The sequence below is a fragment of the Rattus rattus genome, chromosome 15 (genome assembly GCF_011064425.1).
Source record: "Rattus rattus isolate New Zealand chromosome 15, Rrattus_CSIRO_v1, whole genome shotgun sequence".
NCBI classification, from domain to species: Eukaryota; Metazoa; Chordata; class Mammalia; order Rodentia; family Muridae; genus Rattus; species Rattus rattus.
Genome location: NC_046168.1, coordinates 22,041,271 through 22,181,331, shown reverse-complemented (window position 1 = coordinate 22,181,331; position 140,061 = coordinate 22,041,271). Strand labels below are relative to the sequence as shown.

The window sequence follows — 140,061 nt, the reverse complement described above, 5'->3', positions numbered from 1 at the left end:
CAAGCATGCCTGTGAGCCTTACCTCTCACAGAAAGGCAAATAGTGGCTCCAGCCCAGAACCAGCAAGGGCAGGCTGCTAGAACAAATGGAGTTAGCCGCCATAAACACGTGATGGCCTGAGGAGCCTAAAAACGCACAGAAGGGCAAGAAGAACATTTTCCCAGAGCTTCAATGGGACAGAAAAATCTCTGAACTTATGAACTGGCAAAGTATTACATTTGAAAACAATAAAAGGGAAAAGAAACTGGGTATAAATAAGCACAGGAAAAATACTTTAAAATTCACAAAATGAAGTCCTTAGAGAGAGAATTAAATAAATTTAAAGAAGTAAGGAGCATAAAGATGAGAGGCATAATGAACAAAACTTTCGGACTCTATATAATGCAATTTTAAACAGTTTAAGGACAGAAACAAAAGGGAAAGACATAAATGACCTAATTGGAACTGACACATTAGCGGTTATCATTACTGTCACATTGGTAATCTTCATTTTAATCCTGATAGTCGGATAGCTTCTTATGCCTTCTCAAAGTGGGGGGATGCTTTAGAGACACAAGGAGAAGAAAATATAGAAAAAATGGAGACAGGCTGTGGAAGAAATATTAGAAAAATTATGAATAACAATGAAGAAAATGCAAGATAACAGAAATACAACAAGAAGAAAATAAAGAAAAATGGAGATAGGCCTTAGAAGAAAACTTATAAAAGTTTATAAATAAAATTGAGGATGATACTGAGATAGAGAGGAAATAGATCAGAGCCTGCAGCACCACCATATTGTGAAAATCAGGAAAGTCAGTCAAAGTTTGTTAAAAACCAATCTTTACTTAGCCGATTACTGTTCAACAAATGCTGGCAGATGCTAGACACCCACAAGAGTATGAAGAATTTAAATGGTATTAGAAAGGCTAGGTTTAAAAAAATTTAGGAATGAAACTTTAATAGAAAAACATTGTCTCTAGAGGTTTTAAGGAAATCTAAACTGTCAAATATTTTAATTATGGCAAATAAGGCCATTTTAAAATGGATTTCGGACAAGGTATTCCTGGGGGGGGGGAAATGTTATTTCCAGAGAAAACCCAAAATGAAGACCTCAGCACTTTTGGAATATCCAGAAGGTGTGGCAAAGGCCTGTACTAGATTAGTAAATGTAGATCAATAAAGATAAACAAGTTAACCCCTTGTCAGGAATTGAATGAATCAAATTCAAGTCAGCCATTCAGGTTAACAGTGGAGAAACTCATCTGCAGAACAATTAAACAACGTGATTCTGGATATAAACATTAATAACCCAGATATCAAAGCCTGAGCAACTTCAATAGATAAGATAGAAAACTCAGGAAATACATAAAACAACAGCAACAAAAAAACAAACAAATAAAACAACCAACCAAACAAACAAATGAAAACAAGTATTTTGGCAAACTGCTCTAAAACATAAGAGATCAAAATTAAAATTATAATTAGATGAGATCAAAATTAAAGGGAAACAGCTCCGAGACTGGCTGAGACATGAAAATGTCTCCAGTCAGATTTCAGCTGTGCATAGCCAATAAATCTTGTTGGCAACAGAATCCTCAAGACTTACCATGTTCAAGTGATACAGACAAAAATTTATATTATAATTTGGTTGTACAACCCAAACTAACATAAAAAGATGGATGCCTTATCTGCCTGAACAGAGAGAAGAGAATCAACCTTAGCTTAATTATGCACACTGCACATTTCATATTCATGTCAATGCAGAAATGTAGAAGATCTTCGAAAGGTTATATGTTTGCAGATAAAAGGACAAAATACCAAGGAAGACAAGTAGCCCAGGTGATCCTACCTCAGATTACCTCAGTGCATCAAAAATATGCAAGCAGACAATTTTGAAATTGTCCGTGAGATCATCCAGCATCAGAGACTATTCCAGTCAGGGCTTCGCTCAGGCCCTGAACTTTCTCAGCATGCAGAGGCTGGACAGCGAATGCCACAGCTTGCTTTCTTAAAACTGACCAACATTCCAATTTTTAAGCCCCCCTCAAAATGATGCCCCAAATTAGCAGGAAGCAATTTTAGGAGAGTGATGGTTCCATTTTCAAGAGATGTGGTGGATAGTTTTTGGTTGTTCAATGGAGGGTGGATATCTGTCATAGTTTAAGGCGTGGTTACAAGTGGTTACAGTCTTAGACAGGGAGGAAACAAAATAAGGGAGGTTGGATTCAGGGATTTCTCTTTCTTTCCTCTATCCTTCCTTCTCTCCAATCTAATGTTAGAGAGAAAGGGAAGGAGAAGAGATAAAAAGAATAAAAGGGGGGAGGATATAAAAACAATAGGATAAAGGGTTGATTGTTGAATCTACTGTTAGACCAAAGAACATCAGCAAGCCAAATATTGGTACTTTGGTATAGATCTTTGTACATTGATACAAAAAAAAATTAAGGGGATATTTGTTTACATTGGTATAGATCTTTGCATTTGATACAAAATCAAGGTTATATTTTATTGTAACATTTTACATACACACACACACACACACACACACGTTTGTATCTGTTTTAATTATTTTTTAGGGTATTGGACCTATGCAATTTTATTTAAAAAATACAATATGAAGTTCCAGTCCTTAATAGCTACCATTATAAACTGTTTAGGGTACTTAAGAAATGCAAGTTAATAGTAAGCCAATCAAACTCATACTTATGTTAGATACTAGTCTAGTTAATTACAATAAGATGCTTCCAATGTTGAACAAATAGTAAATAACTAAAAACAAACTAAAAACAGGCAATGTTTACCTGTTCAGATACACGGTAGATCCATAGAGTATGACACTTAAAGTGTTTCATTAACTCCTAACCCCTTTGGATAATAAGACATAACCGTTCTTCACAGCACCTTCATTCTACTTTAAGAAGGATGATGAGCGTTTAAGAACCTCCATATGGAGTTTCCTTCTAAAATGGCACTGGGCAAGAAACTACCCTTGCTTCAGCTGCTAACAGTATGTTGTCCAAACTGGATAAATAAGATGTGGGAAAGTTGACTGCCAAACTTCGCCAAAGCAGAGTAAGTAGTCCTTCATAATTCCTGATTCACAGAAATGTCTGTTAGATATTCTGTGCCAGGAGGCTGAATGTGGATGCTTCAATGACACAGAGAAATTTTGGGGACTGTCCAGGTAGCCAGCTTTCTCTGTCATTTCTATAGTTTTGGGAGCTGCTTGCCTGTACTCCTGCATACTCAGCTAATATTTATTCCTTCTCAGATCTCTGATGGGGTTGAAGACTAGATACTTATAGTCTGACAGTTAAGCTTAGGTTGTTGAGTATTTATGAAAATGTTTTAAGGTTTAAGAAGTTGTTTTTAGGTTGGTAACACAACTTATGGTAGAAATTGATTTAGGTACAGAATTCTGAACTCACCAAGATAGGATAGATAGTAGAGTGCTTTTCCAAGGTTGTCAAATACATAATTGACTGGACACTGTGAATATAATCTTACCTGATAATTTTCATAATTTTATTATTGTTTATAGTCTACTATTGAAAGAGAAAGAGCCTCTTGTTAGACTAAAATGGGGAAATGTAGAGAGAATCTGTCAGGTACTGTATGGATAAATAAAAAAGCTGATTGGCCAATACGCTTAGGCAGGAAATAGAAGGTGGGACATCTGGGAGAGAGATGGAATTCTTGGATAGAGTCAGACATGGGGGAGATTTGCTCCGATCTCTGAGGAGATGGATGTATGATATAGAAGGTGAGGTACCAAACCATATGGAAGCCATAGAGTAGTTTAAACAGGTTGTATACATTATGAGCTAGTTGGGGAGTGAGGCGAAACTTTTAGCCTAGGCCTTCATGAATCAATAATTAGTCTCAGAGTCATTATTTTGGGAATAAAGAGGCTGGGTTGAAAAGCTCATGGTTACAGTTTTGTTATATTCCAGCACCTTTCAATTTACACATTTCCTATGCTGATCTTCCTCTAATCAGTCTTTGCTTTCAGAAGCACTTGAAGGTTACGAGGTATGGACCCAGCACTGCAGAGTCCGAAGCAAGAAGAGCTCCATGAATTCGAAGCCCATTTGGGCTACATAGGGAGTTCAAAGTGAGCCTATGTTACAGAGTGAGACCTTTTCTTAAAATCAAACAAACAAAGCGCTTAAAGGTTGTAGTAGCTACTGTGGTGGTTTAAATGACCATGACCCTTATGAGCTCATACGCTTAACACTTAGTCCCTAGTTGGTGGAGCTGTTTGCAAGGGATAACGATGTACGGTCTTGTTGGAGAATGCATGTCACTGGGCATGGTCTTTGAGTTTTCAAAAACCCAAAGCGTTTTCAATGAACTCTCTGCCTCCTGTCCGTGGATCAGAATGTAAGCTCTCATGTGTCTCATGGTGTTTGCCCACCGCCATGATGGTCAAGAACTAAGCCTCTGAAATCATAAGCAAAACCCCAATTAAATGCTCTCTTTGATGAGTTGTCCTGGTCATTGTGTGCCATCTCAGCAATAGAACAGAGGTGAAGAGAGCCACTGAATCTGTTTACCTGCTTCTTAGCCACTCTTAGAGCTTACGATTCTCAGAGGCAATCTGCTGCACCGCCCATGATGCGTGTTCAATGTCTTTCACATTTTGCTGACAATTCCAGCTACTTGCTCTGAATCCATAGTCACATTTACACCAAAGACATACTCCCCATGTGCTGCTCCTAACCAATACTTGGTTGGGTAACAGAGGACAATATGGACAATAAAATAAAGCTAGTTTTACTACATACAGAACCTCCGAGAATCCCCACTGGCTTCCGAGTTTTGCCGTAGGCTCAGTACCTTCATAGCCAGATCTCATCTCATCATCTCATCTCATCTCATCTCATCTCATCTCATCTCATCTCATCTCATCTCATCTCATCTCATCTCATCTCATCTCATCTCATCTCTTCTCTTCTCTTCTCTTCTCTTCTCTTCTCTTCTCTTCTCTTCTCTTCTTTCTTCTTCTTCTTCTTCTTCTTCTTCTTCTTCTTCTTCTTCTTCTTCTTCTTCTTCTTCTTCTTCTCCTTCTCCTTCTCCTTCTCCTCCTCCTCCTCCTCCTCCTCCTCCTCCTCCTCTTCCTTCTTCTTCTTCTTCTTCTTCTTCTTCTTCTTCTTCTTCTTCTTCTTCTTCTTCTTCTTCTTCTTCTTCTTCTTCTCTCTCTCTCTCTCTCTCTCTCTCTCTCTCTCTCTCCTTCAGAGAACTCAGGTCAGGATGGCATTCTCGGGGTTATCCTGTCTCCATCAGTACATCTCTTTCTTAATAGACACACCCCGCTCAGCATATTTCTTATATTTCTATCCTCGTCTTGGTATTTGATTCTCAGAGAATCTAAACTAACACATATTGGTGCTAAATATCTACTGTCTGTAGTTCCAAAGACTTTGAACAAATTTAAATTTGGGACAATAGAAAAAAAAACTCCACTTAACATTTTGGCATATATGCTATCGGTGTGAATATTTTGCAATATTTAACAAAGTGAAAGTCTTAGAACTAAACATTGTCATCGTCATCATCTGTGTATGTGTGTAGACTTAAAGCAGTACAACATTTGAAAACAAATTACTTTGGCTTTGATTCCTTCAAGAGTCCCCAGCTTTGTAGCTTGGCCTGCTACATAGAAACAGCACAACACTACAAAGGGATCTATTTGAGGCCATGAGGCCAGCTTCACGATTCAAAGATTTATTTCTTTTCTTTACTAACAATGGTCTTGAAAGCACTCCTTCGTCTTCCCAGATGTGGAAAACACAAAACTATTTGATTAGGGCAAGAGCAAAGCCCTGTTATTCCCATTTTGCAACGGATGAGACCAAGGCTGGAAAAGAAGACTTTATCCAGCCCAAGTCAACCCAGCTAGGGCACAACTGACTCAAAACCGGATAGAAACATTAGTGACTGTGTAGTCTTTGTTCTTTTCCTCTGTTTAGAACCACATCTGATAATCTTTATGGCATTTCCAATAATTAATTTTATGGATCTATACACTTGGAATTAAAAAACAACGCTTTGTCTAAACCCATATTTTAACTGTGCCTAGATATTTCCTATTAGTGATTGGAATCACCTTATTGGACAATCTTAGTTTATTTTTCATTGGTTGCTTTACTGAGCCTCATCAAATGTATTTGCTTTGCAGAGCTACAGTGGATTAATCCTGAATAAGTAATTTGAAAATGTTTTTATTCATTTCTATGGAAACCATCTATTTGGATTTTCAAATATCAAGATCATGGAGATTTGTTGCAGTCCAATAGCAATCTTAGTCACAGCAGTGTCGGCTTACATATTAAGGGCACAGTTTTGCTTGGGTGACCCTTCAGAAATCCGTAATTGGTGTGGAACACTGACACTCAGAGAATGAGCGAGGCTGCTGCAGATTAACAGAACCTTGGTAAAATGGGCCCCTTGGAGCTTATTAGCCCTATCTGCTTCTGCATTAACCTCTCATTGCCCACTTAATTCCTTTGATCTGCCTCTGCTGGCACTGAAAGGGTCAACCTTGAATAAGGGTCTAAAAGATAGCCTAACTAGTGTGTTTCTTGACCTTTCCTCTGTGAACAAGCCTCTTTAATTTTTTAAAGAAGAAACCACACTTCTTTTTCTAAAGTCAATCCCTCATCTTTTCATTCTTCTATTCGTATGTCTCCAATATCATTTCACTCTCTCTCTGGCTGAGTTCTGGAGTTCTGTGGGCTGTGACCTTTCTTCTCAAGGCAGACGAGAGACTTGCATGTGTGTGGAGGGTGGACACTGGATGCTAGCTGTGCAGTATATGCAGCATGGGTGCTTTGACCATGTTTTAAAAATTAAGTACCATAAAATAAGCACTGTGAAAATGGTGTAAACGGCTAAACACACACACACACACACATACACACACACATGTGCATGCATATACTCACACACACATGCACACATACATACAATGCATACACATGCTCATGGACATGTACACATGCACACACATGCCACACACATACACACATATGTATACACACACATGGACACATTCACATACACATATACACATGCACACACACATGCACACACACATGCACACACACATACACAGTGCAGTCTGATTTTCTTCTTTTTTGCTTTCTAATCAATTATTTCTTTTAAAAATATTTATTTTATTTCAGTCCTATGTGTGTGTGGCTATTTGGATATCAGTGTAAGTGCTGGTAGAGGTCAGAAGGTATTGGATTCTGTGCAGTTAGAAAAACGTGTGGTTATAAACTAGATGATGTCGGTTCTCAAAGTTGAGTGCAGGCCTCCTACAAGAGCAGCATGTACTTTTGGCTACTGAAATATCTGTCTAGCCTCATAGACATATGATTTTTTTCCAAAATACTATCTATGATTTTTAATACAAAATACTGTCTGTCTGTCTGTCTGTCTATCTATCTATCTATCTACCTATCTATCTATCTATCTATCTATCTATCTATCTATCTATCCTATCTATCTATCTATCTATCTACCTATCTATCTATCTATCTATCTATCTATCTATCTATCTATCTATCTATCTATCTATCTATCTCAATCACTGTTCCCCCAGGTTTCCCCTCACAGAGTCCCTTCTCCCATCCCCTAACCCCTTCTCCTCTGAGAAGTTAGAGCCCTCCTGGGTATCAGTCCTGCCTCTCCCACTGAGGCCAGACAAGGCAGCCTTGTTGGGAGAAGAGATCCCACAGTCAGGCTACAACTTTCAGGAGAGTCTCTGCTCCAGTTGTTGGGGGCCCACATGGAGACTGAGCTGTACGCCTACTATGTATATTTGGTTTTGTCACAGAATATCTTGGTTTCTCCGTTTATGGTAATTGAGAGTTTTACTGGGTACAGTAGTTGGGATTGGCATCTGCAGTCTCTTAGGTTCTGCAAGACATTTGTCCGGGATCTTCTGGCTTTTATAGTCTCTTTCTGTAGAGAAGTCAGGTGTAATTCTGATAGGTCTGCCTTTATATGTTACTTGGCCATTTCCCCTTGCAGCTTTTAATATTCTTTCATTGTTCTGCACATTTAGTATTTTGATTATTATCTGGCAGGAGGAATTTCTTTTCTGGTCCAATCTATTTAGTGTTCTGTAGTCTTCTTGTATGTTTATTGCCATCTCTTTTCTTTAGGTTAGGGATGTTTTCTTCTATGATTTTGTGGAAGATGTTTACTGGCTCTTTGAGCTGGGAATCTTCACCCTCTTCTATTCTTATTATTAAGTTTGGTCATTTGATAGTGTCCCAAATTTCCTGGATGTTTTGGACCAGTAGCTTTTTATGCTTTACATTATCTTTGACAGTTGAGTCAATGATTTCTATGGAATCTTCTGCTCCTGAGATTCTCTCTTCCATCTCTTGTATTCTGTTGATGATGCTTGTGTCTGTAGTTCCTTTTCTCTTTCCTGGGTTTTCCATCTCCAGGGTTGTCAACACTTATTTTTACAGTTTTCGTCTTTAGATCTGGGTACATTTAATTCATTTCCTTCACCAGATGGTATTTTCCTGCGTTTCTTGAAGGGATTTATTTGTTTCTTCTTTAAGAGCTTCTACGTGTTTGACTGTGTTTCTTTCTGTTTCTTTAAGGGAATTACTGATATCTTCTTTAAAGGCCTATATAATCTTCATGAAATAAGATTTAAGTCTTGGTCTTTGGGTATGTTAGGATTTCCAATGCTTGATATAGTAAAAGAGCTGTGTTCTGATGGTGGCTTCTGTTGATTATGGTCTTGCACTTGCCATTTGCCATCCAGTTGTCTCTGGTGTTGACTGGCCTGGGTGTCCCAGGTTGGAGCAGATCTCTCAGGAGGTAGGTGTCCAGGTTAGAGCAGGCTTCCTGGGAGGCAGGTGGAGCTGTGGTATAGGGAACAATGCATCTATCCTTGACTCCCAAAATAGCTTCTTAAAACACTGGTTGACTACAAGTTATGTATAATATGAAAAACAGGATGACATGTTGTGTTATAGTCCTAAGAGTGTCATAATGTATTTAAAAATCAACACAGAGGCTATTGCTGGAGGACAGAGTCACACTCATTGTGAGGAACTCTTCATCTTGACTTCATGCTTTGCTGATGACATGAGTACATCACTCTGACATATCATGCCATCTAGAATACCTCTTTGCTATTATTTCATAGCATTTGGCTTGGGCCAAGAGTGGGAAACTACTTCCCTATTGCCTTTCTTCTCTTTAAAATTACAAGGATACATTTTGAGCAGATTTCATAAGTCTCTTTCACTTTAATAGGCGTACCTATTCGTTCTCTTCTCTGTACATCAGTTTCTTCTTTCTTTCTTTCTTTCTTCCTTCCTTCCTTCCTTTCTTTCTTTCTTTCTTTCTTTCTTTCTTTCTTTCTTTCTTTCTTTCTTTCGTCTCTCTTACAGCTTGCTAGCTCTCTGCTGGATCTAATTTGTCATTGATATTGTTGATGACTGCTAATTTTGGCTGTCAATTTGACACAATGTAGATTCATTCAGGAGACATACCTCTGGGCATACCTGTGAGGATGATTAGTGGGAGTACTCACCCTGAGTGTGGATGGCACCATTTAGAGGACTGAGGTCCCAGCCTGAAGACAAAGGTGAAAGTAGGCTAAGTACCAACGTTGACATTTTTCTGCTTCCTGCCTGTAGCTACCATGTGGCCGGATGCCTTGAGCTCCTTTATGACTTCCCTACCTCAGGTTCTAAGTCCAGATCGACCTTTTCCATGCCCTCGCTTTTGTCAGGCACTTCATTGAAGTAATAAGGAAAGTGACTAATTTGGGCGTCTTATCATGACAGTTTAAGATGCGACATTTCTAGTTGTAGAATACTAATTGTTTTTAAAAGTAGATTTTAATGTGATAGCACAATTCCACATTCTTTTATTTTGCTAGCTTTTCACATATTTAACTAATGCATGTATCACCCAAAACTTCTTTACTTCAAAGTCCACATCAGAAGTGACTCTTTTTCTCTTTTCTGTTTTATCTTGTTAGCTCTAAGTAATGAAAATAATTTTTCTAAATTTCAATGAATTTTGCCTGGATGCGATGCTTTGGCATTTTGTGTATTGAGTTCCTCTTATGTAGGTCAAGGGAAGAATCAAGCACCTAACTTCATGTTTTATCAAGGGCTGAGCCTGGTAGGTCCACTCTGCCTGTGTTTGGATCGAGCCTGTCCTGAGGGCAAATCCTTAGGCTTTTGGCTGAGCTTGACTTTTATCTCCTCAGCCCTCAAATGTACTTCAGATATTCCTCTTCAGAATTTAACTCCATCTTTTATGTCCCCTACTCACAGGGCTCTAAAATATACACATTTTGTTCACCTCTACTGTAATTGATACTGTAGTTTTCTCTCCTCTGCTTTCTGGAAGTGTTTGGTGTAGGTCTCCTTCTTCTTGCAGAACTCTCTAGCCCCAAACTCCAGGTTTCTTTTGAGAAGATTGGCTACGTGGTCAAGGCCCCCTAAGATTGGATTTTATCACTCTATTTCTTTGTGACAACTACCACACTTCTGCTTTTCTGTTCGTGTATCATTAGTCTCTGTCTTGAAACAAGGTTGATTAACCTGGGAACAAAACTGGAAAATGACCTTAGAGATTAAAACATTAGCTCACATTGGAATGTTGTACTTATGAAGAATTTTAATAAACCTAATTCTAATTTATTCGTATAATTCCCTAGCAAGGCCTTACAATATAGTTGGCCTTCTATGGGCCACATGAGTTCATGTTCCTGGCCTTCATGCTTTCTTCACCAATTAGGCTAACACTTAACACACTAATCTGGAGTTGATTGTAGTAATATAGCTTTACCCTTATGCTTTTGTATAGGAAAATGGCTTGGTTGTTTTATTTAATGTATTCTTAATAATTATCTTACTAACATTAATAGAAAAGATCAGTGTTTTCTTACTTATTTTCTGAGCTATTGTTACTTGAACCCCTTTCTCTCCCTCTTCTAAACCATTTCTGTCTGGAATACCCACAATGCCTGTTTGTATGTTCTCATGCACATGAACCACATATATAGTTACTTGTGCATATTCATATCTTCACACTGTACACCAAAGAGATTTGTGTACAGTGGGCAGAAGGAATAAATAAAAGACTGTCCGCCTAAGACTAGGGATACCAAGTAAATACATCTTCATTATAAAGGGAACATATCAAGCAATATTTTCTGGGGTGGGAGCAGAACTCTACTGGTGCTATCCCATTTGTATACTGTAGGGAGGTTTCACAGTAGGGTTAAAATTCTCACTTTCAGGACTATTAAATATGACAAAGGCAATCAGATCAAGGCTACCTATATACTTTATATAAAAAGCATATTGTAGAAATGGTGGCAATCACAACTGAGAAAATCCATACACAGCTTATGTTTCCTAAAAAGTAGGGATACCATTTTGAATAGGTTTACTGTTTTAAGTCAGATATGTTTCTACTATAAGAGGGATTCTCAAACCTGCTACTCCCTTATATTTTGTGGTACTGTGCACAAACCCTGTGAGAAAACATATTTCATGATTTGTATGTTCTATATCACAAAGCTTAATTGAAACAAATCACACACACAAACATATATGTGTGTATTACATATATGTATGTAAAGTATATGTATAAATGATATATGTACATTATATATAATATATGTATAAAACATATATATTACCATCAACATAAGGAAGTATATTCTAAAAGTTATGTGAATAGTACAGATAGTAAATATTCTAATGATTTGAGAAGATGACCACCGCAGGGGTGGTCTAGCCAGAGGCCTGGATTCAATCATGTTTTTGGACTTCATGTAGCTCATTTATCCCCCAGCGAATTTTGACTTTAATGTCTTTTCTTTCTGTCCTGTGTGTTTGATTAATATGGCCATTCATACTGAAAGAGACATGGATTAATTTAATAAGGCATCTCACTCAGATGGCTTTAATAGTCTGAGTAGCTTTTAAGAAAAACTTGTAAGACAAGTAAAGAATTTCCTGTGAACTGTATGAATGCCATCTGGCTTCAAGTGGGGTCTTGGTCTAATTCCATTCACAAGGAAAGAATAGCTTACCACAGCAATTCTGGAAAGGCCTAGAAGCAGGGGAAGGGTAGGAGCATGTCTCACCAGAAATGTTAAATGAGGAAAAGAGTCAGCGATGAGTTGAATGAACCATGTCGTTGGAGAAATAGAACTTGTACCCTTTTCAAGCATAATGCTGTCCCAGTCCTAGTAACTGGTAGGAGTAAACTTATGGGAATCACAAAGAACATGCCAGAGTGCTGTGACATGACCATATCCTTCAGAATTTGCTAGTGTCCATTCATACAGTATGACAGGGAACTGTTAAAAATCACCCCACATTCCACCTCATGACATGGGGTCATGTGCCAAAATGCCAAAAACTTAGGCTATGAAAGTGCATATTCGTAGCTAGTAGGAGAGCTGTTTGTTTTTCTCCTTTAGAAGTCTGCATGGTATCTTCTGGCACTTTAAAAGCTAGCCCTCAGGGAGGAGGTTTTCAGGTCATATCTGGCTCAGGTCCCCTGAGTTGTGGCTTAGAAAGGCCTGGTATCGTCAGCAGTAAGACTGCCACCCCTCAGTGGAACAGCAGTGGCCTGCAATGATTTGGGGGGGTCTCTCGGAAAACCCTGGCCAACAACACAAAACAACTCATTTCTGCTGTTGGGGCCTAGGAACAACAATGATGACCAGCATGGCTGGTGACGGTAAGGGTGCAGTGGTAGCAGGCACACCTTGGTGGCAACTGATACCTCTCTAATTGGACTTAAGGCCCATTCACCATAATGGAACTGTACCTGGTCTTGGAAATCTAGCCAACTGCTCAGGAATAGCGAAGTCATAGATTCTAGAAGAGATTCTATCTATAGTGTAATTCTTCACTGCATTATAAATATTTACTCTTAATACCCACAGATAAATGTAGTTTCACCCCTTACCAAAGAAACTTCTCTTTGCAACAGATGGGAGCCATTTCATAGAACTACAACACTTCAAAAAGCAGATAACAAGAGATCATGCATTCCAAACTGATAGACTTACAGCGCAACTCCTACACCTAAGGCTCAGGGATCATTGGATGATTGTAAGAGCTGTGAGATTGTGTCTCCTAGAAATGTCATAGATGCTACACCTATGGTCTTAGTTTGGGTTTTATTACTGTGAAAAGAGACCTTGATCACAGGAACTCATAAAGAAAAACATTTGATTGGGCTGGCTTACAGTTCAGAGGTTTAGTCATTATCGTGGCAGGAAGCTGGTGGAATGCGGGAAGACATGGTGCTGGCGAGGCAGCTGGGAGTTTTTACATCCGGATGAGCAGGCAATAGGATGAGACAGTGAGCCACTGGGCCTGGTTTGAGCTTCAGAGACTTCAAAGCTTCCCCCCTAGTGACACGTCCTCCTGCAATGCTGCATATACTTTAAGAGAGCTACATTTCCTAGTAGTGCTGTTCCCTAGGGACCTATAGGGCCATTTTTCTTCAAACCACCATACCTATGAAGTCTGATCAACACATCTGCCTAGGCAAAGCCTGAACAAGGATAGCAGTCATGGACATGCTAACACAGAAGAAGAGGAATCATGAGGTCTTAACTTTAAAGACAGAACTATAAACAACTGGGAAATATTGAAAGTTGTCTTTTCCAGTGAAAATCCACCCAACTGGTTGTTCAATACCAATTGTTCAGCCCTGAGATCATCTACATATGAGTAACATTATATGAACTGAGAAGGGTGTATTTATTATTTAGCAATATATATTTATATGCATGTATATATGATGTATATAACTAAAGTAAGAGAGGCCATGATTCAGAGAAAGAGAGCAAAAGAGTTTCATCAGAGGAATTTGAGGGAGGAAAGAAAAGAAGAGAGGGTAATGGGGTAATTATAATTTGAAAAAATAAAATTCTTATTAAAAGTATATAGTAAGTTGTTAAAGACTGAATAAACATATAAATAAAAATGGCTGGAGAGAGCTCAGACTCCAAAGGGTAGGAGCTATTTTGGATGGTGCATTAAAGGTAATTACGTTTCTTCTCCCTGTTCTTGTCCACATTTGCACGATTAAAGCATATTAGTAATTACTAAGGTTTCATTTTTATTTAGCAAATATCTTGTGGCTCAGTGTTATGCTTCATCACTAAATTCAAAGAACCTCAAATCTCATATAAGGGTCAGATTATTAGACTTTGCAAATAGCAAAGGTTAGAGAAAGCCAGAGAAGCCCTTGGTTAAAAGAAAGTGGGATGAACAGTATTCACGTAAGTGTTGGGGTCACAAATTGAAAACAGTAGAGTTTGAACTGGACCTCAAAGGACAGGTTTTTTATATGTGTAGTATATGTATTGGGCCTGAAATGATGTTCTCTGTGGAGAAAATTCATAAGTAAGGGAAAAGATGGAGGAACACAGTTGTATTTGGGGAACAGCTAAAATTCATGTTGCTCAATGAACTAAGAAGGGAAAAGGCACCGTGAAAGTGAAGTTAAGGGGCAGACAGGAAGGTGTCTGCCATGTTAGGCTAAAAGGTGTGCTTGGTCACTGCACTGGATAGTTGGTGTATGCATTTTACAAGGTATGTACATCTGCTTCTCATATCTGTGTTCAGGAACAGGCTTTTACTCTTATACAAAAACTGTAATATGAGTGAGAGAACTTAATCTTCCAAGTTCACAAAGCCAGTCTTCTCTCTGCCTTGTTATCCTTCTCAGCTTTTCATTCACACCAATATAGCCTTTGCCAAGTAGATCATAAGTGTCCACTTTATTCAGTAGCACATACTATTTATGTGGGGGAAAAACGACAGTCCCCATTAAATTCCATGATAATGAAGGGACCGGTAGAAAACATTTCTTGTAGGCAGCTGGGTCTGGCAGTTAGAGAATGACCTTCACGCCTTGATAGGCTTCGCTCCTATCAGGTACTTAACCTTATCACCATGTGTGGGTTTAAGTGTAAGTGTCCTTACTTTCAACACATAAGATGACAGGACAAGAAGCCTTTTGCCAGATGTCACCTCTTTGATATTAGACGTCTTAACCTCTGGATCTATGGGCTACTGTATTAATTATTTGTCTCACTGCTGTGACAAAATACCTAATAAGTTGACTTCAGGAAAGAAGGGCTATGTTGGGTCATGGTTTCCGTGCATCTATTCCATCATGATGGGACAGACATTGGGGAGGTTAAACAGAGGGACATCAATGCTGGTGCTTATCCAACCTTCTCTGCTTCTTCATTTCTATTCAGTGTGGCCCCAGTCAAGGGGACTGTACCACTTACATGTGAAGTAGATCCTCTTTCCTCAGATAAACCTCTCTGGAAGCACATTCACAGACATACCCATAAGTGTGTCTTCTAGATGACGCTAAGTTTCAATTTGACAACAAACCACCACAGCCACTTACTCTGTCCTCTACACTCCGATGCACCTTGTTATAGCAACACCGAATGGACTAAATAGCCACAGAGACATCCCAGCCACTAATCAGTACCTCTTTGCTGTGCTGTTCAGATCTGCACTCTGTAGCTATGACGATATAGAACGTGCTACCGAGTTCAGTTTCTTCCCATGCTCACTGGTAACCTTCCCTCATTTTTTATTCCCCACCAAACTTCCAAGGTATAATACCTGGTGCTGGTATGCCATGCTAGTTGTGTGTGTGTGTGTGTGTGTGTGTGTGTGTGTGTGTGTTTAGTTTGTAAATACAGATGTCCCTGGCTTTGGTTTGAGATAGTGTAAAGGCAAGATGTGCTCAGAAACAACAACAACAATGCAACAAGTATACTTCAAAGTTTGAGTTTTGATCATTTTTTTCAGACTGGCGATATACAGTATACTTTTTTTTTAAAATGATGCTGGACATTGGTAATGAAGCATGGGTACCAGGAAGTCCATTGGCATTGGGATGTTTTCCTACAGTATTTTTAACCCACAATCCTCTGCCAGGATATATCCAGGCATCAGCGGAGAAGCACCTACATTTTGATGTAAAGGATCAAGTTTAATTGGAAGGGGGACATTCCTAACAATGCCCTCTGGGATAACAACAGTAAATACTTATTAATATGTTGACAAGGGTCAAATGGCTGAGTAAAGATCAGCTTGGAGGGAACAGATACAGAATTTAAGGTGGCAGAGAGCTTACTTAGTGAGAAAGATGTTCCTATGCCTATTCCCATACCATTTATCAGTTATGAGACATATTCCTGGAAAGGGTGTGTTTTTTTCTCCAGAATATTTCCTTTTCTGACCTCGGATTTGATCAAGTATTAGATATCTGTATGTCAGCGTTAAACTACAGCCTACATGTTGACTCAAACTCAATGGTTTGAAAAAGACAAGCATGTCCTCTCTTGCTTATGGAAGTTGGTCTCAGGGTATTTGGAAGAAGCCCCAGTTTTCTGCTTGGCTTACAAGGTGTAAGTAGAGGCTGAGTTTAGAGGAACTTTTTTTCTTAAAAAAAAAAAAAGCATATTATACAGAAGAGGTGCAGTCAGCAAAAGAATGAAATCCATTGCTCTCACTTTCAGAAACTAGTAAGGAAGGACATCAGTCCTTTGTGAATTTAATCACTTGAACAATGTTCTCAGAAGTGGTGGATCAGTTCTTTCTAGCTTGCAGGCTTTGGATACTAGGTCCCGTCTTTGCAGTGTTCTTTGCCAGGAAGGTGGCTGTATTGATTGGTTTTGTCAATTTGACACAAACCCAGACATTTCCAGGAAGAAAGTCTCTTAATTAAGAAACTGCCTGTATAATATTGGCCCATAAGCAAGTTTGTAGGGCATTTTTTGATTAATGATTGTGTGGAAGGGACCAATCCACTCTGGATAGGACCACTCCTGATCAGGTGGTTCTGGGGTGTACAAACTGAAGAAGCCGCGAGGAGCAAGCTAGTAAGTAGCACTCTTCCGTGGGCTCTGCCTCAGTTCCTGCTCTAGGTTCCTAATTTGATTTAATGCCCTGACGTTCCTGGGGGACAGAATGTGATATGAAACAGTAAGTCAAATAAACCATATCCCCCGCCCCAGGTTGGTTTGGGCCAGTGTTTTATCATAACAATAGAAACCACACTAAGACAGTGAACCAGCTCTATGTCTGGTTTCCCACTGTCTCAGCCACACACCCTCTAATTATCATGTTCAACTTCTTTGTCAGACTTTCTTTAAAGGAAGATTAACTTAACCACTTCGCATTTAAAACTTGACTTAATTATGTATGGGCTCCCATTATTCCGTAGAAAGCATGCAGCTGTTTTTAATACACATCTACATGTACCTACGTGTACGGTTGGTTGCTAAGGAGTCAATAAAATGCCCATAAACATTTAGTCATTCTATTTTGAATAAATTGTGTCTTATTGTAATGAACTTGTGATAGAAAAACTTAAATTCACTCACACAATTTTCAATTCATAGAAGTTCTAGAATCATTTCACAGTGTTTCACGTTGTCTATACTATATGCTTTAACATCCGATGAAGAAGTAGACCTGTAAGGCGCATCTGTAGAATGAAAATGTTTAGGCATCTATAATTGTAAACCTTGAGACAAGCCAGTCTATACGTTTTATAAGGAGGTCTATGAGAGACAGTCGAATTTGTACATAAAGTTTTATTTAAACTTTTCCCCTTCCAAGCAAGCTTCATTTACATTCTAGTCCTGTACAAAATTTACATCCTCTGTGACGTTTTATTCACTTTTTACTCTAGAAGTTTGCATCTCTCTGAAATACAGAAAGCTTTAGAGTTCTCATAAATGCTTTTATTTAATTTGGTTAGTGATAAAAAATAAAGCAAGGAACAAGTCTAAGGAAAAGCCGATACCCTTGTATAAACAGCGACTTGTAACAGCTGAGAATACAGTTTTGGAAACAGCTCGCGCTCTCTGGGATGCCGGTGGGCGTTTCTCATGTTCTTATTGTCTTTCTTTCTATATATTCGTGTGTTTTCAAGAAAAAGGAAATGGAAGCTGATTGCACTGGTTATGTATATATATTCACATATATATTTTTACAACGGATCCTTTGGATCTGAACATACAAATAAATACAAAAACAACAAAGATTGCACTTTTCTGTAGAAACGTCGTTGGATTCTGGTACGCCCAGCCACCTTGAGGTGATTGTGGAAGCTTCCCATGAAAGCATTTGTTCTTATCTGTGGCTACCCCTACTTGGTATTTTTAATATCACATTTGTTGAAGGTGGTCAACATTTCTTTGTGATTTAAAAAAATATTTAGGTGCTTGGAAGTACCTAACGGTGTTGGTCAAACTCAGATGAGCTTGAAAATCTAATTCATGTTTCTCTTAAGTTTTGCTTTTCTGATTGGCCACAAAGAGACCATGTCATGCTCTCCTGATCTTTTTATGTTTTCAGTTCCTCAAAACAAGAATAAGTTGCTCTCTTGACCAAGTCCAGGCATCTCCAGTGATAAAAAACAATGGGGTAAGTGGAAGAAGAATGAGAATCGGGAATCTGGTGCCAGACAGACAAAGGTGAGGAAGTGGGCTATTAGGAACTATGAGTTTGCAAGTTCATTTTTTTAAAAATAATTATTTTAAAAGAGTTATTTATTTTTATTTCACGTGTACAAGTGTTTTGTTTACAAGTTTGTAAGTGCACTGCATATGTACGGGCGCCCTGGATCTGGAGTTATGGAGGGTGGTAAGTTGCCACATGGGTGCTGAGAACCAAACCCAGGTCCTCTGCCTGAGAAGCAAGTGCTTTGAACCACCTCTTCAGCTGGAAGTCACGTGTTTTAAGAATCAGAAAGATAATTGGGTTGTACTTGAGAGAAAGTTTGCCTTGTGTACCTGAATTTCTGAAAGTGATTTGTCAGTTTTTATTATGGATTAGATTGGGAACAAATTGTTATCCAATAGAGTTTCTGAGATAGTCCATGATGGAGTTGTTGGTCTTCTATTTTGAGGCAAATTGTCCTACGTTCACTACTTAAGATGCCATAAGAAATGAGAAAGCATGAGTTTCTGGGAGCTGAAGAGCAACAGAGCGCACTTTGTTTTAATTTTCAAGGAGTATCAAAGACACACAATTAATTGTTCTCTGCAGAGAACAATTACCAAAGAGACCAACTCACTTTTTCCCGATCCCATGGTAAGCTGTAAGGGACAGAGAATATGAGTGTGTGGAAACAAAGATGTCTTCCGTCTTCTGTGGTTTTCCTTTGCTACCTATGGAGTTGGTGAAGCCGCCAAGCATTTACCAATACAGAATCAAGTGACGCTTTCTGGAATACAGGGTGACCATTTCCGTGGGTTGGACTTTGAATCATTCATGTACAAAATATTTGCCAAATGTCCGAGTCTATCACATGCAGTTAGGAAACAATGCAACAATATGGATCTTAGGTCTCTGGGGCCAGGCTTCCGTGGTTTATCTTTTCCTTTTTGAAAGTTCAGCTCCACGTGAGTTTGCGTAAAGGTGGAACAAGTTCAAACCGGCCTGATATGGAAGAGTCTGTCACCACAAGTTGAGTGTCATCTGGGTTGCAAACAACAGTCTCTGCTCAAGGCCAGGTCTCTTTTTTCTGCAGTCACTTTTAAGTCATCAGAAACCAAAGGTTAGGGCAGTTGTACCATTGGAATGCATGGTTCACGCAGGACAGCACACCGCCTGTCCCTGCATTCTTGGTGTGGCACTATGCCAGGGTTTCCTGCTGTCATTTGTTGTAGGGCACACAGGCTGGTAGAATGACTGTCGCACAGGCTGGGCCTGCCAGAGGTTCAGCCACATCGCCTTCGAGTTCTGTCCAGGTTCCTTTTTCTGGACAATAGCAGATTGTAGAGGACTTGTAGGCACCCTGGAACAGCAGAGCAGGGAGAACTTAGGGGAGGGCACTCAGAGCAGAACAGCAATGTTACTCTCCAAAGGTACACTGAGGAGGTCTCTGCTCAGCAAAATACTTCAGATCAACTCAATGGGCTTTCAACTGTTACATTCTATGGAAGTATTTGAAATTGACACTTCAAAATCTTGTAGATGTGTATGTGTGTGTGTGTGTGCACACGCATGTGCATGTATGTGAGCGTGCTTGCATATACATATTTGTGGAGGACAGAAGATAACCTCTAGTGTTGCTCCGAACAAATCTCTACCCATTCTTTCTCAAGACAAGATCTCTTCTGGACTTGGAACTTGCCAAGTGGGCTAGTGTTTACCTCATCTACCTTCCTTATGCTTACACTGAAATCACAGGCCAGCACATCTAGCTGATTCATTTTTACAAGAGTTCTGGAGATGAAATTGAAGTCTTCAGGCAGACAAAATAGGCCCCTGTAGTATATTTTTGATGCTAATGATCAAACTCAGATAAATACCTAATGCTCAGGGTCACTTATAAATAATTGACCCAAAAATGGGAATTTTCCAGTTGGTTTAAATTAAAAAAAATCACATTTCTATTTTAAAAGCTCAAATAAAGTAGATGCTAGATTGTTACATCATTTCTTTGGTTTTATGACTTTTACTGGGGAGAATGGAGCCAAGATAGCAAGGCATTTTAGTTCTGAAAACATCTCCATATATTGATTTACTTATTTTCAAGAGGCCACACAGCAAATGAACAATGGTTTGAATTTTGGCATCTTTGTCAACTTGAAGGCTAATGTTTGAGTAATATTTTCTTTTCCAAATTCAATCATAGGAAACAAAATCCTCAAAAAACAAACAAACACCTCATGGTATTTCCTGAATGTATATTCTCGATGTCTGCTTGGACGCATCTCTACTCTTGTAGTGATCGATATGCTCCAGACAACAGGCACATGTCGGAAAACAGGTTTATCTGCCAACTTACATTTGCCATTATAGAACAAACTTTTAAAACTGTCTCAAAACTTACAGCATAATCTTGCTTGATACAACTAATGTTAAAACTCCAAATTGATCTTCTAGAACTAACAGCGATAAATAAGGCAATATAAAAATTCATCACTGAGAGAGTAATCAAACTGACCGCTAGGCTGGAGCTATTTCCTGATATTTAATCTGAACACACAGCCTCCTTTTTTCAGATAGTTTTTATTTCCTTCCTTCCTTCCTTCCTTCCTTCCTTCCTTCCTTCCTTCCTTCCTTCCTTCCTTCCTTTCTTCTTCCTTCCTTCCTTCCTTCTTCTTTCCTTCTTTCCTTTCTTTTTACAGAAAAATAGCATAAACACAAAATAAAAATTGTAAATAAACAATAGTAAGTTAAAGCCTAATCAATTCCCAACTAGCATCTAGATTGAAGAACTATTTTAAAGGACAGTACAAGAAGGTTATTAACATTCACACAATGTGGGGTACTCTGGGTGACAATGAGATGATTTTGTCAACAAGTCAAGAAACTAAAAGTGGGTCAGAAGTAATGTTCTAGACAGTGGGGATCTATGGAAGATGATAATCAAATATTTGCGAGACTTACCGGGTCTTGATTTGAATGTTTTGATTTGAAAAATACAATTTTTAAGACAATAGGAACAATTTAAGTTTGGATTGGGCATAAAGCAATTGTTGTAACTCTTTGGGTATGATAAGTGATTGTATGTTCATATAAGTGAATAACTTTTCAAAAGATAAATACTGAGATCTGTAAGGTGAAATAGGACATTGTGGATATGATTCACATGTTTTTCAGTCAAAGTTAAAAGGAAGGGCCTGGTGATGGCTGATGTCACTGGGTGATCAGGAAAGGGGAGTCCACTGTCCTTTCATTTTTTATTTATGTTTGGAAATTTTCAAGATGGGAGTGGTGAGAAGCAAATCTCATGCCCTAAATAGCATTCACAGACATTGAAGAAATAATTTCCATGCTTTCCCTGTTCTAGTCAGAAACTTTTCAGACTTCCCTATTCACTTTCTACAGAATACATGGAAAATCATTTCATTTGACTTTGAGTTGGAAAACCAGAATCAAAAACACATGGATGTAGGAGCAAGCTGGAGATGTGATGCTGTCAGACAGGTGGGGGGGGGGCTAGCAACCATGTCTACTGCATCATGCAGTTCTGTCCCCTGATCACAGTTCTGTGCCACTGCACATAAACCCTACATTCTTCAGGGTACATCCAGCATGATGGTATACTGGGGGAAACAAACAGAAGCGAGCACACACAGGAGGAGGAAGGGAGAGAAACAAACATACCATACTCCAGCTGTAGCCTCCAACTAGATAAATGCTGTCATCGAGCACCGCACAGCCAGGCCCACTTCGACCCTCCAGGATGGGTGTTTGGAGTATATTCCACTGGTCACCTTTTGGGTCATAGCACTCCACAAGCATGACGTCCAGGTGGGAGAAGCCTAGGTGACAGGAGGAGGAGTCATGGAAGAAAGAGTGACTTCCACAGTCCATTTGAGGTTATTTCGTTTTAAAACAGTGATGGGGCTAAGCAGTAACTTGGAAGACAATGCAATTGTGATTTTGATGACATAGATGCATAATTTCTTTAGTGAAATTGGGAGACATCAAAAACTTTTAAAAAACAAACAACCCGCAGTAGTCTTTGTATATTTTGGATTAACGAAGCCTAAGCCAGGTGTCCTAAGGTTGATTACACAGGGTAGACCTTATTATAATGATTTATTATATATTATTTTAAAAGGTTTCAAACAACATAACCAGCATGCTCGTGCTTTATAAAGGTGCCCTCTGTATATACATGCATGTGCCTCAGAGCTCAGACTTTCACAGACTAATCTTATTGCTTTTCCTAAGTATTTAGCTCTCTCAAAATAGTTTAATCAATTAAATTCATTGTTCAGAATCTTAAGCCTTTCCTAGAATCTGCCTATGCATATGAATAACTTCAGTGAGTAGAGGAGAATTTTTCAAGGATCAAGGTTTGGAGCTGGGACTCAGAGCTCTGAGGGTCTTCGTCTCTGCTGCCTCCCTACTTGTGTGTGTGTGTGTGTGTGTGTGTGTGTGTGTGTGTGTGTGTGCACACAAATGTGTGTCCATGTGACTGTGTTTGGGTCTATGTGTGTGAGTGTTTGTGTGTGTGGGGATGGGGTGGGGGAGGCTAGAGATGAGCCTCAGATTCTCTTCAGGTGTGGCCCTCTTCATTTTTTGAGACAGGCTTGTCCAGGTAGACGTGAAGGTTCCACTAGGACCCAGAACCTACATTGTCCTTGGTGACCTTGACACTACCCCAGCTATGGAAAACTCCTATAAGAGGTAGAAAGAAGAGCACAGGGCTGTAATATCATCACTCTGGAGACCGAGACAGGGTGATCATGGTTTCAAGACCAGCCTGGGCTACACAGTAAGAAAGAGGGACAGTAAAGGTGAAAATTTGTCTACTTAAATGCATGCTATGGAATTTTAGTTGACCATCTATAGGCGTACATTAACGGATACCATGAGCCTTCAAACATAGTTGAAAAGACAAATTCAAAGGAATAATTTTCATTCTTGAGAAAGCAAACATGTTATTTCAGACCACTAACTTCGTATACAAAATAAACCACACAAGCGGTGTTACAATAAAACAATGTGCCTACTGCAAATTTTATATCTACTTACAATGAGCATATGGGAAAAATTCTATACCCTGAGACTCTAAGGTGTTGTTCAGGGGCATATGTACCTTCTCTAGGCCTCATTTCATACCGGGGATGTTGAGTACAAGGCTCACAAAAGGATAGAGTTATTATCCCTCTTTTACAGACATGCCGAAGTAAATGTCTTGAATGAGATGACACAACATTTATTTCAAACTTAGATTCATTTCATTATGCCTCTTGAAATTATTCACACACATGTACATACATACACACATACACACACACTATATACACATATATGAGAGAGAGAGAGAGACAGAGAGACAGAGAGACACACACACACAGAGGGAGAGACAGAGACAGAGAGAGAGACTCTCTCAGGTAGCCCAGGCTGTCAACCAATGTGGAATGTAGCCAAGGATGACCCTTTGATTTGCTTCTACCTCCTCAGTGCTGGGATTATGGGTGTGCATCATTGTGTCTGCTTTCTTTGCTGCTGGGTTTTAGTCCCGAGCTTTATGTATCATAGCTAGGCAAGCAGCACTAACGAACTACATCCTCTACCCTCCACACTTTTGATGCATGCATGCCCATGCTCATGTGTGAGCTTTCCCATGTTTCCTGACTCAGCGTGTTACTTTGAAGTCTCTCTGTCCAAGCATAATCTTGAGTATAAAAGGCACTAAGACATAATAATATCTTACGAAAATCAAATGAGAAAAAAAATCGAACTTTATTTCAAAACATGAATCTAAAACATTGAGGTAGGGGAATAGAGTATGCATTGAAATTGAAGGACCAAACAAAAAAAGCTGTGGTAGTTGGAAAGAGAGTCCTCTCCCACTGTGGGGACACAGAGGTGAATGGCATGTACACAAGTACACATAGGATATCAACTTTTCTGGGTGAACATGAACTCAAATTAAAGACTTAAAAGTTAGGCTGTCCATAGATATATAGCCACCAAAACTAGATAATATTGATGAAGCTGCATGCTGACAGGAACCAGATATAGCTGTCTCCTGAGAGGCACAGCCAGAGCATGTCAAATGCAGTGGCGAATGCTAGCAGCAAATCATTGAACTGAGAACGGGACCCCCTTTGGAGGAATTAGAGAAAGGATTGAAGGAGCTGAAGGGGCTTGCAACCCTATAAGAACAACAATGCCAACCAACCAGAGCTCCCAGGGACTAAACCAATACCCAAAGACTAAACATGGACAGATCCATGGCTCCAACTGCATATGTAGCAGAAGATCTGTTTGTTGGGCACCAATGGAAGCAAAAGCCCTTGGTCCTGTCAAGGCTGGAACCCCCAGTGTAGGGGAATGTCAATATCGGGGGGAGGGTAGTTGCGGAGGGGGAACACCGTTAAAGAAGAAGAGGAAGGGATGGGACAGGGGCTTATGGCCTGGAAACTGGGAAAGGGAATAACATTTGAAATGTAAAAAAAAAAAAATCAAAAAAAAACAAAAAAAAAAAAAAAAAGAAAAAAGAAAAAGAAAGAAAAAAAGTTAGGCTGTGCAATTTTTATTAAATTTATGGGTAAATATGAATTAGAAAACCTTCCCACGTCTAACCTTCCTCTAGACTTCTGCTCTGGTAGGAAAAGTGAACACGTTGGCTTTACCACTGCCAGCACAGCTGATTCTGCTGCACTCAGGAGCTGGCAGTGACTTTAGAGGTCAATTAGAGCAGTTTCATAAGTGTTGAGTTGAGCAAACTTAGGTCCAAGGTCGGTCAGGTAAATTTCAGCATCATGAATCTGTCCCCACCCAATGTGGTGTTATACACACTGCGATTCTATAAAGTGACAAAAACTGTGAAACGCTGTAGTTACCAACTTATCCAGGGAAGGAACGCAGCCAAGCAATGGCTTTACAAATACTGTGCTTTGAAGTCCAAAAAAGCAATTCAATGTGAGAATCATAGATCATTTGATATTCAATACTTAAATCATTCTAAATTTAGACAGCAAGTTTTCTCTTTGAGAAAAAAAAATCCATACATTAGTTCCGTAAACCTGTGAGCACAGTTCTTTATGGTTGCAGCAAAAAACAATTTTCTGGAGGACAATTCATTACTACAATTTTGGAGATAAAGAGTAATTTATTTCACCGGCTTCACTGTTCTGACAAATTGTGCTTTTTAGTTATTAATGCTTCTGTTTCTCCCTAGACATTCATTTCTTTAATGTGCACAGTAACTTAAACATAATCCTATCTGCAGAATTAAAACGCAGTGAATGCAGGCGCCATGAAGTGTTAATTTACACACAGTAGATTATAGTTGGTCAACATGCTTTTTACATACTTAACTGTGACTATCTAATAAGAAACCTCTACCAAAGAGCATGTGATGCAAATGCTACTTGGACATAGAAACACAAAACAAAATGACAAAAACAAACAAACAAACAAGAAAACAAACAAACGAGAAAACACCTTTCAAATGATTCCCTCCAATTGCATACAAGCGATCGTTCATCACAGCCAGAGTGTGGATGGCACGCTTCGTGTTCATGTCTTGTTTGCGGGCCCAGACATCCATGACCGGGTCATAACAATACAACCACGGGACATACTCTCCGTTGTGCACACCCCCTGCGAAGGACAGACACATCTGGGTCAAGTAAGTGTGTTGGACGGGCGACTTTGCAAAGGGAGATGGAAGAATGGCTTGCCTGAAATGTATATTTTCCCATTGTGCACTGCTCCTGCGTGGGCTGCCAGCGGCTGAGGCAGAGATGACACATAGCGCCACTCGTTTGTGTCCAGGTTGTAGCACTCCACACTGGACAGGTAGCCAGTTTCGTTCCTCCCGCCGATCACATATAAATGCTTGTCCAAGCGACATGCGTAGAAACTGGCTCTTCTACAATGACAACAACAGCTCTTGTTATGTCTCTGGAATATCATTTGAAATGCAGTAAGGGTTAATCTGCTGGGGAAAGGAGGTTAAGTCTTCAGAGAGGACTGTGAACCTTTGACCACTACTCATTTGCCTTCTAAATCCAGGGCTATGCACAGCAATACTATGCACCACTCACTCCAGTTAACGCTTTTGCTGTTGAAATGCAAAGAAACGAGAAAGTCGGTAACGCTTTGGGTCTGCCCTGGCTCTTTAATGCGCTGCTCAAACGTTCATTAATGTTAGGGATGTTTGGTGCTTTCTAAGGATATCATAGTTCAGTTAGACAAAGTGAAAAATGAGGTAGATAATGTAACAATAATAAATTATCTTGACATTCACTTTCTTTATGGTCCTTCAAGGGTCATTGTTCCCAATTTATTAGAAAACTGCATCATCAAAATTTCTCTTCAATTATCATTTTCCCCTCCTAGTACGACTGCAAATAGCATAACTTTTGTGAACTTTGTATAGTCTTTCTATATATTTGCCTTCTAACCTATATATATTTGCCTTCTAACACCAATTATAGGAATTTCATCTACAGAGCTTTGGCTATCCTAACAAGGCTTCCAAGCGATTTTAGTTCTCTGATCAAGAGAGGCCATTGACAGCATGTGTCTGCTTTACTTTCAAAGGAAAAATGTATGAAATTCATTGAAAGAATAGGTGTGCAGTTGAGAGGTAAGCTCTGGCTTAGGAAGGAGATACTGAGCAGCGGATTCAGGCTCTCATTAGAAGAAATGGAAAGAAGGAATATGAAAACTGTGCTGTGAGTTAGACATGAGGAGCAGGAAAGACGAGAGGCTCCGTGGTCTAAGACATATGGCTCTGACGTGCAGATATGATGACCAGAATGGCAGACCTATGGCCCGGTACTGAATAAAGATTATTGCTAAGTGCCAAGACCCTGAAGGGCATGATTGACACTGGATTAGTTAATAGACTATAAAAGTTGCTGCTAAGAATCTTGGGCAGCATCACTAGCAATGTGGAGGGTGCCGGGGATTATTTCTATCATGTCATCTATGTTATTTGCAGTTTTCTAAATTGTGCGTATGAAATACAGAAACACCTGGGAGCAAGTGCCTGCATCCTGGTGAGCACTGTGTGACTTACAAAACGGGACTGTCTGGTACGTTTTACAACTTGTGGGACTTTGGGTGTAGTACACAACTGCTGTCGGCATCAGATTGCTCTCCAGTGCCGTGGGGACAGTCAGGACCCTCCCCCCAGGGTATGTGCAGTTATGCACCCACATTTGTTTCTTTCCAGAAACCGTCAGGTCATCTTTACCTGGATAAGTTTTTTTTTTTTTTTTTATTATTAACTTGAGTATTTCTTATATACATTTCGAGTGTTATTCCCTTTCCCGTTTCCGGGCAACATCCCCTCCCCCTCCCCTTCCTTATGGGTGTTCCTCCCAACCCTCCCCCTTGCTTCCCTCTCCCCAACAGTCTAGTTCACTGGGGGTTCGGTCTTAGCAGGACCCAGGGCTTCCCCTTCCACTGGTGCTCTTACTAGGATATTCATTGCTACCTACGAGGTCAGAGTCCAGGGTCAGTCCATGTATAGTCTTTGGGTAGTGGCTTAGTCCCTGGAAGCTCTGTTTGGTTGGCATTGCTGTACATGTGGGGTCTCGAGCTCCTTCAAGCTCATCCAGTTCTTTCTCTGATTCCTTCAACGGAATTAAAAGTTGGCTCTCATGAACTCTTCCTAGGCTCTTACACTTGTGCTCAGGACCAGAAATGTTTTGCATTGCAGGAATCTTTATATTTAGAAATATTTATATAGAGAAGATGGGGGAAGGGACCCCAATCTAAACATAAAATACATTTCAGTTTTATTTGAATTCTATACAGTCTTCATTCCATCTTTAGACAAGTAGTTCCATGCACAAAATATTCTATTGTATAGTATCCACTGAATCCAATTAGCACTGGCCCTACATCCTCAAATTTGGGCCACATGCATGAAAAAATGTGACAGCTACCAATGGTGCTTTAGCTAGGGATGGGGCTTCCCATCCATGCTACAATTGTAACTGGCTTGATCTTGTTCAGCTCTCGAGGAGATAACTACAGCTACAGTGAGTGCATGGCCACAGCTCCACCATGTTCAGATGACAGCATTTCCCAGTCTTCCTTCCCGTCCTCAGGTTCCTACAATCTTCTCCCCCACCTCTAGATTTTACACAATACTTTCAGTGTGCTTGTGTTTTACTGTGTGTATGTGGGCTGAAGTCACATGTAAATCACATTGGCTGAATTTCAGATTACAGATGCTCAGCTTGTGATAATGAAGTGGTGGCCAGAGTGCCTTGTTCGCACACATGATTAATCACTGTTTAAGTATAATGCTGTTTGGAGACGATGCTGGGTTCAGCTTTTATCATAGTCTTACATTGCTCTGATAGCCATTATTGATCATCTTAGGCTGATATTTTAAAAAGATACACATCTCATTACATCATGGAGACAAGGCAGGTCAGTGTACATCTTCCAGATGACTCTGTGATAGGCTTGGGGGTCTCTGAAAAGATACCTTTACTGACTGCACTAGACAGTCACCATTGTATAATTGCTCTATTGACTGTAGGTTGGGAATGGTGAGTTCTTTTCAGTACTGATCTAGAAGATGATAGGTAATCCTGATAGGTGTTGGGGTTGTGAGGAACAGTGGGGAGATGCCCTGAACTCCCCCTTTCTGCTCTACACTTCAGTTTTCTCATTTTGTTCTGAACTTGTTTCTTGACCTCTGACACCAAACCAGCCTATCAGGACTGGTTTGATAATCCTCCTGTACTCCTGGCCCTGTACACACAGTGGATTTGGGACCCAACATCAGCAGATATCACTTCCTGTACAAAGTGCAGTCTGTGCACTGTAGAAATCCCTACAGTGAGGCTGGTGACTCCCCCAGAATCTCTCTCATAGCCAGCTTGCGCATTCCTGAAATACATAACAGAAACAAGAGATTGATGGTCTGTTAACACTGAGTTCCAGGCTCAGATATTACCAGACTAGTTTTTCTCTCCTCTCTGTAGAAAAAAACACACTTGGCTTATGCTATTTTTTGAAGGGTTAGTTAAATATTAAATATTCCTTAATGGAATTACATGGTCATGACGTCACATTGTTCTTCTCACGTCTTATTCTCACCTCCAGAAGCAATATATAGCACTTCTGAGATAAGATTATAAAGGGTAACAAATAACTTTTACAAGTATTCTTTAAACTCTGCTTATATTAAGATCCTTAAAAGTCCTGCTAATCCTCATGATGATCTATCAATATACCACTCCTATTTACCCATCTTCTATCTATCTATCTAATCTATCTATCTATCTCTATCTATCTATCTATCTATCTATCTATCTATCTATCTATCTATCTATCTATCTATCTATCTCTATCTCTCTATCATCTATCTATCATCTATCTCTATCTCTCTATCATCTATCTATCTATCATCTATCTTTCTATCTCTCTATCACCTATCTCTCTATCATCTATCTATCTATCTTCAGCATCATCTATGTATTTACCATCTATCACTTATATATCCATCACCTATCCATCTGTCATCCTCCATTTTCTATCATTTATCTGTCCATTTATCATCTATGTATATTTCTATGTAATATCATCCGGCTGTATTAAAGGATATTTATCCAGTTTGCATTGTTGACTTGCATCATCAAGTTAATAACAAGAGATTTTTGAAGCTGAATATTGTCTCCCATAGTTTCCCCAATAATATTTAAGTTTGGGAGTGTTAAGGGAATGCTAGCTTCTAGTTTTTCACTCAGTGAAATGGAGAGCTGTTGTTGTTCTGAAACTGCACTTTTTCCCATGTCTTATAAATTAGCTAGGGAGTAAACATTTCTGCTTTATTACTCTAAATATAAAGTGTCTATTTTACTTTAAAAAAAATAGAAGCTTCCAAGGCATTTCTCGTATTCTAAGTTTTCAAGTTTTTCTCTCTCTTGAGGCAGAATCAAGTCCTAAATCTAAGACCCAGATAGTTCATCAGTCCTTATTTTTATTATTATAATTTTATTAAATGTATCCATTGATAATTTCATGCATGTATATAATGCACTGTGGCTACTCTTACCTTCACCTATTCCATCTTCCCCCCACAACTCCCTCCTTCTTATAAATTTCTTTCCCAAGTTCATGTCTTTTTGTTTCATTTTGTGACCCATTGAGTATACCCAGGGCCCTCTGTGTGAGGCTGAGTTTGGAACTGCCCATTGGGTCCTGGTGGGTTCACATGTAAGTACGCCACTGGGCCTGTCATCAGCCAATCACAGTCGGGGCTTATGGGGTTGTTACCCTTCCTTGCTGAACTATTGGCTATTGGAGGATTCTCGGGGGAGTAGTCATTGCTTTCCACTGTGTGCATTTAAAATTGTATTTCATTCAATCTTGTTTGTAAATTCATACCTGGAAAGCTTGGAGTTTGTAAGCTCATCCATGCCTGAGTAAGCCTAGTGGGCACATGTCTAACTCCCTGCTGAACAGGAAGGATATTCGGCAGCCTTATTAGACCGCACTGGAAGAGCTGATGAGATGAAAGGGCCTAGGAGTCAGTTCCTGCTCTGTAAGAGCGATTTACCCGAGATGACTTACAACACACTTCTCTTATTTCTCAACCAATCTGATAACTTCTCAGCCTAAGAATGTCTCAGCCCTTTGGCGGGAGAATAATAGAAACAGGTAGATGAAGAATTTCTGGTTTGATTCATGATCTATGTCTTGTAAAATTAACTTAAATGTTTCAGTAAGTATCTCTGATGTCGGATTGCTCATCTGTCTTGGATTTTTTCCTCCTGTGTTTAACGACCATGTACAGCACCGGTGGCCATTGCTATTTCGAATGGAAGCTTGGCAATGGCAGGAGACACATTTCATTCGAAGTGATGGATTGCCGCGTGGGCCAACCAGCCTACAGGAGAGATGGCACTAGAAGAGGACTGGGTCTTTCTGAGGTCTGTATTTTCCTACTCAGCTCTGGAAGGAGTTATGCACTCTATCCAGTTGATTGTTCTAAGTCTTAAAACAAACAATGAAAGAAAGAAATAAAGACTTCTTTTACTGAGGACCTGACATGATATACCATAATGACTTCGAGAGAAACGCTAAACAGTCCATCCTGTCAACGGTGGCTGCCGAGCGCTGACAGACCGTGGCAGTTCTTTTCGTCAGGTCAATGAGCTGCTAAAAATTGTCTAAGTAGGACCTTGCCATGATAGGCCACCCTGCCTCAGAGGAAGTCATTATAGACCATCAAGTAAACAATACACATTCTAAAAAAAATTACTAATTAGGTTTGTAGCAATACTTTCCATCCTTAGGGGCTCTATAGTGAGATAATTGACCGCGACGTGAGTTATGCCTCCCAAGCTGAAGGCGTGAAGGTTAATTATCATGGCGTACAGCCCCCAGCAAAGAGGATGGTGGTGATGAGACAATGACATTTCAAACATGTGTTGATGCTTCTTTTGCAAATAGAACTTTCTAGAATGGTTTTGATTAAAGGGCAAAGTGAGACAGTTACGATAACAGTTACTAGGAGCTCAAACCCAAAAGGAAGTGCTGGAGTGCACTAGAGACTGGAATGACAGCATGAATGGCTCCTGTGGTCTGTCAGGATACTGATTGACTTGGCAGTATTCTTGAGGTACAGTGGAGAGAATGAGAGACGTTTTCTTAAACAAGCTCGCGGGGCTAAACACAGTGTCTGGATCTTTCCAGCATATGCTGTGGAGTCCCTCAAAGAGTCTCACTTTTTAAAAATCTTATCATTTCAGAGGATTATTTATACATGCGAGACAGGGTCTGGCCTCCAAGTCATAATCTCCCTGAATCAGGCTTCTGAGCCTGAGATTGTCCACATGTACTGCTGTGGCCATCTAAGAGGGCTTTAATTCATTCATACCGGGTGGGAGATACTGAGCTTCTTAGTACATTTACATAGATTCCCACTGTCCTGCTGCACAGATGCCCGTTTTGGAATAAATGCTACTTCATGAAAATTACCTTTAGCAAGAAATCTATGCTAAGGATCTACTTTGATCTCAGTGCAACCTACTTGAATGATGAAATGTGAAGGTAGTTCATTCTTTTGAACAAGAAAGAAAACGAACACAGCCTACTGCTTTTTAAATTCCTGATGATGAGGAGAAAGGAAATTGGGGTTTATTGTCATCTTATTGGACAATTTGCTTAAAAGGACGTCAAAAGAATTCAGTGATTAACATCTAACATGCATTTACATTATCATGTGCATACGAAGGCATGGCATTGTGATTGAATACAGAAATAAATTATTCATACATACATTACCCATGCTGTTCTTTGGTATCTAAGAGATGAGAGATAAATATTCTGTGTATGAAAATATGGGATGACCATTTCTTGTTTTGTTTTGGGGAATAGGGTCTCATATACTTCACTGGCCTTGAAATTGCTGTGTATTTGAGCCTAACCTTTTAAGTTTTAGCTCATCTTGCCTCTATCTCCCAGGTGCTGGGATTACAGCAGTGTGCCAGCATTGCTGGATTACAGGAGTGTGCCAGCATGGCTGGCTAGGATTAATATTTTAAAGCTAATAAGTGACCTATGCTTGATTTGCACACATAAATGATCCGAGTTCTTGAAATATTAAACTTAAATACAAATTTAAATGTCAAATCTTCAAGTTTTAATGTTAAATATTAAATGTAATATTGGATTCTTGAATATTTAATATGAAAGCTTTTATGTTGCCATGCAGACTGCTATGAAGCTGGCAGACTAAGTTTTGAGGTCCTAGATGCATTACCATTGATAAGAACCATATAACCATATAACTAGTAGCTACACAGCCATTGCCAACATGTTATTACTATGGTCAAAGATACATTGCATACATCTTTATCCTCGTGTTGGGACAAATAATTCATTTATTAGTTTCTTTTGCATGAGCAACGTGACTTGGGTAAGCCGTGGTGAGCACGTTTTCTCCTATGACTCTCATGGACTCTGCTTAGCATTCCTCATCATGCTTCACCCATGTTTCTGTACATGTAGATAGCAGTCCTACATGTCTCAGACAAAAGAAACAACCACTTACCTTTCTTGCATGGGTGGAAGCTGAATCCAACTATTAAATCGGGGATCATATCGGCTGACAAAATTTGTACTATGTTTTCCTGTAAAATATATTTTGAGATATTTAAAATTTAGATTTCTTTCTTGATTTACACATTTATCAGTTTAAAAAAAAATCTCTGTTCTCAGGTTTAGGAAGCATGAATTACATTCAAGGGCCTGGTAGCAAAGTATGAGAGGCAGGAAGTCCTTTCCTCAAATGTTTCTTCTTTTCTCGTTCTCTTAATTGTTGTAGACTGACTCATCCCGATCAACCACGCCGAAGGCATGTTTGCTAAACTCTCAGCAGAGCAGGATACATTTTTCTATGTTATGATATTTTTATGTTTTAAAAACAAGACGTTACTGTCTCCAAATTCTCCATTTTAGAGAATTCCTTGTATGATCTCTCTGGCTACAATTTTTGTCCTAAAAATATTAAAATGTATTTTCTAGAGAAATAATAAGAGAAAAGCAAAATATTTTCCATATACTTAAGCCCCCCACTTGCCCAATTTCTCACTATTAGCATTTATTTTTACTGACCCAAAACCTGATTGTGGTCTCCCCACAGAAATAACAGCCGAGGTGATAATGGGCTGCACTTGTCGCAGAGGCTCTGTGTGTGCATCTGAGAGAGGCACCACTGTTGTGACGTAAGCACGAGTGCTGAACCGGGAGGCAAGCCTGAGTCTTTTGAGCTGCTTAGCCAGCTTATCCCCTCTGTTGAGCTTAAAAAGCACATTAGCACTTCGAAGATATTAAAATGAATCTTATTTTGCAAACATATTGCCATCAAAACGAGAAATGCAAGCGAACAAGCACACAATGCTTTGTGTGTAGCACTAAAGGTGGAAACCGACTCACGCCCAAGGCCTCAGCGCTAAACACTGCCTTTGTTCATGATTTGTAATTAGGCAATGGTACCAGATTTCTCCCCATGAAGAGATAGAATGCACACATATGTATGTTCAAATGGCGGAGACATGGTCAAGTTTGAAATCTACTGTACAGCATAGCATCTCTTTTTGTACAAGAGAAAGTGCATCATCAAGCATGGCTGTCTGATTTTTAGCCTGAGTGAATGGCTTGAAGGTCGCACACTCTTTGGATTGACAAAGACTAAGGAGGAAGTGAGCAGAAACTAAGGAGTAAGTTATGAACTCAGTTTTGTTCTTTTGCTTTTTTCTTCCAGTGAGACAGAGTGGACAGCTCTATCTTATTGTTTCAAGGGTAGGGTAAATAAGGGGTCGTAGGGGCACAGGTGGAATGGGCTGAATGGTCATAACACGGTGCTTAATTATCATATGGGCAGGAGAAAGAAAAGCAGGACTTAGGTACTGATTTATGCAGTGCTCACAGTGAGCTTCGTGCAGGATCATTCTCTGAAGAAGGTCAGGCATTTGGGCTCAGAAGCATCTTCCATATTAGATTATAGAATTTCCCTAATACGATCAGTTTTGTTTTTAACCCAGAGAAACCTACAGGCTGTCAAAAGAGGATAACTGCTAACCTGGTGGCTGGATAATGTTTCCACTGCAAGTTTAGGAGGCCAAGGTGCAGAGTTACTATTTCAATGTACCACACTGGAGGAAACCACTTAAGAAAAGAGGTTGGAAAAGTAATGTGAGGTTGGAGAGTTGTAATAAATTTCCCATAAAGAAAAAAAAAAGGTTGGAATTGAAAGATTTAGAAGTGACCTCTGGGATAAGAAAAAATAAAACAACAAAGGAAAGAATGATATTTTGAAAGCCAACAACCTAAATAGTGCTTGTGAGAGAAGGGAGGACTCAGCTGAGACTATGAACGGTGGCCTTGAAAAGTGTTCCTACAGTGAAATGATGTTGAAATGTTGAAGAAAGCCAATAGAGACAACTCAGGAGAGACTAAAATATAGACAATGAGGCAAGAGGCTACACAATGCTTCCCAGCACTTCTTAAACCAACAGAAGACTAAACTAGAAGGAACTGATCAAGGAAGTGTTCGGTGGTCATTTTTAACTTTTTAAGCTCAAGAATATGAAAAGTTCTTGGGCTTAGGCAATAGGGATGAAGAATCAGATCTTAGATCTGTATAGAAAGAGCTACAAGAAGAAAATACGTAGTTTATGCTGGGAAGTCCAAAGTATCCTTAGAAGTCTATGTGTTGAAAGCTTGGTCTCTAGTGTTGTTGGGAGAAGAGTGGACCTTGCGTGTATTAATGTCATCAATGGACTAATCTATTTGACAAGTTTATCATCATGTGGACTAGTAGTCCATGGAAGAGAGAAGCCAGGTCCTTGCTAGAAAGGGTGACGGGGAATGATCTTCTCAAAGATATCCTGGTTTTAAGTATATAGAAAATTAATGAAACCAGTCAAAAGAGATGTCAAGGGATTCTAGAGATTGTGTGATTTGAAATCAGAGTTCCTTCCCACATGTAAGTGTTGACAAGTGATGACAAATTAGTTTTATCTGGTGACCCACAGAAAGATAATAATGGTAAATAAGAGTGGCCCAGAAACTTCAAATAGGGAGGTTCCAACTCAAGTAAGGACTATGTTCAGAGCTGGTGCTCAAGTTTCTTGTTAATTTTGACAGCATCTGAAAACTACAAATGTTCACAAGAGTCAGAACCCTTCCCACCATGTATAAGACTGTTTCTCTGTGAAGTTTGGGTCAGAGTTTCTGCTTGGAGGAAGGAATCTGCCATTTCTGGTAATGGGGTGGGGAGGGGCTTTATGGCTGAGTAGCAGTGTTACAAACCAGAAATCTCCATTTCTCGTAGAAAGGAACTGGAACTGATTCAGAAGAAAGGCTCAGTAGAGCCTGGTTTGAGATTAGAGAGTATCTCCAGAGGCAGGGATGGTGGTGTGCAAGAGGGACAGGTTGGGGACTGGAACTATAAAAAGTTCTGAGAGTGGCAGAAGAGAAGCAGAAGAGGAGATAATGAGCCTCATGAGGAATGAAAGTGTGTTAAAGTAGACTTTATTTGCTGTCATGGGGCTTACTGTTGAGACTCTTCTAGAGGCTTCAGAGTGCTGGCTACATATGATGGAATTTCGGAAAATATTTTTTTCTTCCCCGCTTCTCTACCCTCTACCCATCTTTCTCCTCTCTTCTTCCATCGTTTCCTGCAATTATTCTTCTCTCACCCCACTCAATTCTGCCTCCCATCTACTTCCCTCCCCTCCCCTCTTCTCTCCTATCCTTGCTTTCCTTCCTCTATTATTTTTCCTTCCATTTCCAGTCCCTTTCCTTCCCCACTTCTTTCTATCATATCTATTTCTTTCCACTCCCTTTTCTTTCCTCACTCTTTTCCATTTTCCTTCCTTTCACTCGTCTCAGATTTTCCTTCACTATCTGTTCCAATAGTGTTTCAGGAGCTGTCTAGACTGCTTCAAACCTTGGATCCTCTATTCCCTATCTCTTAGCACTGCGATTACAGCTTCCCAACCCCCATGTCTGGGTCTTCACTTTGTTTCTGATTTTTCTTTTTCTTTTTTTTTTCTGATTTTTCTTTTACTTCTTTTCTTGCGATGATGGCCTACCACCAGACACCATTGATGAGTATTAGTGTATGAAGAGAAAAATGAGTAAATGGGGGCAGTGTCCAGCCAATGGTGGGGACAGAATAGGGAATATAAACCCTCTCTTAGTTGTTTGAGGAGTTAGTTCAAGTGGTAAATGTATACCAAGTTTCTATGTATTATAAAAACATCTATGGATATATTCCTATTACTACGACATGGGACAAGTTGACAGAAGGTAATATTTACACTATAGCTGAGTAGATATGATGTATATTGATTATTGGTACAGTAATATTAGTTTTCTGATATCCATTTTTGGTCATGTAATCAAGACCATCAATAAATGAAATGATATTTCTGCTTGATGAAGTGCATCCTTACGTTTTATGAGCATGATCTGAAATTCACAGTTTTGTATTTTGCTCAGGATGTACTTCTCATAAGCTAGTTTCATATGAATTAACATTGAACTTGAGCTCTCATCTTTAGATCAGTTATGTGTGTGCGTAACAATTGAAGCATCTGTTTAATTGTTCTCTTGTATAGCTATTACAAAAAAGTATTTTATATTAGTATAATATATTTATCCTTTGTGTCAGTATTATTTGCACAGGGCATGAAAATATGAAACCTCCACATTTATGAGTGGTTCCAGTCTTTTCAATGTTTTTACTGGTTGGGGAGTGATTAGAATTCTTTGTGAGCAATTGGAAGCTACTTCCCATTGAGCAGCACTTTTTAAGACCAAAGGCAAAAGCCACAATTATTTTTTAAACCATGATTGACCAGATCAATGAGAAGTACTTAGGTGAAAGATGATGTAATAATCGTTTTGAACCAAGACCATAACATCAGACAAACCTATGATGGAATCAGTTCTTTTCCTCTTGTGAACAGTGTATTCCTAAGAAGATACTCTTCAGAGCTACTTTCTTTACATAGAAAAACTGGAGCTATCATAGATTATGGCTCACGAGGTGTTTCTGAGGATTAATTGAAATTTCAACAAACATCTTCTGGCTGAAATATTGAGTGCTCACCTATTGTCAATACTATCAGAGCCTACTGTGGTTGACCAGATGGACGGAATTTGTAGCCACATGCAAAGTATTTGTGGAACTGTGATAGTTATGGTATGTAGTCAGTTCTCTCAGAAATAGATGCAGCCCATTTCTTAGCTGTAATGTTGGCTGATCATGGCCACAGATACCTTGCCTTCTGTTTTTAATCTTCCACCTGAAGAAGATGCCAGCCAACAAATTTTAGAGCACTTTTATTTAAAATAAATTTTAATTGACACAAGGAACCAAAGGCTACCTTACTTGCCTCTGATAGAACCAGTTCCCCTCTGTTTAAAGAAACCACATTTCCATCTGGAAATTTCCAAGATTCTAAAAAGGAGCTTTATAGAAAGAGAGAGCTTCCAGGCCTGTGACCGTGAGTAATGGTAAAGTGAACATACTAAAACTTCACTCTAAGCTTCCTAGCAGCTAAAACAGAGAGCAGACAGTTATTGGCTTGACCAGTGATGCTGATCTTGCTCACACAAGCACACCATGACTTGGCGCTCTGGCGTGACAAGAAACTGTCATGTAAGCATCCACATGATGCACCTTGAGTTTCCAGTGAGTGACTCTAGCAGTAAGTATGGTTTGGGGTTGATAGCCTTTCTGCCAGTGTGTTCATGCAGGGCTTTAATCCTGGATGCTGTTTGCTTCAGATGTAACTAGAGTGAAGTCAGTACAGTCAATTATTCAAAGAAAAAAGCCTCAATCCTCTTGACTAGAGATTAGAATAGCCTCAAAATTATCCCCAACTTCCCATCTAGTTCTCTGGGATACATTTTTGATTTGAAGTTAAAAAGCAAGCAGATAACAGTTATATGTTCTGGCCTATGCTATTGAAGCATGTGTGTGCATATGCCTATACATGTGTGTGTGTGTGTGTGCGTGTGCATGTGTGTGTGTGTGTATGCGTGAGTGTGCGTGTGTGTATGCAGGTGCCTACAAGTGTGCAGGTGTGTGAATGTTTGCAGAATGGAGAATCCAGAGGTCACACTTAGGTGTTGTTCTCCAGGTGCCTTCACCTTGCTGTGACAGGTTTGCTTGCTAACCTGGGCTTGAACAGGCCAGGCTGGCTGCCTAGTGAGGCCCAGAGATCCACGTGTTTTCAAACCAACCCCAGCACTAGAATTAAAAGCTTTTACCACTAGACCTAGCCTTTTCTATGTGCCCTGAAGGTCAAAGTCAGGTTTCTCCTGCTAGTGCAGCAAGCACATTACCATCTGAGGCCCCACCTAGGCCCCAGGAGCTGTTTAATCAGTTGTTGATTAGGATAATGCTTGGACTCTGATTTTTAGCACTGTGCTAAAGTAAACAAGTCAGGTATCATGGCCCATACCTGTAATCCTAGCTCTTAAGAAACTGAGGCAGGACAAACCTGAGTTTGGGGATACCCTGGACTGCAAAGTGAGACTGTATTTTTTTCTTTTTTAAAGGGAAGGGACATTTGTGTGCAAAGTTTTCTGTTTTGTTTTGTTTTTGAAAGCTGAGTTGTGGTAGGGAGGATTATTATTTTAACAGAAGCCTGTAGAGGAATGTTGGGAAGTGCTTTGAGGTCTGAAATAGGACTTCCTAAATTCTTTTCGTTTAGTTTTTTTTAAAAAACATTAATTTATTTGTGCATCTGTATGTGTGTGTTTGTGCATATATTGTCGTGTGTGTGTGTGTGTGTGTGTGTGTGTGTGTGTGTTAGGAAGTGTTTCAAGCATGCATGTCATGTTATATTTGTAGAAGTCAGGACAATCTGTGGGAATCTGTTCTCACATTCTACCATGGCGGGTCTAGGGATTGAACTCAGATCATCATACTTGGCAAAAAGTGCCTTTCCTAGCTAAGCCATCTTGCAGACTCAGTGTTTTAGCTTTAATTGGCCCTCCCAAGAATGTTCTGCAGACTCTGTGCTTAACTAAATCCAGTGGCTGTGCGAGAGTGATTACTTATGGACTTCACAAAGGTCTGATCCCTTCCCTTTTAATGCTGAGGTACAACAAAAATGTAGGGCCTGAAAACATCTCCTTTGTGTGTGTGATCTTGTGCGTGTGTGTCAGGGTGGGTGGGGGGCATGCATGTGTGAGCACTTGTATGTGGATATCAAAGGACAAGCTCAACTGTTATTCCTCTGGAACAGTCCACTGTACTCTTTCAGGTAGAGTCTCTCACTGGTCTAGGACTTACCAAGTAGGCTAGGTTGAGAATCTAGGCCTCCCTAGGGATTCCTTTCTCCTTTTCCCTGGTGTTTGGGTTGCAGGAATATCCCACCATCCCTACCTTAATTTCTTTTTTAACTCTGGCTTCACTCTGGGGATTGAATCAAGTTCTTGCGCTTGCAAGGCAAGCAGTTTATTGACTGAGCTGTCTCCCCAGCCCTCTCCCCTTCTTGTGAGTGGGCAGCCTGGCTTGTTTTCATTTACAGTTTTCTAGAAGGAGCAGATGCTGCGATTTTTACACAATTTACCTTGGTGCAGATGCCGAAAGAGAGCATTCACAATAAAATATATGCAGTATATGTAATTTCAGTGGGATGTTCTGGGGTTTTAAAGTAAAGCTGTGTACCTGCAAGCTGTTTTATGGCTCCTCAGTTATAATTGTCTCTGTAACACAGAAGGCTACAACTGTGGCTCTGCCCTCACTTGCAAGCTTTCCAGAAAATATTCTGCGAGACACAGTGTTCTTATGGTTTTTTTGAAATGTGCATGAAAATGTCTCATTTCATTAGGAAGGAATCACAGTTACGGGAAAGATGGTGGACAACCTATGGAGGCCATGCTTGTGAAAGCTTCAGTGAGGACAGTGGGTGCTCTGGGTTTGAGGTCCTACCTGCTGCAAAGGAACTTGAATTAGAGTTCCATGTTGCATGAGCAAGAGAGTGCTTGTTGCAACCTTGTTCTTATACAGACAGAATGGGAGGAGAGTGGTGGGTGAAGATCTGAACAGCTGCAGCTGACTCAACCTTCCCCTGGGGAGTCCTTGCTTCTGCTTGTGGCATTCCTCGGGGGATGGATAAGGACAAGGGGTGGGCATCACTGTGAAGCTAAGTCCCCAGAGAATTGGCACTTGAATGCTCTGTTACATATGTCCTCAGCTAGCTCCATGAGCATCCTCCCTCCATCAGCTAACCTCATGCCCTCTCCATTTGCCCATGTTACACAGAACTGTATTTTCAATATTAAGTATAAAAGGGATGGATAGTAGTCCTTCTTACAGTGTATGTACTTGTTCAGTATTGCTGTGGTAAATGGGTGAACCACTGTCCACCCAGAGCTCATCGGCGTGGTAAAGCTTTGGTTCACAAGATGATAGTATTAGCAGATGGGACGTTTAGGAGGTAGACCTAGGGAAGGTCCTAAGTTCATCAGAGCCAGGCCCTCAGAAGGTACTGTGGGAGCCCGCCCATCTTCTCTCTTTTTTTATGGCTCCATTGATGGCATCACTGAATCACTCCTTCCATGTTGGGTCACCAAAACTGAACTACACATTGTGTACCTCCAAAAACTCTGAGCTGGATGAATCTTTTCCCTTTACAGTTAGCCGCCTCCGACACGTCGTTGTCGTTACAGAAAGCTGAGCTGTTCAAAGCAACTGTTCAATAGTTACCATTTGGGTTCCACTGGTCCTCTCCACCCAACACGAACAGGAAGTTTTCTACCTCTACAACGCAGTGGTGGGCACTGTTGTAAGGCATAACTGGAATCAAGAGAAAAGGACATATAAAAATTTCCAATACCTCAGCTTACCAGCTCTGCATGTCACCAAACATGAGACTCCGTCAACCGGCAACCGCATGGCTACCCACAATTCCTGTGATCCACACGCCCTGACTCAGTGACGTGTTGCCAGCAGTTTCAAGCCCAACCCCTTTTGACTAATTTTGCATAATGTTATTCCACGAAGTAGTCAAGAATGACCTGCATGCTGCTCCACCCTCCAGCTCTGCCCAATGGTGGGGGATGGAGTTTCTATGGCAATGACTGACACTCCCAAATGGTCAGGGCTGGCAGCTACTTCCTGAGAGAACTAGCTCTGAATAATGTGGAGCATTTGCTGGCAATCTTTCCACACACAGCCTGGGCTGCTGTGTGGCTTTCTACTCCACAGCATTGAGCAGGCTGAATTTCCATACAGTTTTAAGTTTTTAAATTAAGGTCCTGCTGATTTAATGCCTCCTCCAAATGTATACGCTTAATTTCCTGTACAATGTCATTAGCAGCACAATCACACATTTTCCATCTTTGTGCATCGGAGCTCTTCTGTAGCAGAGATGAGAACTGTCAGGAGTGCCATGCGTGGCCATTTTCCCGCACTCTCCTTCTGCATCCAGCCGCAGAGGCTGTGTGGAGGGCGTTATTCATAAACCCACCAACGCCAGGTTTCTCTGACATTTGCATCTCCTTCAGAAAGTCATGACGTACCAAGCAGGGTGCTGCTGTCACCCTTGGTGTTGTGCAGTGTTGGTCCCTGCTGGTATAATCACAGGGTGATTGTGGATGTGTGCAGCATTAGTTATCATATGACATGCAGTGGTCTGGGCCCAGTGACACCAGTAGGAAAAATGATGCCCTTGTTCAGCTCATCATATGGGCACCTTAAATCTAGGTGAGGACAAATGGGGAGGTGATGTGCCTGTTCAGGCAGGGACCTTATTGCTTGACACGGATCAACAGAGCACTTAAGAAACCAGTGCGGTGGGAAATCAATATGAATCCCAGCCAATTCTTACTCTGCGCTCCTTTGCCAATGCAGAGAGAGAGAGAGAGAGAGAGACAGACAGACAGACAGACAGGAGGGAGGGAGGGAGGGGGGAGAGAGGGGAGGAGGAGAGAGAGAGAGAATGCCTATTGCATACCTGCAGAATAACCTATCTTATATCTGACTTATTTTGAGGGTTTTGGTTTAATTGTCTCCTAGCTTTCTCAAGATATGACTCATACTGGTATATATATATATATGTGGCTTTTAGAAAGAGAACTCAGTAAATAGCTCTATAAGTACATTCTTTAAGCTTCTTACTAAAGTGCCCAAAGGTTGTAAGAATTCTGATCCATTAATTAATATTTACTGTGACTATTCATTTTCTGAAGTTATAGCTGCCAGAAAGCATTCATATGTATATGTTTAATTTAGGGAGTTGAAGAAAGGGGGCCTAAAGTGGCTTGTGCGAGCTACATCGGGGACTTCTTCATCTTAAGAATGTTCCTAGAGCCCCAATGCTCACTTTAGTCTTCAGAGAATGCCCTCGACAGATAGTTCTTGTTTACTCAGAATTCCTTGCTGTAGGTCTGTCAGGTTGGTTCACTGAGCAGTTAAGTTTGAGGTTGTATCCTTTGAGGTTGTATTTTTAAAATCAAGTCAATTGAGTCACTGCAGTTTAAATGACAATACTTCTTCCAAACCACTAGAAGGAAAACCAGGCTACCCCATCACTTGCTGTGACTGGATGTTTCAGACTCAGCTGACTTAATGACCTCTGACCTGTGAACTTAGGCGGCATTAGCTGCCATTGTATGCATCTCACTGCGTGTGACATTGTGCAGAAATAGAAGCCAGTAGATCAGTTTACTTACGCCATGGCCAGCCATCATGCTACATAAACTTACTTTAAAATTTCGATTTGCTAGGTGTCCAAATCTTTTTTCAAATGGTATTTTATTCTCTTTAGCCATGAGCCCAGCCTCATAATAAAACAAAAATCTCTGAAAATGTATCAACACTTGTGTTTGTTCCCGCTGTGCTTTCTTCCCATTCGGGCAAAAATTAAGTGAAGGAAATAATACCTGATTTATTCCTAAGCCTCTTTCTCATTTGATTACCCCTATTGTTATGCTTGTGCAAACAAAGGAAGCTATTTGCTCTAAGCTAACTACAGAACTCTCCAAATCTGGGCCAAGACATTCCCTAAAGTCCTGCTGGAATGGGCTCGTGGTGGTAGTCCTATTCCTCTGCATGTTCTTATTTTTGTTTGACGATCCTGTTATCCTTCTTGGTTGGGCATGCGGTATTCACATTTGTGAATGATTATCCTTTGTGGATTCTCATTGTGAGGCGGGAGGCTAGAAACAGACACAAATGACTCTTTGAGATTATGGCTGAATGTAAATCGCTCCCAAATTTACTACAAATAAAACATTTGATCAATGTTTGAATTTTGAAAGAGCTCTAACTCCTTTGACTTCTGATTAAACCTGAAGGAAAGGAAAAGTAAACAGGGCAAGCAACGACGGCCAGCAGTCCACTGAGAAGGTCACTGCATTCTACACACACCCATTCTCTTTGAAGTCACCCCAAGGCCACCCCTTGTCCTTTCCAGACGTCTCTAGCCGTGGACACCTGTGTGTGTGTGCACAAGCAGGTGGTGGAGGAGGTTGGCCCTTCACGTTCATGCACAGTCCGCTCTGAGTTTTAAGCGTGTCAGTCAGTGAGTTAGAGGGAAAGGGGACAGAGAAGCTAATCAGGATGAAATGAGATTAAAGGCTGTCTAATTTTACAGCAACTGTGATCCATCAGCCACTGTGAAAGTGACAGTGGAAATGAGTGATGGAGACAGACAGGTGGGGCTGTACATTTCACTGATTTATCCTCAAATGCACTGGGCCTTATTTTATTGAGTGAACACGACCGCATTTATCAAGTCTGTCATCTAAAGCCACTTTCCCTCCATTTAAAAAGGTCACTTTACTCTCAGGGAGCAGGAGAGAGGCACTTTCAAATCAGATTTAAAATCGAATAACACATGTTTATAAGGGCCCTTTGTGAAGAGTCTCAACTTTATCTCACACAAACGAGTTATGCTAGAAGGATAAAAAATGGGGCAGAAGCCAGAAAAATCACAGAAGGAAATGCCCTGGTCACCCAAGAGAGCACTTCAATGGGTCTCTAAATCTGATGCGGATTTTTGTTTGTTTGTTTGTTTTCTTTCTTGGTTTTTTTTTTTTGTTATTATGCTTTTCCCATCCCGATCACTTGAAGTTTTATTCTAATCTGAGCAATTCAATCAAACATTTGATAACGTTTAATATTCTAAATTAAGCCAGTAGAAAGCAGTAGGGAGATGCTATGGATGAGCCAACTTGGAAGACCCAGTCACAGTATTGACCCTGCAGAATGACGGATCGTCACACGTAAAACAGATGTCAGCAATTGCTACAAGCCTGCTCGCTGCTACAGTGAACTCCTATACCTGTTAATTGTTTCCCCAGGATTTTAAAGCCATATAAATCTCACACGCACAGTCTTTCACCCCTCCCCGTGTCACTGCAATAAAATGCTTCAGGACGCTGTGCGCAAACTGTACCTAGTTGAGAAATGAGCATGGAGTCCTCATTGTGCAATGTGTTGCTTTTTGTGATAATAACCACCATTTACCACTGACCATACGCCATATGTTAAATTGAGTACATAATTATGTTTGTATGTTTATGGAAATTACATCTCTGAAAATACACATGTTTAGCCCTAGCTATTAATATGTTCCCATTTAGGAATATATATATGTATATGTATATGTATATATGTATATATGTATATATATATGCACACACACATGTATGTATATATGTATGTATATATCAGATGAATTGACTCATTTGTGATATTGAAATTATAATGTATGGTAAGAATATATGGTAAAACAGAAAATGTCTCTACACATATTTACTTACATGTTTCAATTTATACATGTAACTGTGGATCAGACATAACTCAACCACTGAATTTCTAGGAGAAATACTGAGGCCCTGGGAGGATAAGTCACTTGTTGAAGGTCATACTCAGCTAATGAATACCCCAGCTTTACTTCAAACATGGGAAGTCTGGACCCCAACTCACGGTCTTATGCATTCCACTCTACTGACTTTCAATAGGTGTGTTCAGCCAACCAGAAAATAATTACTGAGTTCTTGAGTGTTCAATGATAGTGTCCCTGAGATTCATATATAATTTTATACTGCTTCATACTTTAAATGTTCTAACTATTACTTAGATATTCAAAATGCAAGGGCTACTTGAATTTTTTCTGTACATATAAATATTAAAGTAGCTGGTTTTCTTAAAGCAAGATGTGTTTTTAGTAGCATGTGGTAATTGTACAAAATAAAGGGTTTCGTTTTGGTGTTTCATACATGCACATGGTATGTTTTGATCTGTTCATGCCCTGTGTTGTTTTCATTTCTATACTCTCTCTGACTCCCATTTCATTTATATCCTTTTGCTTTAATGTCAATTCTTCCCTACCTTCCTGGATTCCATGTCTGACAGAAAACAGAATAGTTTCTCTGAGTCTAACCTCTTTCCCTTAACGAGGTGATTCCCAGTTCTTTGTGTTTTTTTCTTCAGGTAACAGGATTTCTTCTTTTTGAATGACTTAAACTCCACTATATGCATATACACTACATTTTCTTTATCTGTTGTCTGCTGTTGGGCACATGGGACATTCCATGACTTGGCTGTCATTGCTTCAGTGAATATGGCTGTACGGTATCTCAATTCCTTGCTGCCTTTGGTTATGTGAGGGTAAATATCTGTAAGTAGCTGGACCTTGTGAACATCTTATTTTGTGGATGGAAACCGTCTACACTGTGTTCCATAGAGGCCAGACAAAGTCACGTCCTTATCAATGGTGTATACTTTTCCTCGCACATCCCCATCCCTTACCCCTCGCACTCTCCCTGACATCCGGAGCTTCTTGTTTACTCGATGCCAGCCACTTTGAGTGGAGGGAGATAGAATCCCAATTTAACTCTGAATTTCATTTCTCTGATGGCCAAAGTTTGAACATTTGTGAATGTGTTTATTTGGCACCATATTTCTTTTTTCAAAAGGAGGCTATTCAATTCGTTTGCCTACTAAGATGAGTAGACTTGCTTTATGGAGTCAGAAACAAAACAAAACGAAATGGTCCATGAAGATAGGTAGATTCTACTGACAATGGGTTATGACTGTTTTAAACAAATAGTGTCTATTTTAACCTTGGATGTAGAGGCACAGGATCCTCTCATGGCATAGAAAGAATCCAGAGGCTCACTTCTTCCTACAAAGGCCTTATACTCCCAGAGACGCAAATTAACCTGTCTCCTTCCATGTTGTGCCTCCAGAAAAACATAACTATCATCTAGTGGAAAGCAAATACATCTCAGAACTCACAACATTTATGAACTTCATGTGAGACGTTGCTTGAGCCAAGCCCAGAATCTAGGAGGATTGTCCAATTCAGGAGGAATTGAAGGTTTGTTGTTTAGATACAACAGATATGGGGGCTTTGACATTTTTGTGACTTCAGAAAACTAAGCTTACAAACCCATCCACATTTTAAGTTTTTAGAAAATCAATTATGTTCATAAGTATATACATGGTTATATATTAAATATATTTATTATATATAATATATACATATTAAAGATATATGTGTTCCTGAACCTTAGCCAGTCAGTTTTCTGTCTTGGAGGGCATTACTGGAACTGTGTGCTTGGATTTTCCTTTCAGAAAGATTGCATACATTAAACTCTTCCTTTCCTTCCTTCTTTTCTTTCTTTCTTTCTTTCTTTCTTTCTTTCTTTCTTTCTTTCTTTCTTTCTTTCGTGGTATTTATCATTGAACTTAGGACATCTTGCATGCTAAGCAAGCATTCAACCACTAGGCTATGTCCAGGCCATTTTCTAGTTCTTACGTTTTGTTTTAGGCACGGTCTCACTAAGTTTCCCAAACTGTTCTCAAACTTGTTAATTTCCCACTGCAGTCTCGCTAGTAGCTGGGATCACATGTCTTTGTATGGGAGCATTTCCTCTACCACAGACAGAAGCATTATCCTAACCTGTACTCTTTAGCATACTGATGTTCTATACTAACTAGTGTGTGCTTTCAACCCTCATTTGCTGTGGGTCTATTCCATATCAGGTAAAGCTGTTCAGACTGCAAGTCCCGGGACCAGTGTCTAGAAGATGTCTACTCAAAGAGCACACATCACAGGCAACAAAGCAGGCTTTTCGTCTCAAAAGTAATATGCAGTGAAGATATAGAAATCAAGGCTGGTGTGAGGGAACTATGGAGAGTTCTGACAGAGGCTGGGAGATGACCTGAATGGCCAAGTGGATGACCTCCCAGGTGAGCAGGCACCAGGTACAGTGTGGACACCATGTAGGGAGTAACAGCAGGAATAGCAAGTGCAGAAGTCTCAGAGCGCTGGATGGTGCTGTCTTCAGAACAATAGGACGTCAGGTATAGGAAGGGCAGACCTCTGGATGCTGAGGAAACTGTCAGGAGATGATACTATGCCTGCCTTCCCTGCAGCACACAGATGCAAGCTCTATTATTGATTTTGCTCATTATTGGTGGCTGTTTGTCAATGTCTTTAACAAGCATTTACTAAATATTCTTTATGTGCAGATACTTTTCTACTGACAATGTGAGAATGAATGAAGCCCCAGATACCCCTGCTCTCAGGGTTCATCCTGCCTTAAAGGGAGAAAAGGCACAAACAAATATAGACAATCAAGATGAATAGGCCAGAGGATGGCTCTAGTGATGGCCTTAGTTGGAGTTGTCAGGGACAGTCGTTCTAGGGGAGTGATATTTGAAGTTGAATCTAAAGAGTGGGAAGAAGCTAGCTGCTTAAAGGCAAGAGGAGATGACCTACAGAGGTTCAGACACAGGGTGAGATGAGTGGTGTGAGAAGAGAGAGAAATCTGTGTGGGGAGTACCTAGAAGATGGGATGATGTCAGAAGTCAGCTAGAGACTGGCATGGGGATCACGATGAGTTAGGAAAAACTTTGTGTATCTTGTTCTAAGCTTGACAGAAAGACGTTTGGGGAATGTAGACAAAGGGTGAAATCATTTAGCTAATAAAATGTCACTCAGGCTATTTCTGATTGGAAAGACGAGAAGAGGAAAATCGTCCTTGACTCAGCCAAGTAATGATGGAGATGGGTCCATGGATGGAGAGAAGGGGTGTGTGTTGATAATTGCTGAACACTGATGAAGGGACAAGAATGACCAGAACCATGACTTTCTAGGGACCTGGGACACAGGCCAAAAGCCAGCACAAAAGTGTTAATCACACTGCAATCATCTGCTTGCATGTTTAATCACTGCAAGCTGCAAGGTCCATGAAGGCACAGGCTTCAGTGCTTTCTAAGAAGATAAAGTAGTTGATTCTCAGTGAGAGAATCAGAACAATGCTACTGTGCATGCTTCAGAATGAAAATATGTTCCAGAGTGGCTAAGAAATGTGCAGGGCCCTTTTCTGGAGGGAAATGGAGAAGTAGATTGGAGGGGTACATAGGGGAGGTGGAGGGAGGAACTGGGAAGAGAGGAGAAAAGGGAAAACTGTGGTTAGCATGTAATATGTCAGAGAATTAAAAAAAAAAAGGTTCAGGAGACCCCATCTAAAAAAGAGTTAATCTGTGAGCCCCATGCCTTGATCTCTTTTCCTGTTATTACACCATGTTGGCTGGGGGACTGCTTTTATATTACTTAGCTGTCTTACATAATTTTATGTAGTATACTAACACTGATTAAAATAACCACATAGCCATTTCATGCTGTTGAAATGTATGTGATAAAAACATTTGTGTGTATATATGTTTATGACAGCAACAATATATATCATTTATAATATATAAAAAGATAATATAAGTATATAAAGTTTATATTATTTTATATAAATATATAATTTTATATTAATATTACAATTAATGTATCATTAAAATGTTTGCTGCTATATCATATTATGAACTGTGTGTATATAGTATTGTGTTGAGGACTTTGCACCACATGTGCATGTGACACGCACACACCCACACCCACACCCACACCCACCCCCCCACACACACACACATACACACAGAGAAAAATTTATGTGTAGGGTTGAACCCCTCTTCATGGAACTGTTGAGTCAAACAATGGGTTTCCTTTCTATGTTGACAAGCCTCTCACACTACACTACAGTGTACATGGCCAGTTGGATGGTTGTGAGCAGTTGGTGTCTAGTTAAAATTCAAATGTACATTCATTTATTAAGACATAGAAAGAGAATATTGTCACCCATTTAAAATCCATTTGTATTCTATACATTCTTCTGTTGCGTGTAGATTTCCTGATACAATTTGTTTTATATAAAATAGATAATTTTTGTTTCTAAGGTGTTTTTTCCCCTGGGGAGTTATCTAAGCAGGAGAAAAAAATAAATGATATTTTGGAAGCACAGTATTGCCAAAATATGTATTGTAAAATATTTACTCATTGAAGCAAATTCAAATAGCAATTACATGCTGGTGAAAAGAATGTAACTTGGAAGGGAGGAACTCACTCTCCCAATAGCAAGTGAAGAATACTTGTCATCAGCTCTGGATGGGTGTAAGAAAAGAACTCATCTCTTCAACTTTATGGTAAACATATTTGAAAAGTAAGTGTTTTAAAATATACTAGTTAGTTTCATAATACTATTTAATCTATCTGAAAAGGTTGAGCAACTTAGCCAGTGTTTCTGGAAGTAGAATGTATATGCAGCAAAGCATGTTATACTATAGCAGTGTGGATATATTAATTTTTAAGAGTGTTGTATGTGGCGTGTTTATGTGTGTGGGGGGGTCAGAGGTGGAAGTTGGCTGTGTTCCTCAAACATTGTCTGTTCTGTTCTTAGAACCTGGCACTCAATGGCTAGACTGGCTGTCTGGGAAAGCCCCTCCATCCTGCAATCCATGCTTCCTAACTCTAGGATTACAGGCACTTACCAATTCCACCATTTCTGCCATGGGTGTTGGGGATGTGAACTTGGGTACGTAAATACTGAACACCCTCTATCCCCAGCCACAATTCTACTTTTTCTTGTTATGTTTAGGTCATACTACATATGGAAACTACCAATAAGTGGAGGAATTTTGTGTACACAGAGGTACTTTAATTGTTATAGACAGTTTGGAAAACCAACTTTCTAGAGGATCCACATGGTCTGAATCTGGTAAGTACTCGGGAGGGTCTTGAATTAGCCCAATATTTTCCCACTTTTAACCACAATTTTTCTTGCACACATAGTGAGCTGGCATCTTACTTACTTATTTTATTTAAGTGGCTTCAAGATGCATAAATCCAAAATCATGTTAGATAGGGGGCATGTGAGACTCAAGAGAGCTTTGTTCTCTCTAGCAGTTCAAGGTTATGTCTAAAGGCGTCTTCCTGACTACGAGATTGCTTTATAGCTCCATCCTCTGCACGTATCAGCATAAATGCATGCCATTATTGTAAGATTTTCTATATGATAATATCGTATGTGAAATGTAGCTGTCTTTTGCTTGTCAAAGGATCTCTGAGCTCCTTGAAACCAGACCATGTCGTCTTAGTAACTTCATGATTAACACAGAAGCATAGGACATGGAACTTTAAATCTCTGGAATTCCTCTAGCTGCTACACCTGACAAAATATTCAGAATATTAATGAATCAATAAATATCAGTGGCATGAATGAGTGAATGTTTGTGATAGAGAAACACTATGTGATTTACTTCTTTGGAAATTATACTAAGCATGTGCTGGAGAAGGCTCAGGAGTTAAGAATGCTTGCTGATCCTCCATAGACCTGGGACCTGTCTCTCGTGACTTTAAGTGCAGCTCTGAGGCATCCATTGCTCTCTCTCTCGGTCTCTATTGGCACCTGTCCTCACACATGCCCACACGCTGACACGTGAACATAATTAAGAATAAGATAAGCAAAAAGATGAGGTATCTCAGAGGTCTTGAAGGAAGAGAAGAAGGATGAGATGTGTCTTAGACCAGAATCCTGTGATAAGCATGACCTTATGGAACACAAATGTCTGCTTAAAGCAAAGGGGGCTCATAAATTCTTCAAGGATTCGTCATAGATTTCTTCCAAGAACTATCATAATACCTACTTGTGCGAAGGTTAGAGGTTTTCAATCTATCCTTAGTGATACAGTTTCTCTCTGATTATTCAGTTTGGGAAAGTGCTAATAACCACAAGAGTAAGTAACTTCAAATAGGACAATAGGGCTTTTTGTTTAGTTTTGTCACTACTGGGGACTGAACTTAGGATCTCCCATGCGCAGGGCAACTGCTCTATCAGTGAGCTACAGTCGCCAGTACTTTAAAGTAGGATTTTGTTAGTAATTTAAGTGAGGCTGGCTCCCAGCGTCTTACATTGGCTTTAGAACACTTACATTAATATGCTCCCAGACTTTAGTTGCATTATTATGACTTCACTTTGGACACATCTGCTGTGCTGGCTATGACAAATACATAATTAATAATTTAGTTTATTTCGTTTTATGTGCATGGCTGTGTTAGTTGCATGCATGTCTGCACCATGTGCAAGTCTGAGGAGGTCAAGGGAGGGCATGAGTTCCTCTGGAACTGGAGTTTCAGACGGTAGTGAGCTGCCATGGGGAATCAAACCTGGGTCCTCTGGAAGAGCATCAAGTCCTCTCTTTACTGTTGAGCCAGCTCTCCAGCCTCACAGTTTTATTTTTATGCTTAGAGAGTTAAAACAAATCTCTGATAAGGACACTAGAAATCATTTTCAAAGATAAGTCTTATTCTTGTTTTCACGTGTATCTGTCTCATTGCATTTCTCAGACATGTTGAGGAACCGTGTTAGTGCTTGGATGTCTGCACTTACTCCAGCATGATGACTTGCTGACCGCATCTTTGTGGAGGAGTTAGAAATGGCAGCTTTATTTTCTCTATTTAAATAAAATTTGTAAAATGTCTCAATGAATCAAGCAACAAGACACTGTTTAAATGTTTGAGCCTGACAAAAATTTTCACTATGTATAGCATGGAAAGAGGATGGCAAAATGGCTCTCAGGTAGTTTAAATTCTCTTACTGAGATCTGAGGAAAGGTAGGGGGTAGTCCATTCAACAAGGGATTATGACAGACATCTTCTGATGAACATAAGATCTCCGTGTTGGAAAGTGAACACCTGTGGGTCTCATGGAAACTCATGAGGTATCAGATGGTCCTTCATTAATTTCATTGGAATTAATTATATCATTAATTCCTTGTTAACTATTCCTGTGCTACATTCTGAATGTACAGTAATTGGACATAATACTGTACTTCAAAGCTTATGGAGAGAGAGACAGAGATAGAGAGAGATAGAGATAGAGAGACAGACACAGAGACACAGAGAAACATACAGAGACACAGAGAGTGTGAGAGACACAGAGAGAATATGAATGAGAACATAAGATAAGAGAAGGGCAATATATGCTCAGGAAGAGAAAGGAAATGTCCAGGAGAAAGTGGCTTTAAGCTAAGTCATAGATATTTTTTAAGACAGCCATAGAAGAAAAAATTCATTGTTAGTAAAGGTAACACTGTCTCAACAAATATAAATTTTTTGAGCTCTTATAATGTATGAGGCTTGGGCTAAGCTATATCATATCACATTGATTTTAACTGGCTCACTTCCAAAAATACTCACGATTAAAGTGAAATTCATCAAAACATTATCATATGGTAATCATAGATATTTCCTTCCATTGTAGTAATGTAATTATAATATTAATTTTCATGGAGAGTTGAGAAAATGCCTTTGGAGAGAGGATCAAATTAAAAGAATGGACTTTGTGCTGTCTTTGGAAACAGTGATCTTCTTCCTACTAAATCTTTTCTGGAACAATCTGATAGTCATGGATTCTGCACATGTCTGTCGACATGTGGAGCCACCATGCTCTTCTAGAAGCCGTTGGCGCCATAACAGAAACTGTGAGTAATACTTTTTATTCCTTTGGGTTATGCATCACTACATCGCCTCCTGATTTGGTGTGCTAATGGTGGCTTTGCATTTATTTGATTTTCAAGGAACTTCCCTGCAAGGCGTCAGAAGGATTGGTCCCATGGTCCTCTGTTGGTAATCTCATGGTGTGCACATGTGCATGTGAATATCAGTGCAGCTGGCCTGGGAGATCAAGGTTACATTGGCTCAACAGCTTTGTCCCCACAAGGTAGATGAGCTCTAGGTCCTGGTAAGTGGCATGGAACTGCCTTTTGAGACTATTCTGTGGGCCCTATGGCTGTGTGTGGATCATAGGAGAGAAATACGGGGATGATATGATGAATTCATGTTCTTAATTTTAGCATTTATTTTTAGTGGCAAAACTAGATATCTACTGCATATTAAGTGATTCTTGATTATGAATGTAGTCTTGAAGGTGTAAATTTTGTAAATTTTCAGCCTTAAGACATAGGCAGAAACCCTAATTCTTTAGGTATGAACCAAACTCTCTGTCTTACTCCTCCAAACTGATTCTGCCTGGCACTGTGTATGAGTGTACGTGCATACGCACTAAGCCTCTATATACAATGATAAGAAAGAAGATTATTTCTTATTTACGTGAGTGGATGTGTGAGGTGAGAACACAGCCGCCCCGTTCCACCCAAAGATGAAGCCTATAACTCTTGTGCCAGATGTTCTAATGCTTCCTGGAATGTGGGAGACAGGCATGAGATTGGGAGGAAAGAGTGGTGGCAACTGACTGTGGCCAGAGTGTAGAGAGAGAGCTGGGGCAGACGTCACCTTCATGCCTACATAGAAAGAGTGATGGTACCCGGGAACTTCCTGTAGGCTAGGATTTACATGGCACCTGGGGTTGTCTAAGAGGTTCCTGGTTTGGTAAGATTGGTCAGAGTAAGTGACACCACAGCCCATTTTATTTCCTTGGGACACTTACTTCTCTACTCAAAACACTGCATAAGGCAGAACATTTGGATGTAGCATTACAATGACTTAGGGGTTTTATGTCCAAGAAATCTAGAGAAAGAAAGAGCACTGGAGCCTGACTTAGGTCACGGTGTGCCATCTTCAGCCTGTCCCCAGCCATTCCTCACAGCCTCCATTGCTTCATTTTTAAGAGCAAAACAAAAAATAAAAACTTCTTTCCTGCTGTCCTTTCTGTCAGCCACAAGAGTGTCCTATTTCCTGGGACCCCAAACCAGACCCACATACACAGCAGTAGACATGGTGAGCACTGAGTTTAGAGATGGGCCCATTATCTGTCAGAGCTTTCCATGGGGTTGTCATGCCAGGCATGAAGGCTTTCCTTTCTTTTCACATGTCCTGAAAACATTTTGACAATGACCAGGACAAAGAAAGAGCTCATGGTGAGAGGAACAGTGGGACCCATAGAGAGAGAAAGTCCTGCCGGGAGCTTCAGATGTTTTTGTCATAAAGGCCAGCCCAGCCTCCTGGTCGTCTTTTATGCTTCCCCCTGACCTAGACTGTGGCCCTCTCTGGCTCTCCTGCTTTCATGTTTGTTTGGAATTATTCTTCACAAACTACTCAGAATGGTTCTTCTTTTCCCCCTTTTTATTTATATATATTCATTGCACATTGTACTGGGAACATGCAGACATTTTAATACTAGAATATCACATGCTTTGATTTCCCTCATATTGCCTTTCCTCCTCCCCTTCACTCTCCTGTCAGTCCTCTTTGTTATCTTTAGGTTAAAAAAATTCCATGTGTGTATAACCTGCATTTTCTTGTGCTCACTGGTGGACAACGTAGATGGGTTCTTTAATTTACCTATGGTGGGTAGTGGTGTTGATGTAGATGTTGATCTGTTGCCTTCTTGGTAATGTGTTGATGAGGAATCTCTCAGGTAAATAATCAAGACTGACACACCTGTGTCAAACGGTAGATTTATTCTAAAATTTTGAGTCTGTAGTTTCTGGGCTCATTTACATTTCTACCAGCAATGTGTGAGGGTTCTCTTTTCTCTGCATCCTCAATAGCATTTGCTGTTATTTGGTTTATTAATGACTGGAGTTGGCATGAGATTGGCAGTGTAGTCTCACTTTATATTGTGATGGCTAGTGAAATTGGACAATTTTACATATGCGCATTGGCTCTTCATATTTTGTCTTTTGAGGAAATTTTGTTCATTTCATTATCCCATTGACTTAATGGATTATTTGATTTTTCATTCTTTATATTGGGGGGGGGTTCTTTGTATACTTAACTTGAGTTGGTTGGTGACAATCAATTGTATTCACAACATTCTTTACTCCTTGTACCTCTGGCATATACTTTAAAGTTTTAGGATGCCCTGTGTGGACCATGATGCTCATCTTCCCAACCTCCTGTGTACCATTCCCTTGGCTGATAGAACTCCAGCCATTCAGGTTGTTACCAACATCCAGATACCTCCCCACTTCAGAGACATGGTACTTGTTTTCCTTCTGTATACCAGCGGTTTGCTCTGTTCCTTAATTCAGGATTCTGCTAGAGAAAGACTGGCCCCAACAACTCCATCTGGATCTCCTGCAACACTATCACACTTTCACTTGCTTTATGGTTTCTTAATAGAACTTGATGATACCCATAATTATACAGGTGATTATCAACTTCTATATTATCAACTTCTATAGTAGGCTATGCATTAACTGCTTTTCTATTGCTCCGATAAAACACCATGACCAAACATGACCTTCCTTATAGAAGGAAGAGTTTATTTGAACCTGTGGTTTCAGAGGGTTAGAATCCTTGGCTAAAGGCATGGTGGTATGAGCAGGAAGCTGAAGGCTCATGTCTTGAATTGTGAGCACCAAGGAGCAAACTGTAATTAGTGTGTGGTTTTGAAACATCAAAGACCACCCCAAGTGACATATTTCCTTGAGCAAGACCACATGTCCTAAAAATATCCAAACTGTGCAATCAACTGGGAAATGAGTGTTTCAATATTGGTCCTTATGGGGGTATCTCCCTCAAACCACCATGGCTTATTAACAGTGTTTGTATAATGGGCTTGTCTTGCTCACTGCTCAATCTCTGGAGCTTAGAAAACTACTTAGCCATTGGTGAACACCCAGTGAACACTTGATAGCCCAGTGATACAATAATTTTAGTATACTGATTACAGTCTTATGTAGAACCAGTAAGTTAAAATTCAAATAGAGAAAGTAAGTGGTTTGGTTAAGATGAAACACTAATTTGATAACTCACAGTTTTAGTATTTGTGGTCCAATAGTAGAGTTATGTGTATATCTTTTGTTTAGTAATGAAAGTGTGTGTGTGTGTGTGTGTGTGTGTGTGTGCGTGTGTGTACATTAAACTCAGAGCCTTGAACATGTTAAGCACATACCAAGGTACACCTCATACACAGATCATGTTTGATGTAATTTACCTATGAGTTTAAGAGTCTTTATTTAGTTCATCAATAAAATGTTGATCATAATAGCCACCTCATGAAGCTATTGTGAGAATTCAATTAAATTGGGCAACTTATGTAAAGCACCAGGCTCATTACAGACAGACATAAAATGCTGACCCCTTGGTTCTCCTCCATCTCTAGCTCCTCCACCAAATATCCTTACCTTGTTTACTTTCATAAAGGAGAACATTTCCAAACCAACGAGAATATTTTATGTAAGGTATCAAATACATACTAAAAATACACAATTGCTCAACAGTGGGTTTGATAGTTAACCATGGATTTAGAGTGGAATTGAAAAAAAATGTGAGTTTCCAGAAGGAGATCACATCTGGACATATGGGGAGGAGGAAGGGACACAGATTCACAAATCTTCAAGAGTTATATTGACAATGTCAAGGTGGTTTAAACTCACCTATTGCATTACAAGAGAAGGAAGGGCATTTCATTTGGCTAAAATACATGAAGACATTGACTAGGTGCTGTATGTGAAACACAAAAGAGTCTACGTGTGGAACATGACTACCGCAATCTCCCATCTGGTGGCAGAACACTGTACATGACATTTATGGTGCTGTCAAAGTCTAATGTACAGAGAAAGATGAGGGACAAGACTAAATTTTTAGTTATTATAGTGGCTCAGACTAGATATCCCCATATTCTCTGGTCCCTAGTTGGTGGTACTGTTTGTGGAGTCTTTGAAAGTATGACGTTCTTGAAGGAAATATTTCATTTGAGGTTTCAGAAGTTCATGTTATTTTCAGTGGAGCTCTTTCTGCTTCCTGCTTGATGTTTAAGGTCTGAGTTCTCAGCTTGCTGCTCCAGTCACCATGTCTGCCTACTGCCCTGCTCCCCTGTCACGAGAGTGATGAACTCTTGTTGCTCTGGAGCAGAAAAGCCCACACAAACCCTTCCTTCTATAGCAGTCTTGGTCATGGTGTCCTATCATAGTAATGGATAAGTAGTCATCTTGGAAAACTATGGCTAAGGTGGACTTGTGTTGGGTCTTCGAAGGGAGATCAGCATATGACAGAATCCTGAGACATCTGGTTGCTCTCAGTGGTCATGGAGAAGTGTCTGGGGAAGTGTTTAGTAGCTTTTCAGGGTCAGAGTGAAAATGAAGCGCAATGGAATGTAAGGAAAAAAGCATCAAGAGACAAGTGGTGGAGGCTGCTGAGGACCCCCGCTGCCCTCAGTGGCTTGGTCTGGAAAGGGTAGGGAAGCCGGAGGTGAGTAAAACACAGCCATGCACATGGGGGAGGCACTTTTCTTAGACCTTGTTACAGTCTTCTGTTACTCGAGCATGCCTCTGCTAAAATAAAAGAGTCATCATTTCAGAGTTTAGACAGCAAACAGAGAAAGGCATCGACGAGGAAAAACATGGTGAATATGAAAAACAAAGCAAAACAAAATTTTAGATGTTTCAAAGAGAAACATAGCCACATGCAAAGACTAAGAGGTGAAGAAATGTGGGCGGGGGATAGATGATAAATGATAGATGATAGATGATAGATAGATAGATAGATAGATAGATAGATAGATGATAGATGATAGATAGACAGATAGATGATAGAGATGATTGGTAGCTGACAGCAGATAGATAGATAGATTGATAGATAGATAGATAGATAGATAGATAGATAGATAGATAGATGATAGATGATAGATAATAGATAGGTGATAGGTAGACAGTTGATAGATAAATAGACAGATGATAGATGGTAGCCACATAGATAGATAAATGAGGACAGATGATAGATGATAGATAGATAGATTCATAGATACATAGATAAATACATAGACAGATAAGTAACATTAACATATAGCAATGGGTATATGTGGTAGTTGAGGAGAAATACCAAGCAAAATATTTTTACGCAATAAAAAGGAGAGTATTGTTGATAACTAATGGACAGACATTATGGTAAATAATGCCATTCATGTATCACTTCTAACTCCATTCAGAGCTTCACACTGACAAATGAGTATCCACTCTGCTACAGGCATTGCTACCGGACAATGTATGAATTGCTACTTAGTACTTAAATCTTTAACAAAACAGCTAACAAACTGTCCCTTTTCCTAGTGAGAAGTAGCTAAGTATTAAGGTGGCAGCGAAGCTCACATCTGCAAGGTCTGGCTCCTTTGCACTGTCGCTCACAGTTGATAACCCCTCATGCCCTCGTTTTCCTCATAGCTCAGCTTAGATTCCATAGGTTTCTTAAAGTAATTTTCTGGTGCACACACTCCACCCTCACGTCTCTTTCCACACTCTACATGGCTATGTGACAAAACAGAATCACGTGCCTGCTCTCACATAGCTGGAAGTGGCCAGAGAAGGCTGGACCACTGGGATTGTTAACCTCGATGGTCAATTGGATTTGGTTGAGAGGCTCCTAGGATCTTAACCAAGCCTGGTGCTTGGTATGTGTGTGAGGGTGTTTCCAGAAGGGATTAACTGAGAGGATAAAGCCCACCAGGAATGTGGACTGCACCACATCCCATTGGCTGGAGATTCTGGAATAAAGAAGGGAACGAGAGAAAGTCATTCAGAGCATGTACTCTGCCTCCGCTTCCTGGGTGCCCGAACGTCTTTGCTCACTCACACCCCCTGTGTGCCAGTCTGAGACTTCTGAACCTGTGAGCCTAAATAAACCGTTTCTAGCCTAAGCTGTTTCCTCAAGTTCTCCATCACAGCAATGAAAAAGGAACATAGTGTGAATGAACAGCAACTCTGGTGACCCAGGGCCTGTTTTGTTTTTATAAATAGTTTTCTTTGCTAATGGCCGCACTCAATGCGGCCATTATAATGGCAGCTGTTACAGTCAATGTCTGCTTTTGTGCTACCAGGGAAGATCTGAGTAATTTCCACACAGACCGAGTGTCTCGCAAAGTCTAAAATATTTACAGAAAGAAGTTTGCTCACTAATTCCCCTTTCACACGTCTTGTCTTTCCTCAGCTCTAACCTGGCTTCCTTCTGTTTGAAAGCCATGTGTTCTGGATCTCTGTGGAGAGAGACACATTTAGAAGCATACTCCCACAGGTTTCCAACCTTACACTAACAAGATTACCATCACACACCGTCTTGTCTTTTGTTACTGTGGATGGGCTGTCCATGTTTACCCCCAAAGCCAAGCCTTCCACTGTGCACCCAGCCCCATTTCTTCAGGCACTCAAGGGTATTTTTCCCACCGATTTTTATTGCGTCTTGCATCGTTAACTTTCCCCTCCTTATCAGCTCTCTCCTAGCAGCACAGAGGTGCGCTGTTACATCTCGCCTCAAAGAAGGATGCTTCTTCAATCAATACTCTCTTCTTCCTACGAATTTCATTTCACTTCTTTTTGTTACATAAATTACAAAAAGTCTTTATTCAAAGCATTCAATCTTCTCCTTTCAGCCCTTTTAAAATTATTATTGTTGTTATTATTATTATTATTATTACTGCTATCAATTTACTTATTTGTTCACTTTACATCCCAATACCAGACCTTCTCCTCCTCCTGTAACCCCTCATGTAATCTTACCCCATTTCCATTAGATGTATAACTCCACTATTCTTTGGAAACAATTGCTGTTACATTAATCCCCAGGTTTCTAAATCCAGTGTATCCTCTGCGGTCACCTCATGTGATGGCGATCTGAAGGACCAGGCACTAGAGACTTGAACTTTGAACTTTGTCTGGATCTGTCTACCCAATCGGCATTTTGTCTTTACAATTGTTTATTTGGTTTTTATTTATTGTATGAGTGTCTGGATGTGTGTGTACCTATGTGGGTAAGCATGCCACGGTACATGTGTGGAGGTCAGGGGATAACCTGTGAGAGTTGGCTCTCTCCTTTCACAATGGGGATCACAGGGATCAAACTCAGGCCGTCAAGCTTGGCTACAAGCACCTTTAGCCATGGAGGCATCTTGCTGGCTCTCCGTCTGCACTCTTCATTTCACTGAGTGCTCTTTGTGTCCTCAAATAGTGGACTCTGCCTTGCCCTTAGGACTTTGTCTTCATTCATAAGCTGAGGACTTACTTCAGTGATCTTACACACACACACACACACACACATGCACACACGCAGTACAGTTACAGTTACTCTTGTCTGACAGCTAATGTAGAGTTCCCCAGGACACCATACTGTCAAACAGACCCTGGCTTTCTCATTCAGATGCTCTTCTTGTAAAACAAATCACTGTTGACTTTTTGTGTTTATTCACAAATACCTAAAGTGGACCATGATTTCTATGCTTTTGTTTTCTGTCACCATGGATACATGGTGAACTTTCATTTTAATAAATGTAGACCTTCATTAGCGTTGAACAGTGCGACGCTACCTTTTGTCTGGCTAAACTTATTCGGCAACCTCATGGTAGTCAAACAAATGAGGACTGAAATCTTGCTGTTACAAACAATATGGAGAGATTATCCTGTAATATGTGGATAATTGTTTCCTGAGTAATACCTCAAAGTAAGACTGCAGAACTCAAGACCATCAAGACTATTACATGCCTTAAAACACAGTTTCGTCTTTATATATATGTATAAATAGGTACATTTTTTTAATGTCCTGGATGAATGGTAAAAATTATACAATGAATAAATTGTAGGTGGTCTAGAACTACTTTCTTGCTAGTTACAGCTAAAAACAGCTGTCAGGAGTCCTTGTAATGTAGAGACATCGTATAGTCAGTCTAAGCAGCATGTGTCCCGGCCTGTGGAGCTAAGGAAAGCTGCAGTATTTACTCTATAGCCCTTTAGAAGCCTACAGACGCAGCCACTGCTTTGGTGGTAAAGATTCATAGAAGGAAGGGACCCATTTAGCGAGCAATCACAAAAGAAAAACACCTTTTCTCTTTCACCCAAGCCCCTCACTGAATGCTCTCCCTGTAGTACTAATTTTGGTTCTAGCAGACTCCTAAAGGCGCTCGTTAAAGCAGAGCCGTCACAGATCTTTGTGGAACAAAGTGGGATTTCAACTTCGTTTCCTAGAGTTCGTCTTTCCGATGGAAGTCATGGCATCCACGTCTGCTTTTCTCAGACCCCAGGAGGAATGCTGAAGGAGGTGGAAGTACCCGTGTTAACTGCAGGGCTGCAGACAGCCTTTTCTGTTTCCCATTCAAACGCACTTTGTCGGTGCAGTTCTCATCGGAACCACTAGATGGTGGACGCTCTTCTTCACTGCCCCCCCAGGAAGCAGCAGCAAGAACTAAGCTCAGACAGCACTAAGACCACAACCAACAACAGTAAAAGGGTGAACTTTTCCAGTAAGGCAGACCTTAGGGGTGCATTGGAAAGTCTTGTGCTTACCCATTTTTATGTGTATTATGCTGATTTGGACAATACTGTTAAATCTTATTTTATCTTCCTAAATAAATTCCAAATATTGGAGTAGGACCAACATCTAACTCTGATTCTTCAGATAGTCACAACAGCCTGCCTTTTTAATGTCACAGCTCTGAAGCAAGAGAAGATAATAACTTTTAGCTTGTATGGACAGATCCTAAGCGTGGGTGCCCTATGTTAAATGGATTTTTATAAAAAGTAAACTGCACAGTATCTTGGAAGATTTTAAGATTAAGTCCTGTGATATCTACATTGCAAAGATGAAATAGGTAGAATTTAATGCTAACATCCAACCCATAGGCAATATATCTATGTTTCAATATAAATCTGTTTTTCTATATTGGTAATGGATTCTTTAGTTGAATCAGGGTTTTGTTTAGTTTTTACTGACTTCGCCATCAGTTTTCTTGCTTTGAAAGTGGTCATTTTTCCTTCTTCATCTAAGGTACCCTCTTCCAATTTTCTGCCAATGTACATATGCTCAACCAGTACATATTTTAAGATCTCTTCCCCTCCCCTCTCTCCCTCTCCCTTCCTCCCTCTCCCCTCCCTCCCCTTCTCTCTCAGGGTGGGAGTTGCACTCTAGCCCTCTGAAAGAGCAACAAATGCCCTTAATCACCGATCAATCTCTGTTACCCCAATGTTTTGGGGATTAATTAATTTAAATCTGCATGTTCTTCTCCCTCACCATGTTAGCCGAGATCCCCTGTGGGATTATATGTCTCATCCAAGCCACAAGTAATGTTTTGAATCTTTTAACAGTTAGAGATGAGGATGGCAAGTCTGCGTGTTCACTCTTCCTGTAGAAAATCACTCTCCAGCCAATCAGAGCATGTGGGCTGGCAAGGGATGCTCCAAGCCCATCATCAGTGCACATCGATGAGATGAGATGTGCCGCCTGTAGGTGGGTGGACCTTCAACTGCAAGGATCCGAAAAGTCAGCAAGACTACTAACAAGAGCACAGTGGTGCTTCTGATAGCACGCACTAATTTTATGCTTTATCCTCTGAAGTCTGTTCATCTGACGTTTAGACATCATTTTCAGGGGAACATTTTTATTAACTGGGAAACAGGACTTCTTATGGGATAATGATGCATGATGACTGTGTTTTAAAGATACAGTCAACTTATGATGACTCAATGGCTGACCAGTGGTCTGCTGCATCTCATTTATTAGTGTTCCTTTTGCTGCCTCCTTCTGCCATGCTCTTTGGTAACCTAATTCCTCAGAGAGTGGAAAAAAGCAAAGGGCGTGGTTAATGTGAATAACTCGGTCAGATATCAGCTATGTTTTTTTTTAAATTTTATTTTGTGTGCAGAAAGAATGTAATGGTTAAGGTTAAAATCATAGAAATTATGTTTTCTTAAACTTCAGTTCACTTCATCTCTTTATCTATCTTTGAAAAACTATTATTCATTCATTCTTTCATTCTTGTATTCACAGAATTTATGGACTCACTCTTTGTGAGAGACAATGAACTAACATAATCCTGTGTTCTTAGAGGTGAGTTATTAGCTTTCCTCTCTGCTCTCCTCTTTCCCTCAGATCTCAATGATGTTGCCCACTTAACATGCTGACTTCTGAATTTGTGTTTCTAACCCTTTTTACTTTGTTGAATAAATACATTTTTCTAGACCTATTTGAAAAAAGAAATCCTGAAAATATCTTAGTTAATATTTCTGTTTCTTTATTGATACCTGAATGGCTCCAAAAATTCCATGTATAAAGCTGATTATAACACACATGCGTGCATGTGCACACACACACACACACACACACACACACACACACACACTAGCAAGTTCAATACCAAATCCGTTCCTTCTACCTCTGAACGTGCCACATCTTTGGCTTTGGCTCAATGGTATCAGCTCCATCTGGTCAACCAAAGCTTCTCACCTTGTACTCCCTAGCAGTTAGCAAATGATGTTAAATCCACTTATGAAATTACCTTCAAATTGGCTAGTCTTAGCTTCTGTAACTATTACTGTAAATCAGGCCCTTATTAGCCTCTGCCTGGGTTGTATAATAAATGGTTATCCTGGCTCCAATCTCTCCTCTTCCAATTCATCCAAAATTAGCTTCTTAAACACAAACTTAATTATGTTATTTTCCTGCTCAAAGATATTTGGCGGCTCCCTACTGACTGCAGTATAAGATCCAAATGTGTTTCATATAATCCATTACACCTGATCTTAACCTACCTTTTAACAGTTCCCAATTCTGCCATTTCCTAAATTGAAAATGCAATGTCACAGTCTGTCACAGTCTGCCTCTGTTCAGACTGTCCTCTCTTTGCTGGATACAGTAAGGATGTATCACACTTGTGGGACACTTTTTAGTACAGAAAGGACTTCCTCTGAATTTAAGATAAGTTTCTAAATATGCAGATGACTTAAGTAGCAAGCTAATCGCAGGAAATCCCAGAGATTAAACAACAGTGGGCAGCAAAAAACAAAACAACCAAACTAAACTATTACCACTATTACCACTCCCACAACCACCAGATGGGGATGAAGAAAATGGACTAAGGACACAGGTTTCCATCAACATGTAATATTAGATATTCTAGTATAAGAAGTTCTTTTATCTAGACAACCAACTTATAAATAATATCCTTTTGATTTATAACAAGAGTTTGAAACATATCAATGTTTCATTCATAGCCTCTGTGATAATTTCCATCTTATTGAATAGTGATTACTGAAAAGAAGGGCCCAATCCAAAACAGGTTATAAAAACAGTATTTTCTAATATCAAAATGCACCATACATACAGCACCATAACTTGGTTGAAGCTTGGACTTTCAACATCTGCTTAGTCCCTGCTCTGCAAAATGAAGGGTCCACAGGGATATTTCAAAGTTTACCCACAAGTTTCAAACTTGAACAGTATCTCCATATCTCATGAATCCCCCGCCCCCAAAGAGCCAAGTTCAGGATGAACTTCTGATATTTTGCTTGCTGCTTACAATATTTTGAGCCTCCCAGTATAACATTTTATAAAGATGAGACAATTCACTGTATAAATAATATGTTGGGGTGAGATGACATTCATGTCAGTTTATTGATTCCAACTTAAGCTGGTCTTACTGTTTAGGGACTGGTTGCTTATTTTTTTCAATAATTACTACATGGACTTGACACATAATGGCTATAGCAACAACAACAACAACACATCAACAAGGTTCAATAGCCTTGCTTCCAGTTTAGGAAGGGAAGCAGACATTTGAGTGACTGTGGCAGCAATCATCTTTCCAAGGTAAGTATAGGCAGGGTATATAACAAGGCAGAAGAGGTGGGCAGCATGTAATTAGAGGTATGTTTGGGGTTTCCTCAGTTCTAGATAGAATGAAATGTAATGCACACACTTTTCTAACATTCTATATCTACTTTATCTTGGTGTTCTAGAAAGCAAGTTGTGAGCTAGAGAGATGGCTCAGTGGTTGAGAGCACTGGCTGCTCTTCCAGAGATCCCGAGTTCAATTCTTGGCAACCACATGGTGGCTCACAACCATCTATAATAGGATCCGATGCCCTCTTCTGGTGTGTCTGAGGACAGCTACAGTGTACTTACACATAAATAAAATAAATAAATCTCAAAATGTTCACTCTGAAGCTGCTTATCATGTTTATATGATTCTGATGAAAGCAAGTTGTTTGTGAAAATTGTAGAGATCTTAATCTGAAATTAAAAAGATATTCTACACAAAGAAGAAGGTGTAAACAGTGGCCCAGAATATTGAGAAGGCTCTCTTTCAGGCATATGTAGGAATCAGGTTTAAAATATTGAAGGAAAATATGTAAAAGAGCAGAAATAGCAGAAAATGAATCTGAGGAAGTTGAGATGCCCTAAGGTGGGTTTCATCTCAAGTGTCTTTCGGACTCATTGATAGATTCTACCCTTGGGCTTGACAGTGTGAATGGAGCTGAGACAGTGGATCAGAATGGATATGGAAGGTAACAGAGACAGCATTTGTTGATGGGCTGTGGGAGGAATTGGAGAAGAGGCTTTGGGAATGATGCAAGTTTTCAGGATGGAGAGAAGAGGATTCCATTTTCTTAATAGGCAACAACAAAGATAGGGCGGATCTGAAGGCCTGGTATCAAGGTCGAATGGAAATGGTCAAGAACAATGCAGCAGTGTGTCTCAAGAGAGAGGGATTTGACAGAAAAATTATCACCAGCTATTATAGATTCCACAGCACTGGCCAAGTATGTAGAAGGAAGAGTGCTAGGGATGACATTTTGCTAAACACTGGAACTTTACGTTGGAGAGGTATCCGAAAGACTCTCAAGGAAGCATGGCTTCCCCAAAGCTGTCTTCTCATTAATGACTGTCATCAAGGTGAAGGACATGCAGATAGTCCTAGAATGTGTAGAATAGGTTCTCTCTGGACCAGAAGTCACGGCCACCCAACCGACACCTTGCTCTGCTCTGCCTGGCTTCCATGCCATGCCCAGCATGTTTTCTCAAAATGACTGTTATTCTCCTTTTCCTCAAGTTCTTCATCTTCTGGAAGCATGTAGAATTTAAGACTGGACATATGGGTACCTGACAAGATGGAGGACAAACAGGAGGGGAAGTAGCTGTGTAAGCAAAGGAGTTTCTGGGTAGTGAGGCTCTTCTGCCCTGTGAGGATGCAGTGGTGTGATAAGATTGGCTGCTTTTGACCTTCCTTAACCACTGTATGGTTGTTCTCAAAACTATGGGCACTTAAAGTATACAAGCAGGTAGAGGATAACAAAGTAACAAGATCCACCATTGAAATCCTGCCCAGAGCAATCCTGGAAATATATGGTTGACTGTAAAGCAGCATTTACCTGTGGACAGTGTGTGATCAGCTGGTGGCACATGGAAGGGTTTCCATGATGTCCTAATACTTGGCATCAGAAGAAAGCATAACTGGTGAGGGTAAATATGTCTGATAGGAGCCATGTATTTAATGTGGAACAGAATGACTTCCATAAGCATGTGTGGTGTTGTATGTCTATGATCTCAACATGAGAGATGCCGAGCCAGGAAAATGATGTTTTTGAGATCAGCCTGGGCTACAAAGCAGGTTCCATGCAATTCCTGGGCTATATAGTGAGACAAAGGATGATATCTGACGTTTGATTTTATTAAAGGTAACACATCAAAGTAATTCCTGTGGGAATTGATACCCCTGAATACCTGGCCACTTATTTTCTGTTCCCTGAAGGAAGCAACCCTCTTCATAACCTTGACACATTTCTTCTTGAAAGTCAAGCAAGGCCAATATCCATTCACAGCAAAAGTAATGAGAAAAGAAGCAGATTCCTCAGGAAGGAGTTGAGAAGATACAGACCTGGAGTCCCATTTAGGGTACCACCAGATGATACCAGAAAAATAAAAGAACTTAAAAATGGACTGAAACAGAAGTTGGAGGGCAATTTCATTAGAGCTTAAAGGAAAAACTCGGGGGCAGGCAAACTATAAATTGCAGCAGCTGCCGGAGGAGGAGGACAGAGGAGAGAAGGAAAACAAAACAGCTATAGGTTTGAGTTAAAGCACCATGGAGGTCAGCCACATGGAGGACAACCAGCCAGTGGTGGAAAGCCAGGTGGGAGGACAACCAGCATGTGGTGGTTTGAATAAAGATGTCCCCAAAAGATCATATATTTGAATCCATAGTCATCAGGGAGTGAGAGTATGTGAGAAGGATTAGGGGGATTAGGAGTTGTGAGGTTGTTGGAGGGAGCTGTGTCACTGAGGGTGGGCTTTGGGGTTTCAAATTACCCAGCCAGGTCCAGTGTCTTTTTCTCTGCCTGTGGATCAGGATGTAAAGCTCTTGGCCATGGCTCCAGCTCTGTTCCTATCTACTTCCTGTCATGGTGATCATGGACTAAGCCTCTAAAACTGTAATGAGGTCTCCAATAAATACTTAAAAAAAAAAGAGTTGCCTTAGTCATGGTGTCTTCTGTAGGGGAATTTTAATCCAGCAACGTGACTCTCCTGGCAAGGGATCATATCCAAAAACAAGATCCAGCTAGAATGCAGACATGCCCTGATTATAGTACAATATTGCCAATCTACAGATATGCCCTTAGTACATCTTTAATCCCTAACAAGGTAAAGTTAGTTTGTATAAGGAAGTAGCCATGTTTGAATGTGCCATCTAATTGAGGGGCAGACAAAGTGATGAATCAGAGAAAGATTTGACAAAGTGAGATAAGACACATCCAAGTCTCAAGAGAATGGACAGGAAAGAGAGGCTACTTAAGAGAACAGCAAAGAGAGGACTTAAGAAAGCAGTGCAGAAAGAGAGGGGGAATGAAAGGGAGAGAGAGCGGGGAGAGAGATGGAGGGGGTAGAAAGAGGAAGCAGTTTTGCTGGGACAGTTGCATGTGAAGACAGAATGAGTTAGAGAATGAGAATGAGCAAGAAGATTGGAACAGATCTCCAATCCAGAGTTAGCTGAGGCCAATTAGAGAAATTCAGTCAGAAGACGAAAGAAGCCAGTTTGAATCAGGCAACTTTGGAGAAGAGTTTTTAAGCCAGAGTAGCTGAGTAGAACCAGCCAGCCAGAGTTCAGAAAGAGCTAGAAAGCATGAGTTTACTCAGCAGTAAGCCTCTGTCCGAGACGACAATTACGTCTGGTGAATAAAATTTACTTTTACAGTCTTTTCACAGCAATAGAAGTAACTAAGACAGAGAAAGAGAAAGGAAACCCAGAGTACCAGACAAGCATACTCATGTTCTGTCCAAATCAGAAAGAAAATGAGAACAAAGGGAAAGGAAAAGTTGTGCCTGTCTGAGTCAGAAAAATGAGCAGACTGACCCTGCAAACCTCTAAGTGGCTTATAGGGACTGTACTAGGAGGCAAGGAATTCTGGACAGAAAAGAACATTATATAAATATAGTCATAATTATTGTGTCTATCTTTTTAGCCTTGACTTTATGCAAGCCTGCTTTTCTACCAGTGATACATTTTTTCTGAAGGGTAGTCTTTTAGGCAGGTGACTGATTGGCTCTACTGGACTCACACTTACGGGTTGGATAGATTAGAATGCTAGGTTTCCATCCAGGACAGAGGTTACATTTCCTTGTCCATAACTAAGTAGTTTCCCTTTAGTGGGCCTTTACTGATGCTGTTGACACATTTCTTTTTAATGGCTAATTAATCAAGCTTTTCTTCAAAGTCTTCTTTTTCACATGACTGAGTTTCCTCAGTTACCAATTGGAAAGATCTCTATGTGGAAAAGGAATTTTTCAATCCTCTAGCTAAATAGGTTTGGGGCAATCTCGCTCCCTACCTCCAGATTACAACCAGAGACCTGATTACCTGTGGATATCCACAAATATTCGTGTGACCGAAAATGGAGGCTCTGTGCCTCTCTCAGGGGGTGACCTGATCCCCTGGTTTTTCCTTCAGTATTTGATAGTTCTCACAAGCTCCCTGCTCAAGCCTGTAGCATCCCTCAGATATTCTGCCTTTTTTGGGTCAGAAACAGCCTGGAGTCATATAAATATGAACAACAGTGAGGAGAGTACTTGGACCAATGGAGCTGTGCACTGGGCAGGCTGCACTCTGCAAAATAAAGGAGATGAGGGAGAGCAGCAGCCATTTGCCACTGCTGTTGACGCAGCAGAGGCGTCGGGCTCACTGCCGATGCCATGACACATTCTGTAAGTGAATGATATGTGTGTATTCTCTAAGGCTGAAGGGAACCGCAGTTTTCAATCCACAGTCAATGTGCACAGAGTACATACTATACTTTGGGCAGTACCTTCATTTTTTGGGGTGGGGAACATGGTGGAAGGGCATAAAAGTCTCTTGTGCTGTCCCTAGTTGGTCTCTCTCCTTCCATTCCAATTTGCTTACTTGCATGTGGGCCCATTGACCCCAAATATAAAATCTAAAGCCGGTAAGACTTTAGGGAAGCTTAAGCGAACCAAACCAGATAACACAGTTCCCAAGAACTGAGAATATATCCGTGCTTTGACACGCTCAGTTATTGGTTTGGGCCTCTGACATAGGGTAGCAGTCCCAAAGGACATGCTGGAAATCGTCTGACTGTCTCCACAGGGCCACACTCTCTTCTGTGACCTGACTGTGCACTTGTGGCTGCTTTCAACTAGGTGCATTCCCGGCTGAGGGAGAGAAGGGGGAAAGCCAGAGGTTTTGTTCTTCTTGGGCCATTCTGTCGTCTGTCCTAATTTGTGTGAATGGGCCCTATCCACACATGTCTGTCTGTGTCCATTCTGGAAGCTCCCCCCTTCACTTGCCTTTCAGAATGATGGTGGTAACAGTGCCCAGAGGTTACTAGCCCTGGGTGGGGGAGGGGCAGTGTGCCTTCCTCTTGCCGCAGCTCTCTGAGGAGCTCTTTTTCTACTACAGGATATTGTCTGTTTCCTGCTAGAATTCGAGTTATTAACCACTGGGGTGCCTGGATTTTAATAGAACATTATGTGTGCTCACCTCTGCGTTTGTAAGCTAGGAATCATTCTCCATTCACGATAGCTATGGTGACAATTTTATTTTATGGCGGTTTGGAGACACAGTCCTATTGTGTAGCTGTGGCTGGACTGGAACTCACTACCTAAGTAAACCAGTCTGGTCTTGAACTTGTAACGATCCTTCTGCCTCTGCCTCCCCAGTGCTGGGTTTACCAGTGTGTACCACAGAACCTGGCTTAGCTACGGTGATTTAAAAACTTCCGATATAAAAATAGTTATCTAAATAATCTGGTTGGAAGAAAAAAGAATCGTGTTAGAAAGAGATCAAATGATGTCAGTTACAGGTCAAAGAAATCCTAATAAGGTTTTACAGAGCTTGGCTTAATAGGAAGAACACTGAACCAAATTAGGTCAGAAGCCAAGGGCTTGAGCCACAAATTCATCAATTATTGTGTGACCTTGACAAGTCACTTAACCACTCTGAACTTCAGCTTCCGGAAATGTCAAATATGTGTAATAAAAGGTGACCTGTTTATCTCGTGGGATATTAGGGGGTACCCATTGACCAATAGCCCTGAAAGTGCCTTGGAACTGAGAAGACATGCACAACGTTACCTAGAGCTGTTAAGAAGATTAACTTCATTCAATAAATAAACACGCACACTTCCAGAGGGTCCTTAATACATGCCCACCGTTAAAATCACAAGCAGGAATTAGTGATAAGACTCCTTGGATAAAGCAGCTAGTGTCCAAATCAGATGGTCTGAGGTCAGTCTGATCCTCAGGACCTACCTGGTAGAGGGAGAGAACAGACGCCCTTAAGTTGTCCTCTGACCTCTACCCAGTCACTGTGACATGATAGTGAACGAGCATGTTCATGTGTGCCCACACATACGAGTGTGAAATAAACAATGAATATGATTTTTAAGTCTTTAAGAACTGTAAATTCAGTGTAAAAGTGAAGGAACATGGGGCTGAGGCAGGCTCTGGACCCAGCTGCCTGAGCTTCTCTGCTACCTCACCAGGAAATAGTGATGCCCAAATTCCCGACTTCCTCATCAGTAAGACCGAAGAGTAGTCACACCGACTCCATGTTAACTGTTCAATTAAGCGTTCATTACCCAGTTTGGTGTGGCTAAAATAAAAACTCTTCTCCCTCAATTTTCCCTCCCCTATTTGCATATGTAATCCTCAAATAGGTCTGGGTTATGTAATAGATATTTGCAAACGCAAATGCATAATGTATGTAAGCATGAACCAACTACATCTACTGAGCTGCTGGACGTTCTGTTGGAAGGTTGGAGTCTCATCACAATCTTATTTGCCCGTTGGGAGACTCCGTGTCTTCTAAAGCCATGTTTATCTGCTTCAGGCACTTCAGCATGAGATCTAATCCTCTGATTCAACTGTTGCTCAACTATGAGCAAGGCATGGGGAAGCCAGTGATAGACACAGTATCTGTCCTCATGTTCCTGGAAGGAAATCGTTTTGTCTGTATTCAGAACAGGGCCTGCCTATGAAGTGGAAGATCAAGGTCAACCAATTCCCTGGGAGTCACTTGCCTGTGTGGTATAGGATTGAACTCTGGAAGATGCTCTGAGATCAAAATATGCCTGTGCTTTTGACTTGTGGAGTTTGACAAGCTCTCTGACTGTTCTTTGGCCTGGAGTCCTCCTCTCAATAATGGGAGTCATTGAACTGACATCAGAGTATGGTGGGAGCACTAAATGAATTAATACGTGCCAAGGACTTGGGCATTATAATAAATATTAATATATTACGATAACCATTGTTTCCTAACCAAATGGTATAATTTGTGAAGAGATTAATAGACACTTTGTCGGGAGCAGTGGTTCTTGACCTTCCTAATGCTAAGACCCTTTAATACAGTTCCTCTTTTTGGGATGACCCCAACCATAAAATCATTTTTGTTGCTACTTCATAACTGCAATTTTGCTACTGTGATGAATCCTATGTGAAGATCTGCATTTTCCAGTGTCTTGGGTGAGCCCTGAGAAAGGTTTGCTCCACCCCCTAAGGGAGTCGACCCAGAGGTTGAGAACTGCTGGTCTAGAGAGTTGTGGCAACCTATGTCCAAGCCCCGCCCTCGCTCTGTTTTGCTGATGAAGTCCTACTGGAATACAGCTGTGCTTATTCATTGACTGTTCATGGCTGCTTTTGTGCTACAAGGACAAAGTTGAGTAGTTGCAACAGGGACCTTGTGGCTGCAAAGTCCCAAATATTTACTAGCTGGCTCTTTACAGGAAATCTTTGCTGACAACTGGATCAACAATGACTGCTAACACATTTTCTCAGAAGAAAAAAGTTGGCGGTGGAATTATTTATCTTGGGAAATATGTTTGTATGCGCGCACTTGCTATTTGCATCCCTTCAAGTGACATGTTGTATTCTGCAAACAAGGAAAACAGACGCCCTCGCAGGGCCCTGGACTCTCTCTGTCCCCATCAGTTCTGCTTAATGAATTAGCATGCATGAGGGCGATGCTAGGGAACCACTGTCAGCAGAAGAGATGTCCTGCTATTTTCCAGTCGTATTAATGGGTTTGTGCTTTTCTTCCTGTGTTTCGTAGACTGTCGTGTTCAACGGCCACATCTACTTACAAGGAGCTGATTGGGGTGCACACAGCCTATAGCTTGCAGGTTTGTCTTTTCCTGTGTAGGAAGCCAGCTGAGCTGAGAAAGGCATTGAACTCTCATTGTTGGCTTTATGCAGCCCACCAGCTATCATATTTATAAATGATTAACACAGTCTGTACTAGCAACCTCTTTAAAAATATGCATTGTGTTTTTGTTTTTAAAATTTATATTTCATTGACTTTTATACATTGATTTTCATGAAGATATACAATGTTCTTTGAACATATTCCTTCCCTAACCCTTTATCCTCTCTCATCTCAACCCTGCCCCACGGATGATAGACAGCACATAATATTTCTCTTTGTGGGACTGATTTCATTTAATTTAATTTCATCATCCCTGTTTTAGCTTTTTTTTTTCTAACAGAATATAGGAAACCTAACTATTTCTAAAGGTCAACAAAAGTGATTCAGTGCAGCAAAGGAGTTTGGTAGCCCTGGCCTCCTGGCTTTGCATTGTGCCTGTGCTTACTGATACCTCTCGGTTTGGCGCTGCAATTAACCTAAGGAAGCAGGGAACACGGAGCTGCAAGGCGGATTCACAACTGAGCTGGACATTAGAGATTCAAGTCAATTATGAGAGCCGGCCTGGATTGTTGCCTGCAGTATATTTAGAAACCTATTTGCATGTATTTGTGACAGTCACAAAGTGGCATATCAAACTTGTGTAAATTTCATGATAGAATTGAAAGCAAGCCGCCATTGTGTGTCTCCCTAATTCACTGCGCCTATCATTTGATTGCTGCTCAGTTGAGGTGAATCCAAACCCTGAAGACCCTAAAGTGGAAGAAGGGGTTTTGTCCCATGAAATATTTATGTGCACATAATAACAGATCCTGGTAGCTGGTAACGTTATGGTTACAGTATTGGAAAACTTCAGACTTGTGAATGAATTCTGGTGTTGTCTTAAGGGATCCAGTGCACAGTCGTGACAGCCCTTGACCATGAATATATCAGGTGATGCACACACTAGGGTTAATGGAATTAGCATGAGAGGGCAGGAGAAGTCCTAGTACAGGACCATGGATCCCAAGCACGAGAAGCTCACTGGGATGGTAAAGCTCACACTGTCAGCGTTCCACACCTCACAATCTCCTGTGAAGAGAATGCCTACTGTCTGAAGGGTCTGAAGTCTGCTAACATTTCACAAAGGGCGCCTTTGTATCATTAGTACATCCTGAGATAGAATATCTTTTTCCTTTCTTTTCATAACACAGGACATAACTACGTAACCCTGGCTGATTACAACTCCGCTGTGTGCTTCTGTTTCCCAGTTGCTTAGATTAAAGGTGTGCACCGCCATACTAGGCTGAGGCACATCCTCCTTAGAGGTCTTGGCATACAGACCTTACAGTTGGCATTTCTGAAAGAGAGGGAGTCCATTAAAAAAAGGGACAGTGGAAATTTTTAGTGTTCTGGGAATAAAGAACATATTACGCTAAGATAACGTTTACCTGAAAATAACACAAAGTTCCCCTTTTCCTCCCTTCCTTCTTTTTTTAAAAAGGTATTTTGTAATTTAATTTATTCTAGGGGAGCAAGGGAATTATATGCAAACAAGCTGAAGTAAATCATCATATTAGCAGGATAATTCAGCAAATTATGCAATAGATGTCCTCTAATAGGTGACGGAATCAGAGGATATGGAGAAGACATGGGCTAGAAGTCATTGCTATATTCTTTCTTCAGACTTCGATTAAAAGCAAAGTGAGCAGGGGTGGATCAGTAGGTATGCACGCCTGTGATGTAACGCACTCCATTTGTGCAGGGCGTGCTCCCTTTTATTCTGAGGGAACTCGCCGACCGTTGCTCTAGCTCTAACTCTTTTGCAGCACGTACTCTGCTATTACCAGAGTAATGAGAAGCAGCAAGAGTGCGGGCTCTGGGGCTTTATTTGGTATACATTCTGGCTTTGCCATTTACCATCTGTGTGACCTTGAGCAAATCCCTGCGTGTCTCTGTGCCTCCGTGTAGACATCCGAAGCATAAATAAAAGTGATGCCTAGCACTGCAGAGAGCTACTGTGAGAAGTAAATGGATAAGTATGAGGGAACTGACTAGAATTTGGTTTTTCCCTTGTAAGTGTTCTTATTTCCATGCAGGAAGTTGATTGTATCTCCAAGAAAATAAAGGTCAAATTCTGAGTCCTAGGACCAATATGTGTGACCTGATTTGGAAACAGCTTCTTTAGAGATAAAAATGAAGGGAAGAGGAGGACGTTCTATGTCAGGCAGACCCTAAACACTTAGGCTTGTAAGAGAGATGAGGAAAACATCACTTATGGAGAAGCGACACAGGGAAGAATGCCATGCAAGAAGCAGACATACACTGGATAGCGAGGCTGCAAGCTACAGAGCATTGAGGGTTACCCGGAATCACCAGAAGCTAAGCTCTGTACCAGAGGTAAAGTGGGAATTGATTCTGCCTTAGACATTTGGATCCCCGCATGGCTCTGCAGAAACTGAACTTCCTACCTTCCGAAGCCAGGAGAAAATATTTTGTTGTTGTTGTTTTAGGTGTTTAGTATATTATCATGTCAGCTCTTGGAAATGCATACATGAGGCAGCCCAGTTCCCATGCTGGTATCCAGAGGTTCTAAGGTAGTGGTTTCACCCTCTAGAGGGGGAAGTAGAATGACACTTTTACAGGGGTCACGTATTAGATATCCTGCATATCAGATATTTGCTTTATGAATCAAACAGTAGCAAATTACAGTTACGAAGTAGCAACAAAAATAATTTTATGGTTGGGGGACACCACAACACGAGCATTGTGTATTAAAGCATTGCCGTCATTAGGAAGGTTGAGAATGACTGATAGAAGGCAAAACCAGATTCTTCCTTACCACTCGCCTTCTCAGTCTACTGTGTGAACGTCTGTGTATTTTCCTACAGCCTTTTGGTGCTGTCTTAAGGGATCCAGTGCATAATCCTGATAGCTCTTGACCATGAATATATCAGGTAATGCGCACACGGGGCTCATGAAACTTGCATGAGAAGGCAGAAGGCGAAGAAGTCCTAGTACAGGATTGTGGATCCCATGGGCGTATCCATGCCTTTCAGTTTACTTGGAGCTCACTGGTAGGGTAAAGCTTACACTGTCAGTGTTCCACAAAACCCACAAAAAAAATCACCTATGAAGGAAGCATTGACAAATTGTCTAGATTAGGTTGGTCTATGGAATGCCTGGGAGGCAATCTTGATTGTTAATTAATTGGTAGTCTCCAGGATGGGGACTACCATCTTTCTGAACTGTGTCTGAGTAAGGAAAGCTGTGGGAGAGCAAGCAAGCAAGTAAGCAAGCATGAGTTTGCTTTCTCTTTGCCTTTGACTATGGATATGATGCGCCTACATTGGCTTCCTCCAAACAATCTGTAACTTGGAACTAGTTTAGGCCAGGTAAACCCTTTTCTTCCTCACATTGTTTTCTGTCAGGACACTCCTTCATGGCACCAGAAATAAAAGGACAAAAGTCACTTTTTTTTTTTTTTTTGCTATAAGAGGGTGGCTTAAACCTAAATTCATCATGGTAAAATAAAAGAGGAAAATCTGTGTTCCAGTCAGTCCTATTAGCTTCACTTAAGTGCCTAGAAGCCCCTGGTGGCTAGTAGTTACCATGTAGGATCGCACAGATAGAGGGTATCTCCATGACTGTATCAAGTACTCTTGAATGGTGCTGGGTGCCATTCTTATTGGAGCAAAATTTACTTGGACTACAAGTAAAACACGCAGGCAGGCTGTGAGGAAGGAAGGAGGTGCCACGCTCTTTAATCACAGACACATCTTCATCCTTTATCAGGGAAAGAGAAAAACATGCCTGTGGTGGAACCAGTCCTTCAATGGCTGCTCACCAAGAGGGGCTTACTTGTTGAATGACCTATAGCTTCCTATTTCAAATGATCTATTCTTGCCTTATGCGAATTGAATGAATCATATATATTTTATACTATTACTTTTAGTTGCAAATCAATATGAGCAAAAATTAGCCTATATCTGAGTCCAAGCATCCACTGGAGATGCTGTCACCTGCTTGCTGTCCTTTGACCTGGTGCATATATATCTACTCCTGGGATAGAACTGGTTAATGTTTCAGTCGCTTTGCAATGTGAAGGAGGTGAGCGTTGCAGAGCAACAAATGCGATCAAGAAATCCATGCACTCCAGTCTCTCTCCTCCTCCTCACATCTCATCATACAGATGAATAAATTGCTATAAAAATACCCAAAATAAAACTAAAAACAATGACTGAATCTTTTTTTTTTTTTAATCTCATGCACTGTGTGTTCAGGTAGCAAGAAATTTAATTCCAGTCGGACCAGTCTCCTGTGATTTTTTTTCCCTTTCATCTAAGATATTTTTAATGCTCAGAGGCATTATAATGGAAAAAGCGTGTATTTGTGCCTGGTTTATACCCATCATCCTTACCATTACAACAAGACAAAAGCATTAAAGTGAAATTAATCATGTCAGGAGACTTTAGCAAAAACAAGTGAGCCCATGCATAAAGCGTCGCTTTGTCTAGTGTGAAGTCACGCTCTGATTAAAAACATATAATGGAAGGAAAAGTGATACATCATTGCCTTAGCAGTAGGCTTTCTGAAAGTGCTTTAGCGGTTCTCAACATAGAAATGTGGCAACATTTCCATCTTTGAAGCTCACAATGATTCTCATTCTACTTAAATAACCGGAGTTCAATCTTAATTTTCTTCCTTAATAAATTAGGACTTTAATGACTCGACAAGGATTAAGAATTAGAATGTCTAGCGAGGAATGTCCCCCTTGTTTGCTAGGCGTAGATCTAAGGACGTGTCTGCCCCTCCTTTCAGGAAAGCAACCTTTATGCCAGCTGAGTCCAGTCTTCGAACATCTGTTTCATATGCAAACAGTATGCATTACCGTAGATGCAGATCGCATAGACACCCTTGATTTGCACGGTTCTTATGGTAGCACAGCAGTTCATAGCAGTTAAAACAGTTAATGAGAATGGAGGTGTGGTGGCAGAGCGGCCATGCATTCCCCAGAGTGGGAGTCAGTTTGCTGTGGTACAGCAAACCTCGAATTCATGAGAGATACATTTGATAAATGACATCACCATAGGGCCATCTCATGGATTAGAAAAGCGACAGTATCCCTGGAAGCACTTTGCTTTCATTACTGCTCACTATGTAGCCCAGGCTGTCCTAGAACTCAGGCGCTCCTCCTGCCTCAGCCTGCCAAGTGAATTACAGACATGATACTATGTTTGGTCCTTCTACTTTAAAAAAAATTGTAGATTTTCACATATAGTAGTCACTTATCATCAAAACCATCTTTTTATTACTCTTGGTGGCTATTGTTAAAGCTATTGTCACTCTCATTTTATTTGGGGGATACAGGATCTTACTTCATAGTCCAAACTTGTTTTAAGCTCACCCTGTTTCCACAAACTCTTAATCTTCGTGCCTCAGCCTATGGAGTGCTGGGGTTACCGGTATATACCACCATGCCTGGCTCCTCTTTTGTTTAAGTAAAAACTCCCTGATCGAATGAATATATCTGTGTGGTTTTTATCTACAGCAGTATGGATCTGTGTGCCTACAGTATAGATGCACATTTGACATACAAATAGTAAAAATAGGGACACTGTATTAACTCAACCACATTTAAATTATTTGAAGGATTTGAATATTCCTTCTAAACATTTTCTTTACTCAAGAGGCATCTAATTTGGGGACAGTTAGCACCAACCCTGACAGAAGTTGTTCTGAGTCAGAAGATGCCGAAAGAGCATGAGAGAGCTATTTATCTTTACTAAAACGTTCGCATTGAATGCATGAGAATACTTCGCATGTTGCAAGAGTGAGCCCAACATATGCAGAATGAGATGCTGTGCTGTATTGATTTGGGTTTGAAGACTTCCGGGGCTGGGATAAGGCTATCAAAGAGGAAACTCCATGGTACTCTACTGGGGATGAAGGCGCCGGAGCACATTTGTGATACTCTGTGTTACTTTAGGACTCTGCCAGGAAGAAGTCTCCTGGCACGATCGATTTTTTGACCTTGACAATAACTTTGAGCTACGATCAACCTCTTTAAAACTTACCCGGTTTCTAGTATTGAGTTATTAGCAGTAAAAAAAAAAATAGAATAAGACAGGGTATTAAATATTACGGGGTTGGTTGCAGATATAGCCCCGAGGGGTCACTTGCATAACGTATGCAAAGCACTGTGTTTGTTCTCAGAACAAGCGAACACTGCAAAAAACAAAACAACAACAACAAAACCCAACAACCAATTAGATAATAGTTACGTGGTGGGAGGTTGTGAACGATGAGACTGATAGTCAATTTGACAAGCTCTAGAACCTCCTAGGAGGAAAGCCTAGGGAACACCTGTGAGAGACTGTCCTGATTACATTAACTGAGCTGGAAAGACCACCCCACACATGCTCAGTGCCGTCCTTGGGCTTTGAACTTGGACTGCATAAAAAGGAGTCTATCCCAGGAGCATGCTCTTCACTTTTGGTTTCCCCAGTGTGGATTCAGTGGAAATTAGAGTGGTTAGAACAGGATATAGAAGAAACAAAATTAATGAATATTTTGATCCTTCTCCTGATAACTTGGCAAGACAGTCCTTGATGTACATTGGAGTTAGGTGTGGCCTTATAATTTGGGGTGGAACATGATGCTTTAATGAGAAGCCTTAAGAATCAATTTCTAGTAATGTGAGAACAAGAACAGGATGTAGAACACATCCCACCTAACCTGCCATACGCATGTACATATCTTGGTACAGTTCTGAGGTGATTGTGAATGTTTAATTGACAGATGCAGGTGTGAATCCCAAAAGGGACCCCTGGCCAGTGATGAGGGAGTTCTTATGGGGTGCAGGAAAGAAGGAGGGTCTTGCCGGGGTATAGAAAGACTACTTGATGACATCTGTTCCTTGTTGGAAGGCTAATGGGTTGTTTAGTGAGCCTTCAACTTTAAGGCAGAGCTTGGAAAACACACTGTTGGTCACATGCATTGGTGGTTGTCAGCTGCACTTGATAAGCTTGTTTTAAGAAAGGATCTCAGGAAATAATTTGCTCATTTCTAAATGGAACTGAAAGGAAACAGAACCCAGAAATCTTTGTCTGTCTGTCTCTGTCCCAACCCTGTCCGTGTGTGTGTGTGTGTGTGTGTGTGTGTGTGTGTGTAAACACAGCTTTGAATGTCCCTATCTGGCAAAAGATGAAATTTAGAATTTTAACCAAATGTGTAAACAAAAGCTTGATTCACGACAAACACAAATTAAAGCTCTATTTTTCCACAGTAGTTTCATTGAGTTTGGTTGTCAGGGAAGAAAATTTCAGTTAAGGGGGTTGGTGAGATGACTCGGGAGGTTCAGGTGCTTGCTATGACCTGAGTTTGACCACTGGAACCCATGGTGGAAGGACAGAACTAAGTCCCAGGGTTGTCCTCTGAACACACATTTCCTGTACCATAAATACACTATACTCTCACTCCCAACACATGCAAACACACAAATACCACAGTAATAAATAAATTTTTAAAAAGAAAAATTCAATTAAGAATGAGTAAACTGTACTCAAGAAACAGTGAAAAAGAAAAATTTACCAAGAGAGCATTAGAAGGGTGTGTGCATGCACTCATGAATGTCTGTGAAAAGGTAGGAAACAGAGGCAAATAAAACAAACAAAAAAAAAACTTAAAATATATCAGAAAATAAATGTGGACATGATTGTAAGTCACGCACTGGATAGACATATGACAGCAACTGTCATTTTCTAAAGCCTTAAATTCCAAAAAATCCACCAACATAATTCAAAGAAGCTGCTAAGAATTACATACTCAAACCCAAATATTCCCATTTATTTGTCTATTTTAAAGAAGGGGTCTCTGTACATAGTTCTGGCTGTCCTGGAACTCACTATGTAGACCTGCCTGGCCTTGAACTCATAGATATTTGTTGAGGTTTGATCTATTGCTATGTATTGTAATGCTAAATTCTAGGCCTATAAAGGAATTCTCTTGGTTCCCAGCTTTTGTTGTGCTAAACTTGTTCCTTAATTTAAAACTATTGGTTAAATAAACATGCGTCCAGCCAATTACTAGAGGAACCAGAAGCAGGTGGTTTTGTTTCGTTTTGTTTGTTTGTTTGTTTGCTTGTTTGCTTGAGTTATCTGAATGAGCACTGGAGAAGGGAGAGAATGAGGAGAGAAGAGAGAGGATGAGGCAGGTGCCAAGAGAGAAGATGGACCAGGAGCACATGGCCAAAAGAAATAGCAAGTATTTGGGGAACAGTGCTGAGGAGATAAATGGTTGTCAAGGCCAAATAAAATAACCACAGTTGGAGTCTCATTTATTTGTAAGTTCATCAGGGATAAGGTTAACCTGGATGTACTACAGGATTCACCTGCCTCTGCCTCCCAAGTGCTGGGATTAAACTTGTGCACCACGGTGCCTCATCCTCTAATTATTTATTAATGTTAAATGTAGCTAGGAAAATATTTTTCTCCCTCGAAACCCACATCCTAAAAGTACATGCCTCAGCCTTACTTCAGGTATGGCCAATGAGGGGAATGGAAAATTGTCTCCATGGAGTTGAGCCTATGGCTGCAAAGAACAAAGGGTTGGAAGCTAAGCTGAAGGGGACCCAGTAGTAGGACAGAGCCATCCCTCAACAGATTCCCCTCACAATCTCTATTTGTCTTTTGTTTTGGGTCCAGATCAAGAAAAATCTCAAATAAGCTAGATGGTGGGACGATACACTATCGCCTAGAGCTCTGCACATGAGGAGACTGGAGGCCATCATCCAGAACTCTTCGCATAAGGAGACTGGAGGCCATTGCCCAGAGCTCTCCACAAGAGGAGACTGGAGGCCATCATTTAGTCATCCAGAGCTCTGCACAAGAGACTGGAGGCTGTCATCCAGAGCTCTCCACATAAGGAGACTGGAGGCCATTGCCCAGAGCTCTCCACATAAGGAGACTGGAGGCCATCACTCAGAGCTCTCCACATGAGGAGACCGGAGGATGCTGGGAAGGGACTTGGCTATTCTGAGCATAACATGAGGAGCATGAGTACTCATGGGAAAGAAAGATACAGAAGGAGCAATGCTTGGTCCGTCTAATGCTCTGGTTCTTTCCCTGAACCCTATGAGGCTGACAGAGCCTTCGCAGGAAGTAGAGTCATGTGTTAGAGTCCAACCAACAACTCATCTCTGCTCCAGCACAGGTCTGGGTGCCATATTCCCTCTGTGTTCATCTGGAGTCCATGTGCTTGGACCCCTAAATGACCCCGTGGAGCGGAGGCTAAGAGCCAACATGTGTTCAACGTGTGGATGGAGTGAGGAACTGATTGTTTTGTTATTTACACTCTCTAAAATATTAGTCCTTTATTACCAGAGCATAGCCAAGCCCACATGAGCGATACACAGATGCTTCATGGGATTGGTTATGGTGTGTCTTATTTCCCAAACCTTTGTGAACATGAGTCAAATTTTTTATTTTTATTTTTTACTTGGTTATGAAAGAATATAAGTTGGGCGGGAGGGATGGCCCAGTGGTTAAGAGCACGGGCTGCTCTTCCAAAATACCTGGGTTTGGTTCCTAAAACACATGCACATTCTCACAATTGTATCTCCACCCCCAGGGGATCCAATGACATCTTCTGATATCCATGGACACTGGATACACACACAGTATAGAGATAAACAACAGGCAAAACAGTCATATACATAAAATATTGTTTTTTAATTTAAAGAACATAAATTAAACTAAAGTAGAATAAAATTGACTGAGAAGAACTACGGTCTATGTATTGAACTTGGAGATTTATTTGAATAGTATGATTCCAGGAAGAATCCTATGAAGTGAGTATAATTAGCTTAATTTGCAAATGAGAAAACAGGATCAGAAAGTAAGAAACCCATGATCCGGGCAACAAATGCCTGAAGATATATTTCACCTTAGATCTACCTGTTTCTAGAAGTGCTAATTTGTGTGTATGTGTGTGTGTGCAAATGTATGAGTAGTCACATGTGTGTATATAGCTTCCAAGATACAGATAAATTGCATTGAATTATAACTTGCCAGAAATCATGTATGTAAACCCTGTGGCTCACACATCAGAATGTGCAGTTTATTCCTTAAACCTAGATTATATTCTTGACCCCTAAGCATCAATTGCTTTGGTTCATTTAACCTGTATTAGTTCTATTTTATAAACTTGCTACTATGTCGGGGACACTGGATCCGTGTAGATTTTCATGGCTACAGTGGGTCAGCCCAGATTAAATCTCATGTGCTTGGACTTGGGTGACTAATAGCATTTTGTGGTCAGATGGACTGACATACCATGGTTTGATGGAGACCCAGAGGCTATTGCTCTCATTTCTGCTCTGCAGTGGCTCTGTACATGGCACCTCCTCTCCACACGTGACGTGGAGTCTGAAACTGTGAGCCTTTCATAGAAGTTGCTGTGTGGCTGTATTGTGCTGAGCACTTTAGCCAGGTCGTTCCTAGCCTCATGTGTGTGTGTGTGTGTGTGTGTGTGTGTGTGTGTGTGTGTGTGTGTGTGTAGGTGCAGATGTGTGTTTGTGCTGGTACACATCTGTGTGTGTTGGTAAGTGTTCACATGTATGTTCACATGTGGCAGCCAGAGATTAGCCTCCTAACCACCTTTCTTTGGGAAGCAGGATATCTCACAGGGGTTTGGGCCTTGTCCATGGTTAGGCTGACTGTCCGTGTTCGCAGGCAATCCCCTCTCTTTGTGCTGACATAACTATGTGTATCACTTGTGCATCTTTTCACGCATGTGTTGGGACAGAACTCTGGTCTTCCTGGCTACACAGCAAGCACTGTACGGACACAGCCATCTTCCCAGCCCCAGACTTGTTTTCTTGAAGTATCATGTATTCAGTTTTAACTATTTGAGAAATCTCCCTTCTCATCTCTACCTGGACCTCTGCCTGCCTTTAATTCTCAGCTCCAGTGCCTGTTCCTTGGTGATGCTTACCACAACTCCTATAGTGCACCATGTCCCTCCATTCTGAGACTTTTCTATATTATCACTCTTCTAGGACACTGTCATGCTTTGGCATAATACACTGATACTTTGGTTAATGCTGCTTTTATCCACAAAAGTCTAAACTTGGTAAGGGCGTGGTAATCTCTGTTTCAGCTCATGTAACAGAGGAGACATCAGTTATATTTGGTAAGGGAATAAAGTTGCTTGGGTGAGGGCTTATATTTAAAGGTTTCCCATACCCTATTTATAGTTTACCTACAAATGATACAGGACGTCTAAAAAGCCTTAATGAATTATATCTCCAAGCCACACTCAATAGCAAACCCCACAGCCTGTGTGTGAAGAAGGCGTTGGAATTATTTGTACACAAGCTGCTCGCTGGAGAAAAAGCAATTACTATATTTAAGGGAAGTATAAGCTGGAAATAAACAAGAGAAAGTCAAAGCAAGCCTACTGGCTTTTTCAGGCATCCAGCTCCCTTGAAACACAGGATTGGGAGTGGCCACCACACATACATTTAAAAAAAAATCTATGAAAAATCCACTAAAGCATTGGTGCGTGAATCTTCAGCAGCAAATAATTCAAGATATATAGCAATGCACAGCCATGTATTTCAAATTAGAGTGAGCTCATTGAAGGTAAAATTAGGTGGTAACATATTTAAAAAAGTCAAGGCACAATTCTTTCTATTTTTGTTTTTTGCCAAAAGCCATGGGAACAATTGCTTCCTGATCTCAAATTCCAAGCTGTGAGACAATTGCCACACCATGATATAAATGACTTATATCATCATGTTTTCGCTAACCCCTAAATCAGGTAAACCCAAGTAACTAGTTTGTCTTCATTTCTCCCTGTGTGGCTGGAGAGCCAATGGCCTTCCACATGCTAGGCAAACACCCTTCCAGTGAAGTAATTAATTCCAAATTCTTAATTCTTGAACCAGTCTGGACAATTTCTTGATGTGACATGCTTCTTGGTTAAGTTTTCAGGTCTGTCACATACTAAGCTTAGATGTTCCTAGAGCTTTCAGTTCCCATCGGTGTCAAAATGTTCTCTGGTATTCTGAGGTATTCCTCTTACCAAAATGCTTTTCCTTTTACCTAGCTAACTCTTACCCATTTTCTCCAAATTAAGGGTCACTTTAAGAGAGCTCCCGTAACACCCCGGTTTAGGTGAGGGCCCACCCACTTTGTATCCCCACAGATAGCTGGTGTTTTCTAGTCTCCTCTGTAGCTCACTGTATGTTGTAGTGATCCCCTTGGGTTACTGAGAGGAGAGATCGATGTCATGGTTCACCTGGTCGGTCACAAGACTGACTCTTTGCTTTGTGGATGGGTAAGGGCTGCTAGTAGGTCTAAAGTCCTCCTGGGCATTTTCTCAAATGATTTGGAAGCATCCCAATGTTTTTCTCGGTTTCTCCTGAAATGCAGGATTCATTTTCTATGGATTATCTTCCTGTCAAGTGGTCTGATTATTTTAAATAATTTGTAGCTTGGAATTTCTGGTAAAAAAGATACTATAAATAAAAGGACACACACACACACACACACACACACACACACACCCCAAAAACACCCGAACTTACTTATTTTCTTGAATAGGTTAATCATAAACAATTATTAGGGCTTTTGCGAAGGCTGAGCAGGTAAAGGAGCTTGCTGCCGAACCTGACAGCCTGAGTTAGGTCCGTGGGACCCACACAGTACAAGAGAACTGATTCTCGCAAGCTGTATTCTGACCACACATGCACTGTGTTCTATCCACAGTTACACACACACACACACACACACACACACACACACACACACATTAGCCTTTTGACTAACTTTTCTATTTTCTCAAAGGACAGAAGCTGACTGAACTCAAGAAACAGAAGAATCGAGGGAAGAAGCCCCACTGGTTGTGTTAGCACACGGAGTTAGTGCTCCACCAAAAAGCAGCACGTACACTACTCTGTGTCTTATTAGAGAATGTGATCGAACCTGCATTTATCTGTGGGAACCAGAGGTCAGTGTCATATGTAGCTATTTAGTTACTTTCTTATTGCCTCTTATTTGCTATTTACAGAAAAAATAGGTGTGTGTGTGTGTGTGTGTGTGTGTGTGTGTGTGTGTGTGTGTGTGTGTGTGTGTGTGTGTGTGTGTGTGTGTGTGTGTGTGTGTGTGTGTGTGTGTGTGTGTGTGTGTGTGTGTGTGTGTGTGTGTGTGTGTGTGTGTGTGTGTGTGTGTGTCATGAAAATGGAGAGAGGACCGTTTCATAGAGAAGATGGAGGGAGACCGGGAGATGGAGGAGAGAGGGGTAATCGAGTCCCTGTGACACGAAGGCGGAAGTGGTTGTTTGGAGGAGGGAAGGGTCCCCCCCAAACCCCCAGCAAGAGAAGAGAGGGACACAGGAGAGCAGAGGGGAAGGGAGAAAAACAGAAGCAAAGCAAACTGGGATATATCTATGAAAGTGCCGTAATAAAATCCATTCCTTCGGGCTGGAGAGAAGGCTCAATGGTTAAGAACACTGGCTGCTCTTTCAGAGATCTTGAATTCAATTCCCAGCAACCACATGCTGCCTCACAACCAGATCTGATGCCCTCTTCTGGCATGTAGCTGTTCATGCAGACAGAGCACTCATATACATTAAATAAAAAAAAAAAAAAACAAATAAATGTAAAAATCCATTCCTTTGAATGCTAAGTAAAACTTAACTTAAAAATGTAAACATTAGAAAAAGAAAGAACGAGCTCAGCTCATTTATTTTCACCCTAAGGTTACCAAAGGGGACATCCTCACAGGCACCCATGAGCACACATCTACGTTCTGACATTAACTTCTCTGTAATTACTCAGAGAAGGAAGAACGCACGCACGCACGCACGCACGCACGCACGCACGTGCGCATGCGCTAACTAGAACCCTTATCTGCAATGTAGGAGAAAGGGAATTTGCTCACGGGAAGTGCCTTGACCTATCAGCAAAAGGAACGTGCCTGTTCAGAACAGGAGTGACAAACCTCAGGTTTTCAACACTGTCGCCTGGAAAATGGTTCAGGGCCTTCTACATGTGAGCTTTGTCAAAACTTGAGTGTGTACCAAGAACTCAGTTACAAAAAGTACACAGAGGCCGAGGGAGTTGACTGGTTTGAATTTTGTGCCAAAGACTGAGGGCTTGCAAGGTAGGAGATCTGCTTTTCTACCTCAGCCATTATGGCATTCATGCCCCCCTACTGCTTTCTAAGAAATTAAGAATAACATGGGGGTGGGGAGAGACAACTCAGCAGTTAAGAGCACTGACTGCTCTTCCAGAGTTCCTGGGTTCAAATCCCAGCAACCACATGGTGGCTCACAACCATCTGTAATGGAATCCAATGCCCTCATCTGGTGTGTCTGAAGAGAGCGGCAGTGCACTCCCATACGTAAAATAATTCTTTAAAGAAAGAATAAAATGGGAAATTTTGCTAAAGACTAAGAAAGAACTCTGCAAAATAAAAATGAATAAAAGTGCATCTCAATTTCCCCTTTCTTCTAAAAAAGATTGGCTTACTCTATGTGTATATTTTGCCTGCGTGTGTGTCTGCTGCCCATGGAGGTCAAGTGGATGTGCCAGATTCTCTGTAACTAGAACAATAGCAATGTGAACCCCGATGTGGGCACTGGGAATCAAAGCTAGGTCCTCTGGAAGAGTAGCTCTGGGTGGATCAAGCCCCTACTCCTCTATTTATTGATCGATTTTGTAATGGCGGTATTTGAACTTGGGTACTTATGTATTCTAGGCAAGTGCTCTATCACTGGGATACATCTACGGTGCTTGAAGTTTTATTCCAGCGTTACACGGATATTCTTTCCCTCCTGTAGCTCACCTGTACTCTTCAGTTTATTTTTTCTTAAGTAATGATCCCTAAGTCCTTTTGCTTCCCCTTTGTTGTATAATGTATGCAAATGAAGTAGCTCCCATAAGGCAATGGGTGTGACTGGCTAGGTAGCAGTCTCTTTGGGAGGGACACATGTCTGCAAGACAGTGAGAAATTCTTGCTCCAGCTAAGTGGGAAAAATACTCCAAGGCTCAGAGACTAGCTAACTCCAGGAGCTTGATGGCTGACTCTTTAGTCTGCATGAGGACAGTCTTTGCATGAACAAGCAGACCCTAAGCTAGAAGACTGAGGAAATAGATGGTTACTCACCTTGAACTGTCACCCTTCCCCCCTCGGAGAACTAGCTTAGCACTACTGTCAAAAGAATGGCAGCAGAACATTCTACAATCCCTAGAAGACTTTGGATATTCTTATTTCCTAAAGAGAGACTTTTGTTTCTCATTTATAATTTCCTGTCTCAAATAACATGGAACCCCGAGATGGCTATGACACCCCCACCCCAGATTTGGATAAATTTCTAATTCAGTCTAACAAATGCAAACCAACAAAAATGATCCATGTCAAATTAGCATCCTTTCTTTAACAAATGTGGAAACACTGCTGTCACTTGGGGCCACAGGGTCCCAGTCTCGCAGCAAGTAAAGTATGTTTTTAATGCACAAATCCCAGAAAAATGAAGAGTACTAGGAAAGCACATTCTCATTTCAGAGCTATTTCAGATCTCTGAGTGAGCGTCAGGATATGAGGAAGGTTCGAGGTCCGTAAGCACGTTCTCACTGTAGGAACTCATTTATGTCACTACGTGTGTATCTTTATCTCATTCCACATGAGTTGTGTTGATAGGTGACCGCCCAGTAGTTTTACCCACTCTGTAAATTATTCCATCTGAAATAAATTATTCCATATGAAAACTATGGAAAATGAATTTTCTACTCTGGAGGAACAGGCTGAAGTATTATTTTCTACTTGGCATGGAGACGTTGTAGGGATTGACTTAACACCCAGTATTAAAACAGCACCCGTGCTAACACTGGTAGTAGCAGTGAAAACAGTGATGACATTTGCAATGTATTGAGTACGTGCTGCATGCTGGATGATGTGTAAGTGCAATGTTATTTGCCAACACTCAAGTGATTGACAAGTAAGAGAGTGACCCAGAGTATGGCGAGCTCGAAGTAAGAGATCTGTGTTCAAGTCCAGATTTGAGAGCTTGTGCTTTATAGTCATGAAAGCAGATACTTTCAAGCAATATAGAAGTTCTAGATCAGTTGACTCATGCTGCAGCCTATGATATAATTTACAGGTCCCCTTTCATGACCAAAACTGTCTCACTTTGGGCGACGAACCTGATAATGTATCTCTGAGCGCGGCTTAGCATGAAAGGGCTGATGAAATGGGTCAGTGGATAAAGGCTCTGGCTGCCAAGTCTGTTGATCTGTTTGATCCCCAGCACCCACGTGGCCACGGGAGAAGATGGATTCCTCCAGGCTGCCTACTGACCTCCCATTCACATGGCGGTGCCCCTCTCCACACACCACAAACAAATAAACCAATAAGTAAATGTAAAAATAATCAAACATATGGCCTTCGGGGATGCTGTTTGTGATCCTTCTTTCTGGGCTGGAGGGTCTCAAGTAAATCTCAAGTTGGATGTAGTGTGGAGTATCTAGGAAAGCAGAGGTTTGTCAATAATTATCTTTTATTAGTGGAGTTGAAAATCATGGTATCCCTTGTGTTCTTTCCATGTTCTTTCTCTCTGGAAATCTCTTTGTCCTTTTCCCAGCTATCCTTTGAGTTTGCACGTCATCTGTTCAGGAGTTCGCTGTCAATCAGATGCTCCCTGTTCTTATTTTGGCTTTAGTTTCTGACACACCTTCAGAATACAGCTGGTTTAAAAGACATTCTTACTAAGATATCTAAGCAATGGTAGATGTTATTTTCACTCCAAAGAGAATCTAAAGCATTTGAAAGACATCATTAACTTATTTTTCTTCCTCCTCTCCCCACTTAATCTTGCTGTTTCTTGCCAGGCAGCCCCTTACTGCAACCACACTATACTGGCATCCAGGGAGCCTTCTTGAGCAGTGCCTGGACCATGCTACTGCTGGTTTTGCTGGGTGTAGGCCAGCTCCTGAGTATATTGTTTCAGCCCCACCTTACAATTCTCTCCTCTTCTGCTCTTAAGGGAGAACTACCACTGTTCCTGTTAGTTTAAGGGGCTTTCGGGAAGAGCCAAGGAAATGCTTTTACAAGAACGATCTGCTAAAATACACAAATGCTTTAAGGACGTACACGCAAGGAAGTTAACTTTCACTTTTGTTGGGTTTAAATGTATGGCTTTGATTCATGGATCAAAATTGTTCATTTATTATTTTATCTATACAGCTCCGGGCAATTTTGACAGTTAAAATTTAGTTTTATTGACCAGTGCAGCCACTGTGCCCACAAGGGGACTCGTGTGGGCAGCCTACTGCACTCAAGAAACGATGATTTTTGATTCCGTGACTGCATCAGATCAGGAATCATAACCGATACAACAATACGCTCCAAATCTCAGTGCCCAGGGCAAGAGTTCTGCTGTAAAACACGATCACCCTTCAAGAGGAGAAGAGAGCCTTGGCTGGACATTTGCGAGCACAGTTTAAGGGAGCTGAGGGAAGCCATGAATGTATCTGTCCATCAAGCTTTGGAGCAGTCTAAGGAGGCCATTTCTGGAAATACCTGGTCTTCTAGACTGAAGGTGGGCAAGGATGCTTAAAGGGCAAATTGATGTTGGTAACCAATAATGAGCTAAGCTACCTACCGTTTTGTTTGGAGAAAACTCACTAGTGTTACTAAACAACCTTTCAGGTTTGTATCAGTGACGACAAAGCTCTCCAACTGAAGCACTTCTAGGGGACGATTTCTGCTCCCTGCACTGCCCCCATCCATTCTGACAGTCACAGAAACACAAACCAGACCAGCTTTCATTTAGGCCCGTTCGTCTACCAAATTGGCTACCTCGGCAATGTTAATTTAGTCTTTTACTCTAAATCTCCCATGATACGCAAACAAACCTCCAAAGGGTAGCAGATCGATACAGTGTCTGATTTGATTTAACTGTGTTTTTTTAATTCATCAAGACAGCTCCAACCTGAAACACACAGGCAAGGAAATAAGTAAGCGCACTCACTTGTGAGTATTTTCCATGTCTTCTTTTCGTCATCATAATACTGAACCAGATTGCTGGGGAGCCGGTCTGGTCCGGGAGGCAACCCTCCAACCAACAGCAGCATTTTCTTGTTAGAGCGAATTCTTCACCCAAAACAAAAGAGGAGAGGAATAACTGCATTAGCGCAGAGTCCTTTATGGCAACGAAATCATAACCCTCAAATACTGTTTCTCACTTGCACATTTCTGTTTCCTTTATTCCCTTCCTTCCTTTCCCATTCATATCTCAGCCATTTTTTTTTTTTGAACCAAGGAGAAAAATGATCGGAAGAGCTTCATATCCCTATACTCATGGAATAATAAGCTTCCTTTATGCAATTTGTTAGAGGTTCATTCTAGAACGACCTTTCCCTTATATTAGCCCTTTAAATCATCACTCTTTACAGCTCAGTACACATGAAATGCTCTAAAGTTGTACTCAGCCTAAGCATTCAAGTTGCATGTCAAAAAATGTATTAGTCAAAATCATTATTATAAGCCATTCTCCACTCAAAGAACCTTGAAAAAAATAAGGTTATGCAGAGAGTATGGGAGTCTATACTTTAATCACCCAGGGAACTTCAAATACCAGTTTGGTACAATTAGCACGGGTCTAGCTGGGTGTGTGTGTGTGTGTGTGTGTGTGTGTGTGTGTGTGTGTGTGTGTGTATGAACCTGTCTGAGCATGCATTTTTGTTTTTGTTTGTTTAATTTAGCTTCAACGTCTGCCTCCATCCCCACCCCACCCCCACTTTGGCTAGCTCTCCCCTCTGCTCTCCCCCTGTGCTCCACTGGTAATACAGCAGCACCAATTGGTAAAAATGAGACTGTGATGTCGTTGGGAGCCTCCCCAGAGTGGAGCCCTGCCAATGCTTGCCACTGATCCAGCGGCATGAACTTGTTCAACTGTGCAAAGCCACTCTAATTCCCTCCCTCTGTTTTTCTACCTTCTCCCCCAGGGGGCAACCACTGAAAGGAGTGACTACCCACCCATCAAGAGCTGGCAATTCGCTGCTATTAACCGTGACTGTGAATCCCAGTCTGCCTGGCAGTTCCTGAGAACAGGCCTGCAATGTCTCATATGCAGTAAAAGCTATAAGATGCACCCTGGCCAGCCCACATGACCTGATGGATGTACAATCCTCAGGAACAGTAATGGATCGAGCACACTTGCCACTGAAGCAGGGAGAGAAAGCCCAGACCCCCACAAGGGGCCTGCTGATTTAACACTCACTTTACATATAATTGAACTTTTCATTTACCTGAAAGACTCAAGGTGGTTGGCAGGGAGAGAAATGGAACAACCATGATTGAAGGAAAAAAGTCAATAGATACAAAAGGGTTCCTCTTAAATCTAATCGCAGCCCCACAGTGTGTCTCTGGATCCACAATGACGTATCCAGTCCGTTCGAACTCAAGGATGCCTGCTGAAATAGGCATATAGAAGCTTCCTGCATTTGTTAGGAACCTAACCCTCAGAGTTAACTGAATCCCGCTAATGGCATTTCCATATGAAGGAAGGGAACAAGAGAATTCCTTTAATGAAACTCTGGTGCCTTTGAATGCATGGAGGGCATTGAGCATGCCTCAGTAGGAAAAGTACCTTCTGGAAAAATGACACTCCTAGGCATCAATAGAGGGAGCTGTACCAATAGATAAATGACCCACACAATCAGCAGCTCGAAACACTCATTTTTCCGTCCTTTCAATATAAATGAATAAAAGTGAAGACACATTGGCCCGACTGCTTCAAAGTGAGCCCACACTCAAACGGCACCCTGATGTACAGACAGAAGATGCAACAAAGATTACCACTTGGTACTAATTTCAGTCTTCAGTGACTTGCAAGGCAAATGAATACCGGGGTCTAGCTTTTCTTCTTTTCTATTTGGAAGGCACAGGTAATTCATGGGTCATGCAATATTGTAAATGCATGCTCTCAGAATTGATTATATGGGGTTTTCAGTCTTAAAACTATTATTTTGGGGCTCAAACAATCAAGCATTCTATTTGTGTAAGAGAAGTCATGATGAAAGCAGTTGATGTATGTAAGTTAGTGACGGTAATTAGCGGTCAATGGAAGTAACAATTTTGTGGCTGTCCTAACATTGTAGGTGTGTATACATGCTGTCAGAGCCCAGGTGGGGGCAGTCTCCACATAACTGATATGGAGGAAAGGGCTCTAAGAAGTGGTTTGCTTAACAACAACAACAACAACAACAAAAGTAAAAAGGCTATCTTATATTTATTTTTTTAGTACTGTTTAATACATGACCAAATGAAACATGTGTTTGGCTCATGTGTATTGTCATAGTCATCTTATTCCCTGGTAAACCTAGCTTCCCTGGACCGATCTTGCTAATGTGTTTCTACAGGGGTGTTGATGTCCATCACTAAGGATGAAAAGAAGGCACAGTGTCTTTGTGGCATCTGCTCAACATGTCTGTGTGTTCTCAAGAAGTAGACTTTCTTTCAACACAGGGTTCCTGAACAGTTTGTAAATGGTCAAAGCTTCCAACCTGGTCAACAATAACACACCCGGAAGGGTTGCTAGCCAGTAACATTGAAAGTCTCTACCTAAGTGAGACAAATCCCCAACCCATCAAAATCTCCATGGCAATGCAATGGGAGGGAAATAACCCCCATCTCCTTCTTGGTTTGATGTTTTCCATCAGAGGAGAGACTTGGAGCTGACATATAGAGCTCTATTGCAGGACAAGGATATGTTTCAACTCTTTGGGACCATTGTAAATCTCTTGGTACTATTGCACTATTGTAATAGTTTACCAAAATATGGTTGTTTATCAATTCATTTCTAAAGCTTGTAACTCCATTGCCCTACCCAGTAGCGACAAGTTTTAATACTAAACAAAACTTAAAACTCTGCTTTGCCAACATACTTGAAAGAATTTGTCTGGATGAAACAACACTTCAAACAATGAATATACAATTGTGTACAGAATATATATCTTGCTAATTGCAAAACTAAAATTCGAGGAATCTATACTAATGAGCTGAAGGAAGGTTTAATGATTTATTTTCCTAAATAATTCCAGCAGAGCGTTCAAGTTCAAATTTAGGCAAAATCTACAAGTGTTGTTTTGTTGCAAGAATTTGAACTCCTTATTAGAGCAAGATGGTCCACATTTTAGAAGCTCTTTCCATAGCATAGTCTTCATTAACACATTCATTTATTATTAAAAAATATCCCTTTCATTACCCTCTCCAACATAATCACCAAGACCAAAAAATACCAGTATTTAAAAAAGAAGAAATGAGAGAAATGTAAGCAAAGAGTTGGATTCTTACATCTAAAAAATAAGGAGAGGAAAGTGATGGGTTTGAAGGTCTCCTTCATTCCGGCTCAGTGGCTACCCAACATTTACCATGTGTCACATTTGTGTGAGTGTGTGTGTGTGTGTGTGTGTGTGTGTGTGTGTGTGTGCACACTCTCCTGCATACCTACTTTGGTTCAGGGGATGAATGATTGAAAGATGACCTAAAACCTCTTGGTGTAAACAAATTTTTCATCATACTGGTGTTCCGAGTGTAGCAAAGTCTCATTTATTTATATCTCAGTGATTTGAAACTTTCATAATTGGGACACAGGCCAGATAAAGCGATCTGTTCTGTGATACATGAAAAAGACCCCATTCCCGAGGTTCCGAGAATTTTAATCCGTTGAAAAATTCAGCGGGTTTACAGTCATTTGCACAAAACTTATTTCATAAATGCTATATAATTTTCAATTTTGTAAAACAAGGCAATCTGCATATCTACAAATGACGAAATCATGAAATTGGAAGTTAACAGCAAGACAATGAAGTTTGGTGATTCCCAAGTTTATCAGGTTTCTAGGATTACCTGAGGGGCTTAAATGTATTATCTTCGTAGGAAAAATTCGCAGTTTCTAATTCTCATAGATCCAAGTCCATTGGATGAAGTCTTTTTAAAATGTCAGTAATGTGGGGCTGAGAGAACGCATAGCATTAAGAGAGCTTTCTGCTCTTGCAGAGGACAAGGGGGTGGTTGTAACTCTAGTTCCAGGGGACTCAATGTCCTCGTCTGACCTTGCAGGGCAAGAACACATATGGGCAAACATGCATAAACATAAAATTCTTTAAAAAAAAATCAACGGTGTTTCTCAACTCTGGTGGTTTAAATGAGAATGGTTCCCATAAGCTCATATATTTGGATGCTTGGTCCCTAATTGGTAGAATGTTTGGGAAGGATTAGGAGATGTAGCCTTGTGGAAAGAGGCCACTGAAGATCGGCTTCGAGGTCTCAAAAACCCAAACCCCTCCATTTGGTTCTCTCTCTGCCGGTGTTTGTAGTCTCATCATGGAAACTCTCACCTGCTACTCCAGCGCCATGCCTGCCCTCTTGCTCTCATGTCCCCATCATGATGGTCATGGACTCATGCTCTGAAACTGTATGCGTGCCCCCAAACAATTTTTATAAATTGCCTTGGCCATGTTGTCTCTTCACAATAGAAAAGTAACCAAGACATTAGCCTTCATAAAGATCTTAAGAGCTGCATACCCCCACGTAAGGCTCCTGACTCGGCTCAGCTCTCAATATGATACAGGAATATTTTGCTTTTCAACGATTATTTGTTTCTAGTTTATGCGTGTGATCCTTTTGCCTGAATGTCCTCACATGACAGAAGGCAGAAGAGGGTGTCAGATTCATCAGAGCTGTAGTCATTGGCAGTTGTGAGCTGTCCCATGTGGGTGTTGGCGACCAACTCCTGCTCCTCTGTAAGAGCAGTGAGCTCCCCAAGCTGCCGAGCCCTCTCCCCAACCGTTATTTTTTTATAAGGGATCTCTCTTGGCTTTTAGAAGTTTATGATGAAATAGACCTTACTTTTCAAATTCACTGTCTTGTTGAAAGTCCTGGGTGTGTTAAATTCATCTGCTGCTTATGGTAAGTTGAATAACCCTTAAAGAACTTTTAGAGTGCAGCTTCTTAAAAAGAGAATTGACAACAGTAAAAAGGCTTCTGGGCCCACAATGACTGAAAGTCATTTCAATATTGGTAACGAATCACGGTGATTTGAGCAGCGTTCACCCATGCTGCACTGGGTGACTTCACCGCGGCCCTTGTTCTGACATAGGATGTGTGTGCTCTGCACATGCTTGTTCTGTGCACGTGTGTTTGGTCTGTGTACGCTGTCGTGCCATGGCACCAGCAGCTCCACCTGCACACCTCAGCTCAGAGTCAAGGCGCTGAAAGCTAAGAGCTGCAGCGTCCTCTCTACTACGTGCTTTATGCTTTTATAGAAACACGACTTCCTTATGGACACAGACTTTGTAAATGCTACACCTTTGCATTGGATTCTGATAGAATGTTTGGTGCTGAAAATTGCTGTTCGAGTTGCTGGCTTAAGTTCCATATATATATATATATAATATAAATAATATAAATAATATATATAAATATATATAATATAAATATATTTATATAAATATATATAAATATATAAATATATTTATATATAAAATGAATTCTGACTTGGAATTAGGGCAGAATTTTTAACAATTTATGAAATGGCCCCAAACTTATTTCTATTATTTGTACTAAATATTTTATTTATTTATTTATTTATTTATTTATTTATTTATTTAGGATCTTCAAGACAGGGTCTCTTTACATATCCCTGGTTGTCCTGAAACTCATGTAGACCAGGCTGGCTTCAAACACACAGAGATCTGCCTGCCTCTGCTGGGGTTCAAGGTGGGTGCCAGGACGGCCAGTTGTAATACATATTTATGCAAAGCAGAGTTTCGTGTCATTGTCGTCACCCGTATGAAGCGTTCCTGTCTTTCCCACGTCTGGCATCTCCATCCAAATCAGACTGACTAGAAATGATAAGGCTTGCACTGCCCTGAGGTCTGCATCTGTTAACGTTAACCCTCACCTTCTACCTTGTTTGAGGAGGGTTTCCGGTCTCTTTGTCTTCACTGCTGACCTTCGAGCTTCTGGGAATTCTACTTCTGCTTCCAGTTTTACCACAGAACCACTGGGATCCCATACACACATGACTGTACCTGGGCTGATTGTGGCTTCTGGGAATTAGAACTCAGTCCCTTACTTCTGCTCAGCAAGCTATTTACCCCCTGAGTCGGCTCCTTGACTCCATTCAGATTATTTAAGTTATTATTAAATACTACTATACTGTTAACTAATTATTATTAAATTAGTCTGCCTTCTGAAATGATATATATTTTTGAGAAGTTTGCTCTGAAATTCCTTCCATATATTTAGAAGAAAGTGATTTTTTTCCTCTCTCTCTCTCTCTCTCTCTCTCTCTTTTGGACAAAAGCTTGATAGAAAAGCAAGACATTTTGAAGACTAGTCTAAGTTAGACGAGATAGTTACTATCCCATCTTTAAAGGGCTGGATTAAGTTTGAGGGAAGGGTCTGTCCAGCTGCATTTAAGTTCCCTTTCTGCCACGTCTGAAGTTTCTATCTCTGAGCTCACCCTTGGCCTCAGCTGCCTGATGGTGGTTAAATGAAGCCATGTAGGCATTGTGAGGTAGTGAATGTTGCTTCTTATAATAAAGCTGGTTCCTTAGAAAATGAATGACAGGCTGGAAAAAAGCCTTTGCCTTGTGGAGGGAGGTAAGAAATTGTTGCCTCCAGCCTTATCCAATAGTGAGAGGTTGGAAAGATAGAAAGAATCTGTGACTTTTTTCTTCAAAGTCTTGACCACACCCATTGGTGGTGAGGCTTTTATGAAAGTTGTTTTATATCTGTAACTATGGCAACCATGTATGGGAAGGGCTGGGCAGGGGCAGGAAAACACAAGTGTTATAGGTATAAGGATGGGTATCTGAGTCAGCTCAGGCTGTGTAACAAAATGACCCCGGGATGAACAATGGACCTTTATGTCTCACTTTGGAAACTAAGAAGTTGAAGTAAGAGCAGAGTTAACTCTTCCTAAGGCCAACCATTTGTTTATTCCTCAGGAGGTGAGAGGAATTAGGAGCAGGAGAAGAAAGCAATCTTTTTCCTGTCTCCTGTTAGAGTCCACTAATTCCATAACACACACACACACACACACACACACACACACACACACACACACACACACACACACCCTTATGACTCTTCACCAAAACAAAACAAAACAAAACAACAACAACAAAATGCAAAGATATCCCCAAACCAACTAACCAAATAAATAAACAAAAAACGGTCCTGATGCGAGATAAAGTTTTCCACAGGGATTTTGAAGGCACAGTGACCCAAACCTTTAATCCACCCAGTCCGTTTCCACAAGCCATGGAACTGAACGAGGTTTGTAGGAATCTTACCAGACCTGGAAAGCTGCTTAGCTAACATCCGGATTATATACCAAGAAAACATTCATGTCGTTCCCATAGTGATCAATTGGCAAGTGACAGCAATTGTTATTAGGCATCATTTTTAGGCATCATTTTTAACCTTACAAAGCACTCTTGTGAAAACGACCTCTGGAATTCTAGAGTTTTTATTGCTTAGAAGCCTTTCATATACTACATATTGCACTATTTAGAAATTGCCAGAATGGTTAATTCCATAAGCAAGATTAACAAAAATATAAAATCAGTGGGCTTCTCACAGTGATGATGTCCTAGATATTAGTCATATATTCAATGTACCCACTTTCGTGGCTGTAATGTTAGCCCAGGAACCCAGGATATCTGAGTCACTAATTTCAGTTGCCCATGGTTCTTCTACCCGCTTGCTGTAGTTTCTTTTACGTTTTTAAAAATTAAACTCATTTATTTATTTCATATACACATATGAAATGTGTATGTGTGTGTGTGAGTGTGTGTGTGTGTGTGTGTGTGTGTGTGTGTGTGTGTGTGTGTATGTGTGTGGGGGGATGCCTGTGTGACCTTGCAGGTATCTGTTCTTTCCTTCCAACACTGGATCAAGCCCTGAACCTTTTCCTTCCAGCACCCTGCCTTCACCCTGTTTCTACTGGAGTAGATTTTGGCAAACACATTAGACAGGATCCCTGTTTTCTGCACTCCCCACCCTATGTATCCATAGTTTGTCAACGAATCTTAACACAGCTTGACATTGATGATCAATTACTTCAACCCTCTTTTATTAAAAGATGTGTGTGTGTGACATGTGTGTCTGCATGTTCATGTTTTTATGTGTGCAGGTGTGAACGACACGTGTGTGAAGCCTAGAGGTCAGTCTGTGTGCTGGTCCTCTTCCGCCTCCTTTAAAACTGGGTTTCTGTCCTTTGTACGGGGTGCGCTCAGCTAGCCACCCGGCAGACTTCCACCTCGTCTCTGCCTTCCGCATCACTATAGGAGTGCTAGAATGATCAACAGTGCTGCTGTGCCTGGCTTTACGTGGGTGTTTAGGATTAGAACCCAGGTCCTCACTTGAACTGCAAGTGCTTTTCCCAACAGCCATTTCCCCTATCCACAATCCTCCTCAAAGCTATCACAGATGCTTTTACTCCCTGCAGTCTACGAGGTGCATTTCCCCCTCGTGTTACAGTATCTACGTTCTCTCTTTTCCTGTTCTGTACGTGAAACCCTTGCTCGCAAGCCATTTTTGGTGCAGGAGACTCGGTGATTCAAAATGTGAAAAACAAAAAAAAAAATCAGACACACAAAGGGCTCGAATTCACTTAGGCTGTAGAGAAAAGGCAGGCAGGGGAAGGTCCTGAGTCCTTGGACAGGAGGAGGTTTCAAAAGTCAGCTAGTTTTCCAGAAGCCTAAAGCCAAATGCAGCCCAGCACTCTCAGAGAAGAGCTGCTAGCTACCCTTTCTTAAAAATTTCCAGAGAAGTGAACTCCCCCGAGGATGGGCTCCAGCTGATTCGCTGTTGTATTTGGGTTTCTTTATCATAGCTGCTCCTGGTAATTACACAGCAGCTTTCATGGGAAGAGCCTTTAAATAGAGCCGATAATGTCTCTCCAAGGTAGGTAAACACAGTGTCATTATCCCCATTTAACAGACCAAAGACTAGAGGAAGGGGTGCGGGCCTCTTTGCCGGCTTTTCCGGGTGGCTTGGGTTTCTCCATCTCATCCGGGCATTCCCCTGGGGTTTTCTCCCAGTGCTCTCCTGTGACTCGGAGGTGCTGTGTGGTCTTAGCGTCTCACCATGAGTCTAGCCGTACCGTGGCTGGGGAGCATTGGTCCCATGCAAGATATAAACTTCATAAGAAGGAAGTATGAGAGTTGGTCAATCCCACCATCGTGACAACGCGGGCCGAGAAAACTGCCAACTACACTTAAAAGCAAAAACCCATGCAGTGCACGGAAGGCGTTCAGCGAGCGCTGCTCTGTGATTGAAGATCCGCTGTGATAAAATATAAGAATGAGTGGCACAATTCGACGTCACATGTACAGTGAGAGTCAGAAACACATTGGATTATTTATATCACTGGTTTCTGACCTGTTGTAGGATCCAGTAAGGGGGAAGTAAGGGAGGGGGGGTCCAAAGAGCAAATGATAGAAGGAAATCAGGGTGCTTTGTGGAAGGAAGAGTGTGTGAAATATCGCATGAAGGCCTCCGTGTGTGTGTGTGTGTGTGTGTGTGTGTGTGTGTGTGTGTGTGTGTGTGTGTGTTGGCGTGTGTGTTTTGGCTGGGAACACAGGACTCTGGTTCCTCACTGTTTCACTAGGCAGGCATTAGCTTTGGACATGTTTTTGATGGGCAGTCTCTCCAAAGAGAACAACAGGTCTAGGGAGGACTGAAGCCTGAGGGGACCTCCAATAACCTTTCTTGTTTTTAAGTTGACTATCTCAGTAGAAAACTAACAGTCATATTGAGTGATTCCCAAATCCAACCCGACCTTCATTATGTACTGCCCTAAACTGTTCCTGGTTTTATTCCCACTGGAGCAGGATCAAACAATTGCTATTGTTATGACCGTGCCCTCTGGCTGCTGTTGTCAACGCTGTTGTTGTTGTCATCGCTGTTGTTGTTGCTCTTGCTGTTGTTGTTGTTCGTTAGTTTTGCTTTGCTTTTGTTGTTTTTCTTCAGCATTCGCCCTACTCTTTATTTTTGGGTGTTGGTGAGATTTTGGTGAGGGCGGTTTGATAGTTTTGATATTCAAAAACATAGCCCATGTTAGCCTAAAACTCATCATGTAGACAGAAGTAGCCTTAAAATTATGAGCCTCCTCCCTCCAGCTCCTTGGTGCTGGAATGACAGGCATGTGTAGCCCTTAAATGTTCCTTGGTTACTTTGGTTCGGTTTTGTCTCACAGAATAGGAGCTACCCACGACAGGGTAAGACTTTAGCTATCAGCGTCATTTGGGACACATGTACTAGATGTAAGAGATATTTATGTCACACACGACACACACACACACACACACACACATATGAACAACTTTAAATACTTATTATCTATGTGTATACACACATACTATATATATTCTCATTTAAACAATGCTTTAAAACAGTTCTCCTAGCCTACCTTGGTGCTTCCAGTGCATGTTAGAAATGCTAGAGACTGTCTAAGGTAGGGGCTCCTAATCTCTTGTGTAACGATCTAGAGTAGGACCCAATATCATTTTCTTCTTGTTGCTTGTTCGTTTTTATATAAACATATTTCCCTGGGTGATAGTGCTTTGTAGCCAGTACTATGAAGTATAGTTTTGAGCAGCTGTGTTTAAAAGATTATGGGCTTTGTGGCAGTGTTTTATTTTTAATACTTGTTGAACCTTAGCAATACACAATCTGTTATTTCTAAAACTTTCTCACACACCACCTGGAATTATCCCACCTCTTACCAGCAGCAGCTAGAAGCCAGAGCTGAGGATGGATTTGACTGTTTGATCCCCTGGCCTCCATAACCCTACTGCTGGGATTATGGTTTGCACTATCACACGAAGTTTTCTGCAGTGCTGGGGACTGAACCCAGAGCTATGCACCCATGAAACAAGCACTCTGCACATTGAGCCACAATGTTTGCTCTTGGTTTGTTTTTTAAGATAGGAGCTCATAATAGAGTTTAGCCTCACACTCTGATCTGGCCTCAGCTCCCTGAGAGCTGGGATTACAGGTGTGCCTGGCTCAACAATAGCTTTGTATATTACCTGTGTGGTTGACCACTCGTGTGTGTGTGTGTCTGTGTTTGTGTGTGTGTGTGTCTGTACATGTGCGTGTGCGTGTGTGTCACCAAGTCTGCATACCAGCTGATGACAACTGAGGCAGATAGGGCAGGGAAGAGTTAACGTGTTCATCTGAGTCTGTGAAGTGTAGTCCCTGCTCCTGACTTAAATCATAATCCTCGAGGTCAGGGCAGATCCATCTGAATACCCCATTCTTGCTGCAACTTCCAGCAAACTGCTTACTTACACGTTTCTACCCTCCTCCTCCCTTTTCCAGGAAAAAAGCAACCTTTGGTTCATCTTTACATTTTATTATTTATGGATTGATTTATTTTTAAGTGTGTGTGTGTGTGTGTGTGTGTGTGTGTGTGTGTGTATGTGCGTGTGTGTACATGTATGCATGTGTGAGCTTCTGACTGTGGAGCCTGAAAGACAACCTTGGGTTGTCTCAGAACCATGGTTCACCTTCCTAGAGACAGGGTTTCTCATTGGCTTAAAGCTCACCAATTGAGCTAATTTCCTGGCCAGTGAGCCCCAGGGATCCTCCTGTCTCTCCCTCTCCAGAGCTACATTACAAGTGTGCCACCAACTCTGGTCCTCATGTTTGTAAGGCAAGCTTTTACCAACCCAAGCACACGCTTCAACCTTTTGTGAACCGGAAACAGTTGAACATCATTTCCTTTGCTTGCTTAACTGTATATCCTTAATTCCAGTATCTAGTGCTTAGCGCCTCTCTTCTGAAGAGCATCAGTTGTAACAGAAATAACATCTCATTAATCCTCCCGCATCCCTGGGAGGAAGCTGCATGGCAAATATTAGCTCTCAGCCTTTTACAAGGCGGGGTCTCACCACTCACTGGCACACAACGAGCTATTCAGTGCCCGTGCAAGAAGAGAAAGGTCTTATCCTTGTATCCTGGAGACAGGAGGCTCTATACAGCTTCCCAAAAAGCCCTTTAGGCTCTGTGTAGCCTATAGAGCAATGCACTCCCAAGTAATGTTGAATTTAATGATTAGACTACATGCCCTTCCCAAGAACAAGTCTCACTGCTGAGCTTTCTCTCTTGCTCTCTGTCTCCTGTCTGGCTGGATTTCAGAAGAAACATGGATGCCTTTCTGAGCTAAGGAACGATTGCGAAAGCTATGGAAAGACACAAGGTCATGGAATAATGAAGAAAAGTCAACTTAGATTTTAGCGTACCCCACTAACATGATGTCTCTCAGAGTCTGAGTCAAAACAAATGTTTTTTAACAAAATGATATGCTAAAGAAGGAAAGTTCGTTGTTCAAAAGACCTTAAAGGAACAGTGGTCTCGTGCCCCACTGTGTGATCTGGAGCCCGGTTTCCTCCATTACTGTAACTTCGGAGAGAGATTCCTCGTGGGGAAACTCTGAAGCTGGCTCAGAGGCACTGGAGCCAGCCTCCTGCCAAGCAGGCTCTTTCCAGTTGGAGAGTCACTGCAGGAGTAGCCATGCAGGGAGACAACAAGAAAAGTTAGTTAGTAACTGGCTATGTGACTCCAGGCCTTCCCTGGAATATTCATGGCAGGGCCGAGGTGTCTGTTTACAAGAAAAGGAGTCGGACTGCTACTGACTGCTGCAGTCCGAGGAGACCCAGGGTGTGTCTGTAGGATGGGGAGGTGATTCTGTGAAAGCATCCTAGGGCTAAAGTAAAGGAAGCCGAGGTTCTTATTTGAGGAAGATCTGTCACCTGGGAGTGAGGGGAGCGCAGGTGGGTGTGCTGCAGAGACAATGAGCTGTGGCCTGTGGGATCCAGCTTAGCGACACCCTGCTGCTGCGAGTGAAATAGGAATCTCTTATCTTCCTCCTCTTTTCCCTTCTCTCCCTATAGGGAGCCGGTTCTGTAGGTTCTTTGCTGCTTCAACAACCCAAGAAGGGTGGGGCAGTGGTGCCACAGAGAACCCTAGCTGGAAGACAATGAGGTCTAGGAGATCTTCCCAGGGCCCTCTGAAGGGACATTCACAAGGGCCTTTGAAATCCAACCGCTCAGTCAGTCCACTGCAATAACCTCTCCAGCCATCAGATCTCTGACTCTTGAAACAAATTATTCTGACGAAGTTTACTGCACACCCTAAAACTGAGTTGTGGACCCTCTGCTGTGAGGTTTGAATTATTCCCCAAATGCCTGAGGGTAGCAGGTACCCAAATTTCACCACAAGGCAGTAAATTCCCTAAGGACTAATAATTTCAAAATGTTCCCTCGGAAATATTCCCCCTTTGCGCATGTTAATAAGCCAGAATTTTAAAATACAAATTCCAACAGATTTTCCTCATACTTTTCAATGAATTACTATTGTTACTTTTTTTCTATCTTCTACAGATAGACGGAAAATAGAAACTTCAAACATTTCAGCCCTGTCGTTTTCAGTGCAATTCAAAGTCTAGGAGAGTTTGTGGGAATTCTTGGTGACGTAGGCTACTTTCTCTCCTGTTTCCTACTATGTCTTATTTTTGATGTTTGCGATAAATTGAATTGTGTCACCTCCAAAGTCAAACAGACACCTAAGTCCTAAACCTTCATGTGACTCACATGTCTATGTACCATTAAGGAAGCAACCAGGTTAAATAACTTCTACAGGGGAAACTCTAATCGAAAAGGACTGGTTTTTGGTAAGAAGGGAAGGAGACAAGAGATTACATAAAACACAGAGGAAAGAACATATACACAGCATATACACAGCATGGAGGAGACCTTCCATTTAGGGAGAGAGGCACGCCTAAAGGTAGCCCTGGCATACTTGGCCTTAAGCATGCAACTTCCAGTCACCCAATCTATAATCGTAAGTTATCACAGACCAAATGGGTCAATACAAGCCTCCCCAGCAGAACTGTTACATACACAAAGGGCTGACAAGGACCGGTGAATGATTTTCATGTTCAGTTTCGGGAACAGACATGAGAGAAAGGCCATCCTGATGAGACGGGTATGGCTGCTCTTGAGTTCACAAATGATCACTCCTCCACCTTATGGCCCGTGTTATGCCACCTACACTGTGTAGGGAGGGCCTAGACTGTGCGAAGACATCATCCTTAGTACTTCTTTGGTTTTCTGAAGCTGTATGTGCATGGTGAGTCTTTATCATGGTGTTTCGATGGAGGAGAGGAAAGCTGAGGCAACAGATAAAGCTTTTGTGGTGGAGTCTAGGATCTATAAAATTATGCATTTCTTTGAGCTTTCAGAAATTTTAAATGATTCTCATACTCTGACTGTGGCTGAAATTTCCTTGAAAACAAACAAACAAACAAACAAAAAGTCAAAGCACTCTCTAGGAAGATTCTTTCTAGAATATTCTAGTAGATTCTTTGCAGGACACTGTTGTTTTCTAGAGCTTGGACTATACTTTGGCTGCACAGATGCAAGGCTCCAGGGCTCTTCTTAAAATTCTTCTCTCATATTCTACACCTTGACCATAGTTACCCTCCTTCCACTCCTTCCAGAACCACTTTCCTGCACTGACCTCTTCCCCAGACCCACTGTTCCTTCGTTTCCCTTCAGAGAAGAGCAGGCCTCCCTCAGATACTAACCGAATCCAGCATAACATGTTACGCTAAGACTAGGCCCGAACCCTCATATCAAGGCTGGGTTAGATAATTTAGGACAAGGAAAAGGGTCCAAAAAGCATGTGTATGAGTCAGGTGCACCCCTACTCTCATTGTTAGGAGTCCTGCAAAAACACCAAGCAGGCAACTGTAACATGTATACGGGGGACCTAGGGCAGGCCCATGCAGGCTCTGTGGTTGCCTCTTCAGTCTCTGTCAGCTATGGCAGGCTCTTTTCTGCAGAGGGGATGTCCCCTTCCTAGGGATCCAGTCTCGTTAACTCACCTGCTACCACCTACACTTGCTGCTCTCTAGTTCTGGAACTTCTTTGAATGCATTAAAGGTGGCACATAAATATTTTAGTTTTGTAGTATCTTCTCTCTCCCTGCCTCATGTTTCAGTCTGAGAAGGCTGGAGTGGCCGTTAAGGTCTTTCATGATTCTAAGGGTTCTAGGTGGAATTGGGAAACCTCTCTATGACTTTTGTCAAGGGTAGATGGTGCCCACTACAGACTGAACAAACAACTAATCCAGCCGTTCAAAACAACCACCAACCCATAGCAATAACAAACCCTGACTGAATATACAGGTCATTTGCTTCCTCAGCAAACGTAGATAATGCATTTTAAAAACTGTGTAGCCATTTACTTTTAATTAATACCCTATTCCCTTGAACATCTAGATAAAAACAATTCTGTTTAAATCGTAAGCCCCCAACATTGCAAACTCAGAAGTATGACAGAAGCCTACAGTATTGTTGTTTGTTTGTTTGTTTTGGAGATAGGGGTCTCATACATCCCAAACTGACCTTGAATGTGTTATCTTTGTAAGTAATAGAGGATGACCTTGAACTTCTGCTATTTCTGCCTCTACTTTCCAAGTTCTGGGATTGTAGATATGTGGAACCATGTCTGGTTTATGTGGTGCTGGGTGGCCAAACCCATGCATGAGAGGCAAGCACTCCATAACTGATTGACATCCCATTCTTCCAATATTAGAGTATATATTTTAACAGAAAACAAAATTATTTGCTCATGATAATTTAGAAATTGCTCTGTCCAAAAATATTAGTGTTAGACCCCCAAAATCATTTGCTGTGCAGTGTCCGCACATAGCCACAGACTCTAACCACTGTGCCTGAGGTAGCAAGAGTAGCCCTCTTCCCCGCTCTTCTGTGCTGACAACAGAAAAACCACTGCATCTCTGTTAAACTCAGAGAGTCCTGGGCTTTGTCTTGCTTTATTTTGACATTAGTTCTTCTCATCCTGGAGTGACGCTTTTGAGCCACCAGTCTCAGCAGTCAAAGAGGAATTCCACTTTATTCCTCTAGAACAAGAATTACACACAATGACTCAATAGTGTTGAAATACATACTTGTATGCCTTTAAGAGCATGTAAGTAAATGATTCCTGTGATAAATAATTTATTTTTTTCAATTAAAGACTTACTTAGCTAAGTCTAGACTACCACTTGAGAAATACAATGGCTGAGTCAACAAAGCCAAAATAGTCACACAACGATAAAAACAAACAACACCAACATCAATAATAGGCACTTATTGGTCACACCAAACACCAATATTTTTTAATAATAGTCATCGGCACCAAATGCAGAACAACTTCCACGGTATTTCTACATGAATTTTCTTTTCAACTCTTGTCAGCAACAACATCTAGTTCCTGCAGAGAGCTGTCTGGGCTGACTGAGGAGCTATAAGAGGCCGGCCTAAAAGCTGAAAGGACAGGCATTGTTCTGTATTAAAGAGACAAATAATAAGCCCTTTCCCCAAAAATGTCCAAACTATTTGGCTAGGCATTTCTCAGAACAAATATGTGATCGATAAGCAGATAAAAGGGTGTTTAGTATGGTAGCCAGTCAGGAAATGCAAGCCACAGTGACACAGCATTTCCCACTCAGAAGGGGAGCCATAACAAAAGACCTAAGTATGAGAAAGCTGGAACCTCACACACTGCTGCTCAGAGGCACGATGGTACACGGTCCCTCCAAAGGCTCTCCTTGTGTTAGGCTAGCTGAGATGCTCTATGAGAGAGCAGCAAACTTACTCATGGGCACTAAAATCATAGGCCCAGGGCCTGGAGAGATGGCATAATGGTTTAGAACTCGTGCTTCTCTTTCAGAGGCTTTAGGTTCCTCCACATGGCAGCTCAAAGGAGTCTGCTAGCTCCATTTCCACGGGACCCAATGCATCTTCTGACCACACAGCTCCTCAGGCATACACACATACAGAGATAAACATTAAAAGCAAGACCAAAACCCCAACAATGTAGGTCTGTAAATAATTATACATGGGAGCCTATAGCAGTGTAATTCATAATAGCAAGAAGCAGAAAAGTGCAACTGTCCATCAACTAGCCTAAAGATAAAACCTGGCATATTCATGCAACAGATTACTGCTCAGCTATAAAGAGAACACATAAAAGGAAAAACTTTAGCATTACAAGTATACAGGGAAACAAAATATTGAAACTATGTATGTTATAATGTGGATGTGTTATATATAGCACATAGAAGAAGCCAATCAAAGAGGATTATGTATTTTTCTACTTTTCCTATCTGAAGTCAGAACTGGCAAATCTATGAGAACAAATGTTAGGTTGCTTGTTACCCACTAAGTATTCCCAGCCAGGTTTCATAAGGGATGTTTGTGCAGTATTTGAATACTCGCATTGCTGTGAGTGGGGGAGAAGGAGCTTCTGAGGGAGGAGGATCCAATAGATAGGAAGGGGTGATAAAATGTTGTGGTGATGTCTTCACAATTCTAATGCAGCACATAAACCTTATGCTTCGGATGGGTCAGATGTGCAGTGGGTACATTACAACTTAATAAACCTGTTATGTATGAAGCTACCATGGTTTGTCCAGCTTTTCTGATGGCTGATGTAGACCAAGAGGCCAGAAGTGACTTGAGGATGAAGCAGAGCACTGCCAGTCACTCAGAAATGGATAAAAGGAGCATAATATAAACCAAGAGGCAGCAGGTAAAATAGGCAGGGTTCTTTCTGCGCATGCATCCTGTTACCAGCACAGTGACAGGACTGAAGCTATGGGTTCTGTCCTAGATAGGTTATGTGTCCTCCCTAGAAGAAGCACAGATAAATTTGTAAAATGCACTCTAGAGCTATTTCTGTCAGACTTCCTGGCCAGGTTTCATAGGCCAAGATGCATCTGTTGTGCATTTAGCACCCAAACATTCAAAATCGAAACAAGGTGGATAGTGTTATGTGTGTTATGTAGGTGGGGAATCTGAAAATAGGTTAAGTAAATTACCCAAGGTAGAGACAGCTTATAAAAGACTGAGGTGGGATTTGAACCCATGTCTGTCTGACTTTTAGGTTGCATAAAGTATGCAGCAAAGCCGTTTGGGTTATTTACATTATAAGCTTGACCATTCGCGTGTCTCTTCTGTGATGTCCCTCTGCTTCGCCCTTTTGTCATTTTGGAAAGGATGCTTGTGAACGCCTTAAGAGACGGAGATTACAGAAACGGCCACTGACAGTGATGGTACAGTTGCTATAGTAACCAATCCACCAAATTGGTCTGTGCTACTAGGCACACACTTCTGCCTCTGCAGTACTCCCGTGCCGACTAGGACGCTCCCCGGCCCCAGCAAACCCCTGTAAAAGCATAGGAAATAGAACAAGCTGATGGTCAGCTGTGTGTGTGCAGCATGAAAGTGTTCTCTCCAAAGTTCGCCCTCCAGATTCCCTTATTTTTCCCCTGTCTTAGAATCCTTCCATTTTACACAGTGGTCCTTGGTGTTAAGGGATGTCAAACATCAGGGCTAGACTGCATTCTGTTGCTTTGTTCTAAGTGGGATTTTTATAAATAAGACAATTTTCTTTTGGACAACGAATTGACCCAATAATTCCCCAACACCGTGTTAGACTAAGAATGGACCACCACCTCATTTCCAACACAGAAACAAAACAAAACATTCATGTGCTTTTCTTGAAACCCCACAGAAGTCGCTGTTCAGAGAATCAGAAGCTAACAAAGAAAACTAGTTATGGGCGCAGACAGACACATGCGAACATCCTCCAGTTCACATTGCTCTACAGCGATTCTGTGTTCTCAAGGACTCCTTTTTGGATGCTGATGCTTTCTCTCTTCCTCCCCCTCTCCGTTTCACTGGCCTTGCCTGTCTTCAGAGGCACCTGAAGAGACATAAGGCAGGGAAGTGAAACCGACTGTAATTCTTCAGTTCACTTCTCTGCAGCCTCCAGTGAGCCAGGCTCCATACGGTGGCCCAGATGAGCTCTGAGAAGTTCAGAGTCCTTGCACAAGTGCAGTTTACCAGCCCTGCTCACAGGCACTCTGGGAGGAGAGGAGCCGGATGGACATGTGGATGTGGGGGAGGAGGGATTCTGGAGTTGACACGTAGGAGTCTAAGGAAGATCACTCCTCCCTATGAACCTGAAATTCTGGTGTCTTAGAGGCCAGCAGTCCCCTCTGGTGGATTACAAACAGCTGCCGAAAGCCACTAGGAATTCTAGTTCTCCTGCCAGCCGATGCCCTTGGTTTCACCTTTAGGCCCCTTCTTCTCTGTCTGCTGATCTTAACATTTTATGCTGAAGATGAAATTACAAATATCTCCCAGTGTCTACTTGATAAGTAATGTGTACTCAGGAAAATTTGGGTTCACTGTGGCTTTAAAAACTAATTATAAATACATTTTAGTAGTGTTTTGTGTATAATCTTCTTTTCCCTTCCTTCCTTCCCATCTTTCTTTCCCTCTCCCCCTCCTTTTCTTTACATCTTTTGTTGCGCTGCTTATTTTTATTAACTCAGTCGGTCTAAACCAGAACTCTGGGAAATCAAACTACAGTACGAGCCCATTTTACTGATGCAGGGCCCTGCTGAAGAAAGGCAGCGACCGTCATTTAGGTCTATGACTTCAAAGGCAACAGCATTTGCACGATCGTTTGCCTACTCTCACAGCCCAATTAAAAAGTAAGCAGATTTTCCGCTGTAGAATGGTCCTCTGTGGTGGGAGTTCCTACGCAGGGGCTGCGACTTTCTCTGTGATGAGACAGTCTCTACCGCAGCCTCTAGACAAGAATTCTCTTTTGGTTCCTGGAAGATGCCTAACTCTTTTCTTCCTGGGGGCTTTGCACATGTTCCCTTGCCTTGGCCTCACCCAGTTGCATACCCTGGCTTTCCCCAGACCTATTACCTTGTTACCTTGAATAGCTCATTATCCAAGGCTCGTCTTTAAAGCATCTTTGGCATCTTTGGATAGCTAGATAGGGTCATGACCCTCTATTCCATGATGTTCTCAAACGAAGGTATTTGCTGTGTGCTAATCTAGTACTAGTTTCACTAACTTTTGGTTCCCCCACCCCCTACTTCCTTCTCTTATTTCTTTTAACTGTAAGCTGCCAAAATTCAGGAATGTGTCCTTCTTGTCCAGCTCTGTATCTCAGAGTTCAGCCTGGAGTTGGGCCCCTGCACATGTCCACTGCAAATGTGGGGCTATTCCACAGCACAGTGTTTTGTTAGTGACAGCCTGCAGTGTCTCACCCAAATTTCTCTTTGTGGGTGTGATCTACTCATGCATGGAGATATAGAGAAGCCACCCAAGGTAGTGAATGTCACCTTGCTTTTCAGCTCAAAGGATGCTGGGAATCGAAACAGTTTTGCATAGAATGCAATTATATTTTCATCTTCTATATTTGACAAAGCAATCTGTCACCTTTGATCTCTGACACTTCCAAAATGACTGCATTATGAAACACAAGAATAAAGGTTTGCTTTTATTTTAATGATATCTTAGTCACTTAGTCTTTTAATGACACAACATCTAGTAGACAACTGTAATTATTGAACTGAATCAAATTGTAGGGCTTAAGATAGCGTGGCAGATTTCTTTGTAAACATTATATTTGTGTTGTTGCTGTTTTAAGAAGTAACAACTATTTGCTTTGCAATGGATTCTGTTGATAACTTTATGGTATGTAAGTGTGAGGGGTTGCAAATGCTTCTTGAGTTGTCTTTACCTGCCCACCAGCAAACCCTTAATTTCTAGAGTTTCCTCACCCATCTTCCCGTATTATTGGTTCTCATGTTTTCCTTGTTTGAATAGTCTGTCACTTAATAACGTCTCTGCTTCCCTGTATTTTGCTGTATTTTTCTTGCTATTTCTTATTTTTTTCACCTTTTCCCGTGATTTCTCTCCCTCTATCCCCCACTGTCAGCTTTCTACCATGCCTAGCATTTTCCTTCTAACACTACAAACTGTTCTAACTCATTTCCATTCATATTATTTGTGAACAGATAAAACCTTCTGATATTTACAGCAAAAACCTCCATATTCTGTATATCGTATATAGTGAAACTAACAGTTCTTCCCCTTGCTTATTTTATATCAAAATATGACTGCTTTCTTTTTTATTAAAGATATTATCACTAGTAATTTAAGTCCCATGAAGTATCTTGGAAGTCAATGCGAAGGATGTAGGAAATAAATGTGTTTCCTGAAATTCTAGAATGACAGACATCATAAACAATTGTGTGAAAAACAGTTAATAAATTGATTTTCTTGAAACAAAATATTAACAAAAGTATTTCCAAAGAGGGCATTTTGCTTTACATTATAAAAGTATTGAGAATTTTTATAGTTGTGGCTTATTGTACCTCCTGTACACAGCTCCTTGAAATATCATTCACATGAATAGAATTCTGTTGTCCCCTGAACAAAACTGATATTTTAGACCACACAGTCCTGAGAAAATGATTTTTGCTTCAAATTTGAGCTGTGTAGTTTTGTTGTATTTTTGTAATTATTTTTCATAGACTGAAAGTTTTCATATGTGTCTAAAATGTGTTTGTTTTTACTTTCTTAGCATTCTGTAAGTTCCCATACTCTCAGGAGTAATAGTTAAAATGTGGTAGACCAGTAGGCTGGAATCCTGGCTTTCTAGTTTAGCTTCTTGTTTTTCTCTTGATTGGATAGCTATAAGGGTTAAAAGGTTGCAAAACTTCAGTCACTGATGTGGTGTGGTGAAGCCAATGTGCAAAAGACATAAATTAGATTAGCATTTGGTTTAGCCGTGGCTACAATACATATCCACCATGACTGGATATTCTGTCCACACTGAATATTCAAAATAAATACTGTTCAAATGATTGGCAGATCACACTTCAGTTTCCCAGTATCTCAAAAGATTGAAAGAATTCTCTAAATGTGAACACTAGAAGTAATATATGAAGTTCCCAGGGGATGTTCAATTAGTGGTAGTTATCATACTGATAAACAACATGTATATGGAAAGGAGAAACAGACAGACACACAGAAAGAGACAGAGAGACAGAGATATAGACAGACAGACAGACAGACAGACAGACAAAGAATTGGAGGGAAGGAGCAAGGGTCCACTTTTTGCAGGCTCTGGATCTCATGTGCTTGAAAAAGTTGAGTACAGCATTTATTCATTTTTTTGGGATTGATCATATTATAGTTGTCTAGGATCGCTAATAAGTTCTTAAGTCCTACCATGGAAACATGAAATTCTAACCTGACCTAGTAGAATTAGTTATGAAATTTCTAAATGGAAGGCAGAGGACTAATGGGAAGTTTTTCCATTACAATAAGGTCATTTGTTTTTCTGGTTTCCTTTTGTTTCATATGGTAAGACAGGGTTGAACTATGTAGTCCTCCTTAGCCTTGTATTCTACTCTCAGACTGGTCTAAAACTTGTAGCAATCTTCCTGTTTCAGCCTCTGGAATGTGAAGATCTTAGAAGTCTGTTGCCATGTCTGGTTATTTTTGTGCTTTGTTCACTAATACAATAAGGTTGACAAACCATGGCCCAATGAGAAAAGTGAACCCACTTCCTAGTTTTGCGCAACTCCAAAACTGAATGGTTTGCATGCTTTTAAGTGGTAGAAAATAATGACGTGAAAATTACCTGGAGGTTCGTTATCTGCAAAGGCAGCTTTACTAGAGCATTCCTGTGCTTAGTCACGGATACACTATATACTCTGTTTTGCTGGGAAAGCAGGATTGTTGCAGTGGAGAGCTTAGGACCCGGTAGTCAACCACTATTGTCTGGCTTTTTATACAAAAAGAGTTGCTGACTACAGGAACAATACTTCTCTTTGAGTGTGTGTGTGTGTGTGTGTGTGTGTGTGTGTGTGTGTGTGTGTGTGTGTGTTCTATGCAGTATACATATTTGTATGTTTGTGCCAACATATATGCATGTGCATGCACACACACATACACGGGTCAAATGTCGATCCAGGTGTTTTCCTCAGATGTCTTTTACTTTTTAAGGACAGGCTCTCTAGCTGACCTTGGAGCTCACTGGTTCAGCAAGCCTGGCCTAGCAGAAACTCCAGGGTTATACTGTCTGTCTTTGACTTTTATGTGGATACTGGGGGTCAAACTCAGATACTCATGCTTGTGCTGCAAGTTACCTCCCCAACCCTCCCAAAGTCAGGTACATTGATGTTTAACCCATTCCAAAAGGAAAGCTGTAAGTCTACATGTGAGTCCAACATCAGTCACAGAATAGTGGCCTAAGGCAGAGGTGATCATAACAGGAAGTACTTAGTGTATCGAAGAGGACAGACTCGGGTACCACACTGCTTGACCTCACCGTGCAAGCCTGGCCACCAGGCTCGCCATCTCTGTGCATCAACTACTTCATCTACAAGATCAGGCTAATGATGAGAATATAAAATTAACGTTTGTAAAGTGTTTACAACAGCAATTGCTATAAGTAGCTTTCTTTCTTTTTTCTTCTTTCCTTTCTTTCTTTCTTTCCTTCTTTCTTTCTTTCTTTCCTTCTTTCCTTTCTCCCTCCCTTCCTTCCTCCCTCCTTCCTTTCTTCCTTTCTTCCTTCCTTTCCTTCCATTCTTTCTTTATAAATGAGGCCTTAGTGTATAGGACAAATTGGCTTTAAATTCACCATCCCCCTGGCTCTGCCTCCTAGTGATTACAGACATGAGCCACCATACTTAACTAGGGCAACACAATTTTAACCATGTTTTTCTGTTAAGAAATTTCAGATACTTGACAAATTAGCCAAGTAAATGAGTGAATCTCAATATGCTTATACATAAGAAGAAATCCAAGGAGGAAAACAATTGAAAATGTCCATTTTTGTCAGCAAGTCATCTGTGTGTAGAGAATACGCCAGCATGTTCTCTAATTGCCATTGAATTGTAGAACTGTTGGCCTCCCATATCTGTGATATGATTTTGTAATCAATGGCCTTGTTTCAGATAATAAACAAATTGTATTCTAAATGGTTGAGTAGCTTCTGATACAGAATCTAACTACTAACAACTTCTAATCTGAGGGCATCAAATTGGCATAAAGGGAAGCAGCAGTTCACGGAATGCAGAGTGGTGTGCTGCACACAGGCTGTCACTCAGTTCTTAGGGAGAGAGCCAGTGAGAGCCACTGTCCTGCAGTACAGCTGGCAGACACTAAGGCCAGGAACTGCACTTCCGTGTGAGCAAATGCTATTGCTTTTTAGCAGTGCAAGACATGCTGGGATTAGATAATTAGCACTCCAAATGTGTAAATAGATTTTAATATTAACATGTATGATCTTTAACTAGGCAGGGAGAACGTAAGAGCTTCGTGCGGCTGCTTTCTGTCTTTTATGTAATATAACTGCTTGAGGATACACTTCAGTATGTGGCTCTATAAAGGACAAGATGTTAGCTACATCGTTATTTTCATAAATGTTTTCTACACATGTGTTTTCTTTGTATGTTAACAGTAAGTATGGCCTGACCAACGCATGAATGACGCGTGACACATCTTTCTTGCCTCCTAATCTTAGTTCCCTTAAACGTCAGTAGCACATCTGTTTAGCTTAGACTGTAGACGCTGCAATGAAAATATAGGCAAAAGTTATCTATTCCGGTCTAATTTGATATCACTACTAAATTGTGCAATAAAAATTTAAAAAAATACAAAGAAAAACGTTTTGGTTACTTTAGGTAATGTAGACTGAGGGCTTCAGTATTGTAAGGGGACTCATGGCTAAGTTTATTCCCCACTGGTCCACACATCTTCAGCTAGAAATTCTCCAGTGCTAATTGTCTTACATGAAATAGTCACACTTTAGAAGACTTTAGTAGTAACTTTCCCAGGAACTTTTCCCAGTGCTTAATTCATACCTATCTTCATCTTGAAATAGATGGCCTCATCTTATAATAAACCTAAAGAAAACAGTCAAGAAGTCTGACTTCAAAACGTTTTATGTGTATATGTTCAAACACTCTTTCAAAAAAGGAAAAAAACCCTATAAAAGATGTGTCTTTGGGGGCATAATGTGATATTTTGATATATGTATATAATATGCAAAGATTAAGATACACTATCTAATATACTTATTATCATCTTCTTGCCTCTCATTTTCTATGAGAATGTTAAGGTCTCCAATTTAGCAATCTGTTATTATTAACTGTATTCACTATTCCATGCATCGAACCACTAGAACTTATTCCTCTTGTCTAAAATGTCATATCCCTTGTCAAGTCTTGTCATTTTACATTACTAATTACTTGAAGATGGGGCAGCAAGTATCTTATTTAATCCATTCAATTAATGCTTACTTCATTAAAACAGACTGTGAGTCTGTGTTCAAATGACATGATCAGAAGAACGGAGTAACTACAGAAAAATACGAATCGATTCTACTGCTTCCCTTGAGACTTCCTCCGCTGCTTATTTTTCCAGATAATACAAATTCAGAATTACTTACTCATCTTTATAGTCATATTTTAAATTAATATATTAAAATCTTTATTTTCTGCAGACACAATATATGTTCTTAAACACATGAATTCTTTCATCTACTGTATTTGGTTGTATTTCGTGTTCATGATGACCAACTGGTCAATTTTAATTCCCTTGTCCCCTCTCTAAATTTGAGGCATATATTCATATTTAGGCTCCTAAAGCCTACAGGTAAAGGAAAAGTCTTAAATAGGATGCCCTTCTGTTCAGTTGTCTTTCCTAACAGTGACATAATCTCAACAACAATCAAGTGACATATCTAACCTCATGTTGACCTCCACACATGGCTGAGAGAACCGTTTTCTAGCACACTGGCTATAACCCGGAGCTCACTTAAGACCGAAGGGTTTTAACTTAGAACATTTTTTTTGTCTACACTCAAGTTAAAATTTTGCATTCTTCTGTGATTTAAAATTATAACAATGTGATTGGTTTCTAAAATTGAAAATGCTACAGTTACTAATGATGAAATGGAGTTGACATTACCTTCCTGAGATCGGCAAAAGGTTTGATGTACTACTTTCTTTTCTATATCTTCCTCTTCTAAAGGAAAAATAGTTTCCTCTTACTGCAAAAGTATCAGATCCCTGCAGCAGCCATGACACTTGTAAGCATTCAGTGGTCAGACACCACTACATACCCTTCAAATGATGTGGCCCAGTGAAGCTGGGAGTTATTGTCACGGAGCCAGGCAGCCTGGTATCTTAGCTGCCCACCAGGACAGAGGCAGCAGGCCCCAGCTAGTATGCTGATTCCAGACTAAGCTAGGATTTCTGACTAACATTTTGCATTTTGAAAGTGAAGTCTCTTGACACTGAATCTTAGGACATACCAACATATAACAGTGTATCGAGCATTCAGAAATTATTTACTAGATCCAATTTACAAAGCTTGTCTGCCCAAATTACTCATAGGGCAACGAGTTCAATCTTAAAATTAATTATTTCCTTTGGGTTTCTGAATTTATTCTAAATTATATATGTTTTTTTTAAATATAAAAGGCAGTCTCAAAAGCCTAACTGTATAGTCTGAATTCTTGACTGTGTAGGATATGTGCTAAATGAATATAGTTATAAGTTGTCAACAATGATAAAATCTAAGATAGTGGACAGTCACTCACCAATCCCTCTTAGGCATGGCAATATCTGTCCATCACGGTGAGCTTGTCATTTTGATCTTTAGACATGCGAAAAACACATGGGATAACACATTTCCTATTCTGTTCTGACATGGAGTCTTGTGCTCACTGTTGATGGACTACTTTGTATTACTCTTTCCGCTACAGACATCTCTTGACCCGACAATACACAAACTCATCTCCCATAGCCAGACAGAAAAGTCAACCCACAGCATCTGTTACGAGTTCAAGATTTCTTATCCCCCACCGTTGACTTAAACGTAACAGCAGTGTTGCCCAAACAACTGTGGATAATGTTAAATGCCTTTAAACGTCTGCTACCTCAGACTGGTAGAAGTAGTATGAAGGAACACACACACACACACACACACACACACACACACACACACCCCTACTCTCAGAGGTTACCTGGAGTGGTCATCATTCTGTATGGGACTTTGCCTTGGCACATATTCAAGCCATGTCCTTTTGTCATGCAACCCTTGGAGTTTAGGCTGGCCTCAATAGCTTGGCATCTGAAACCCAGATGCTTAATCACCGAAGGGAGAGGATACCATGTCTCTTCTCAAAAAAACAAAACACAAACAAACAAACAAAACCAGAAGGAGCCCTTTGCTAGGGCTCATTTAAAAGGGTTTTGAAATTGGAGCCAATCAAACAGGATTGTCAGCCTCTGCAGTCTTCTCTGAAGCACTTTACAAAAGCATCGTTTTTCCCTCTCCCTTTGGACATGAAACACTGTTTGCAACACAAACAGATACTTTCTAAATGGTAATGGCAGACAGCATCAACAGTTCCCTTGCTTCCTTGTGACTCCTGCTAGACACACAGCAACCTGAGGTGCAAGACTCTGCTCCCTGTCCTTCTCAACTCCCAACCGTCAATGTCCTAGCCTTCTTGGGGACAGAACTTTGTAGGCAAGATTCACCCCACCACCCTGAAATAGTTGGTTAGCTTTGTTCTCCTTTAAAGAGTGAAAAGTGTTTTCCGCAAGGTAGAAAAGTTTACTTGGTTCCAGGATGCCATCCTTAGAACTCACCATAGCAATAGACAACACCTTTTGGGAGTTCCGATCTAGAAAGGGAGCAGACCTCAGTCCCAGCACAAAAACCAAACAAACAATTAAAAACTGGAGTGCATGACAGACTATGAAGTTCTCTTCTGCTGACACTGAGAGTTTCTCCTAGCTCAAAGCAGGAACAAGAAGAGTCTGCACCACAAACTCCATCTCCTGGAACAGGTCCACTTTAAGGGGCGGGCAGAGCGAGATCTGACTGACCAAGGTGCTTAGAGCTACCCTTCTAAACTGCATAGGCCTTTGTGCCCTACCTATCTGTTCAGTTTCAACCTGAGTCTGAAATCTTCAATGTTTCTGGCCCTGAAGATTTGGGAACCCGAGCATTCAAGCGCTCAGGAGTGCTGTTAGGCCAGGTCCCCGTTGCCCCTTCTGACACTCTAAAATCAACTTTGCCCACACCAGCTGAAGTGTCTGAAATGGTTTTTCACGTGCAGGAGCCTCCCGCCCAGCCCGCCCAGTTCTCCCCTCCTCCCTGCCCCCTCCCCTCCCTCCGGCCTCTCCAACTCCCCCCAACCCCATCCCACCCCGCCTTCCTCTTTGTTGTCTCCTACCTGCTGGCCAGGCTCTGCCTGCAGTGCTGCCTGAAGGGCATCAGGTGGTAGTTCATGGCGTCCAGCAGCAGCTTCTGGCAGACCGGGTCGGTGCGCATGAAATCCACCGACTGGACCCGCTCCACCAGCTCCGGGGCGGGGATGAGCGCAAAGCGAAGGCGCTTCATGAGGTCGGGCGCGTACTGCATGCGGGTCTCACGGTCGTGCTCCAGCCACAGCACGGACATCTGGAAAAGTGCCAGCTCCGACTCCACGGGGGGCGGCAGCGAGTCCAGCAGGGCACGCATCTCCTCGAAGTTAAGCAACAGCACATCCTCCACCAGGTACTTGTTGGCCAGCTTCTTGGTCTCCTCCAGGCCGTGCAGTGCGGCGATCTTGCACACCTGCTTGTAGTTCTGCACCGAGATCTGGTCGTTGAGGAACTGAACGCAGAGCTTGGTGACCTGAGGAATGTGCAGGATTTTGCTGACCGACAGCACCTCCTCCACGGTGTCCAGGGAGAGGGTCACGTTGGCCGTGTAGAGGTATTCAAGCACTAGGCGCAGCCCGATGGACGAGCAGCCCTGCAGCACTAGGTTGTTGATGGCTCGGGGACTGGTCAGCAGCTTGTCGTCGGGGGAGGAGGAAGGAGTCCCGGGCTCCTCCTGTGGTGGCTGCTGCTGCTGCTGTGAAGGCTGCTGCTGCGGCTGCTGCTGCTGCTGCTGGTCCTTGGGGGCCCCCAGGCCGTCCTGGCCGCCGACCCCTCCCCCGAGAGGGGGGTGGCTGGAGAAGAGTGATCGGAAGTACTGCGAGCAGGAGGCCAGCACGGCCTTGTGGCAGTGGAACTGTTGGCCTTGGGCTGTCAGGGTCACGTCGCAAAATAGCTGCTTCCTCCACAGCAGGTTGAGACCGTGCAGCAGGTTGTCACTGTGGCTGGGGTCGAAGGTGGAGGTCCTGTCCCCGGATCTGGACATGGCGAGCTGACTCTGCGCACCTGGCTTTAAACCCTCCTCCAACCTGGCAGACAGGGGTGGGGGATGGGAGGGGGAGCAGGGAGGTGAAGGGGGGTGGGGTGTGGCCGGGGTGGGGAAGGGTGTGGAGGGGAGAGAGGAACAACAATCAAGGCCCCGCTTGGCTCCCTCCCTGTGCGCTTAGGATGCGAGCCTAAGAGGGAGGTGTGAAGGCGCCCGGTCCTGAGCGCCTCCTGAAGGGTCCTCGTCTGGGGTCGGGACTCCGGTTCTGCTCCTTGCTACCTCTTACACACTTCGCCCCTCACTTTCCTAAAAGCACCCAGGCTCCTCTCTGGGCAGCGACGGCGGTGACAGCAGCGGCGGCAAAAGTGGAGGCTGAGGCCGTGACACCTCGTGGGCTCGAGTCCATGCCCAGCTGGATGAACGGAAAGGCCGGGAGTGGGGAGTCAGGGGGTGCCCCGAGAGCTCAGAGGCGACCGACGGCGGCGGTTCCAGGTCAACTGGTGCTGGAAGCTTTGCTTTTTCTTAGTTGGCCCAGTTTGGGGGTGGGGTGGGAAAAGGGGGGGTAGGCGTGCGGGTGAGCGATTCTTAGCTCTCTAAAAGCTGGGGACACCTTCGATTATCCGAGCTGCCCCGAAAAAGTCCTAGGCTCCCAGTCTGAGGGAGGAGATAAAGCCCTTTCTTCTCCCGGGGAAGTGCAGCGGAGCGCGATGGGGACCCGCTCAGTGGACTCGGCAGAGGCGGGAGCTGTCCTTATCAATTCTAGCTCATTTCCCTCACCCCGGCCCTGCCCGCTTCCCCGCTTCGCAAACTGTTGGCTTCCCTCGCCGCCACCCCGTTTTGCTAATTTTCCAGAGACGCCTTTAAACCTGGCCAGAGACTCCTCGCACCCACACTACTCACCCCACCTCGGGCCCCCTTCTCCCTGCACCTTTGCTATTTCAGAGCACGGAAGTTCAGTCATCTAGTTCCCCTTCCAGTGCGGGGCGGCCCCGAGGATGACTGGGGGCCAAGTTGGGGTGCTAGGCTGGATTTAGGGCAGGAGACTAGAGGCCAGGAGGGCTTGGTGTGGACTGCTCTCCCTCCCTCTCGAGCACCGGGAGCAGCCGCTTTACCAGGAGGAACTGTGAGAAGTTCAAGTTAGAAGGCAGGTGTTGGGGGAGGGGTGGCGGCCCGGGAATGGGGTGGGGGTGGGGGCGCGGTCCAGTGCGGAGGGGTCCCTACTCCGCACCCAGAAGGATCTTGGGTCGACAAGCATCCCTTCGATCCCCGGGGTTCAGCTTCCAGAGGTCCCCCACTCGAGCACCCCCCACTCCCCCAGCCCTGGAAGTACTTCTTTAAAAGTCTGAGCCTCCCGTTTCTGGGTGGTAAGAGGCCGGGGAGGGGGAGGCCAGGTGAAATCCACACAGCGAGTCCTTAATCTGTAATTGCACCTTTCAGGGCCGAACAAGAAGGGACCCTCTTGCCCGCGTCCCGCCCGCGCGCCCGCCGGGACCACCGCCGCCGCCGCCCGGCTCCGAGGGACCCGCCGGACCTGCCCCTTCCGCTGCGGCTCACTCTGCCTTGCCGGGCGCCGCTTCTGGATCGCCGGCTTCTCATTCCTACCAGGCTGGGCTCCTCTCCACTCACTTTCCCATCCTGTTCCAGGTGGACCTAACCTCCCTCCCCCAGCAACAACCCCCTCCCCCAAAGCTCAGGCTTGCCGGGAAACATCTAAGTCCTCACTGGAAGTGGCCCCGGTCATACCTCTCTCTTGCTCTCCCAGCTTCGTTGTCTAGCCACCCCCCCATCTTTTCCTAGTCTTTCCTTCTTGTTCTCCCCCCCCTTGCTTCCACCTCCCATCTGCTTATGTCTTGCAATGGGAGTTTTATTCTTTATAAGCGTTTGCCACACGCCCCCCCAGGCACCCCCCCTCATCCACAACAACCCCAAAAGACAAGGAAAATACAGGCAAGGCAAACCCAAGGCCAGAAACTTACCTGCTGTCAGCCAGCTGCAAAGTCAGGGCTCACTTAAGCTCCCCCCAAAATCAATTGTCCTTCCTTTTTAAAGGTTTGCTCTCTCCTTGGGAGGGGAACACACCTTCTGGCTCCCAACTCCAGGCAGTCACTCTGTACAATTTATTTTGTCGTACATCATTTGATCACCATGAATTAGCAACAGCAAGAAAATATAGGAGAGGGAGAAAAGAGAGAAAGAGAGAGGAGAGAGAGGGAGAGAGAGGGAGAGAGAGAGAGAGAGGGAGCAGAGCTTTCTGCAAGAGAAGAAGAAGAAAAAATGTACGTGTGACAAATTATGCTACCAAGAAACAACACATCATTATCCTTGGGCCTGGGGCTCAGTGAGTCGTAACGAGAGTAATAGGAAATCCACGGTTGGGGAGAGAAATGGTCGTGCTTGGCCAGTAGAGAGAGACCATACAGGGGGATGGATGCTGGAGAGACTCGCAAAATTATGGCTCAAGGCTATTGTAAAAATTGTCGAGCGTAAATGACTGCGATTTCAAACATCTTTGGAAGAAAGAAGGGGAAAAAGCGAGCCCCCCTCCCTCCCTCTCCCTCTCTCTCCCTCTCTCTTCTCTTCTCTCTATAAAGAACCGTCAAGTTTTAGTGCGCATTGCTAATTAGTCAATTTCTCTCTGCCTTCACAGGCTGGCGACTTCGCTGCTGAGCTGAAACTGCTAATTTCTGTGACCAGCTTTTTTCTTAGCTGTGATCTGGATGAATGAGTAGCTGTCTCACAGAGATGACAAAAATAAACTCTAATCCCCCCCAAAATTTCCACTACATCTTTCTCATGCATAGATTTATGATCTTCAAGCGCTCTGTGCAATATGCAAACTTTTTTTTTGTGTCTGTGTATATGCTGTTGTTTGCAGCTTCCACAACATCGGTATGCTGGGTTTTCCCTCCCACCCCCAGCCCCTCAGACTCTCAAATGCAGAAGCTGTCTGATCTCAAAGTATGCTAGGATGCCACTTTAGCCTGTCTTGGTATCTAGGGCGTGGGGCTGGCTTGGAAGATACCAGTCCATGCCTAGGAGGGCTGAGGGCACACTCCAGGGGTGGGGGAAACACAGTTGGTAAAACAGGACAGTTCCTTGTTTGTTTTGTTTTTTTTTTCCTCTCTGTACTATTCAAGCTTTATGGTTTTGTTGGGAAACATATTTTTTCTCTTATTATTTTTGTCTGGTTAAACGACCTTTTTTGAAGTTCTCTGTCAGTCTTTGACACTTAAGAGTACAGAAACCATGGTTTTATTAGAACATTATCAAATTGTCAGATTCTTATTTCAATTAAGAGTCTTTGGTTTGCAGGAGCTAGGATTAACTGTTAGGGGACCCAGCTGCCATTTCACAAATGTAACCTTTCAACTTGGGAGTTCACTTGGTAAATAAGGGCCAGCCCATAGGGCTCGAACTGTTGACTCTGGTTAGCATTCAGAATGGACCTCAGCCTGATTCTAGAACCTTAAAGAAAGACATGTGCATTTCTAGGACCATGAAGACATGTGCATTTTGGTAGAGGACATGTTCTTCAGACTTACAATGTATGGTACCCTCACTTAGGCTGTCAATGGGAATTGGAGGTGTCCAAGAACCCCCACTCTCTCACGCACACAGAGGGGGCAGAAATGGAAAAAATATGCCTTCAAATATAATTATAAAACATTGCTAGACATGAATTACATTGAGTTTTGCTTGTCAATAAATATAGAATATGATTCACTTTAGTGTGCTCTGGTTAGTAAACTTACTAAAAATCACCCAAGGGTTGTCTTTGTACAACCCCTCTTTTTTTGATTCATGAGTGATGGAAAGACACCTGCTTAAGTGTGTGTGTGGGGGGGCGCTGAAATTTTCAAGGCATAGAAATGGGGAACTCCCCAGCTAGAATGATACCATTAACATGCATGTGGGATGTTTACTCAAATAAATGAAGGGGAATGAAACCAAAGCCCTTTCACTAGACTCTTTGCTCTCCAGGTTCCTGCCTTACTGGAGAGTAAGACTCCTCTCTTCTGGTCCAGTTGAGGCCTTGCATTCTCCCCTCACAATTACCAGCAAAACTGAACACATAACAAGACACAGACAGGGTCTATTTGTTGTTGGGGCCAAGGAAAGCAAGAAAACAGAGGAAGTTACCTGGTCCTACTTCTAAAAATCCTTCTCATTTTTGAACATTCCCTAATGGGGTTCTTGCATAGGAAGACTGCATGACTGCAACACACTGCCCTTTGGGGGTTCAATGTCATTAAAAGTTGAAGGTACTAAGTTTGTGGAGTATTTACCAACTTCTATGTATGCGAAGAGCACGCTCATCTTATACTTGCTGTTGGTCGTTCTTGGAATGCAACCCAGCGTTGAATAGTGACAAGATCATTTAAATGACAGCCTTCCCCTTGCATCATGAAGGAATTGAAGCATGCTTTGTAGGGCTTAAATTTTGTTTTGAAATTTTTAATTCTTTTTTTTCCTTTTTACTACTAATATAGATATGCCACTAATTATAAATATTGTATATTTATAATTCTTTGATGTGCTTCCCGACAGTACAGAAGACATTTTAAGACTTTTTATCTGTTTGTGATTTTGTTATCTAACATGCAGCTGGAAGGGAGAATAAATGGAAGGGAAGTAGGGACTTGTCATGGTGAACCGGGTCTTGAGATGAAATGCTTGGCACATTGTCTTCTCCATCTCAAAGCTAAGAAAATATGATAATGTTTGAGCTTTCATAGGGAAAATAATGACAACTATGGGTTATTCTGTAAGCAATCAATACCAAAACCAACCAACAAACAAACAAAAATTCCCCCTCGTAATCAGTGCGTAAATGACCTTGTACGTCTTGTAAACCTCAGACCTTTAGCATCTTGCATGGGCTTTGACTGCAATGTTTGCTGGACTCTCAAATGCAATGACACTATTTACAATAAATCCTGTTATGAAAGATTCAATTTGCAGCAATCAGATGGCAGCTACTAAGCGATTGTAAGCATTTGAATTTTATCCCACTTCACTGTTCAACATACAGAAATTGCATCTGTGTGTTTGATCTATCCTGCTGAGCACGATCAGCGGCTGGCAACTCTGCCACTGTTGTTTTTAAAATGGTAGGAAGGAAGGACGTGACTCTTCAGGGGCACTCAGCAGGATAGATTTCTCATGGCAGAAGAGGATTGTCTTTGAAAAAACTACAACAATAACAGCAGTCATGTAGTCATCTAATCTAAGCGGTCTTTAGACTTTGGCAGAATTATCAAAAGTCTTCATCAGCTAATCTGCATTAAGCTTTGTATAGTGGGAAGACCTTGAAATAACCACACCGACTGTCTAAAAGAGCAGCCTTCAGCTCTAAGTGATCTCGCCAGCCTTTTAGGTGACTGAGATCCAGGCTTAGGGGAGCTGCACAGCCATGGCGTTGGACTGGACAGACTAGGAATATCTGTAGAACAGTTCTAGGCTTGCTTGGGTGCCTAGCATGAGGGACTGCTTTTGCTGAAACTATTTTCCTGCCTAGTAACTTTTCTAATTCAGATTTCTGAGTGATTACCAAATTGTATAAACATCAGAGCCTGGCCTCCTCTGTGTTTCTTTCCTGCTCTGTTCCATGAGATCTGATCCTTGAGATTGCTGCCACGTAGAATACATGCAAAAGTGGGGAAGTGGTGACTCCATGTTATAGTTGGAATAAAATTCAGTAGAGGAAGGGCCACATAGCTCCCTCAAAATGAGAGAACGGAGAAACCAAACATGAACTCATAACTTTCTTGGTTTTTAAAATTTAAATTTCCGTTAGGCCTGGTCTGAGATATCCCAAAGTCACCAGCGACATGTGGTTTATTGGGGAGCAAAGTGCTCTGAGAGAGTAGTAAAAACAATGGTGCTGTTGGCTAGAACCCCACACCCGAAGGTTTACTGTTGCTCCAAGGACTTGGCTCTAGACATTCTAGGTTCCAGGTATGTGTGCAGTTTCAGCTTCTCTGGGGACACTGCTCACTGGTAGCTGCTCTTTGGACACTCTGGACTAATGCATAAAACACTCATGGTTGGGTTTGTTCTTGTAAGAGGGTTTGAGCCCTACAAATAGAACTCTCAAATAGCTCTCTCTTTTGAAGCAGCTTCAAGCAGTAATAATCAGTATTACTCATCGAGTTTGTGATCTGTGTGGTGGACACTGTTATAAATCCTTCCGATGTCTTGGTCTCTTACTCCTCTTGCTAATCATGAGTTTGGTAGACTGCAGAAGCTTCCCTGCCTCTATTAGGACTGGATCTTTCCCACTCCTTTTCCTCTGTGAGCTGCCATAGCTAATTTCTTAGAACAATGGATCTTTCTAGAAGTGACTTCGTGCTAATTCTGAGCCTAAGCCTTAAGAGACTTTATATACTTTTAACTGTCCCTGATTCAACATTTTAGCTCTCAAACCTACTGTGTGAAAGACCCCAGGCTAGTTTGGTTGGGAGGTGAGACTCTACATGGGCCAGACATTCTCCAGCTCACTTGGTAACTGAAAAGCAGACAAAAATTTCAGAATCTTCTGTTTTCAAAGGTAGATTTGAAATTCTACCTGATTTGATAGATTTGCCAATCTACGACACTGGACACTGCCTCCCATGAGCATTCATTATTCTTTCTTTTTAGCTTTCACCCATCAAGTACATATGGGGAATTATTATATACCAAATAACATACCAAATATTAAGTATAGAATAATGAGTAAAATTGATTCTCATTCTCAAGGGGCTAGTATTCTAATGGAGGAAATGTAGGGAAGTGAGACACAGTAAATGAGTAGCTAAAATTAATAATTAATATATGTTGAAGAAACTGCGGTAGCTGAGAAAAGCAAGTCCCTAAGTTCTTCGTTCTTATTATCTGTGTATTTTTGCTATTGCTTATCTGTTAGTTCCTTAGTAAGGGAAATCTATTTTAGTATTGCAACTAAACTACAATCTTCAAAAAAGTGCTTTGCTCCTGTCAAAAATCTTCCATAGTTCACAACTCTGTATCATATGCAAAAGAGCCACCCAGTAAACATGTTAATGGATTACTAAATGTGAGTTTTCAAATTTATCAGAAAAAAATTGGGAATGTGTAACATTTTACAGTTAAGAGATTGGTTAGGGTATCTGACCATAGTGGCATTCATAAACTTCTTTATTAATTTTTTAAGAAAACTATAATTTTCTGAGGCTTTTATCTTCAAGAATGTTTCAATTACTCAGCAAACACTGAGATTTTAGTCAACTGTTAGTTCTATGGAGATGCTAAGACATAGGTCAGTGCTGGGTTCTGAGAAGGGTTCTGGGGAAGAACCCCCGATTTGAGCCTTGGGTCTGCCACTTTGCATTGTTTAAATTTAGCATTAAACTCCCTCAGGAAGAGGACTACTATAGCGCTTACCTCAAAGGATTCTACAATCCCTTGGCAAGGATGTGTTATGGAGAACAGGTACTTGCTTAGAGAGTACCATCTGAATGGTTGTTAACCAAGACAACAATAGCAAGCTAAAAACAACAACAACAACAGCAACAGCAACAGCAACGACAACAACAACAACAACAACAGCAACAGCAACGACAACAACAGTAACAACAGTAACAACAACAACAACAGCAACAGCAACAACGGCCAGGCACAGCTAGGGCAACCTGTCTTAGTTTTCCTTTTATCTCTTTTTTGCTTTGTGTTCAACAATTACTTGGTGGAAGACAGGATACATCTGCTTCTCCCTGGGAAGCAATAATTTATGACTCTATTCTAAGGGCGACTGGTTACTTTAGCAAAAGTATCACTATTTTTTTTTTTATTTTGCTCTTTAATATTATATGGTCTATACGTTTATTATATGTTTAAAAACCATCACTCCTCTACCCTTAACAACAATGATAGCTCAGATTTGTCTTAGGAAATTAAGCTTTTGAAAAATCTAGGAAATGTATTTTTAATGGTAGGAGGCCAAGCCCATCCCTGACTATGAAACGTTCTCTGTTGTCTCTTCACTCCAGTGACCCAGAGGAGGGAGGATGCTTCCGGCTTCTGACTCTCAAACTCTTCTCTTGTGACTCTACACACATCATTTTTCTCTTTCAGGTCTTGCCTCAGTTTCCCTATATAGGGGTACATAGAACATTCCCTTCCTTTAACTACTTTATCGGGGTGAACTGAAGAGCAGTGGCTAAAACAAATAGTTCCTAATGGAAAGTTGGGAAATTTCCTAGTAAAAAAAAGCTGAAAGTTTAGGCTGTGGGAGAGGGGGAAATGCATTTATTTTCCTCTGAAATTAGCCTGGAGGCTTGGGGGCCAGAGGGATTCACGAGTCACCTCTTTAGAAGTAGGTCATAGCAGATCAAGAATGTGGAAGTATTCTGAGTGTATTAACAGGAAGCATGTATTTTCCAAAACCGTTCCACATATTTCAAAAGTTTTGAAAGATAGTAGCATATTTTATTGTAGGCATGATAAATTCTGAATGCTCATTAAAAACTATGGAATACTCCCCTCATAACCAGGACAACATTTTTTATCATAGAGATGTATTATCTGAAGTCGCAAATTATTCTAATCAACTTCTCCACCCTCAAATTTTTCTTTTTATTTGTGACAATATTATTCCCTCCTTTACTCATTCTTAAAAAATGAAGATGTGTATCTCTTTGTCAGAATAGCCACTAATAATTTTTATAGTTAATGGAAAGTAGTCATCTAAGTGTTTTAGTATGATAGTTTTGAGGATAATAATCAAATATTGTTACATTGTAGAATTTATCACTTTCATTGAGACACTGGATCGCAGAAGACCTGTTTACATCTTATATTCTTCTCTGTGCTCTTGGCTTTTTTTCATGCAAAGCTCTCTCCCTTTCCATTTTTGTAAAATCTGGTTTCTTTTTTTCTTTTTATTATATCTTTCTTAGTTTTCCATTCCACCTGTACTCTACTGTTGGTTTCCTAGTGGCCTTCGCATAAAACTTTACTTATGCTATTTACACTCTATATTTAATAATGACATGTTGTAGAAGCATTATCTGAAAGCTTGTATACATTTTAGGTATTAGCAGACTGAGTTAATAAGGAATTCTGTTGAGTAGATTGTAATTTTTAAAAGACAATTCATTAAATGTTGCTTTTTAAAAAAAAATCAAAATCCCATAGTAACATTCAGCCATGGCTAATACAACATGACAAATAAGAATTTGAATATTTTCCTTTTGTGTTGATGTTGTATAGAGTTCAATTATAGAGTTGAATATGTTTGAGATGTTAAGGACTGAGTTAAATTCCCTATGGGGATTTAATTCTAGCTGTAAGAATATTTACCTTCCTGTATCTCACTCTATCTGTTAATTTCCTTGGCTTTCCTAACCACCAATGAAACTAGATGACTCCTTGCCTCTCTGTCTTCCTTCTTTACCCTTTCTTCCTCTCCTTTTTCATCCCCTTTGTCTCTCATATAAAAGATGTATTCTGACTTCCCACTGTTGGGACTTACTCACTCATACATCATCAAGATAAGAAAGTGCAGGGCAGGCAGCTGGTTGCTCTGACGGGATCAGGTGCAGCTATTGCAAAGTCCTTGAAGAACGGAGGTTTTTAAGACGCTACCTTGCCCACAGAACATTTCAAAGCTCACGGTTCACACAGGAAAAAGTTAAGGAAACTATTTTTAACGTACATTGCTTTACTGATGGGAAGCTGAAAGAAATGCTCTAAACTATTAATAATAAAAAGGAATGCGCCAAAGTGTTAATAGTAAAAGTTGATGAATCATGCTAGAAGAATAAACTTATTTATGTTTTATTTTCTCCTGGGAAATGGCATGACAAGGTTTTAGTAATGAAAGAGGACATAGTCAAAGTGAAAGAAAAGATTGTTATTGACCTATATCAGGTAGTTCATTGGTTTACCTTGTGCTATTTTCCTTTTGTGTGTGTGTGCGTGTGCGTGTGCGTGTGCGTGTGCGTGTGCGTGTGTGTGTGCGTGTGCGTGTGCGTGTGCGTGTGTGTGATGGATGCCTGCTGTAACACTAGCTTTTTAATATTTTAAAGTAATGGGGGAATATGTATGTGCACATCCCTCATTCACTTCTTTGAGAAGCCTACTAAGTCTCTAACAAGAACCCATGAAAGTAAATGAATTTTTCTGAGGAATAAAGAAACAGGACTTAATGTAAGTTTCCTTTTGGATTTTAGAAACATTCTCTTACAAAGTCTGAATTCAGCTCTCTTTTCAGTTCCTTCTGCTTGCACATCTCCAGCCCAGACTGGCCTGAAAAATCTTGTGGTTTGCAAGGGTCCCGTAGACTCATTGGAGCCACTTGGGGTGTGAACCTGTCGCTGCTGGAATGAGGGAACTGCATTTGCGTCTTCCAGTTTCAGACTCTTCAGAGCACTCATTCATCATTTGTCACATATGTTCAATGTATGTGTCATGCGCTGAAGTACTGACGATCATAGATCAGGTCTTAGAAGGAGTGCCTTGAGTTTTGACAGTGGAAGAGCACGTGGTATTATGAGATTAATCATTAAGCATGCCTCAGAGATCTATAGACACCCAGAAATTCTTCTAGCATGGGAACTCCTAACCTGGCTCCCCAAACCCACAGATTTATGACGGCAACCAGCCACCTTCACTCCATATTGCTGTATTCCAATGGCCCCATGACATCAACCCCTAGAGTGTGTGAGCTGATCTTGGTTGTAATATGCATCTCCTGGCTAAAGGAATTTATTAAAATATATGGATATATACATATAGCACAAATACGCATATTTCAGCACTTTGTGTGCTTTCTCATATAGGTACTATACACAATTAGTATATATATGAAATTTGAAACATTTAAGTTTTATTTTACCCATCTTCGGTGAATGACATTAGTTAAAATGTCATTTTTCCACTGTTGCAACAGTTTTAGTGAGGTTAAAAATTTATGTCCTATGTTCCGTGCTGATTCCATATTTAAGAATATACAACCATGCTTTCTCTGGGGCTTTGTAACTTTCCAAGAATTATACCAATGGGTAGAAGATGCCAATACTGACATGAGGTGTCTATCTACTGTGTGTTGTGGTATCCTTTAAACATTTCAAAGAGAGCAGCAGCTATCCCTACAATAGAAGTCCCTGTCCTGTGAGTGGACAGAATACACTGTAGGCTAATGGACTTTGAATCTGACTCGAGAGTCAGGCAAATAGTCCCAAACAAAACCTGGCAGTACTGCTGATTAAAGTGATCTGGTAATCTTATGCTCAAATAATTTTGGGCGAGCACAAAGCTCTTATCACAATCACCCAATCAAAACCCCAGCATTCTCCAGTATCTCTACTTCCACCTCTGGGATCCTCTGCTTTCCTGCCCTCTACCTCTGATATACTAGGTTTCTGGTATCTCCAGAGGTTGACGGGTACCCTCACCCCTCTACACTCTACTGAGAAGAGATGCACATCTATGATGAAGGCCCAAGGGTAGTTGAAATAATTTTTGAAGTTATAGCATACTGTAAGCCTCGTGCACTTTGCTGAGGAAATAAACTTACTACATGGAACCATAGTTTTCTTAAGAAGAAGAAGAAGAAGAAGAAGAAGAAGAAGAAGGAGGAGGAGGAGGAGGAGGAGGAGGAGGAGGAGGAGGAGGAAGAAAATCTCTGAATCTCCCCAACCTGAAGACATGTAGAAGAGAACTTATCGATGTGGATCTACTCAGCCATTTTCCTAAAATACCTACAGTCTTTTCATATGAAACAGAAAAAGTCATTAAAGCTCTGGTTTGCCAGACAACCATTGTCATATCTCAAGAAACTGCGTATGAATTGCATACATGTATCAAACATGCAGGGTCGAGGGCGATGGCAAGCCGTGTTTCCGGTCCACTCTTCCATCTAAACAGCAGATTTTGTGCTTCAGAGTAAGTCTCTATCTTTTAAAGAGATATGACTATACATTTATCCATCCAACTAAGCACAAGTAACCAAAACACTTAATATGCATGGTAATAAGGAAATGCATGAATGACTTCATTATTAATGGCTATTGATTATCTACATTTTTGAGTAGACAAGTGTATCTGCTAGGATTCCTATCATGTAAATCTATACGTGTGTGTTTTGCCTCTTACCTTTTGTGGGCGAATTTACAATCTGCATGATGGACATTTTTATTGCTTTTCACACTTATTTGATATGTGCATAACACAGGTCAGCTTACAGAGTGGCTGGTGTTTATTCAATTTGATTACTATGTTACATTTCTGGGCTTATTTTCCCTTTGGAAAATTAAACGTACAAGAAAGCCTAGTAAATCTTTACTTAAAAATTCCAAACTTTAGATTGATTTCAGCACCGAGTTTGTATTGATCTCAAAAGCTTTGCGTTCCTAACTAAAAACTAATCTTTATTTCACCCTTTAGTGACTGCAGCCATAAATATGCCCACACCTACCAGAAGAGAGCGGATTAATGGTTATTGGAGACTAGGGCTTCCAACTGGGCCTGGGAACCCTAACCTTTGGAGGACAACATGAAGGCTTTTACCCCTTGTCAGCTATAATCCCTGGGTGCGTTTTTGACATTTACCTGAGTGTTAAAAAGATGCCAGGGCAAGGGCTTGGAGTAAAGTGCGAGCGCTCAGTCTTGGCTGTTAATCACTCACTGTTAGATTGACTGTGGTGCCTGACCCTGGCCGTTTCTAGCCATTGGAGGTGCAGAAGGCACAGATCCAACCTGGAGCACAGGTTAACTCCTCCTGGGGAAGCTTTAGGGCCTGCCTTCCAAGAAGGACTTAAAGGCATTCCTAAAATCCATCTCTCATTGATCCAGCTTTTCTGTATCAACGGAACAAGCATTTGAAGGAGTGAGACCAAGCCCATCTGCCAGATATAATTTTTGGAGGAACAGGCAAGTTGCTGTTGATTATTTACAACATTGCTTTGTTTGTTTGTTCCTTTGTTTTTAAATACAGAGGATCAACAATGTGCCAGGCAGTGGCAGAAAGATGACTGACACTGGTAAGGGAGCGGTGGGGCTTTTCAAAGAGGGGTCCTGGGCAAACCCTCAGTCACACGTTACCTGGGGTGCTAATTGGAGTCTTAGGGTGCCAGGCCTTTGAATTAACCCTATCTAGTTAGCTCTTGTATTCTACCAAAACTGAGACCCTCAAGCAGCGTGATGTGGCTGTGTGAGGAGAGAAAGCGCCCTTTAACCACTTTCTCTGGTGAAAGGTAAGAATTTTAATGTCTTTGTATCTGATGGCACCAACTATGTGTCTTCCTTTTTCTAACAGAACCTTCGTTTTTATTTGGGTTCCTTGATGACCAGCTAATATTCCCAACTTCCTGACAGCCAAGTGTAGGAGGAAGCGTACACTTAGGAAGCAGGACTGGGAACTCGGCCTTCTTCCTGCCCTTCAGTGTGCTGTTAGAATGTGCCTCTCATCAGCTTGAAGCCAACAGCACAACCAGGATCACCAAGACAGGCCTGACGCTTGTGATGATTAAGTCCAGACGCTGAAAGGGATTTGGCTCCTAATGAATGGGAAACCATTGCACTGGTTCTAGATTGCCTGATTGGACCTCTTTTACATCAGACATAACAAACTGAGCTGAAAACATTTTATCTCTTGTCCCAGCTGATTCTGTTTGCTGTAATCCATAGCTGACGAAGATTGCTAAGGGATGCAAAGTTTAGGATGCTGGGGCTGTTGGAGGACGTCACCTACCCCAGGCGTTATGCTTGACTGTGGCGTGACAGAGTTGCTTGTATCCACACACCAGCTTTGATTTTAATTTCTGTGGTTTAATTTCTGTGATTTTAGGAATCAGAGTCATTTCTGGTGTCACCTACAGGTTCAGGAAGAAGTGCATCTGGCCACTGTCTACAGGCCGCAGATGTGTTTGCATGGCTAGCTGGACAAGGGAATCTGGGAGAGCCACAGCCTGCAAAAGGTGCACAGGAAGGGATCTAGATGATCTATTCTAGCAATTGATCATTTAGTGATGTCTTCATGCTCCATGAAGTTAACCTTTATCCGCCTTAAGCCTAGGACTGTTACATATAGATGAAAAGCGATGTCTTTAAAAAGTTCTTCAAAGCTAATGTAAGGAGTTTTCACTTGGAGGAAGACGAGTCTTTCTGTTTCTCTCTGTGTATACATCTCTCTCTCTCTTTCTCTCTCTCTCTCTTTCTCCCCATCTCTTTATGTGTGTGTGCATACATCTCTTTCTGTGTATGTATACATTTCTCTCTATGTGTGTATGTGTATACATCTCTCTGTGTCTGTAAATATATTTATGTATATATACATCTCTCTCTCTCTCTCTCTCTCTCTGTGTGTGTGTGTGTGTGTGTGTGTGTGTGTGTGTGTGTGTGTGTGTATACACATATATGCATGTGGGCATGCAGGCACATGTGCATACCTGTAAGTGTGGAGGCTAGGATTCAATACCAGGTGTCATCCTCAATAACTCTCCACTCTTTTGAGCAGAACCTCTCACTAAATCTGAAGCTCATCGACTCAGCTTGACTGTGAATACCACAGGTCTGTTTGTATCAGCTTCATAGGGCCAGGATTAGAGACGCCAGCTGTTGCATCCAGTTTTATATGTGGCTTCTTGGGGGACTGAACTCAGACCATCGTGTTTGCTGGGCAGGCACTGTCAAACTTAGCTGTGTCCTCTGATCCTGAGTTCTTTTATTCCGTTGGGTTTTGTTTTAATTCCCTCTATATTCAATCTGACACTGTGAAGTCATTTGTGGGGGGATGACACTTTTGAAACCTATCGTCATGAACAGAGGAGATGCTGTGCAAATACAATGAGCTGATGAAAATCTTCTTTCCTGACCTTGTGTTTGCTCCATTATTTAGCTGTTTATTAGAGGTTTGTCCCTCTTTTCTTATTTTCCTAATTCTCCGATAGGCTCAGCTACAAGTTCCTTCACTGCCGTCCTTCCTCATTTTGGGCAAACGTTCATTTGACTATGTGAATTCATTATGAAATTTTGCAACCCAACATCTAGTATAATATTGGTTATATTAGGATAGAAATGCCCAAAGTACTTCTGACACGGGACCATTAGTATCCTCTCAAAACCTATAGAAATGTGGATTCTTAGACCCTCTTCCACATCTACTGAAATAGAGACTCTGGAAGTCTCTGTTCCGGGGAATTCCACAGCCTTCTAGGTGATTGTGATGGCGGCTAACATCTGAGAAACAATGTTCTAGAGGAATCTAGCCATATCTTCACATCGGCACACTGAGAATGCTTTAAAGTTAATATTCCTTAATGCACTCACCCAAGTGAAGTACTAGAGAGATTTCCAGATGTTGGCAATTGAACGGTAAGATGTATTACTTTTATCTCATGCATCTTTAGTCTGCAGATAGCAGGGTCAGGTAATATTGTGACTCAGTCTTAGCATTAATAATCATACCTGGTCTCACTCTTTGAATTGCTGACACATAAAAACCTGCAATAGAGTCAAGTATCCCACGTGAGTGGATGCAAGCTGATGGCGGGAACGGGGCGGTGCACACAAACACTTGCTAAACCACGCTTGACGGTTTTCTTTGCCTTTCTGTTGATGCTTATCTCACATCAAAAAGTAGAGTTGGCAAGAGAAATAATAAATGAACACTCAACTGAATGATACTTTAAATGTGATTTGTTAATGAACTACGGATAAAAATTAATGGGAGTTTTAAGCCTAATCCATTCTCACCGACACAGAACTTTATTTCTAAAAATTGTTTCAACTTTCTGACTATATATTTGACACAAAGACATTTGACAAAGGGTAGTACTGACTTAGAGATGCAATACAGGAATGACTTGTCCTTGCTTTAGTAAATCACATGAACCCAGAGAGCTAGTGGGTCACAGTTACAAGGCCTATGTGCTTTTTAGGCCACTATTTAATGTCATCAGAATAGTTTTCCAAGAATACATTTGTAAATTGTATCATTTACAAATTTACTTAAAAGGCTCTTGAACACATTTTATTGTGCTTGTAATATGAATCAGGATATTAAATTTCATTAGTTTACTAAGTACAGCTTGAGTAGCATTTTTAATAGAATGTATTAAAATAAAAATATTATTAGGTTATGGGGAAAATAATACAAGGAATCTTTCAGTAGCCTAGCACCTTGCCCAATGCTTGAGTCATTAACCAAGTAGCTTTTCAGCGCTGTCACTTGTCACTCTATGCAAATATCTCAGGGTTTGATGATGCTTTCATTTAGCTCTGGGACTCTTAAAAAAATACCATCAATCCTAAGACTCTTAATCTCTTTGTAAGCTTTCCAAAAACAGCAAAGCTCAGACCACAGGGTTTCGAGGCAAACTTTTGATAAAGAATTTGGAGTACTTTCAATGAGAAGAACAAAAATCAAATTTCCAAGTGTGTGCTGTGGTGGAAAAGATTCAAACTTTGGTGTTCGAAAACTATGCTCAAGCTCTTCCTCTGTGGTTTACATGGACAGGTTATTTACTTCCCTAAGCGATCTCCCTTCTTGCTTAGGTAAAATTAGGGACTCAAGTATGCTAGGTGAATCCCCTACTACTGAATAATATTCCTAAGCCTCAGTTTTCTCGTCTGTAGATGGGGGAGTGATGGTGCTTACTAATGGCTTTATTTTATTTTTTACATCAAACAGCACTGTGTTGATTTCCTAGCTGAATGAGGGGCAAAGAAGTCCCACAGAGATGATGGTTACTATGACTATAAAAGGGAGTGAAAATATGTACAAAATAACTTACAAAACACAGAGGTATGTAAATATATACAAATATATATATATATATATATATATATGATATATTAGTTTCCCGCTGAATCAAGGAAAACAAATTTATAGTTGAGGCATCCTGCAAGAAAGGCATCTCTGAAGAAAGAAATTGAAGAAGATCTCAGAACATGGGAAGATCTCCAATGCTCATGGATTGGCAGGATTAATATAGTAAAAATGGCCATTTTACCAAAAGCGATCTACAGATTCAATGCAATCCCCATCAAAATTCCAATCCAATTCTTCAGAGAGTTAGACAGAACAATTTGCAAATTCATCTAGAATAACAAAAGACCCAGGATAACTAAAACTATCCTCAACAATAAAAGGACTTCCGGGAAAATCACTATCCCTGAACTCAAGCAGTATTACAGAGCAATAGTGATAAAAACTGCATGGTATTGGTACAGAGACAGGCAGATAGACCAGTGGGATAGAATTGAAGACCCAGAAATGAACCCACACACCTATGGTCACTTGATTTTTGACAAAGGAGCCAAAACCATCCAATGGAAAAAAGATAGCCTTTTCAGCAAATGGTGCTGGTTCACCTGGAGGTCAGCATGTAGAAGAATGCATATCGATCCATGCTTATCACCCTGTACAAAGCTTAAGTCCAAGTAGATCAAGGACCTCCACATCAAACCAGATACACCCAAACTAATAGAAAAAGTGGGGAAGCATCTCGAATACATGGGCACTGGAGAAAATTTCCTGAACAAAACACCAATGGCTTATGTTCTAAGATCAAGAATCAACAAATGGTATCTCATAAAACTGCAAAGCTTCTGTAAGGCAAATGACACTGTGGTTAGGACAAAACGGCAACCAACAGATTGGGAAAAGATCTTTACCAATTCTACAACCGATGGAAGGCTAATATCCAAAATATACAAAGAACTCAAGAAGTTAGACTGCAGGGAGACAAATAACCCTATTAAAAAAAGAGGACTTTACTAATAGATGGATTTTTTTTTTAATATTGTAGAATGATGTATACCAGTGTTTAGGACCTTTGTATAGATTAGTGAGGAAATCTCCCCTTCTCCTCAGGTAAAACTAGGGACTTAGGCATGTTGGATGAGTGCTCTATGACTGAATAATGTCCCAGCCTTTGAAACAGTCTTTTCCAAAAATGAATATTTGATTTTTACATACAAATGTGTACATACTCACATCCCCACATCATGTAAATGACAAAAGGCTCATGAAAAATAAAACAAGTATTAACAGAAGAGTAGAATTAATTCTATGATTTGACATAATGTGGGATGTTGAAATATGATGCATACTGATTTTTGGAGCGGTATTAAAAAGATATCTAACATTTTTTTCATATGGCTATTAAAGAGGCCTTTCCATTTCTATGTATCTAGGTTAATCTGAGCTTTCTTTATATACTTCTAATGTAGCAGCATATTAAAATGAATATGTAAAAGAACATGAAAATCCAGTCTCTTTATATATTTAGTCAGATGAAAAGGAAGGTAGGATTCCGACTAACTGGTTTGGGTAACATTCATTATTTTTCCCACAACTTTAATTTATTTTAACATATAATAGGTTGAATGGATTGATAAGTTATTTTAAAAATATCTTCCCTTTATTTTTAGTAACTATTTAGTAACCATTAGGCATGCAATTAAGTTACTTTGGAACACTTAGTATGGTTATTTTGTTTTATTTTTGAGGCAATCTCACTGCATGGTGCTGGCTTGCCCAGAGCTCGCAGAACTCTGCCTTCCTGATAGATGATGGGATTAAAGGCTGTGACACCACATCAGACCTTGGTGCTTTGAATGTAAGTCTCTCAAAGCAAAAGGAAGGAAAGACACTTGTGTGAAATACAAGAAAATGTCTGTTGGTAACATGTTTATCCTTCCCTCTTCGTTTCTCATGTACATGTACCCCAGGCTAACCTCCAGTCCTCGTTGTGCAGCATGGGGAGGATGCTCGACCTCCCCCCCACTGCCCAGATGCTTGGATGATACCACCATTGCTGGGGCATGCCAAGGTCGAACCCTGAGCTTCCCTTATTTTAGAAAAAGAAGTCACCAAAGTGAGCCATGCCCACATCTCACATCTAGAGTTCTTAATTCTCTTAACAGAATCTCACCATGTTGAATAAGTGTCATGTAGGAGCCTGACAGGGCTGTATCAGGATCTCTCTGGGGCGGTGATGGAATCACCAATGGGCTTCATGTGGATGCCCAGGAAGTGACTCTCTTGTGCCTCTGGTAAACCCCTAGGGCCGTTTACTCTTTGAAAGCCAAAATAGTTCTTTAACCTGGGGCATGAGGTGCTTTGATTTTGCGATACCTGGGGATGTAAAAATTACCTTCAGGGATGATTATG

The 140,061-nt window shown here is 41.2% G+C and overlaps 1 protein-coding gene across 1 annotated transcript; it reads right to left on the bottom strand.

Annotated features, from left to right (window-relative positions):
* Positions 1-19,198: 19,198 nt before the first annotated feature.
* Positions 19,199-120,920, bottom strand: Klhl14 (kelch like family member 14). The gene is made up of 8 exons (XM_032886002.1): positions 119,968-120,920; positions 91,770-91,891; positions 41,752-41,841; positions 33,568-33,646; positions 26,219-26,409; positions 25,980-26,138; positions 22,176-22,333; positions 19,199-19,854 (listed from the first exon to the last, which is right to left on the bottom strand). Exons 1-8 carry the CDS (start codon positions 120,918-120,920, stop codon positions 19,714-19,716), a joined length of 1,893 nt encoding a protein of 630 aa, XP_032741893.1. The 3' UTR covers positions 19,199-19,713.
* Between the last annotated feature and the right edge of the window lie 19,141 nt (positions 120,921-140,061).

Coding starts and splice junctions, on each gene's coding strand:
- Klhl14 (XM_032886002.1), bottom strand. CDS start 120,920: ATGTCCAGATCCGGGGACAGGACCTCCACCTTCGACCCCAGCCACAGT. Junction 33,647..41,751: donor GGACCAGTGGAACCCAAATG/GTAACTATTGAA, acceptor TATATTTTACAG/GAAAACATAGTACAAATTTT. Junction 26,410..33,567: donor CTTCCACCCATGCAAGAAAG/GTAAGTGGTTGT, acceptor TTGTCATTGTAG/AAGAGCCAGTTTCTACGCAT.